Consider the following 144179-nt stretch of genomic DNA (forward strand, 5'->3'; position numbering starts at 1 on the left):
TACAGGATCTATGTGCCATGGTTGCCATGGGGAGAATCATGGGCACAACAGGTTGTGGTTGCCCTGTACATAGCACAGACATATTATTCCAATGAGTAGAATAAAGTGGCAAATTAGCAAGACAAATGTTGGGCCAATAATGGCCTTCAATCTGTTTTACCACATTGTAGGCCCATTTTAGTAAAAGGCTTACTATGCAGTACTGAGAAAAATAGATAAGACATGGGTATTGCAGGTTACTGACGGCGCCAATAGTTAGGATGTTGGATATCTCCTTCACTATCAAATGCGCCCCCATAGTCATTGCAGCATTAGAGGTGAAGTGTTATTAAGAGCGGTGAGCACAAAAATTTGGAAAAAGAAACAGCAATACTCCAAAATGTTATACCTGTAAAATGCATGCAGTGTCGGCTATATTATTATATTAGCCTCATTATGCCTTGAGATTGATCAGTATTTGTTTGCTGGCAAACTAACTCACCAACTGACCTTACCAAGAGTGTTAAATAATTCTAAAGTAAGAACACGAAGGGCATCAGATTTATGACTTAAAACACTTTAAAAAGTAGCAACATTTTTGTGAAATACACATTTTGTGTCTTTTAACTTTTTCATTGCCAGCTTCACTAACAAGGACCGTGATTGAGCGGGACAGTAGCATGGCAACGTCCACCCTGTCTAATTCATGTTCAGTTGTCTTGGACTGGAGTAAGATTTCTTATTCACCTCTTAATGAATAAGGTGCCTCTTACTCCATCACATCCTTTCATTGAAAATGGGGAGTACAACACCAGCCTTATTGAACTGGTGCCTAAGTACTAAAAGACTGCAATTAATGAACAATTAATGAACATGACTATGGATCAGGTAGGTTCATTTTCATTGAGGGTGCACATTTTCTTCTATATATCAATATCATATGCTGGAAAATTCATATTAAATATTCAACACCAATGGCCAGACTACATGTATCAATAAATAATTGTTCTATATATTCCTTACTTATATGCAGGTCACACATATTCATCCTGTACAGGTAACCTGGAATGTGTATACTTCTATTAAGATCAAACACCCCATACATAAGGCAATGCCAACTCAGCACTCATTTCATAAGAGCTCATAGTTTCACTGCAGTAGGGCAGCCCGTGTTTATGATGTTTGAGCTGAGTTTGAGCCAACTGGAGAAGTATTCATTCCAAAAAACAAGAAGTGGCTGAAGAAATGCGGAGTGGTCAGCCTGGGACAATTTTACAGCCATGTAGAAGCTTATTTCTGGCGAAGAACCGGGCAATGTTGGCGTGAAGACTATTGAGGTAATTGGGTAATTTATCCCGAGAGATTTTGAAGAACACAGAAGATTAATCACACGCCAAAATCCTGCTGCTACTGCAGCTACCAGCTGTGAAAGAATGGATGCCAAAGAGTGAGCACATTAATGAAAACCTAAGGAAGACTGGATGTTTACGACTGAGCGTGCCTACAAGGGGATGCCAAAAGTCTCCAGTGGAGGAATGGCAATATCTAGGAAATCTTTAAAAAGACCATTTATAAACATATACCTTTTTAGCACCAAGTGTCTTAAATTACATAGAAACTCAATATTCATAACCTAATCATGTCAAACTTGTTGAGCACACATAGTTGGGTAACCCTTTAACAAGTTTTGGTATCATACGTGATGATGATAGTTTTCTTTATGTATCATATTAATGAATAGGCCTTCAGAAATGTACTAAAAATCACCAGCAAACATAATTCTGGCATCATCCAGTAAAGATGTAAAACAAATATGTTATTCTCAGACATTTCTTAACTATGTATTTCTAGAAGAGCAGGGCAACAACCAATCTGGAGACTTTGTCAAGTGATTGTCCTGCAGCTTTATTTCAGATCCATTATTGGCAAATTTGTCTAGTTATAGAAACCATATATATGATAGCATAATTGGGCAGATTCATCATTCAGCAGTCTGGGTAAACTGACATAAATATTAGTAACAGCTACACAGAATATTCTCAACTCATCAGGCCAATTTCATGACAAATATTTATAGTGTTTTTTTCAACTTTAAAGGAAATGCAATTTACCATTTACCTTCACATTAGCTTACTGTTCGGAAAAAAAATCTCTGTTATGACTAAAGTCTGGAATTTGGTGCAAAATATTAGTTTTAAGACATCTAGAAGGGGTTATATTGGTCAAACAATTTACATAGTTGTCAGCTGTATTTTGTCTTTCAGCTACTCTTTACAACTCCACCAGGATCATGCACACTCAGATCGATATATTTACTTTCCTGGGTGACGGGAATGAGCCTGAAGGTGACTATAGTCCTTTGGAAACAAAGGCTGGGGCATCTTGAAACTCATCCTTCACCATAAATCGGCCATTGTGTGAAACGTGGGACAGACCCCATACATATTAGACAATCTAAACTGTCAAAATCAGTTCAAATGATTTGTATTAAATGTTTATGATGAACTTAAAGAGTTTGTTCGTCATTTTAATTTTTATTTCATAAGCCAGTAGTACACATGAAAATAAGCAACTTTGTAACATCTCTTATCAGAGAACTCTGCTTCTTTCTGTCAGAATTGATCAGTAGTGATGAGCAACCCGTGGATGTTCAGGTTTGCCAGGTTCGGGCGGACTTTTTAAAAAGTAAGGTTTGGGACTCGAACTTGACCCAAATTTGACCCCAGACTCCGAATTCAATTCAAGTCAATAGGGACTTCAGTGTTGTAAAATGGCTGTAAAATAGTTGGAGTAAGGGCTAGGGGGCTGCAAAAGGAAGCAAATTGGGGGTAAAAGCAGGACAATTGCCCTGCAAACAAATGTGTATAGGGAAATGACTTAAAATAACAGAATTAAAAAAAAAACAATTCTATTCAAGACTAGACATGATAATGGAGTTTCAGCTGCAGCATGCACGGGTGAGTCAATCTACGGAACAACATTTGTTCAATATCTCCATACGGGAGGTATGTGCTGTGTTGCGCTGATGATACCATCATCAGCTTTACTATCCCACTTCTTTGCTTCCTTGTAAAAGTTCTTCAGGTGATGATGAATCAGGTGATGGCACAGAGGGAAGAGGAGGAAGATTAGTTTAGAGATATAAGGGTAACAGATTATGGATGGCTTTGTAGGTCAGTGTCAGTAGCTTGAAGTGGATACGTTGAGGAATTGGGAGACAATGAAGGGATTTGCAGAGGGGAGAAGCGGAGGAGTAGTGAGGACAGAAGTGGATTAATAGGGCAGCAAAGTTAAGGACAGACTGGAGATGTGCAATAATCCAATGGGAGATTATGAGGTTCTAGATCCCACATGGAGTCAAGGCAATCTGAGTGACGTAGGCAGATTGGAAGAAGAGGTGGTGGTTACGCTGCCCCAGCTGCACAGCAAAAGAGGGAACAGGGTGCAAAAGCACAGCAGGCGGCACTTAGCCATTACGTCGGCTGCTACTGGCCACCGTGCCAACAAACTGAGCACTCCAATACCGGCTCAAAGGAGCGGCATGACAATATATGTGTGGTTTGCACACTGTATCATCAGAGACTGAAGCGAGGCATAAATATTCTTAACCCAAGCACCACATGCATGACGATGCATCTGAATACAAAGCATGAGCTGCAGTGGAGTACGCACCTGAAAAAAACAGGAAAGATCTGAGCCTCCTTCTGCTATATTTTCTGCTGTGATCTCAGCCACTTCCTCTCCTTCTGAGCAACAGAGTCACCTGGCTTCCCAAAAACAGAGGATGTGACAGCACCACCACCAGCAGTGTCACCCATCTGGGCAGCACGGTGGCACAGTGGAGAGCACTGCAGCCTTGCAGTGCTAGAGTTCTGGGTTCTAATCCCACCTTGGACACCATCTGCAAGGAGTGTGTATGTTCTCCCCGTATTTGTGTGAGGTCCCCCGGGCATTCTGGTTTCATCCCACATTCCAAAGACATACCAATAGGGAATTTAGATTGTGAGCCCCATCTGGGACAGTGATAATAATGTGTGCAAAACTGTAAAGCGCTGCGGAATATGTTAGCACTATATAAAATAAAGATTATTATTATTACACCATCCCATTTAAGGGTTCAGCTGTTTATCCCCCAAACACTGGATCCCATATTCTATATGTGTCCTCACAAGTGATTTCTAAAGGGCTAAAACTACGTTGGGATGACAGGAACCACAGTACATGGTTCCTCCCATCCGCCACTACTTTTCCAGTGGGCCATCTCTGCCCTGCACAAACATATACAAAATCAGGTGTGCACTGTGCAACACCATCAATGTAAAAGTCCACATAATCACCGATACATGGACCAGTAAGTATGGGCAGGAACTGGTCTGGGCCTGAGGCAGAAAGCAATTTGATGCATGGCCTATCTCTGCAGAGGATATCTGTATGTATTTGGGATGTTTCTCTGTTGTTGCCTCCTACTCCGCTTCCTCCAACGCCTCACAATCCGGTCAAAATAACAACTGCACTACCAACTTCAGCATCCCACACTGCTCAGGAGCTGTGAATGGGGATCAAAGAATAGAGAGATGTATGGTTGGTGCCACTAAACCTCAAGCCCAGGCTGGTGGTGTGCAATAGCACTGTTTTGAGTACTCCACGAACATTGGCAGGACTGATGACACCATCATCAGCATTACTGTCCCACTTATATGCCTCTTAGAAACACAACGCTTCAGGCAATGATGGATGAGGTGGTGGCACAATAGGAAAAGGAGAAGGAACAAGGACCATTCACACCATTATCAGGCCAGGTGTGTACACATCTTAGAGAATGGGTTCCTGTACCAACAGTGGACAGGTACACAAATGTCCAGCCAGGTAACAATTTTGGAGCATAAGGAGGAACAACCATGTTCCATGCAGGGTGGCGCTCAAAGCAGCTCACGGACATCACTGGAGCATGCATGGCGGGAAACATAAGATACAGACAATACAGAGGACCCAGACAATACATCTCCAATCGAGGACAACTCGTCATTGCCACTGGACAGCCTGGCACACATGAGGCAATACATGCTGCTGTGTCTGCACAATGACTGCTGAGTTGTCCGGATTGTTACAAGTGCTGATTACAGTATGGCTACCCTGCTTGATCCCCACTACAAGAACAACGTGCCATTCTTACTTCCATTACTATTACTATTAAATTTTCAAAACATCTAGATTTATTCTGTATCAAGTATAAAATCCCCACACTTACACATCTACCCTGCAATAAATTAAGTTATTAATGTTTGCATGAGGAATGTTCTACCACACTCCATTCATTTGGAAAACAAGTCATCAAGATCTGCTGCTGGCAGTTACTATTGCAATTTCTAACCAATAACGTCTCAGATGTTGTTTCAATGGGAAACAAGTCTGGAGACGCTTATGGATGTGGTAGCACATTTAGGACATGGAGGTTTCTCACAGTAGCAACATGTTGCCTGGCGTTGTCATGGTGAAAAGTTGTCCCTGGAAAAATAGATGTACCATTGGTTCCACTACTAAATCAATATAAAACAGAGCCGTTAGTCTATCGGAGATGAAGACTTGAGGGATCTACCTAGTATTTTTGACCCAAACCATAATCCCGGGAATCGGATCGGTGTGGTATTCCCTCAAGAAGGCCTCTTCATGGCTTTCCCCAAATGGTCTTCAGACCAATCTCTTGCCATCATTGCTGAAGACGATAGACCTCCATTCCAGCCTTCATTGTCATCTTGTTCTGACACAATAGCTGTGGTGCAAGGTCAATATAACACCTGTACATGGCTGTGTGACTTGAAGCCCAATGTCATACAAATATCTTCTGATGGTTTGTGCAGACCCTGTCCAGATGCTTTAGGCTCGGTATGTGACATCCAATTTCAGTTAAAGTAGAGGTTGTTCCAACTGTGGAACCAGTTATACAGCAATATCTCCAAAGTGTCTCCAGAGCAGTTTTTCAGCACGATATCGGGCCTCATGTTACTCATGCTACTGTGCACACCCTGCGTGGTCTAAATGTGCTATCATGGCCTGCACAATTTTTTGTCTCTGCATGTTATCCCAGACAGACTTGATGATATTGAGCTAAGACCTCTGTGAGGGCCAAATCATCACTTCCAGGACTTCTTGTCCTTCATTATGCTGAAGATACTGTTCTTAATGACACTGGTTGCTTGTTCTGAGGTCGTTGTTCTGCTGCAAAATAAATATGAAGTCAATCATATGCCTCTCTGAGAGTATTGCATCATGTATAAGTATCTGACCTCTGCTATGAGGTAAACATAGTGATGAGCGAGTGTACTCGTTGCTTGGGTTTTCCCGAGCACGCTCGGGTGGTCTCCGAGTGTTTGTAACTGCTTGGAGATTTCGTTTCTTGTTGACGCAGCTGCATGATTTACGGCTGCTAGCCAGCCTGAGTACATGTGGGGGTCGCCTGGTTGCTAGGGAATCCCCACATGTATTCAAGCTATCAGCTGTAAATCATGCAGCTGAGGCAAGGAAAACTAAATCTCCGAACACTTACAAATACTCGGAGATCACCCGAGCAACGAGTATACTTGCTCATCACTAATCTTGACCAAACACCCAAAATCTATTTGCTGAAATGCAGTTCCAAACTTGTAAAAACCTCCACCATGCTTCACTGTTGCTTGCAAACACTCATTATTATACCGCCTTTTGAAAAACAAACTGCCGGGTGTTACAGATACTTAAAATTTTGACTCATCAGCCCAGAGCATGTGATGCCATTTTTCTGCTCCCTAGGTTCCTATATTTTCATGCACAGTTGAGTGGCTTGACCTTGCTTCCATGTCAAAGATATTTTTTTTAGCCACAATTCATCCATAAACACCACTTTTGGCAAGACTTCTTCAAACATTTGATAGGTGTAGCTAATTTCCAGGGGTTGATACCAGCTCTGACCTGATGGCACTGCAGGATATCTTCTGATTTTGAAGGGAAATAAGCATGATGTGACTTCATCTGCTGCACTAAGTTTCTTTGGCAGACCACTGCAGCTATAGTTTTCAACATTGCCATTTCTTAGTGTCCTCGATCTTGAGAAATAGAGACAGATACTTATCCATCATGCAATACTATCAGGGAGACGTCTGATTGGCTTCAAATGTAATCCACAAGAGGACGACTCCCCAACAAAGGCTCTTTTATTAGAGCTGAAACGCATAATATGTTTTTCTTTCAATTAGGTGGTCATCTTCTTGTTCATCTATTGAATCCACAATCCTTCTTGCATGGAGGATCGCTACAACAAAATAGTCCATACTCCTCTAATTTATCACTTTCTGAGTGGCGATCACGTTGGATGATTTCGCCTCGAAGCTCCTTGATTAGATCCCACACAATTTTATAATGTGGGAAAAATACCTTACTATACATTCGATGTTTCTTTGGTCTTTCTCATGCAGAATTGTGCATTGGTTCGCATCTCCAACTTATTAATCTTGAACAAGCTATTGACATCTTTCTGCCTACACTGTATTTAGGCAGAAAACTGCTAATAGCGGGTTTATGGGGATAGTCGAAGCTCACAAATATTGAGGATTCTGTAGCAATTGAACCAGAATTAGGGTCTCTGCCTTTACTTTATGCTACCTTTGGGTCAGGCAAACACCTAGTTTCATTTTCCCTTTACATCTGTATGTACAGACAGATTTATACACATTGTTCTTTTAATGCTAATATTCCCACATATCCAGTTTACATAGCATCAAATATATCTATGCTGTCATTACTAGGAATCTAAAGAATGTGCAATGAGTAGATAAAGGCTCTAGAGAGTCAATCTGAACAGATGAGAATGCATTGCATTATTTGTTTTTTTAAAGCATTTTATGAACCAGTTACAAACCTACAAAGATTGCTATGGTTTATATATGAAGAATGACACTGTACAAATTTCATGCAGCACCTATAAAAAAAATAAATAAAATAACTGAAAACATTGTGTCATGGTTTTTTATATTTTGGGTGTAACTGAAGTGGAGATGTATCAAATTGGTGCAAAGGAAAAAAGTAAAATACTTGTTCTTGGTAACTAGTTAACTTACCGTACTTCATTTTCAAAGGGTCTGCTGATAAATGAGTGACAAATCAAATTCTATCACCATGGCCACTTCTCCACTGTCTCCCATTATTATGTGTGTTCATCAATAGTAATGTTCATGACTAGTCCATAACAGCAAGAATTCCATTGCACAGAAGTCGATGGCAATACCACTTAAACACTACAGTCAAGAGCAACTTTACAGTGTGAAAGAAAATGTTCAAAAAAGTTTTCATTATTTTGGGGAAACTATTAAATGCTTGCATACTCAACTTAAGAATAGGTGACGTCTTGCCATTCAAGCCTGAACAATCCCGAGCCCAGTGCTCAATGCTCACTACAGTTTTGTTCACTGTATATGAGATTTCATGGGAAAAACAAGAACAGTCTGTCTCTGGAAGTCCCATAAACAATTACCCCACTCGCGCCCCCAAGCCTGCTTTCATCTTCATGACCTGGCCAAATTTTACAATTCTGACCACTGTCACTTTATGTGGTAATAACTCTGGAACACTTCAACGGATCCCACTGATTCTCAGACTGTTTTTTCATGTGACATATTGTACTTCATTATAGTGGCAAAATTTGTTTGATAAGGCTTGCATTCATTTGTAAAAATATTGGAAATTTGGTCAAAATTTTGGACTTTTCAAACTTGTAATTGTTATGCACTTCTGCCACACAAAATAGATCACATTTACCACATGTCTACTTTAAATCTGTATCATTTTTTAAACATATTTTTATGTTAGATAGAAGGGTTAAAATTTGATCAGCAATTTCTCATTTTTCTAACAAAATTTACAATATCATTTTTTTAGGGACCACATCACATTTGAAGTGACTTTGTTGGGCCTAAAAGTGACACCATTCTAAAAACTGCAACCCTCAAAATGCTCAAACCACATTCAAGTCATGTATTAACCCTTCAGGTGCTACACATGAATTAAAGCAACGTGGAAGGAATAGAATGAACATTTTACTTTAGTTCACAAAAATGTTATTTTAGCTCTAATTTTTTGAGCACACAGCAGAGCTCGGAAGGGAAGGAGCACTTTGTTAATGCAAAATTGGCTGGAATTGAGAGCGGACACCATGTTGCGTTTGTAAAGCCTGATATGCCTAAACAGTAAAAAAACAAAAATAAAACACAAGTGACCGGATTTTAGAAGCTGGACCCCTCAAGGAATGTATCCAGATGTGTGGAGAGCACCTTGAATCACCAGATGCTTTACAAAAGTTTACAACATTGAGCCACGAAATTACACTGCTCAAAAAAATAAAGGGAACACAAACAGCAGAATATAGCATCAAGTAAATCAAACTTGTGTGAAATCAAACTGTCCACTTAGGAAGCCACACTGATTGACGATCAATTTCACATGCTGTTGTGCAGATGGAATAAACAACAGATGGAAATTATTGGAAATTATCAAGACACACTCAATAAAGGAGTGGTTCTGCAGGTGGGGACCACAGACCACATCTCAGTACCAGTGTTTTCTGGCTGATGTGTTGGTCACTTTTGAATGTTGGTTGTGCTTTCACACTCGTGGTAGCATGAGACGGACTCTACAACCCACACAAGTGGCTCAGGTAGTGCAGCTCATCCAGGATGGCACATCATTGCAAGTTGTGGCAAGACGGTTTACTGTGTCTGTAAGCGTAGTGTCCAGAGGCTGGAGGCGCTACCAGGAGACAGGCCAGTACACCAGGAGACGTGGAGGGGGCCGTAGGAGGGCAACAACCCAGCTGCAGGACCACTACCTCAGCCTTTGTGTAAGGAGGAACAGGAGGAGCACTGCCAGAGCCCTGCAAAATGACCTCCAGCAGGCCACAAATGTGTATGTGTCTGCAGAAATGGTTAGAAACTGACTCTGCCACTGGCGCCCTGTGCTCTTCACAGATGAAAGCAGGTTCACACTGAGCACATGTGACAGATGTGACAGAGTCTGGAGACGCCGTAGAGAGCGATCTGCTGCCTGCAACATCCTTCAGCATGACCGGTTTGGCAGTGGGTCAGTAATGGTGTGGGGTGGCATTTCTTTGGAGGGCCACACAGCCCTCCATGTGCTCGCCAGACTGCCATTAGGTACCGAGATGAGATCCTCAGACCCCTTGTGAGACCATATGCTGGTGCGGTTGGCCCCGGGTTCCTCCTAATGCAGAACAATGCCAACCCTCATGTGGCTGGAGTGTGTCAGCAGTTCCTGCAAGATGAAGGCATTGAAGCTATGGACTGGCCTGCCCGTTCCCCAGATCTGAATCCGACTGAACACATCTGGGACATCATGTCTCACACCATCCACCAACGTCACGTTGCACCACAGACTGTCCAGGAATTGGCAGATGCTTTAGTCCAGGTCTGGGAGGATATCCCTCAAGAGACCATCCGCCGCCCCATCAGGAGCATGCCCAGGTGTTGTAGGGAGGTCATTCAGGCACATGGAGGCAACACACACACTGAACATAATTTCCTTGTCTTGAGGCATTTCCACTGAAGTTGGATCAGCCTGTAATTTGATTTTCCACTTTGATTTTGAGTATCATTCCAAATCCAGACCTCCATGGGATATTCATTTTGATTTACGTTGATCATTTTTATGTTTTATTGTTCTCAACACATTCCACTATGTAATGAATAAAGATTTGCAACTGAGATATTTCATTCAGTGATATCTAGGATGTGGTATTTTCCCTTTACTTTTTTTGAGCAGTGTACAAAAAAAAAATCACATTTTAACCACAAAAATTTTGTTGTAGCCCCAGATTTTTCATTTTCACAAGGATAGCAGGAGAGAATGAACACCAAAAATTTGTTTGGAAATTTCTCCTGAGTACACCAATACCCTCAGAAGGGAAGAAGTGACATATTGAAGATCTTGCTGGAATTGTTTGAAGTTACATTGGCAGAGACCCTGAGATACCAGTTACAAACCCCCTCCCATGTGCCTCAAGTAGCGTGCTCGGGAAAACCGTACACTCGCTCATCACTAGTAACGACGCACTCAGGAGAAATTGCTCAAGAAACTGAGAGGTCGGGTGACCTCCGAGTATTTTTAAGTGTTCGGAGATTTAGTTTTCATCACGGCAGCTGAATGATTTACAGCTACTAGCCAGGCTGAGTACATGTGGGGGTTGCCTGGTTGCTAGGTAATCCCCACATGTAATCAAGCTGGCTAATAGCTGTAAATCATGCTGCTGAGGCGATGAACACTTAATCTCCGAGCAGTCATAAATACTCGGAGGTCACCCGAGCGTTGTTGGGAACATTTTACACAACATTTTGTGTCACATTTATCCTGTGTCCTAAGCTGAGCACTTACATTGGGGTTTCCAACAAAATCTCCAAGTGATGCAATTCAGATGATACCCCCGAGGGATCCATACACTATAATGCGGCAGCAGAGTTACTCTGGACCCAGTCTAGCCTCTGTTCAGTGCTGTCTTGTGGTCGACCGCATTATTAGGCACACTTCAAAAGACATAAACCGCTGGATCATAGGCCAGATTGTGTCCACAGTGCCTCCACCTGCCTCATTATAGGGATTCTTCCCCGGGGGTTCCGTCTGAATCACGTATTTTAGAGATTTACATGGAAATCCCGGTGTAGAGTGCAGGATAAATGTGATCCGAGCCTTACTGCGATCTTTGGGAGGCAGAATAAACAAATCAACAGAAGGTGAAGAATAGGTTTTATTTATTTTTTAGGCCATTTCTTGTTAGTTATAAGTGATTAGATGACTTTAAAAATATTTAGAATTGAGAGTCCTCAGTGGTTGATACCTTTTAATGGCTAACTGAAAAGATGGTAAATTGCAAGCTTTCGAGACTACTCAGGTCTCTTCATCAGGCATAGACTAAAAGAAATTCTGGAGAATCACATATTATGCACAACACATCACAGAAAAAAAAAAAAACAAACATGGATAGGGCTGCCGTCACACTAGCAGTATTTGGTCAGTATTTTACATCAGTATTTGTAAGCCAAAACCAGGAGTGGAACAATTAGAGGAAAAGTATAATAGAAACCTATGCACAACGTCTGCATTTATTACCCAATCCTGGTTTTGGCTTCCAAATACTTATGTAAAATACTGACCAAATACTGCTAGTGTGACGGCAGCCTTAGACAGGTGACATTAAGCAGAATTACCATACTAAAAGGTATCAACCACTGAGGACTCTCAATTCTAAATATTTTTCTATGTACTGGCTAACATGGTACCAAGATATATATCTTTCCTGTATCTAGATGACTTTATTCTTTCGGTCGGTGTGATTACAGCGGATTTTTATGTTTGGCTGCTGTAAAACACAAAGACGCTTTAAAAAAAATAAATACATTTTGCATCGCTATATTTGAGCTATAATTTTTCCATATTTCTGCCTAGTGTCATGTTTTTTGCAGGACGAGTTGACTTTATTGCTACCATTTCTGGTCGCAATGTTTTTTGATCACTTTCTATTCCGATTTTTGGAAGGCAGAATGAACAACAACAACACAAAAAAAAAATCAATCAATTCAGGAATTTAATTATTTTTTTCAAAAATGTCATTCCATGTGTGGTAAAATTGATAAGGCAGTTTTATTCTTCGGGTCAGCATGATTACAGAGATACCATATTTATATAATTTTTAATGTTTTGGTGCTTCTACTCAAACTATTTTATAAAAAAAAAAGTTATATTTGCATCGCTTTATTCTAAGAGCAATAACTTATTTTTCCACTTATGAAGCTGTATAGAAAATCAAATTATATGCTGATCTAACTTTAATGGAAATGCCTCAAGACCAGGAAATGATGCTCATTAGTGTAAATGCTCTCAACCACAGAGGTACTGTACAGTAGCATGAGGCGGTATCTAGAACCCACAAAAGTTGTTCAGGTAGTGCAGCTCATCCAGAATGGCACATCAATGCGAGCTGTGGCAAGAAGGGTAGCTGTGTCTGTCAGCAGACAGAGCATGGAGTAGATACCAGGAGACAGGCCAGGGCACCAGGAGCCGTGGAGGGAGCCGTATAAGGGCAACAACCCAACAGCAGGATGGCTACCTCTTCCTTTGTGCAAGAAGGAATGGGAAGAGCAATGCCAGAGCCCTGCAAAATGACCTCCAGGAGGCCACTAACACCCATGTGTCTGTTCAAACTGTCAGAAACAGACTCCGTGAGGGTGGTATGAGAGCCCAACGTCCACAAGTGGGTGTTGTGTTTGCAGCCAAACACCATGCAGGGCGATTGGCATTTGCCAGAGAACACCAAGATTGGCAGATTCAACATTGGAGCCCTGTGCTCTTCGCGGATGAGAGCAGGGTCACATTGAGCACGTGACAGTCTGAAGACACCGTGGAGAACGTTCTGCTGGCTGCTAAATCCTTCCGCATGACTGGTTTGTTAGTGGGTCAGTAATGGTGGGGGGACATTTCTTTGGAGGGCCGCACAGCTCTCCACGTGCTAGCCAGAGGTATCCTGACTGCCATTTGGTACAAAGATGAGCTCCCCAGACCTATTGTGAGACCATTTGCAGGTGCACTGGGCCCTGGGTTCCTTTTGATGCATGACAATGCTAGGTCTCACGTGGCTGCAGTGTGGCAGCAGTTCCAGCATGATGAAGGCATTGATGCTATGGACTGGCCTGCCCGTTCCCCAGATCTGAATCCAATCAAGCACATTTGTAACATCAGGTCTCGTTTCATCCACCAACCCCACGTTGGACCACAGACTGTCCAGGAGTTGACTGATGCTTTAATCCAGGTCTGGAAGGAGATCAGGATAACATCCACCGCCTCATCAGGACCATGCCCAGGCGTTATAGGGAAATCGTACAGGCACAGAGGCCACACACTACTGAGCATCATTTCCTTGTCTTGAGGCATTTCTACTGGAGTTGGATCAGCCTGTAATTTGATTTTCCACTTTGACCATCATTACAAATCCAGACCTCCATGGGATATTAATTTTGATTTACATTGATCATTTTTGTATGTTTAATTGTTCTCAAAGCATTCCACTATGTAATATATATTTGTAATTGGAATGTTTCAGTGATATCTAGGATGTACTTTACGGTTCTCTAATATTTTACGGTTCTCTAATTTTTTGATCACTGTACATTAATCATTTTGATAATGCTTTGTTCTACTTTTTGTTCAGCAGTATGCTGAAAAAGACTTTTTTATGGTGTTTACTCACTAGTGTGACAGTTTTATACGACAAGTGATGCCAAATGTGTATTTATTTATTTATTTTACATAAATGTATTTTTTATGATTTGTACAACTTTGACTTTTTTTTTTTTTTTTTTTTACTTAGTCCCTCTATGGGACTTTCATGGCTCTGTTCGCTGGTATAAAACATTGCAATGCACGAGCATTGCAATGCTTTATACCTGTCAGGCCATTTTCTGAGCATGGTCTAACAGGCTTTCCGTAGCCTGGTGACCCTGATATCGTCATGACGAACTCAGGTCACCATGGCAATGATCAGGCCCTTGCGATAATATGGCAGGGGTGCCGATAAGAGGGGGAGAGGGAGCATACAATTGTAGCATTTAAGGGGTTACACAGCGGGAGGCAGTGAGGCACCACTCCCGGCAGTGAGACGGGTGCCAGCTTTCATATTAACTGAACACCAGGCGGTGATTGCAAGGGCGAATTACATAAATTCTAGGAAACTCCTTCCCAGCTAGGATGTATGGATACATGTCAGGTCGTGAAGGGGTTAATGGGCACATCAGAAACCCATTCTTAGAGATCGGTATGGATAGGGGGTTCTATCGGTGGGACCCCAAAAGATTAGCAAATCATCACTTACCCCTTGGCATAACTATTTATTGACCCAATTTGTATTCCTTAAAGGCCATCATACACATTAGATTAGCATAGGCCCAACCCGGCTGACAGTAATGTGTATTTGGCCTCCTAACTCTCCCTGAAAAGTGATGTAGGGGAGAAGTAATGATCCGGCGTGTGACTTGAATGCAGATTTTTTTTTCCCCTTGGTAAAACTAGTAAGGAGCAGCTCTCTTGTAGAGAGTCGAGAAAGATAGCCATCAACTGAATGATGGTTCGTCTGGCAGGTTTCTAGTCTATATGGCACCCCTTAGTAATAGGTCATTCATCCTTGATTTCCATGACTGAAAAACACCAATGGAAGCAGCTACTGGGTCATCACAATTTTCCACACTCTTAAAAAGGGATACAAGTATGTAATGATGCCATAGTAATAGATAAATCACTATACAAAACGCCAGCCATGCTATAGGAAAGCTGGTAGGATTTCATCCTGTGGAAAATATAATAAATATACATATCCATCTCTCTCTCTTAAATACCGTATGATTATCAAGCAATGTCCAAAGAGTAATTTTGGTTATATATAAGCATCAAGAAAATCCATCAGTATGACCAAAAATCAATGAATATTGACAGGGGCATACAAAAACAACAAATTTAACAAGATGCCTTATGTGAGGGAGGCCTGCCAGAAAAGCCGCATATACACTCACCGGCCACTTTATTAGGTACACCTGTCCAACTTCTTGTTAACACTTAATTTCTAATCAGCCAATCACATGGCGGCAACTCAGTGCATTTAGGCATGTAGACATGGTCAAGACAATCTCCTGCAGTTCAAACCGAGCATCAGTATGGGGAAGAAAGGTGATTTGAGTGCCTTTGAACGTGGCATGGTTGTTGGTGCCAGAAGGGCTGGTCTGAGTATTTCAGAAACTGCTGATCTACTGGATTTTCACGCACAACCATCTCTAGGGTTTACAGAGAATGGTCCGAAAAAGAAAAAAAAATCCAGTGAGCGGCAGTTCTGTGGGCGGAAATGCCTTGTTGATGCCAGAGGTCAGAGGAGAATGGGCAGACTGGTTCGAGCTGATAGAAAGGCAACAGTGACTCAAATCGCCACCCGTTACAACCAAGGTAGGCCTAAGAGCATCTCTGAACGCACAGTGCGTCGAACTTTGAGGCAGATGGACTACAGCAGCAGAAGACCACACCGGGTACCACTCCTTTCAGCTAAGAACAGGAAACTGAGGCTACAATTTGTACAAGCTCATCGAAATTGGACAGTAGAAGATTGGAAAAACGTTGCTTGGTCTGATGAGTCTCGATTTCTGCTGCGACATTCGGATGGTAGGGTCAGAATTTGGCGTAAACAACATGAAAGCATGGATCCATCCTGCCTTGTATGGAGCATCTTTGGGATGTGCAGCCGACAAATCTGCGGCAACTGTGTGATGCCATCATGTCAATATGGACCAAAATCTCTGAGGAATGCTTCCAGCACCTTGTTGAATCTATGCCACGAAGAATTGAGGCAGTTCTGAAGGCAAAAGGGGGTCCAACCCGTTACTAGCATGGTGTACCTAATAAAGTGGCCGGTGAGTGTATATTAGGCCTGTTTCACACGTCATTGGCTCCGGTACGTATGTTGACAGTTTCCTCACGTACCGGAGACACTGACTCACTTAGACACATTAAAATAAATGTGTTTTCACAGACCGTGTGTCTGTTTGAAAAACACGGAGACATGTCAGTGTTCGTGGGAGAACACGGATCACACGGACCTATTAAAGTCAATGGGTGCGTGTCAACACGTACTGCACACGAATGCTGTCCGTGTGCCGACTGAGTACCACACGGACCGTGCAGGAGACAGCGCTAGAGTTAAGCGCTGTCCCCTGCTTTGGGTGCTGAAGCCGATATTCATCCCTTCTCCCCAAAAAAAACAAACAAAAAAAAAAACAACATTTTTCATTCCTTCTCTCCAGCAAACGCTGCTGGGGAGAAGGGATGAATGGCGGCTTCAGCACCACACGCTGGGGACAGCGCTTACTGTGGCGCTGTCTCCTGCATGGTCTGTGTGGTACTCAGTCGGCACACGGCTGCCACACTGATGTGCCACATGAGCTCACGGACACGGATAACTCCGGTACCGGAATTATCTGGACGTGTGAGACGGGCCTCATATAGACAATACAAATGTCCTTGTGGACCTATGCAGGACAATGCCCATTTGACCCGTCTATAGGTTCATATATCGTGCGAGTCTAGACTTGATTTGTAAGGCTACTTTCACACTTGCGTCGTGCACTGCACGTCGCAATGCGTCATTGTGGCTAAAAAACGCATCCTGCAAAATTGCTTGCAGGATGCGTTTTTTGTCCATAGACTAACATTAGCGACGCATTGCCACACGTCGCAACCGTTGTGCGACGGTTGCGTCGGACCGAAAAAAATGTTGCATGTAACGTTTTTTGGTGCGTCGTGTCCGCCATTTCCTACCGCGCATGCACGGCCAGAACTCCGCCCCCTCCTCCCCGCACCTCACAATGGGGAAGCAGATGCGTAGTAAAACAGCATCCACTGCCCCCGTTGTGCAGCGCTTTCACTGCTTGCGTCGGTACGTCGCAATTCGTCGTGCGTCGTACGATGCTAGTGTGAAAGTAGCCTTAGGGTACCGTTACACTAAAAGACTTACCAACGATCACGACCAGCGATACCACCTGGCCGTGATCGTTGGTAAGTCGTTGTGAGGTCGCTGGGGAGCTGTCACACAGACAACTCTCTCCAGCGACCAACGATCAGGGGAAGGACTTCGGCATCGTTGAAACTGTCTTCAACGATGCCGAAGTCCCCCTGCAGCACCCGGGTAACCAGGGTAAACATCGGGTTACTAAGTGCAGGGCCGCGCTTAGTAACCCGATATTTACCCTGGTTACAAGTGAACACATCGCTGGATCGGCGTCACACACGACGATCCAGCGATGACAGCGGGTGATCTGACGACGAAAGAAAGTTTCAAACGATCTGCTACGACGTACGATTCTCAGCGGGGTCCCTGATCGTAGTAGTGTGTCAGACACAGCGAGATCGTAAGTATATCGCTGGAACGTCACGGATCGTGCCGTCGTAGCGACCAAAGTGCCACTGTGAGACGGTACCCTTAGGCTCAGCACTCTCCTTTTGAGGCATTGATGTACAATGAAATGAAATCGGGGTACCAGTGCCCAAATAGATATATTAAAGATATCTATCTCAAAAGGAACTGCTGAACAATCCTTGTCAAGTGTAAGGAGACAATGAAAATAAGTTATTTCCTGCATAGGTCCACAAGGACATTTGTATTGTCTATATAATATAAATGCGGGTTTTTCTGGCAGGCCTTCCTCACACAAGAGGCATCTTGTTAAATTTTCTAATTGAATAAAGGTGTTTTTAGAATGTTTAATACAATTACGTAATTTTTATAGTATTTTGCAGGTGGTTATTTTTGTATGCCCCTGTCAATATTCATTGATTTTGGTCATACTGATGGATTTTCTGGACTTTTAAATACCGCTGTATTACCCTACATTGGCACGAATAGGATATTCAAGGCATTTTAACTTACAAAAATACAGAAGACAAATATGAAAAACTAGCACATCAGTGTAGATTGTGAAGAGATGTCTAAAAAAAAAAAAAAAAAAAGCAGTAAGCATAAGGACTTAATTTTTAGAGTATAAAAGGATTCTATGTTTAGAGCACATGAAATATTTAGCACTAGGGGCGACAAGTTTCTGGCAATATGTCTGTAATAAGATCCGTTGAATAGCCATATGGCTTCTCCGAGAAAGGAGTGGCATGACTGCATAAAGAGCCAAAGTAACCCTTACATTTTTTGTCTGGGTAAAATGAATTATCAGTAGCCAATGAAACTCTCAAACTAGGTTACTATTGGGTTAGACCTCAGATATCCTACGGAGGGTCTGCAAAACAAAACCTGTTGGTGTTTATTTAAAGGATGTAATTAGATGGTGTCATCTGCAAATCACTACTTTTTTCTGTGAGGGCTTGCTTTAGTAACAGAGTGCTATGTTCATGACCTATGGATAAATACATAGCAGGCAGACACTCAAATCACGTGACTTCGAGGGTTAAGCTTTTCAAAAATTTGTGTAAATCTTATAATCCCTAAAGTGAAAGGATCTACCAATTGCACAGATAATAAAAGTTATTCACCATAGCAAACATCTGGCACACACACAGGTCATTAAGGCCACGTGCACACGCTGCGTATTTGGTCAGTTTTTTACCTCAGTTTTTGCCAGTAAAATCAGGAGTTTAACAATCAAAGGAAAAGTATAATAGAAACACGTCACCATTTCTGCATTTTTCACCCACTCCTGGGTTTTGTCTGACAAATACTGAGTTAAAAAAACTGACCAGATACACGTGTGAATGTGACCTAACGTTATGTTCCTAGAGGTTTTTAGTATTTCTAGGGGACCACGGTAGAAATGGGTGTGATGACGACCATTGCATGCACAACAGCAACTAGTCCATGTAAATGTTGCTGGCAGTGACTGACAATGGCATCTCAATGAATAACCAGCAGCAATAAGAGCCAATATCGCCGGTAGCTGCTGTTCTAGACAGATGCTGGCAGTGTAGTAACAGCTTGCACCTGCTTGGTATGGATCGGGTTCGGCTCCTGAGCTCGCGCCATACATCCTGTGATGAAAATATACATAATAAAAGTGGTTAAGAGGTGTGGGGGGGTTTTTTGGTAGATTTTTAAAACTGTCACACCAAATTTTTTTATCGATTTTCTGAATCATTAAAAGTATGCATTATTTAGAAAAAAAAAATATAAAAAAAAAAATAAAAAATACGCCCCCGGAAGAACATATCGAAACGCGCGTAGGGGTTTCATGCTGGTCCTGTGCGAGTGCATATAGGTAATTATGATCTCTTGATTATGCCACAGTCGGGGTCATACCTGGCCGTATTGTTAGCATTTAAAGCTTAGGTGTCATATAATATGTTGTGGGTTTGCCCACATTTATGACGGTTTAACTTAGGTGTGTATTATCATACAAGCCTTACAGGCTGTTTGGGCAGTTAGTTCTATAGTTATGTACACTGGCACTTTAGCAGAGCAGATATATATACTTTTTCCTAGGCAAATCATCTGACAATTTGGCTAACAAGAATCAAGGAATAAGTTATTTTGTGACTTACCTTATCATTTGTTATAAAGGTGTTATTGTTTGGATATATGTACCGCACTTGAAACCAGTTCATTGGATTGGAGGCATTCCTTACATTACGAAACTGTATATGTTGTGTGATGAACTTTTTATCTTTTTTTGCTATAAATAAAATATATGTTTGAACTGAACATTCTGTGGCCTGTTTAATTATATCCAACAGGCCCTTTCTGGTGCATTACTATGTTGAATGTGTTTGGTGTAAATTCTACTATTGGACTAATATGTATATTCATTAAAAGTATGCATTATTTAGAAAAAAAATAAGAACAAAACGGCACTGTGATTTGTTATTTTCTATATTACAAAAAAAACATACAAAAAAAAAAAAAAATACATGTCAAAGAAACAAAACTTTACATAGCAGTAATATTCCAGATGGGAACAGTATCCAGTTACATGGCATTCTCATTCCATCCCCAGGTAACAAAAAACATTTTTTACATTACCTCAAACAAAACATTTTATTATATACTGGAAAAAAAATTAAAAACTAAAAAATGTAGACAGTATGTGAGCATTTTCTGCTGCTCTGGAATGATAAAAAAAGGTCTATCGGTTTCAGTCTAAATATTGCACAGTTTGAAAGGTACCAAAAATTATAAAAAAAAAAAAAAAAAAAGTCACAATCTTGGGAAACACCTCACATTTAAGCAAAATCTACCAAGAAACGTAAAGCATGTTGTTTCTACAGTAGCTCTATCTTAAAGAAGATTGGAATGAAATACAGTATAGTTAGGATGTAGATGTGACCATATAATATATACAATCACACAAACACTTGATATCTGCTCTCCTTCACCCCTGAGATTTGTTTAAATTACTGAAAAAAAAAAAACACATGGCAACTTTCTGAATTCAATATCCATGAATGGCAATGGAGAAACTCACTAAAGTCAAAGGCTGTAGTCACAGTCAAAAGGACCAAGAAAAAAAAAGAATTCTATAAAACAAAAACAGTCATTGAAAAGGGTAAGACCTCTTTGTGTCAGGAAAGCTTCACTTTCATAATCCCGTGTGCAAATAACACGAATATATTAAAAAGGAAAAAAATAAAAAAATCAATTAATGCAAATTGTCTTTGATATCGACTTGGGCAGTTCGAAGGAAATGTTCAGAACACTTTTGACAAGTGAAGATTTAGGACATGAGTTTCGATTGAAGCTCCATCTCTGCTGCTTGTTTGAGGGCAACATCAACCAATAACTGGAAGCCACTGAAGTCCTGATTGTGATCCGGTGGGGTAGGAGGTGGAGTGTTGAATAATCCATTCTGTGTATTTGTGTTTTGTCCTAATTTTATAGTGTCTTCGTGGCAGACAAGGGAGGTTTCAGTTAGTTTTTTTGCCTCAGATTCGTGCTGCTCTAGGATTTGTCCAGCATTCAATACATGGGTGAAGTTGAAAGGAGCGTCATTTAGTGATGTGACAGTGGTGTGACAGATGACAGAGGGTCGAGCTAGGAGAGATTGCGGAGAAGACAGTTGTGATGCCAGTAACTTCCCTGAGTTCTGGTTTGACCCGGTAGAACTGAAATGAAAAGAGTTCTCATCTATAGTGGGAATGTAGGGCTTTGTTCCCGTCGGAGAGTCCATTTGTATCACATCGGTAATTTTGGCTCCCTTTCGTGAAATGGTGAACTGATTAGGGTCTTTTCCATCTTTCCTCAGCATATCAGGCAAAAGCCTACGCCTTGCATTGATGAACCAGTTACAAACCTACAAAGAAAGAAAAGAAAAAAAAAAAATCATGATTTTCATTCCTCATTACACTGGAGTTAGACTTCACAAGGAGCAAATTGACATTCAGGAAGAATGAGAATTCTTTGGCGTTCAGCTGTTGCTCAACAACTCATGGCAGGCGAAGCATCCTAGGAGATGAGGTTGAGGAACAACTGTAGTGGGAAAGCTGCCCAGCCCCGCTGTAGTTCTGGGATGGGAAATGCCGGATAAATTGTCATCATCTTGGTATCTGGATTTTTCAACATCCCATACACTTCTCAAAACTTTTACACCCAGGATAATAATAATATGCAATTGGTTTCTAAGAGAAGGCAATGTGGTAAAAGTCCATAGTAGCTCAAGGTGCCCGTTCCAGCAGCTATTCTACCCCTTGATTGTTAAACATATTTGTATGCCATCATAAAAAGCTATTGTATAAACATAAGCTCACACATTGGGTTGGCACAAAGTAATGCATACATTAGCTGTCATATTTGCGGCACATATTTCAATTTTGGATGCTTTCTTTGATTATATTTTGTGGCGTTCTTCTCCAAGAATTTGTGCTGAAATCCATGCGGCTTTTCGAAATTGCCGTTACCACTGCGTTTTATACCTGTATCTTTGTACAAAATCAGACCAACAAGATGCCACAGAAAGGAGCCGGTAACTGCAGCCTAATATAGAAATATCTGGAAACCGTCACTCCTGTTAATGATCTAAGTATTAACCTCAGACTTCCGTGTACAGGTTAGAGATGCTACACATCAGAATCATAAAGTTTCTACTAAAACAAAGGCCTACTTGTCCCTACCTAATAAGGCCCGAGGAATGTTAGGTCTGAACGCTTTCATTTTTGATAATGTTGTTCACATGTTATTTCCCATACCTTAGGCTAATGGTGGGAAGCTTAGCTTTGAAACAAGATGCTGTTTGTCTTTTGGTAGAGACTGCAGTGACTCACTGACTGCTGAACTTACTGTGCTACCAGGCATATCTTGGCTTACCTCACACCAACCCAGACACATTTAACCCCTGCATTTCAAGATGTGGAGCAGAAGAAGGGAGTGAGCAGGTCTGTTAACAGAAACTAGATCCTAATGGAGGCTATGAGTGCTGTGGATGGCAAACCAACTTTCCAGAATATACAACCTCGGCACTTAAAAGCCTCCTGTGACAGCAAAACATGAGTGATCTGTCATAAAATACACAAACTACAATTCACATGGGTATGATCCACCACAAAAAACAAAAACGTAATTATGAGAACTGCCCCTTTTTCACAACTACGTGTTTACTGGTCAGATTCCTTTAGGAGGACGTCAGACAAGAGGATGTATTCCTTCCTGGGTAAATGACAGGAAATGAGAAATGCTAAAATCTGGAGCACAAGATTTAACATTTTCAGCCATGCGGAGATTTGGCCATTTGCCTCATGTACTGAAATGACAAGGATGTTTTGCAGCATAGAAGAAAAACAACACATACGAATAACTTGTGCAATGTTTTCGTAGGCGGTTTCCACTTCATGTTCCCCTGTGTCTACTTACATAAAAGACACTGAAAAGGGCACAACGTAATTTCCAGCATAAAAGCTACAAAATAAACAATCCAGCTAGGCCCCAAATGATGATTACAAGAAGATCCATATCGCAGTTTCACGTTGCTCAAACATACCTGTAGTGTGGAGAGATGGGTCTGCCGAGACAGGAGGGCTTTCTCTTGCTCTGAGGGGTAGGCATTATAGCGATGCTCATATAACCAGTCTCGCAGAATCTGGACTGACTCTTTAGGCAAGTTTCCACGCCTTCTTCTCTTCCCTGAGCCAGCAGTGGAGGAGAGATCCAGGGGAATATCCATACCATCATCATCCTCAGTCTCACTGCCCGATAGCGGAACTAACCCTAAGAAAAAGACATGTCAACATTTACTTGGTGTCAAGTGCCATATCATTACATCAAGGGGTGGGAAATCTGCCCCAGGTCCCTGTAGGTAAAATGCCAAGAATATAGCAGTAGTGACATCACCCGAGCACAGCGCTTTACAGTATTCCATCCTCCGCTGAGGTCATTTACTTTTCACAGCAGAATGCATCAGTCCCATATTCCACCCAGATGGTATTCCAAGTCAGACAGAGGCAAAGTATGTCCTTAAAGCTATCCATCTTGTAGCTGATCATTGTGCTCATGGGTTGGGATTCATGCTGCACAGATTTATACTCACAGATCTGTTACACAGGGAGGCGCAGAGCTCTTTACCATCACAATAAAGCCTTCAGTGACATTGCTTTGTTTACCTCGTCTATACAATGGGAGATGAGCCTTGTGTAAGGGCACCAGCATTAATCAATCACTGAGGATTGCTGGAAGTGCATTGTGTCGCAGGATGAATGTGACAGACGCGGTCTCCAACGCTGATCTGAACACAAAGTGGAATCTGAATGAGCTGGGACACCAACGGATATTTTCAGGAGACGGCTGGGTTGTAAAAGCCAGAAATACCCTCCATTACTAGCAAACACCACAAGACAAATGCATAAAACTCTTCGTTAGAAAGAGAAGTGTTCAAAGAAATTACTGCTGTGTTATATTTGCATAAAACCATTGTGTGACTTCAGTGCCAGCACTGCAATGTGTCAGACAAGGGCTCCTGGTCTAAAATCACTGCATTACTACTAATGGTTATCATCAGCACAGTACTTTCCCTTTCTGAGCAATGCTTATGTCATTTCATACTGACACCGACCTGACAGATGACTCAAGCATGTTGCAAAACAGAAACCCGAGGGTGGCTCGCCACCGCTTTATCCTAGCGCAGCAAGGAAAGTTTCGTCATTTACACAGGGAACATCGAGTCAGGACTGGCGCAGGGCTGCGAGGCATTTACACAAAGAGGACTGGCTATGCCTATACTGTCCCGGTACAAACAGTACTTTGAGAATAAATATACCCTCTATATAAATGTATCCTCTAAGAACAAGCGATTACAGAAATCCCCTAAAAACCCAAGCTGAACATAACTCTTGGTAAAACAATGCAGATTAATTACATTAGATTTAACGATTAATCGTTGGCCAAAAAAAAAACAAACAAAAAAAAAACACTTAAGTCGCCGTCATCAAGTAAGGAACTGCTTCAGGAAGCCTGCCAAATGTTAAAAACTAGTGCCTGGATATGCCAACAGCTCTAAAACCAGCGAGTGCTTTAAGGCCATCTATCCCAACAGGAAACGGCTCAGACTGAAAACACAAGCAGTTAGTCAGAGTTCTTATCGGTTGCGTAAGTAAAGAGTGGTGTTCAAACCGCTTCACTAGAGGAACCTGTCATTTCTAATTGTTACTTGTCCTGCTGAAAGCCACCCATAAATGTCTGGGTGATATGTGGCTGGATGGAAGAAGAGGTTAACAAGATGAAGCCTGCGCACAATTCACACATGGCAGCAATTCAATATTTTATGTGATTATTATTATTATACATACACGTGTGTGAACTGGCTCGATTTCCAGGTCAACTGTGCCCAAGATAGGAAAATGAAGGCGAGCAGGTGCTGCCCTTTTTAGAACAAGATTAACCTTCATAAATCAAGGCCATGCTCATTTTTGTTAGTAAAACTGGTGATAGGTCTTCAAAATGACGGCTCTCTAAACTTAGTTTTCTAGCCAAATTTCATTAGCATTATGGCAATGACAGGAGCATTTATTGTACAATTAGGACTGGTGGAGGTGCTGGCATCCAGAGTCCATGGCAAGTTGTAAGCAAAGAAAAGGAGTAGTAGGGTCATTAGTCCTGTATACCAGATGAGGAATCCACAGGAGGTAATCTACCAGTACAACTTCAAAGAGTTCTTCAAGACCTACACTGGAAACAGATGTTTTACCAAGGTCTAATTAAGTGATATCTGACTAAATAATAAACTGTATTTATTTGTGTATATTAAAAGTTGAAAAAGTTGACACTGACAGATGTCAACACAATACTGATGTGAGGGTGGAAGTGGTTAGAAAAAGCACGTGGCGATTGTGGGAACAATATATAAAACACAGCTTTACGAGTGTATGGAAGCGAATGACGTAGAAGAACAAGTTCAAACATTTGCTACACAGCCCAAAATAAATAAATAAATCCACCATTTGTTAATTATGCCTAACACATACAAAGCAATCATCCACTTAAGTGATCTGTGCCCTTAGAAATAATAATCATAAATCAATAGAAAGACGTCATTGAAGACTTTTTTTTTTTTTTTTTTAACAGCTTTGCAGTTAAAAAAAAAAATTATATATATATATATATATATATATATATATATATATATATATATATATATATATATATATATATATATATATATATATATATATATATATATATTGTTTAGAATAAATTATCCAAGGAAGACAAATGTGCCTTCTCTTGTCCCGCGACACAACAGATCTGTACTATCAGAAGTGTCAGCTTTGTACTTAGATGGCTTAGACAGGAATCTAAGGGACTTTCCAAAAAGACTCATTTCTCAAGTTCCTCTTCAAGGAGCTTTAACAACAGCTACATAGTATCTGGCTAGATCTATTCAGCAGCAATACACTGGCCATAAAATCTTAGTGGTTGGGTTACTTCTTAGCTTCGAAGTTGTCCATGTAGGATACTGGAAGAGAAGCGAGGCAGCACAACTAGCCTTTCTTCCTTGCCACCATCTGAACAAAAGCTCCAAACATGTCCAAACAGCAGGGGGATGGGGAGCAAGCCTTTTGTTTCAGCTGCCTGAAAAAGTTTCAAGCATCTGCAAGCAGTTTGTCCCATCCTGATCTGTCAGCAGCACTGCCCCCTCCCTGTCACCCTGCTGTCTCCTGTGTGAACAATGCTGAGCACACACACTCGGCCTCACATGGCACATCTACACATATACATATACATATACATATAAAGTCAGCTCTTAATGTGCACCACACTCGAAATATTCTCCACTGGGCACTTCTGAAGGACAAAGGACATTCAACTACAGTGGAGAAAAATACAAAGTAATGCTCAGACCAAGTCAATGCAAAGTTCTTATTGTCCTATAACTAGGCAATAATAGAGCAGGAGGCTCTGCCATGTGTTCTCTTCATAGGGCTGTGTGCCCCTGCCCAGCTCTGGGGATGCAGCAGTGGTGGAGCACATGGTGCTGAGGAACAAAGGAATCCAAACTTGTGAGGCTGGGAGCGATGGAGGGAGCAGAACACTCTCACACTCCTCCATCTGGCCTCCAACTCGCTCCAAACTTTTAGGAAAGTGGTTAACTAGCCTGAAAAAGCTCATAATCAGCAAAATAGTTGTCCTAAAAAGTTATGTAGCCCTTCCCTCAGGAATGCAAGCCTACTCTCCAAACAAAGACTTTCCCAGGAGGCTCAGTGTGGTGAAGCCCAAGGACAGGGCTAAAGGCTGGGCACTAGCCTCCTGGTGGCCCATGGCTAGCTGTGGAACCTCCTGGTGGCCCTGGGCTAGCTGTGGAGCCCCCTGGTGGCCCTGGGCTAGCTGTGGAGCCCCCTGGTGGCCCTGGGCTAGCTGTGGAGCCTCCTGGTGGCCCTGGGCTAGCTGTGGAGCCTCCTGGTGGCCCTGGGCTAGCTGTGGAGCCTCCTGGTGGCCCTGGGCTAGCTGTGGAGCCCCCTGGTGGCCCTGGGCTAGCTGTGGAGCCTCCTGGTGGCCCTGGGCTAGCTGTGGAGCCTCCTGGTGGCCCTGGGCTAGCTGTGGAGCCTCCTGGTGGCCCTGGGCTAGCTGTGGAGCCCCCTGGTGGCCCTGGGCTAGCTGTGGAGCCCCCTGGTGGCCCTGGGCTAGCTGTGGACCATGTGCTCGCAGGGACCTCCCTCGTGCTGGAGAAACTTTCTTTGTTCCACCAGTGAGGCTGAGCAGGCTCCACTCTTCCTTTGTGTGCAGCTCGCACCAAACTTTTACCAGTCACAACAAACTCACAGGAACAAGTCACTTCTCCCCCAAAAGACATTAAACTGGCCACCAAAACTTCCCCAACAACTCGGCAGCCCTGCCAGGGCCATGGAGGACTGTTCCCAGGAAGAGCAGACACATGCCACCAAACAAAGGGCAGCTGGGTGCACGGGCTGGGCACATGGAGCGGGTGACAGAACACGAGCGTCCCGGCAGCGGCGGCGGCCCGACTCCCCTCACCCACCTTTCTTTGCCTTCATGGTGGAGCCGGCTGCTAGTGACACTGCGGAGAGGAGAGGCGGCGGCGTGTCCCGGGGTGTCCCGACCACTAGTGGATGGAGAGTCCCGCTGCTCCGCACGAGCTGTGCGCTCAGCAATCCCTCCCAGCGCCTGTCAGACACAAGGGGAGGAGACGAGATGGCTTCCCCCTTCCTCCAGACACGGTGCGCACACACGCAGCCGGCACCAGAGGGCGCCACACTCCTCTCCTGCAGCGGCTTCCTGTCAGGTTATATTGTGCTAGCGCTACCTACCACTACTTATAGCTACAGACACCCGACAGACAGCGAGTATGGACGGAGTGCTCGGCGCCGTGCCTCCTAGTCCAAGAGGCTGCTATACACACTGCCAGTGAGCAGCCACTCGTAACTCTCGCCCTGTAGCAGGCTCTCCCCCTCTACCTCAGCTAGGTCCAATGCTCTGGTTCAGGTGAGCACAACTCCTGCAGCCCCTCCAGTCCTGGCGCCGCTTGTGGCCGTCCTCGTTATAGATTCCTCCCTGCCCCCTCCACCGGTCTGGCCAGTAAGTGCTCCCAAGTCCTCACCAGTTCGGGGGATGGGCAGCCTAGTCTCCTCTATGCACTCCTTCCCCGGGCAGTGCTCTCCTACTGGCCATCTCTGACAGACCGCTCCTGCAGCGGAGACCTCAGCTCAGCAGGCTGCTCACGTGGCCACAGCTACAACCCCTGGCAAACACTATGCAATCACCGGCCTTGGAGGATGTTCATTCAGTTGTTTAGTTTTGTGCCATGTCTGTGATCTGCTTTTTTTTTTTCAAAATTAAAGTCATTACAAATGGCAACTTTCTGGCTTTAAGAAACACTAAAAGAAATCAAGAACAAAAAATGTGGTCGTCAGTAATGGTTACTTTTTTAACCAAGCATAGGGGGAAAATTATGGAATCACTCAATTCTGAGGAAAAAAATTATGGAATCACCCTGTAAATTTTCATTCCTAAAAATAACACCTGCATCAAATTAGATCTGTTGGTTAGACTGCATCTAAGGCCAGTCTCACACGTCCAGATAATTCCAGTACCGGAAAAATCGGTACCGGAGTTATCCGTGTCCGTGTGCCCACGTGGCACATCAGTGTGGCACACGTGCAGCGGCCGTGTGCCCACTGAGGACCACACGGACCGTGCAGGAGACAGCGCTAGTGATAAGCGCTGCCCCCTGCATCTGGTGCTTAAGCCGGAATTCATTCCTTCCCAGCAGCGTTCGCTGGAGAGAAGGAATGAAAAATCATTGTTTTTTTATTTTTTGTGGTTAAAAATCAAGTTCCCGGCAACCTCCCCCCTCCCACCCCCTGTGCTCCCACCCAGTGGAAATAAAATACCCAGCTCCCTCGATGCTTCCTCTCAGCACCGCAGCTTCCTGTATGAGCGGTCACGTGGTACCGCTCATTACAGTGATGAATATGCGGCTCCACCCCTATGGGAGGTGGAGCCGCATATTCATCACTGTAATGAGTGGCACCACGTGACCGCCCATACAGGACAAGCTGCGGCGCTGAGAGGAAGCATCGCGGGAGCTGGGTATTTTTTTGCCACTGGGTGGGAGCACAGGGGGTGGGAGGGGGGAGGTGACAAGGATCTTTATTTTAAAGACAAAAATAATTTAAAAAAAAACATTGATTTTTCATTCCTTCTCCAGCGAATGCTGCTGGAGAGAAGAAATGAATGGCGGCTTCAGCACCCAAAGCAGGGGACATCGCTTACTGTAGCACTGTCTCCTGCACGGCACACGGACAGCATCCATGTGCGGTACGTGTTTTACACGGACCCATTGACTTTAATGGGTCCGTGTGATCCATGCGCTCCCACGAACACTGACATGTCTCTGTGTTTTTCAAACGGACACACGGTCCGTGAAAACACGCTGACATGTGCAGAGACACATTGATTTTAATGTGTCTACGTGAGTCAGTGTCTCCGGTACGTGAGAAAACTCACCACACGTACCGGAGCCACTGACATGTGAAACTGGCCTAAAAAGGAGTGATCACACCTTGGAGAGCTGTTGCACCAAGTGGACTGACATGAATCATGGCTCCAACACGAGAGTTTTCAATTGAAACAAAGGAGAGGATTATCAAACTCTTAAAAGAGGGTAAATCATCACGCAATGTTGCAAAAGATGTTGGTTGTTCACAGTCAGCTGTGTCTAAAATCTGGACCAAATACAAACATGGGAAGGTTGTTAAAGGCAAACATACTGGTAGACCAAGGAAAACATCAAAGCGTCAAGACCGGAAACTCAAAGCAATATGTCTTCAAAACAGGAAATGCACAACAAAACAAATGAGGAACAAATAAGTGGAAACTGCAGTCAACGTCTGTGACCGAACTGTAAGAAACCGCCTAATGGAAATGGGATTTACATACAGAAAAGCTAAACGAAAGCCATCATTAACACCTAAACAGAAAAAAAACAAGGCTACAATGGGCTAAGGAAAAGCAATCGTGGACTATGGATGACTGGATGAAAGTCATATTTAGTGATTAATTGCGAATCTGCATTGGGCAAGGTGATGATGCTGGAACTCTGGTGCCGTTCCAATGAGATTTATAAAGATGACTGCCTGCAGAGAACATGCAAATTTCCAGAGTCATTGATGATATGGGGCTGCATGTCAGGTAAAGGAACTGGGGAGATGGCTGTCATTACATCTTCAAAATATCAACATAAACGTGTGCATTTATTGGACACTTTTCTTATCAATTGAAAGGATGTTTGGGGATGATGAAATCATTTTTCAAGATAATAATAATAATCTTTATATTGTAGATTGTAAGCTCTCACGAGCAGGGTCGTCTTATTTTGTCTTATTTTGCTTTATTACTGTATTGTTAACATTGTTACCTATGACTGTTGTGTTTGAAACTGTTAAACTGTAAAGCGCTGCGGAATATGTTGGCGCTATATAAAGATTATTATGATTATACACTCCTCGGTGCTCAATTAAAATGCACTGCTCAGTCCTCCATGTAGTAGAACACACTCCCAATAGTCCTCCATATAGTATGATACACTCCTCAGTGCTCCATATAGTATAACGCACCGCCATAGTCATCCATGTAGTACAATTCACTTCCCATAGTATAATGCACCCCATAGTTCTTCATATGTATTCTTCAATGTATTCTCCTTAGTCCTCAGTACAGTATAATGCAGCCACCCCACAGAATATAATGTAACCCCCATAGAATATAATGCAGCCCCCCTCATAGTATAATGCAGCCCCCCCATCGAATATAATGTAGCCCCATCAGAGTATGATGCAATCCTCCCTCAGAATACAATGTAGCCCTCCTCATAGTATAATGCAGCCCCCCATAGAATAAAATGTAGACCCCTCATAGTATAATGAAGCCCCATCATAGAGTATAATGCAATCCTCCGTCATAGAATATAATACAGCCCCCCATAGAATATAATGTAGCCCCCCCATAGATTGCTGGACTGTGTGGCCCACTCACTCACTGATATATTTAAAAACACAGTAGGTGCGCGATGAAGTTACGTCATCACGCACCTGCTGTGTCAGAGGCAGAGGGGAATGATGGGAGAGCGAGCGTCATCTGACGCTCTCTCCTCCATCATTGCTTTGAACTGTACCGGAGTCATAGACGCTGGCATAGTTGATTGTGGGGTGGGGAGCTGGTGGCAGGGGAGTACACAAATGATGGGGCCCAATAGAGGAAGTCCATTTTCCACCTTCAGAGATACATATTTTTGTAGGGTTTCCTCTCTTGACCCTCACCCATCTGATGGCACCAGAGATGAGATTTAAAACAAAACACTAGTATGTCGAGGATTGTGTCATTGGGTTTTCAGCACCTGTCTCAAAATGATGTTCCCTATCCAATGTAGCAAAGACTTTTAATAACTGGATACAGATTTTTGCAGTTTTGGGTTGTGTAGTTAGATAAACATTTTGCCTTATTAACCTTTTATTCCAAGACCTGGTTTCAGCATTCTTATATTTCCTTTGATAGATTAGTTGAGTTGGTGTGTAATACAGGTTAAGATGTTCTTTTAGTAAAGTCAGATGTAGAGTCAGCCTTTTGTTTGTTACCAGTCCATCCCAATTATTTTCACCTGTTTGGTTGCCAGTTAGACTTAGGTTTACTATGATATGTGTTTACTAGTGAGGAGTGAATATACTCGTTACTCGAGATTTCTCGAGCATGCTCGGGGGTCCTCCAAGTATTTTTTAGTGCTCGGAGATTTAGTTTTTCTTGCCGCAGCTGAATGATTTACATCTGATAGCCAGCTTAAGTACATGTGGGGATTCCCTAGCAACCAGGCAACCCCCACATGTACTTATGCTGGCTAACAGATGTAAATCATTCAGCTGCAGCAAGAAAAACTAAATCTCCGAGCACTAAAAAAAAAAAAAAAAATACTCGGAGGACCCCCGAGCATGCACGAGAAATCTTGAGTAACGAGTATATTCGCTCATCACTAGTGTTTACCAATGGGGTGGTCCATTTCCAGTTACTATTTTTTAACTTTTTAGGTCCTTTTTAGAATGGGTATTACTCTATGAAAACAGCGAGTAATTGGTTGAAAGTAGCTGGGGATAGAGTCTTTGCGAGGGGAGAAAAAAAAAAAAAAACCTGAGAGCATCGGTAACAATTAAGTATCTAGGAAAAGTTTGCTCACAGGAAATCTCAGGAATGGTTGCACAGCCATGTTTGGCAGGCATAGCTTTGTGGATGCTCTAGTGTAATTTTTCATTTCTTAATTATTAAAAGGCTGGGGAAAAAAAAAGTCATAGTGAAGGCTCAGTGACCTGTTTCTTTTCCAATCCCATCATGCCTCAGATTTGTTCTTAACAATTTGAGGCATCATTGTTTTAAATTGCTTTTGCCTTGGCATTTTTTGAAGTTAGTCCCATTGAGTGCCTTGAAGCCTGAAGGCCTCTTATTTGAAGATGTAGTTCTATTCAATTAGTGTTTTAGAGCACCGAATATGAAAATCTGACCTTTATGGTAAAGGATGCTGGACTTCTTTATGCCCAGTAAAAACCATTGCTTGCTCAGTTGAGTTTGTAACGGGATATCTTAAGATACAGCGTGAAGGCATTACAATTAACCCATTTGGATGAAAATTCTAAGCAAATCACACCTCACTACTTGTGCACTTGAATCCATCCCATCACCTCCCTAACCTCACCACCACGCTTACCCCAGCTCTCACCCAACTCTTCAACCCATCAATAACCTCTGGTACCTTCCCTTCTGCTTTAAAACTTGCATCAAATCACAACTATACTGAAGAAGCCATCCCTTGACCCAACCTCTACATCCAGCTATCATCCCATATCACTGCTCCCATTCACTTTCACACTCCTTGAACAATACATCCAAATTGGACGTTCACCCCACCTCTCATCCAACTCCCTGACAATTTACAATCTGCCTTCCATCCCCACCACTTCACCAAAACTGCGCTAACCAGAATTTTCAAAGAGTTCTCAAAACCAACACAAATTTTCTATACTCTTCCTTTTAGATCTGAGCTATGCTTTCGACAGTCAACCACTCACTTCTACTACAGATCCTCTCTTCCCTTGGCATCAAAGACCTTGGATCTCCTCATACCTTACTAAGTGCACAATTAGAGTCTTCCATTCTACCTCATCATCCCGCCCTCTCTGATGGTGTCCCTCAAGGCTCTGTCTTGGTACCCTACTCTTCTCCATCTGGCCTGGGACAACTGTCTTCCAGTACCACTTATACATGGGTGACACTCAAATCTACCTCTGGCCCAGACATCACGACTCTGCTGTCTGGAATCCCAGAGTGGCCATCAGCCATATCCTCTTTTCATCATGCTTCCTAAAGCTCAATATGAACAAAATAGAACTCATGTTTCCTCCCTCCCACTCAACTCACCTGACTGATCTATCACAATTAGTGATGAGCGAATATACTCGTTACTCGAGATTTCCCGAGCAGGCTCGGTGTCCTCAGAGTATTTTTTTAGTGCTCGGAGATTTAGTTTTCATCGCCTCAGCTGAATGATTTACAGCTATTAGCCAGGCCAAGTACATGTGGGGGTTGCCTGGTTGCTAGGGAAACATGTAGTCAAGCAGGCTATTAGCTGTAAATCATCCAGCTGCGGCAAGAAAACTAAATCTCCAAGCACAAAAAAAAATACTCGGGAAATCTCGAGTAACGAGTATATTCGCTCATCACTAATCACAATAAATGACATCACGCTTTCCCCTTGTACTAGAAGTTTGCTGCCTCGGAGTATCCCTTGACTCTTCCATGTCCTTCATACCACAAATGCAAGCACTTACCATCTCCTGCAGTCTCAAACTCAAAGATATCTCCAGAATTCATCCTTTACTCAACCCTGAATTGACTAAAATATTAATACATGCCCTCATATCCCACCTCAACCACTGCAATGAACTCCTCTGTTGCCTCCCGGCTAACATTCTTGCACCTCTCCAATCCATCCTTAACTCTGCTGCACGATTAATAACCCTTTCTCTTTCTCAGCTTCCCCCCCCCCCCCCCTTTCTCTCCAGTGAATCCAGTTCACATTACCAATATTGACCTACAAAGCTGTCCATATATCTCCAAACTATTCTCCCAATATCTATCAATACGTACTCTCTGGTCCTCCCAAGAACTAAGTATTACGTTTTGTCAAATCGCAATCTGGAATTGTTGTCCATAGGCAGTTAGAAGGACGTTTGACGCAAACACCTGTAAACTGCAGACAGCGTGCAACATTCCAATAATGGAATGGACATCTTTTAGTCAGGGTTACAAGATAGTATAGAAAGGGCACTCTTAATGTTGGCTGGGGGTCAGAGGCTGGTGTAGACAGGTCACGAGACCTCCTACATGGCGTTAATGTTATAGTAATCTAAAAATTTGATCTCATGCAGGTATCAATACTATTGATATTGAAGTTTGCATGTTAAAAGTGCAAGTTACAATTTAATGACAATCACACTATTAGAGCGGAGGCCTACCAGTTAACCCACAATAAATGTTAAATATTGCATTTGGGTCTCTTCAGTTACATTATCCATTATGTTATAAAAGGGGTCTTTACAACATCTCCCATGGTATTTCATCTTTATGCAGTCTCCCAGACAGGCGCGCTGCAGAGGAAACTCAAGTGCTCAGTCCCCTCTGACAGCCAGCAGTGCTGGTGTCACCAGTTACTATGAGAAGACCCATGCAGCACAGGAATGGCTGCATACATCACTGTTTGTCACTGACTGCTGTGGTCGTGTGTGACCAACACAACAGGCTTAACAGTCCACGCATCCTGTGTGTCAGATCTCATATGAAAATTAATTACACTTGTAGGTTTCCCACTGTTGCCGACCCACATATACACAATCATGCTAAAAATAGTTGTCCCCAATAGTGAGGTCAACCCCCCCATCAGAGTGCCACTCTTGTCTGCCCTTGCCCAGCTAGTAGTCACTTTAGTGACATCACAGGGAAATAACTGCCACTACACTGTGACCCTAAATTGGGCAGTGTCACATGGTACCTGTGGCTCCAGTCAGGCTTCTTCCCACGCAAATTCGTGTTCCATATTCCATTGTGTCTCCAACTGTCTGTCATATTCCACATCTGTGGAGAAAATGTAATCTGGAAAAGACTTCATCCATTCTAAGTTTATGCTTGAAAACATACAACTCTGCACTTCACCTATGCAAACAAACCTACTTTAAAACACCATCACCTCACTATCCAACAATCCTAAACCACTAACTTTTCATTCTCTCCTCAATCTAAAGGTACCGTCACACTAAGCGACGCTGCAGCGATAGCGACAGCGATGCCGATCGCTGCAGCGTCGCTGTTTGGTCGCTGGAGAGCTGTCACACAGACCGCTCTCCAGCGACCAACGATGCCGAGGCCCCCGGGTAACCAGGGTAAACATCGGGTTGCTAAGCGCAGGGCCGCGCTTAGTAACCCGATGTTTACCCTGGTTACCAGCGTAAAAGTTAAAAAAACAAACAGTACATACTCACCAGCGCGTCCCCCAGCCTCTGCTTCCTGACACTGACTGAGCTCCGGCCCTAACAGCACAGCGGTGACGTCACCGCTGTGCTTTCACTTTCAGTTTAGGGCCGGCGATCAGTAAGAGTCAGGAAGCAGAGCCTGGGGGACGCGCAGGTGAGCATGTACTGTTTGTTTTTTTACATTTTACGCTGGTAACCAGGGTAAACATCGGGTTACTAAGCGCGGCCCTGCGCTTAGTAACCCGATGTTTACCCTGGTTACCAGTGTAAAATATCGCTGGTATGGTTGCTTTTGCTTGTCAAACACAGCGATACACGGCGACCTAGCGACCAAATAATGTGCAGACCTTCTAGCAGCGACCAGCAATTTCACAGCGGGATTCTGATCGCTGCTGCGTGTCAAATACAGCGATATCGCTCCCTAGGACGCTGCAACGTCACAGATCGCTGGCGACGTTGCTTAGTGTGACGGTACCTTAAGAGTGCAGGCCCCTACCACTGACAATCTTGGCAATTATTTCAAAGAAAAAAAAAAGTGACCATTTCCAATGGGACATTTTTTTCCAATCCACTATTATCATGCGTGATCCTCTCTCACGCACAGCACCTAGCTCACTTTCAGTCTTTGAACTGGCCACAGAAGAAGAAGTGACCAGGCTCCTTGTGTCCTTTCTTTACTACCTGCACCAGTGACCCTATTCCCTCATATCTCCTTCAGTCCCATTACCCGGCTGTCACCACTCACCTAACTAAAATATTTAAATAAGGAAGGAAAGATACCAGATAAGTGAGAGAGGGGTTAAACATGTCAGCATACATCCATTACGTAAAAAAAAAAAAAAAACACCCCTCGACCAGAACAGTGCTGCCAAATACAGATCCGTCTAATCTGCTCTTCATCTCTAAACTCCTGGAACACTTCGTCCTCTGCAGTTTAATTCAGTATCTCAGAACTCTTAGGGTACTGTCACACTCTGCAACTTTCCAACGATCACGACCAGCGATACGACCTGGCCGTGATCGTTGGAAAGTCGTTGTGTGGTCGCTGGGGAGCTGTCACACAGACCGCTCTCCAGCGACCAACGATGCCGAGGGCCCTGGGTAACCAGGGTAAACATCGGGTTACTAAGAGCAGGGCCGCGCTTAGTAACCCAATGTTTACCCTGGTTACCAGCGTAAAAGTAAAAAAAAAAACAAAAACGTACATACTCACATTCCAGTGTCCTTCAGGTCCCTTGCCGTCTGCTTCCCCCTCTGACTGAGTGCCGCCGTAAAGTAAAAGCAGATCACAGCGGTGACGTCACCGCTGTGCTCTGTACTGCCTTACGGCCGGGAGTCAGTCAGAGCGGGAAGCAGACGGCAAGGGACCTGAAGGACACCGGAATGTGAGTATGTACGGTTTGTTTGTTTTTTACTTTTACGCTGGTAACCAGGGTAAACATCGGGTTACTAAGCGCGGCCCTGTGCTTAGTAACCCGATGTTTACCCTGGTTACAAGCAAACGCATCGCTGGATCGCTGTCACACACAACGATCCAGCGATGACAGCGGGAGATCCAGCGACGAAATAAAGTTCCAAACGATCTGCTACGACGTACGATTCTCAGCAGGGTCCCTGATCGCTGCTGCGTGTCAGACACAGCGATATCGTATGGATATCGCTGAAACGTCACGGATCGTACCGTCATAGCGATCAAAGTGCCACTGTGTGACAGTACCCTTAGGGTATGTGCACACGTCCGGATTTCTTGCAGAAATTTCCTGAAGAAAACCGGAAATTTTCTGCAAGAAATCCGCATTTTTTTTTCCGTTTTTTTCGCGTTTTTTTAGCATTCTGCAAGCGTAATCAGCTTGCAGAATGCTAAAGTTTTCCAAGCGATCTGTAGCATCGCTTGGAAAACTGACTGACAGGTTGGTCACACTTGTCAAACATAGCGTTTGACAAGTGTGACCAACTTTTTACTATAGATGCTGCTTTTGCAGCATCTATAGTAAAAGATAGAATGTTTAAAAATAATAAAAAAAATGCTTATACTCACCCGCAGACAGCTGATCTCCTCACCGGCGTCCGTTCCGTATAGATGGTGTGTGCGCGCAGGACCTTCCATGACGTCGCGGTCACGTGAGCGGTCACATGACCGCTCACGACCAATCACAAGACAGTGACGTCATCAGAGGTCCTTCACCGCACACCAGCTACAGGAACCGAAGCGGCAGCATGCAGTTGAGAGGCGGGAAGACATCGAAGGTGAGTATAGGACTATTTATTTTAATTCTTATTTTTTGACCACTTATATGGTGCCCAGTCCGTGGAGGAGAGTCTCCTCTCCTCCACCCTGGGTACCAACCGCACATAATCTGCTTACTTCCCGCATGGTGTGCACAGCCCCGTGCGGGAAGTAAGCAGATCAATGGACTCCTAGGTGTGCGGAATCCCCTGCAATTCCGCATTTTAATGAACATGTTGCTTTTTTTTCCGCGATGCGATTTTTTCGCGGAAAAAAAAGGCTACATTTGCACAAAAAATGCGGAATACACTGAAAATAATGGGAGGCATATGTTAGCTTTTTTTCGCGTTTTTATCACGTTTTTATAGCGAAAAAACGCGAAAAAAAACGCGAAAAATACTGAACGTGTGCACATGGCCTTAAGCTTTACAATCTGGTAGCCAATCTTTACATTACTGAAACTGCCCTTACTAAAGTCTCTGATCTACTAACAGCCAAATCTAATGGCCACTACTTCCTACAGCATTCGACACTGGATCAGCAGCTCCTTCTCACTATTCTCTGCTCCATCGGCCTCAAAGATACCACTCTCTTCTAGTGTTCTACTTTTCATACAGCTCTTTCACCATCTTCTGCTGGCTACTCTTCCCTTTACAGTTGGGGTTCCTCAAGGATCAGTCCTAGGTCCCCTACTCTTCTCCTTATTATCCAGTGGTTGTTTTAGATAGATGGAGAATATGATGTTAGAGACAGCAGAAAGACAATCTGTCAAAAACTGAACACCTTTTGTTTCCTCCCTCCACTAACCTAACTGCGCCCGATTTTGCCATTTCAGTGTGTGGTTCTACCATTACTCCTGAGCAACATGCCCGCTGTCTTGGGGTCATATGACTCAGATCTTTCCTTTACTCCCAATATCTGATCACTCATTCGCTCATGTCCACCTACGCCTCAAAAACATCTCTAGAATTCAACCTTTTCTCACCTTTGACATGGCAAAAAATTACTTTTAAGAGTTTACTGTGAGGTCGGCGTCACACTGGCGTATTGCATCTGATGCGAGAGCATCGGATGCAATATGCTAATGACACTCGGCTCCTGCTCGCAGCAGAGCAGGAGCCGAGTGTCATGCGTCTGTGCTCTGATTCTCTCGCACAGGGAGGATCGGAGCACAGCTGCGGAGGAGGCGGAGAAATAAATTTCTCCATCTCCTCCATTGCTGGGGTCCGCTTATAACGCACATCACTCGGATGATATCCGAGTGGTGTGCGCTGTCTCACTCGCACCCATAGGCTTATATGGGTGCAAGTGAGCCCAGAGTTTTCCTCGGTCCGAGACAATCGCAGCATGCTGTGATTGTCTTGGACCGAGGAAAACGGCCGACAAAAAGTCGGCTGCTGGGAGCTGCCCCATATGTTAACATTGGTCCGAGTGCAATGCGATTTTTTATCGCATTGCACTCAACCGTTTAAAACGCCAGTGTGACGCCGGCCTTACTCTTATCCATTCTCGTCTGTACTATTGCAACTATCTACTAATCGATCTCCCTTTTACGAACCTCTCCCATCTGTCCTGAACGCAGCAGCAGGGATCATATTCCTTTCCAACCGCTACATCTACCTTGTGACAGTCGCTGCACTGGTTGCCCATCCACTACCCACCCTATATCTCCTCCCTTGTCTCAGGTCATTAACAGATTGGAGGGCATGGGCAGGGTGACCAAGACCAACATCCTCAATAATTCAAGCCTCCAACTCCCTCAATAATTCAAGCCTCCAACTCCTGTCTCCAAGACTTCTCATATGCTGCACCAATTCTATGGACTGCACAACCCAGGACAATTTATTAAAATCCCAATATCCACAGTTTTAAGCATGGCCTAAAATGTATTTCTTTAGACTGGCCTACTGTCTCACGTCACTTATCAAAATATCCCCATTTTGCCCATACAAAATTTTCTTAAAATTAAGGACCCTTGTAGCATCTGTTCACACACCCTCCTTGCACTTAATAGCCCACTGTCTGTCATACACATACTGGCTGGTGACCGATTCATGCAGCATTATGTGAATACCCCTTTCGTGTCTCCCCCATGTCATCAGATTGTAAGCAGGACAGTCAGTCTTTAGTATCTGTTGAGTTATTCTGTAATGTCTTTAGTGTCTGTACAAATGAACCAGATATGGAGAAGGCGCTAGTTCAGTCACAGCTCAGTGTATTGAGAGCAGCGGGCTGGTAGTCTGTCAGGGCCGGTTACAACTACCACTCTTTAGTATGAGTATGGACTGAACAAGCATCTCCCCTATAACTGGAACCCAAATGCTGCATGGGGCAATGAAGTAAAATTTTCTCTAGACCGTATTCGGCAGGTTAACGCTATTAACCTGGAGATTAATCTCATATATGCAGGTTAATAGCATTTTCTTTTTTCTGGTGACAGGTTCCGTTTAAGGATCCTGGAAAAAAAATAAAACACTTGAAATTCCTAGTATTTTACAGTTTGTTTTTTATGCACACATTTAATTTAGGTCATTTCAGGCATTTTCTGAATCACAGAGAAGCCTATAGAAAAAGCTTCAAAATAAGGACTACAGCGTTATTCCTAAACAGCTGACTTTTATGATTGTGTTTTTGCTGCATTTCCCTTTAATTCAATGCATATTTTGTAAGATTGTGGCTGAGCAAAAACGTTCTACAGCATCCCCAACCAGTAAAGGTACCGTCACATTAAGCCACGCTGCAGCGATAGCGACAACGATGCCGATCGCTGCAGCGTCGCTGTTTGATCGCTGGAGAGCTGTCACACAGACCGCTCTCCAGCGACCAACGATGCCGAGGTCCCCGGGTAACCAGGGTAAACATCGGGTTGCTAAGCGCAGGGCCGCGCTTAGTAACCCGATGTTTACCCTGGTTACCAGCGTAAAAGTAAAAAAAACAAACAGTACATGCTCACCTGCGCGTCCCCCAGCGTCTGCTTCCTGAATCTTGACACTGACTGAGCTCCGGCCCTAACAGCACAGCGGTGACGTCACCGCTGTGCTTTCACTTTCACTTTAGGGCCGGATCTCAGTCAGAGCAGGAAGCAGACGGCAGGGGACGCGCAGGTGAGCATGTACTGTTTTTTTTTTTTACTTTTACGCTGGTAACCAGGGTAAACATCGGGTTACTAAGCACGGCCCTGCGCTTAGTAACCCGATGTTTACCCTGGTTACCAGTGTAAAACATCGCTGGTATCGTTGCTTTTGGTGTCAAACACAACGATACACGGCGATCGGACGACCAAATAAAGTTCTGGACTTTATTCAGCGACCAGCGACATCACAGCAGGATCCTGATCGCTGCTGCGTGTCAAACTAAACGATATCGCTAGCGAGGACGCTGCAACGTCACGGATCGCTAGCGATATCGTTTAGTGTGACGGTACCTTAACTCGTGGATAAATGATACAACATTTCTTATCTTAACCCCCTGAGCGTTTTGCACGTCCCTCCTTCCCAGAGCCATAGCTTTTTTATTTTTCCCGTCAATATGGCCATATGTGGGACAAGTTGTACTTTTGAACGACACCATTGGTTTTACCATGTCGTGTACTCAAAAACAGGAAAAAAATTTCCAAGTGCAGTGGAATTGCAATAAAAGGGCAATCCCACAATTGTTTAGTGTTTGTTTTTTGTTTTTTTTTGTTTGTTTTTTTTTACTAGGTTCACTAAATGCTAACTGACCTGCCATTATGATTCTCCAGGTCATTACGAGTTCATAGACACCAAACATGTCTAGGCTGTTTTTATCCAAGTGTGAAAAAAAATGCAAACTTTTTTTTTTAACCAAAAAGTGTAATTTTCAGTTACCCGTTGCGTCTCTATTTTTCGTGATCTGGGGTTGGGTGAGGGCTTATTTTTGCATGCCAAGCTGACATTTTTAATGATACCATTTTGGTGCAGATACATTCTTGTGATCACCCGTTATTGCATTTTAGCCCCTTAATCCCATATGACGTACTAAATAAAGAAAAAAAAATATATATAATATAATATATATTGTTCCCATAAATACATTTCCTTATCTGAATAAAAAAACCAATAAAAGTACACATATTTAGTATCGCCGCGTCCGTAACGACCCCACCTATAAAACTGTCTTGCTAGTTAACCCCTTCAGTGAACGCGGTAAAAAACAAACAAAAAAAACTACCCTTTATTTTCATACCACTGAACAAAAAGTGGAATAACACGCGATCAAAAAGACGGATATAAATAACCATGGTACCGCTGAAAACGTCATCTTGTCCTGCAAAAAACGAGCCGCTATATAGCATCAAAGAAAAAATAAAGTTATAGTCCTCAGAATAAAGCGATGCAAAAATTATTTTTTTCTATAAAATAGTTTTTAATCGTATAAAAGCGCCAAAACATAAAAAAAAATGATATAACTGAGGTATCGCTGTAATCGTACTGACCCAAACAATAAAACTACTTTATCAATTTTACCAAACATGGAATGGTATAAAACGCCCCCCCAAAAAAGAAATTCATGAATAGCTGGTTTTTGGTCATTCTGCCTCACAAAAATTGTAATAAAAAGCGATCAGAAAAATGTCACGTGCCCAAAAATGTTACCAATAAAAATGTCAACTCATCCCGCAAAAAAAAACAAGACCTCACATGACTGTGGACCAAAATATGGAAAAATTATAGCTCTCAAAATGTGGAGACGCAAAAAAATTATTTTTTGCAATAAAAAGTGTCTTTTAGTCTGTGACGGCTGAAAATCATAAAAATCCGCTAAAAAAACGGCTATAAGGGTATGTGCACACGCTGCGGATTTTGCTGCGGATCCGCAGCAGTTTTCCCAAAGTTTACAGTACCATGTAAACCTATGGGAAAAAAAACCGCTGTGCACATGCTGCGGAAAATTCCGAGCGGAAACGCAGCGGATTTTCCGCAGCATGTCAATTCTTTGTGCGGATTCCGCAGCGGTTTTCAACCAGCACCAATAGGAAAGTGCAGTTGAAAACCCGTAGAGGAATCCGCAGTAGAAACCGCTAGAAAATCCGCAGTGAAAACCGCAATGGTTTTGCACTGCGGATTTTCCAAATCCGCTGCGGAAAAAATCCGCAGCAGAATCCGCAACGTGGGCACATATCCTAAAAGTAAATCAAACCTCCCTTCATCACCCCCTTAGTTAGGGAAAAATAAAATTTTAAAAAAATGCATTTATTTCCATTTTCCCATTAGGGTTAGGGCTAGGGTTAGGGTTAAGGCTAGGGTTTCAGTTAGAATTGGAGGTTTCCACTGTTTAGGCACATCAGGGGCTCTCCAAACGCGACATGGCGTCTGATCTCAATTCCAGACAATTCTGCGTTGAAAAAGTAAAACAGTGCTCCTTCCCTTCCCTTATACTATATGGAGGACTATGGGGTGTGCATTATATTATATGGAGGACTATGGGGAGTGCATTTACTATATGGAGGACTATGGGGAGTGCATTATAGTATATGGAGGACTATGAGGGAGGATTATATACACAGGACTATTGGCTGTACATTATATTATTATTTATTTATTTATATAGCACCATTGATTCCATGGTGCTGTACATGAGAAGGGGTTACATCCAAGTTACAGATATCACTTACAGTAGACAAACTTACAATGACAGACTGATACAGAGATGCGAGGACCCTGCCCTTGCGGGCTTACATTCTGCAGGATTATGGGGAAGGAGACAGTAGGTTGGGGGTTGCAGGAGCTCCGGTGTTGGTGAGGCGGTAGCTTCGGTAGTGATGAGGAGGCAGTGGGGTCAGTGCAGGCTGTAGGCTTTCCTGAAGAGATGTGTTTTCAGGCTCCGTCTGAAGGATCCGAATGTGGTGGATAACCGGACGTGTTGGGGCAGAGAATTCCAGAGGATGGGGGATATTCGGGAGAAGTCTTGGAGGCGATTGGATGAGGAGCGAATAAGTGTGGAGGAGAGAAAGAGGTCTTGGGAGGACCGGAGATTACGTGAGGGAAGATATATGGAGATTAGTCCAGAGATATATGGAGGAGACTGGTTATGGATGGCCTTGTAGGTCAGTATTAGTAATTTGAACTGGATACGCTGAGGGAATGGGAGCCAGTGAAGAGATTTGCAGAAGGGGGAAGCGCAGGAGTAGCGAGGAGAGAGATGGATTAGTCGGGCAGCAGAGTTAAGGATGGACTGGAGAGGTGCAAGGGTGTTAGCAGGGAGGCCGCAGAAAAGGATGTTGCAGTAGTCAAGGCGGAAGATGATGAGGGCATGCACAAGCATTTTAGTAGATTGAAGGTTGAGGAAAGGACGGATTCTGGAGATATTTTTGAGCTGGAGGCGACAGGAGGTGGAAAGAGCTTGGATGTGCGGTTTGAAGGACAGGGCAGAGTCGAAGGTTACTCCGAGGCAGGTGACTTCCGGTACGGGGGAAAGCATGATGTCATTGATTGCGATAGATAGGTCAGGTAAGGAAGATCTGTGGGATGGAGGAAAGATGATGAGTTCAGATTTGTCCACATTGAGTTTGAGGAAGCGAGAGGAGAAGGAGGATATGGCTGATAGGCACTCTGGGATTCTGGACAGCAGAGCGGTGACGTCTGGGCCAGAGAGGTACATCTGAGTGTCATCAGCATAGAGGTGGTACTGGAATCCATGGGACTTCATGAGTTGTCCCAAGCCAAGTGTATAGATTGAGAAGAGTAGGGGTCCTAGAACAGATCCTTGGGGGACTCCAACAGAGAGAGGGTGGGATGAGGAGGTAGTGTGGGAGTGGGAGACGCTGAAAGTGCGGTTGGAAAGGTACGAGGCAATCCAGGATAGGGCGAGGTCTTTGATGCCAAAGGATATTATATGGAGAATTATGGGGTGTGCTGTCATGGTTCTCAATGGCAAGAGACCGTAGTAAAGCATACAAAAGGACTAGCTCTTGGAAGATGGGAACTCGAGCTGACTGTGAGCTAAACCTACCGCACAACTAACAGTGGCCGGGTAGCGTGCCTACGTTTTATCCCTAGACGCCCAGCGCCAGCCGGAGGACTGACTGACCCTAGCAGAGGAAAATACAGACCTGGCTTACCTCTAGAGAAATTTTCCCCAAAAGGCAGACAGTAGCCCCCACATATATTGTCGGTGATTTTAGAGGAAATTGACATACGAAGTATGAAGATAGGTTTAGCAAATTGAGGTCCGCTTACTAGATAGTAGGAAGACAGAAAAGGGAACTTCACAGTCAGCTGAAAACCCTTTCAAAACACCATCCTGAAATTACTTTAAGACTCTAATATCAACTCATGACACCAGAGTGGCAATTTCAGCTCACAAGAGCTTCCAGCCTCAGAAATATTCAAACACAGAGAACTGGAACAAAAATGCAAAAACAATCTTAGGACTACAAGTCCAACTTAGCTGATAGTAGTCTAGGAGCAGGAACATGCAACAGAAAGGCTTCTGGTAACATTGTTGGCCGGCATAGAAATGACTGAGGAGCAAGGCTAAATAGAAACTCCCACATCCTGATGAAAACAGGTGAACAGAGGAGATGAAGCACACAAGTTCAGTACCACCAGTAACCACCGGGGGAGCCCAGAAACCAAATTCACAACAGTGTGCATTATACTATATGGAGGACTATGTTTTGTGCATTATACTATATAGAGGACTATGGGGTGTGCATTATGCTATATGGAGGATTGTTGTGCGCATTATACTATATGGAGGACTATGGGGAGTGCATTGTTCTATATGGGGGACTATGGAGAGTGCATTAGTCCTCCATATAGTATATATTTTGTGCATTATACTATATGGAGGACAATGTTGGGTGCATTATATTATATGGAGGACTACGGGGGTGCATTATACAATATGGAGGACTATGGGATGCACTACACTATATTGAAGCCTATAGGAAGTATTATTATTATTATTATTTATTTATATAGCACCATTGATTCCATGGTGCTGTACATGAGAAGGGGTTACATACAAGTTACAGATATCACTTACAGTAGACAAACTTACAATGACAGACTGATACAGAGGGGCGAGGACCCTGCCCTTCCGGGCTTACATTCTGCAGGATTATGGGGAAGGAGACAGTAGGTTGGGGGTTGCAGGAGCTCCGGTGTTGGTGAGGCGGTAGCTTCGGTAGTGATGAGGAGGCAGCAGTGTCAGTGCAGGCTGTAGGCTTTCCTGAAGAGATGTGTTTTCAGGCTTCAGGAAGTAGAGATATATATATATCTCATTGTGATTACTCGCTAATCCCGCCCCCTGCACAGTAGCTCCACCCCCCACCACACACAATCCCGCCCCCCCACCGCACATAATCCCGCCCCCACCACATTACTACACATAATCCTGCCCCCCCACCACATTGGGTCACTTGTGGGGGGTTTCTACTGTTTAGTTACATCAGGGGCTCTGCAAATGCAGAGTGACGCCTGCAGACCAATCCATCTAAGTCTGCATTCCAAATGGTGCTCCTTCCCTTCCGAGCTCTGTCATGCACCCAAACGGTGGTTCCCCCCCACATATGGGGTATCAGCGTACTCAGGACAAATTGGACAACAACTTTTGGGGTCCAATTTCTCCTGTTATCCTTCGGAAAATACAAAACTGGGGGCTAAAAAATAATTTTTGTGGGAAAAAAAATATTTTATTTTCACGGCTCTGCGTTATAAACTGTGAAGCACTTGGGGGGTTCAAAGCTCTCACTCTCACAACACATCTAAATATGTTCCTTAGGGTGTCTACTTTCCAAAATGGTGTCACTTTTGGGGGGTTTCAATATTTAGGCACATCAGTGGCTCTCCAAACTCAACATGGCGTCCCATCTCAATTCCAGTCAATTTTGCATTGAAAAGTCAAATAGCGCTCCTTCCCTTCCGAGCTCTGCCATGCGCCCCAACAGTGGTTTACCCCCACATATGGGGTATCAGCGTTTTCAGGACAAATTGTACAACAACTTTTGGAGTCCACTTTCTCCTGTTACCCTTGGTAAAATAAATCAAATTGGAGCTTAAGTAAATTTTGTGTGAGAAAAAGTTAAATGTTCATTTTTATTTAAACATTCCAAAAATTTCTGTGAAACACCTGAAGGGTTAATAAACTTCTTGAATGTGGTTTTGAGCACCTTGAGGGGTGCAGTTTTTAGAATGGTGTCACACTTGGGTATTTTCTATCATATAGACCCCTCAAAGTGACTTCAAATGTGATGTGGTCCCTAAAAAAAGGTGTTGTAAAAATGAGAAATTGCTGGTCAACTTTTAACCCTTATAACTCCCTAACAAAAAAAAAATGTTGGTTCCAAAATTGTGCTGATGTAAAGTAGACATGTGGGAAATGTTACTTATTAAGTATTTTGTGTGACATAACTCTGATTTAAGGGCATAAAAATTAAAAGTTGGAAAATTGCTAAATTTTCGCCAAATTTCCGTTTTTTTTTTCACAAATAAACACAGGTAATATCAAATAAATTTTACCACCATCATGAAGTACAATATGTCACGAGAAAATGTCAGAATCAGGATCTGTTGAAGCGTTCCAGAGTTATAACCTCTGATGGTGTGATATGCTATGTGGGTATCATTTTTGTGTATATTTCTATTTTACTGATTATCATGGTGTTACTGCATCTTGTAAGGGTACCGTTACACTGAACGATTTACCAACGATCACGACCAGCGATACGACCTGGCCGTGATCATTGGTAAGTCGTTGTGTGGTCGCTGGAGAGCTGTCACGCAGACAGCTCTCCAGCGACCAACGATGCCGAAGTCCCCGGGTAACCAGGGTAAACATCGGGTTACTAAGCGTAGGGCCGCGCTTAGTAACCCGATGTTTACCCTGGTTACCATTGTAAATGTAAAAAAAAAAAAACACTACATACTTACATTCCGATGTCCGTCAGGTCCCTCGCCGTCTGCTTCCCGCACTGACTGTCAGTGCCGGCCGTAAAGCACAGCACAGCGGTGACGTCACCGCTGTGCTCTGCTTTTACTTTACGGCCGGCGCTCACAGTCAGTGCGGGAAGCAGAAGGCGAGGGACCTGACGGACATCAGAAGGTGAGTATGTGAGTATGTAGTGTTTTTTTTTGGTTTTTTTTTTTTTACATTTACAATGGTAACCAGGGTAAACATCGGGTTACTAAGCGCGGCCCTGCGCTTAGTAACCCGATGTTTTCCCTGGTTACAAGCGAACACATCACTGGATCGGTGTCACACACACCGATCCAGCGACGAAAGAAAGTTTCAAACGATCTGCTACGACCTACGATCCTCAGCGGGGTCCCTGATCGCAGTAGCGTGTCAGACACAACGATATCGTATGTATATCGCTGGAACGTCACGGATCGTGCCGTCGTAGCGACCAAAGTGCCACTGTGAGACAGTACCCTAAAGGTACCTTCACACTAAACGACTTTAGAACGATAACGATCCGTGACGTTGCAGCGTCCTGGATAGCGATATCGTTGTGTTTGACACGCAGCAGCGATCTCTGGTCGTTGCTGAAAGTCCAGAACTTTATTTGGTAATCAGATCGGCGTGTATCCTCGTGTTTGACAGCAAAAGCAACGATGCCTGCAATGTTTTACAATGGTAACCAGGGTGAATATCGGGTTACTAAGCGCAGGGCCGCGCTTAGTAACCCGATATTTACCCTGGTTACCATTGTAAAAGTAAAAAAAAAAAACCACTACATACTCACCCTCTGATGTCTGTCACGTCCCCCGGCGTCCGCGCTGCTGCTCAGAGCTTCCTGCACTGAATGTGTCAGTGCCGGCCGTAAAGCAAAGCACAGCGGTGACGTCACCGCTGTGCTGTTAGGGTCGGCGCTTACACAGTGCAGGGAAGCTGAAGGAGAGGAACGCGACAGACACGGCAATGTAAGTATGTAGTGTTTGGGTTTTTTTATATTTACACTGGTAACCAGGGTAAACATCGGGTTACTAAGCGTGGCCCTGCGCTTAGTAACCCGATGTTTACCCTGGTTACCCGGGGACTTCGGCATCGTTGGTCGCTGGAGAGCTGTCTGTGTGACAGCTCTCCAGCGACCACACAGCGACGCTGCAGCGATCGGCATCGTTGTCGATATCGCTGCAGCGTCGCTTAATGTGACGGTACCTTAAGATGAGTTGTTATTTGCCATCTGATATTCTCCCCACAGTTCTGTATTATCTCTCCACAGGGTCAGTGAATAATGTTGTTTGCTAATATGCGAATGCCAAATTGAACTAGCTTGTTGAAACAATGACCCCCCCTGTAGTGCCTTAACCCACCAGGCACCTTTGTCAGGTGGGGGAGGCCTGAAAACCATCCCAACCTGTTTGACTACTCCTGGACATAAGGGGAGGACAGGAGCTGGGGGGGGGGAATTCAGATCCTGTGTGGACCCATGAGGTGAAGATAGCTCTTCAGAGAGAGAGAAAGAAGGGAATATGGACTGTTATCCTCTGTGCTGGATTGGTGAACTTGTATTCTGTAACTGAATTGTATTCGCGTTCTGGAATATTTAATCCTTTGTGTGATGGATCGTATATATGGACCTTTCGTGTTTTGCCTAAATAAAGGTCTTGGAATTGTTCACTATTCTCTTGCTCTGTTGATTGTGGGATACCGGAGAAGGAACCGGTGACAACTTCATAAAGGGACAGTGGTCAGAATTGCAAAAATTGGCCCGGTCATTAACGTGCAAACCACCATTGGGGCTTAAGGGTTTAATGCAATGTCGCGGCAACCAAAAAAAAAAAAACGTAGTTCTGACGTTTTGACCTTTTTCCCCTTGCTGCGCAGTTTAGCGATCAGGTTAATATTTTTTTTTTTTTTTTTTATTGATAGATCATGCGATTCTGAACTCAGATACCAAATATGTAGGTTTGATTTTTTTTATTGTTTTATTTTGAATGGGGCGAAAGGGGGGTGATTTAACCTTATTTTTCTATTTTTTTAAACTTTTTTAAAATGTTGGCATGCTTCAATGGGAGACTAGAAGCTGCCATAACTCGATTGCCTCTACTGCATAGAGGCGATGCTCAGATCTCCCCTATGTAGCGGAATTACATCATTGCTAAGAGCGCCACCCAGTATTCTGTGCTCATAGCAATCTGGCGTCAACAACCATAGGGGTTTTTAAGGAGACCTCTGGTTGTCATGCCGATGCACCGATGACCCCCGATCATGTGACGGGGGTCACCGATGCACGCATTTCCATCCGGAAGCCCTTGTTAAATGCCGCTGTCAGAATTTGACAGCGGCATTTAACTTAATAGTCGGATCGCGATTGCGCCTATTGCGGGCACATGTCAGCTGTTCAAAACAGCTGACTTGTCCCGGCTTAGCCCGCATCAAAGCGGAGGTTCTGCCATTGGACGTACTATTCTGTCCGATGGCAGAAAGGGATTAAGGGGGTTTTCAGGTTACAGAATTTTTTTTTTTTTTAATTCACTTTACGACCTTGGACGTACCTAGTACTTCATGGTTGGGAAGTGCTTCTCAGCCTTGGATGTACTGGCTACGTTCTGATGATTTTGCACGCAGAGGAGCTCCGCTTGCGCGATCGTCACTGGGTGGTCAGCTAATATCATAGCTGACACCCAGCTCTCACCACCAGGAATGGCATCTGCATAACGCCCAACAGTTTAACCCTCTAAATGCTGCAATCAATATCAATCCCAGCATTTAAAAAGGTAGGGAGAGGGAGGGGGCCCCCTCTCTGCCTTCCAGTCAGCATCATCGCGGGGACCCAGTTGTTGACATGGTGACCCGACATGGTCATGAAAATGTTTGGGTCACCAGGCTCTAGCAATCTTGTTAGAACACGTTCTAAGAAGCTTATGTGAGTAGACTGACAGTTACAATGCATTATAATAGCAATCAGAGTGCTGAAAGTGAAAGTCCCATAAAAGGGATGAAGGGGGAAAAAATAAAAACCACTAAAAATTAGGGTAATAAATAAGGATATGTGCACACATTGCAGATTTGCCTGTGGAATTTTCTGCACAGATTCTGCATCTTTAGGCAGAAAACGCAGTTAAAAATCTGCGTGTTTGTATGTGTTTTTGTAAGCTAAATAAAGATCTACTATTAAAAAAAAAAAAAAAAAAGAACTGTGATGTAATTACCTTGTCCAGCCTCTTTTATATTCTCCATTGAAGAATAATGTTTACACACAAAGCTAGATAGATATATCTATAGACGGAGAATACCAAGCCCGGTGTTTAGTAATAAACATAATAAAATGTTACATAAAGAGTTAAATAAAGACGGACACACACACATAAAATCTGCGTTAGGCCAGGGTCACACTTGCGAGAAACTCGCACGACTCTCGCACCTCAGTACCTGGCACTCCGACAGGAGCATTCAACTGCATAGAAATACATGCAGCCACACACTCCGGTCCTGACTGCCGACAGCAGTGCCGGGTATTGAGGTGCGAGCCTCATGCGAGTTTCTTGCAAGTGTGACCCCGGCCTTAAACGCAATAGCTGTTTAAATTTAAAAAAATGGCTTGGGCTCCCGCGCAATTTTCTGCACCAGAGTGGGAAAGCCAGCAAATGGGGAGGGTCGATGTTTATACCCCAGGAAGGGGTTAATACCCATAGATCTTCCCAGGCTATGAATATCAGCCCGCTGCTGTATATTTAGCCTTTACTGCCCATTAAAATAGGGGGGGGATGCCACAAAAAAAAAAAATTCTGTGGTGTTCACAATCCTCTTGCAATAGGACAAGCTGGATGGTAAAACAAGTGCTAGTAATATCCCAAAAGTAATAGGAATGAAAAAAAGCTTTTAACCATTGCCAAAGGAGTTGAAAAGAAAAAAAAAAAAAAAATTTTTTAGTAAGGAAAAGAAGGGCTCAATTCTGGCTTTACTAGCAGAGTGACATAGTGAGCGTCATGTTGCCTCCATCCTTAAAATTTCTAAGACGGCAGTAAATTACAACAAGATCAAGCAGCAGACACTGGGGACAACAAAGCTACGGACTAGCAGAGGGTTAAAACAACTCTCCACTGACCGGGATGACCATCATCTTATTCGAATGTCACTCAGCAACCGCAGGATGACATCAAGTGACCTACAAAAGGAATGGCAAATGGCAGCTGGGGTGAAGTGCATGGCAAGAACAGTTCATAACAGGCTCCTAGAGGCAGGAATCAAGTCATGTAAAGCTAGAAAAAAAGCCTTTCATCAATAAGAAGCAAAGGAGAGCCAGGCTGAGGTTTGCCAAAGACCATAAGGATTGGACCATAGAGGATGGGAGTAAGGTAATCTTCTCAGCTTTGCCCAACACCTGGTCGTCTAATGGTTAGACGGAGACCTGGAGAAGCGTACAAGTCAGTGTCTTGCACCCACTGTGAAATTTGGCGGAGGATCAGTGATGATCTGGGGATGCTTCAGCAAGTCTGGAATTGGGCAGGTTAATCTTTGCGAAGGAAGTATGATTCAAGCTGCATACAAGGTTATCCTGGAAAAACAGTTGATTCCTTCTGCTCAGGCAATGTTCCCCAACTCTGAGGACTTATACTCAAATACTTATTTTCCACCATAATATGCAAATAAAATGATGAAAAAACAGACAATGTGATTTTCTGGATTTTTTTTTTCTCAGTTTGTCTCCCATAGTTGAGGTCTACCTATGATGTAAATTACAGACGCCTCTCATCTTTTTAAGTGGTGGAACTTGCACTATTGCTGACTGACTAAATACTTGTTTGCCCCACTGTATATTGTGCGTTAATTATTTTGCCAAGCGAGGGCCTGGAAATGGATTGCGAGAACAATAAATTACTACAACAACCGCTGTGTTTATTTCATTAAAATCCTTTTTAATAATGTGTGTGTGTGTGTGTTTTTTACCCCTTTCCAACAATTGGATTAATAATGGATAGGTGTCATAATTAACGCCTCTCCATTATTAATCTGGCTTAATGTCACCTTACAATAGCAAGGTGGCATTAACCCTTCATTACCCCATATCCCACCGCTACAGGGAGTGGGAAGAGAGTGGCCAAGTGCCAGAATAGGCGCATCTTCCAGATGTGCCTTTTCTGGGGTGGCTGGGGGCAGATGTTTTTAGCCACGGGGGGGCAATAACCATGGACCCTCTCCTGGCTATTAATATCTGCCCTCAGTCACTGGCTTTACCACTCTGGCGGAGAAAATTGCGCGGGAGCCCACGCCAATTTTTTCCGCCATTTAACCCTTTATTTCAGCAGCTACAGCGCTGAAATTTTGCACATACACACTACTAACATTAGTAGTGTGGAATATGCAAAAAATACCGAATTACTCACCGGTAATGCTCTTTTATAGAGCCCACGACAGCACCCACTGAGAGAGGGGATCCGCCCCTAGGAACAGGAAACCTACAGAGAGATAAAAGGGGCGGCCCCCCCCTCGCTCCTCAGTTGTTTTACAGAGAATAGGAGGAACCGCCGCCAGGTTTTTTAGTTTAACAGGTTTAGACATATATACATATTTACAACTTCATGTCATTATACTGTATTATATACAACTCCCTATTAAGACACCACGTGTACTACATAAAGAAAAGGGAGGGAATCGAATGGGTGCTGTCGTGGGCTCTATAAAAGAGCATTACCGGTGAGTAATTCGGTATTTTCTATTCACCACGACAGCACCCACTGAGAGATTTACAGAGATTATAGATTGGGTGGGTTAACTGAGCCGAGAACCGAAACCCCAAAGGTTAGATCAGAAGCAGCAGAAAGGTCTAACCTATAATGTTTATAGAAGGTATTAGGCGAAGACCAAGTTGCAGCCTTACATATAAGGTGTATTGGCACGTTCGCTCTCTCTGCCCAGGAGGTCGATAAGGCTCTAGTGGAGTGTGCTCCGATATGCAGAGGAGGATCTCTTCCTTTAGATCTGTACGCCAAGATTATAGCATCCCGGATCCAGCGCGACTGTGTTCTTTGTGACTCTGGATCCCTTGTTTTTCCCCTGGAAAGACACAAAGAGAGCCCTACTCTCTCTCCAGTCCCTAGTTCTATCTATATAAGTTAGAACAGCTCTTTTAACATCTAGGGTGTGAAGCCTAGCTTCTTCTGGAGTTGAGTGGCTCTCATAAAAGGTAGGTAACAAGATTTCCTGAGACCTATGAAAATTAGTGGCCACCTTAGGGAGATAACATGGATCTGTCTTTAACACTATTCTGTCAGAAGTCACTGATAGGAATGGAGGATCTACAGATAAGGCATGGAGATCACTCACCCTTCTGGCAGATACTAATGCCACTAACAATATCGTCTTTAATGAGATATGCTTTAATGAGGCTGTCTGAAGAGGCTCAAAAGGACTTTGTGTCAATGCGTCCAGGACTAACGTCAGATCCCACTGAGGAATCTGCGGTATTTTAATAGGTTTTGATCTTTCGCATGCAGAAATAAACCTAGATACCCATCTATTGCCCGCAATGTCAGAATTAAAGAGAGCTCCTAGAGCCGAAATTTGGACTTTTAACGTGCTAACCGAGAGCCCCAAGTCCAGACCCCTCTGTAAAAATTCCAGTATTGGAAATATAGGAATCTCCGAAGAGATTTGTGCGGTATGAAATTCAAGAAACTTCTTCCAAACTCTAACATAGATTTTGGTGGTGGAAGGCTTTCTGCTTTTCATTAGGGTATTTATTAGTCCTCTAGAAAAACCTCTAAGCTCTAGTAACTGCCTCTCAAATTCCAGGCAGTCAAGTTCATTCCTTTTACTTGAGGGTGTAGGAACGGCCCCTGAGATAGAAGGTCCTTGGACTGAGGCAGAATCCAGGGGTCTGAAACTGACATCGCTCTGAGCCATGAAAACCATGGCCTCTTGGGCCAGAATGGGGCTATCAGCAGAACTCTTGCCCCTTCTTCCCTTATTTTTCTTATTACCACCGGCAGTAGATTCCATGGGGGAAACGCATAGGCTAGATCGAATGCCCACGTTATATGGAGGGCATCGAATATGTCCGGATGGTCCTCTCTGCATAGAGAGGCGAACGTCTTGACCTGACGATTTGCTCGTGTGGAGAACAAGTCTATCAGGGGTACACCCCATTTGGCTGTTATTAATTTGAAAACTTCCCTGTTGAGCATCCATTCCCCCTGGTGCAGAGTGTGGCGGCTGAGGAAGTCTGCACGAAAGTTGTCTATGCCTCTGATATGAACTGCCGACAAGGATAGTAGGTGACCTTTGGCTAGCTCCATGATGTCTGAAGCAATCCCCATAAGATTTTCCGACCGTGTACCTCCTTGATGGTTGAGATAAGCCACTGCGGTAGTGTTGTCGGAGAAGACCCTTGCGTGAGAGCCTTTCAGCTGAGGGAGAAAGTGGAGCAGGGAATAAAATACAGCTTTCAACTCTTTTACGTTAGAGGAATTCTCAAGCTCAGCACCAGACCAGAGACCCTGGACTACCTGATCCTGAAAATGTGCCCCCCAGCCATCAGGACTAGCATCCGTGGTAATATTAGTGCATGAAGTGATTACCCACAAAACTCCCCTAGACAGATTGCTCCAATCTAACCACCATGCAAGGGAGTGTAACACCTCTGGCGTTAAAACAACTGTTTTATCCAGGTCTCCTTCACTTTGCAATATAAATTTCTGAAGCTGTCTAGTGTGGTATTGCGCCCATTGGACCGCAGGAATACAAGAGGTTAGGGAACCTAATAAAGACATGGCATTTCTCAATGACATACTGCGCTTACTAATGGCTGAACTCACTTTATTAATTATAGTGGTCTTCTTCTCATCAGGAAGTCTACATATCTGGTCAACTGAGTCCAATAGGAGCCCCAGAAATTTCTGACATGTCACTGGCTGGAGTTTGGATTTTTCCCAGTTTATAATCCAGCCCAGTTTTTGCAAAGAAAATAATACTTCCTCTAACCTTTCCTCACACTGTAGAGAATTTTTACCTACAATCAACAGGTCATCTAAATACGGGATTACCAGTGTGTCCCTTACTCGTAGGAAAGACATTACCTCTGACAATAATTTGGTAAAAACCCTCGGAGCCATGGATAAACCAAATGGCATTGCCCGGTACTGTAGATGACAGACCTCCCCATCTACAACCACTGCTACCCGAAGAAATTGCTGGTGTAATTGGTGTATGGGGAGATGGTAATAAGCATCTTTGAGATCCAATACTACCATGTAACAATTTGGAAATAGATTTTTAATAGCTGAACGAATAGATTCCATCTTAAATGTCCTGTGTTTTATAAAGGAATTCAGCTTTCTCAAATTGATTATGGTTCTGAAAGAGCCGTCGGGCTTAGTAATCAGAAACAGGGGGGAGTAGAAGCCCTTTCCTATCTGGGATGATGGAACCTTTATTAATACTCGTTTGGATATTAATGTTTTAATTTCTGTTTCAAGGGCCTCCTGCTGAGGTCTAGATTTTAATGATGTGAGAAGGAAGGAATCTGGAGGTGTTTGAATGAGGTCTAACACAAGGCCTGAAGAAGACACTAAATTGATGGCCCATGGATTGACCGTTATTTCCTTCCATTGTTTCACAAAGTGTAGAAGTCTAGCTCCCACTGGCAAAACGGGGTCAATGGAATTTATCTGCTGGCTTAAAGGGGCGTTTATTGAACAAGTTCCCTTTTTGTTTAAATTCTTTATTAGTGTTCCATCGATCTTTAAAGCCTCCCTTCTTCCCGAATGGTGGCTTCCTGAACGCCCTTCTGTAAGAAGGAATAAAGGGATTAGGGAACCCCTTTTTCCTCTCACCCGCCTTCTTGAGTATCTCATCTAATACGGTTCCAAAGAGGTACTCACCCTGACAGGGTATGGCACACAACCGTTTAGGGAGTTCAGCGATTAGCCCTGGTGTGCGGCCCGCAGTCTCCTCCTCCAGCCACAGATGCTGTCGCACCTCAATCACTGGTAACCATACTGGTACCTACAGCCGAACCCAGGCTGACCTTGCGTCCCCGGAAGTCCTACAATCCACTTCCGGGACGCTACCAGACTGCGCATGCGCACACTCCCTCTTATCCATGCGGCTGAAGCCGCCGCTTACCGAGGCTGCCGCTGCCGCACTGCACACCGCCACATCCCACCGCATCATCGAGGGGTAAGCAAAGAAAACGAAACCTCTTACCAGGCATAGCTGAAGGGTTCGTACACGCGGTGGAGCGATATAACAGTTTCCCATCAGGGAGACTGTTATTAACTCGGTATCCATGCTGATGTTATCAGGATAGGGGGAAGCCAACAGGACATCCCCCTTCTCTGAGACTTACTCTGGAGCCCCTGCCGCTCAACAGAGACGAACAGGCGGCAATCCAGGCAAGCTTTTCCTCTTCCTTAAGTCCGCAGAGTTTCTCTCTGAGGTGTTCCACCCGGGAACAGGAAACCAACTGAGGAGCGAGGGGGGGCCGCCCCTTTTATCTCTCTGTAGGTTTCCTGTTCCTAGGGGCGGATCCCCTCTCTCAGTGGGTGCTGTCGTGGTGAATAGAAAAAAGGGGATATGAGATGGTTTACTGTGTGTAAACCATGTCTCATATCCTGTCGGGTTTGTGCAGGAGAAATGAAAAGCCGGCAATTGAATTACCGGCTGTTCACAGATATCGCGCTGAATGAAATCTAAATACAGAATATATATATATATATATATATATATATATATATATATATATATATATATATATATATATATATATATATATATATATATACACACTGTATATATGTTTTCCCTAACATTTGAGCACATAAATCCATTAGATGTCGGTTTTGCAAGCCTGCGCGAAAATCTCGCAGTACGGATGCCATACGGATTACATACGGAGGATGCCATGCGCAAAATACGCTGACACACCCTGACTACGGATCACTATTTTGGGAACATTTCTCCGTATTACGGCCGTAGTACGGACGTATAATACGTGGCGTATTGTCTTACGCCAAGTGTGACGCCGGCCTTAATAAACTTCTTGAATGTGGTTTTGGACACCTTGAGTTGTGCAGTTTTTACAATGTTTTTCTTACCTTTTCAGGTTACATCGGGAGCTTATGTACTGCATTACAGAATGCTTTAGATAAGCCCCCGATGCCGGTGGCCTTATCTCATATACAAGTTTTGGGGTGACAGATTTCCTTTAAAATGCACGCTCTGCTTTTATTCACTATCCCCAGGGCCAGTCTGATACTACACTGCTGCACCCAGTATCTGTTATTGTTTGCAGCATTGATGTCACGTTTGATGGTGCGGAGCTCCACTACAGTTGATAGCACAAGTGCTTGAAGCCGCTGAGCACACTTAATAGCACCAGCACTGTTGATATGATGTCAGCACTGCAAATGACGACAAAAAACAAACCAAACACACCCCATAAAACTTCCAAAGATTTGGGAACAACTAAACGTGAAGCGACCAGGAACCAAGTATTCTCCAGTGCTATCATATCCCAGAATTGAGACCTTACCAGAGTGCCCAGAGACATGTCCAAGGTATAGAAGGCTGAAATCCGACCTCCACTGAATAAGACACAGAAGTTCAAATGTCAAGACTGGACCAAGAAGTATCTAAAGACAGATTTTATGGGCTGAAGAGAGTAGAGTGAAGCATGACAGACTAGATGGATGGGCCCGTGGTGGTACAGTAACAGCCTGAGACAGGGAGGTGGGATAGCGTTATGGGCTGGCGTTATTAATCCAAATGTTTTTTCAGTTTTGCGTTTTCGTTTCCCTCCTTCCCAGAGCCATAACTTTTATTTTTCCGTTAATATGGCCATGTGAGGGCTTTTTTTTTTTTGCAGGACGCATTGTACTTTTGAACGACACCCTTGGTTTTACCATGTCGTGTACTAGAAAACGGGAAAAAAAATTCCAAGTGCGTCGAAATAACAGAAAATAAAAATAAAAAAAATAAGTGCATTCCCACACCTGTTTTTCATTTGGCTTTTTTGCTAGCTTCACTAAATGCTAAAACGGACCTGCCATTATGAGTTCATAGACACCAAACATGTCTAGGCTCTTTTTTTTATCTAAGTGGTGAAAAAAAAAATCCAAACTTTGCTAAGAAAAAAAAAAAATATTGCGCAATTTTCCGAGACCCGTAGAGTCTCCATTTTTCGGTACCTTGGGTCAATTGAGAGCTTATTTTTTGCGAGCTGGCGTTTTTATTGATACCATTTTGGTGCAGATACGTTCTTTTGATTGCCCGTTATTGCATTTTAATGCAATGTCGAGGCGACCAAGAAAAAAAGAAATGTAATTCTGGTGTTTGCTAAATGGCATAGCGAGGGAAAAAAAAAATTCCAATCAAGTTAATCCTTATTTTTTTTATTGATCGGGCAATTCAGAACTCAGCGATATCAAATATGTGTAGGTTTGATTTTTTTCATTGTTTTATTTTGAATAGGGCGAAAGGGGGGTGATTTTAACTTTTATATATTTTTTTTCATATTTAAATTTTTTTCTTACTTTTGCCATGCTGCATTAGCCTCCATGGGAGGCTAGAAGCTAGCATAGCCTGATCGGCGGCTCTGCTACATAGGAGCAATGCTCAAATCGTTCCTATGTAACAGATTTACTGCATTGCTATGAACGCCGACCACAGGGTGGCGCTCACAGCAATCTGGCATCAACAACCATAGAGGTCTTCAGGAGACATCTGGTTGTTATGCCGATGCACCGCTGACCCCCCGATCACGTGGCGGGGGTCCAGCCGGAAGCGCTTGTTAAATGCCACTGTTAGCGTTTGACAGCGGCATTTAACTAGTTAATAGCGGCAGGTGGATCGCGATTCCACTCGCTGCTATTGCGGGCACATGTCAGCTGTACAAAACAGCTGAATTGTCCCTTCTTTGATGTGGGCTCACCGCTGGAGCCCGCATCAAAGCAGGGGATCTGCCATCGGATGTACTATTCCATCCGATGGCAGGGGTTGAAGAGATAGTTGTACCTTTAGGCTATGTGCGCATGTTGCGGAATTGCTTGCAGAAATTTCTGCATCTCTTGGCAGAAAACACAGTGGAAATTCTGCCTGTTTTTTTTTATGAGGATTTGTTAGCTAGATAAAGATATAGTATTTATAAAAAAATAAAAACAAGTGATGTCATTTCCTTGACCAACCTCCATTGTTGATGTGCTTCAACCAAGATGGGCTCTATTCTACAATTCTACATTCTCCGCATATACACTCTTCCTCCTGACATCATATCCTTTGACAAATCTGCGTTTTTTTAAAAACCAAATCCACAACCTTTTTTACTCCTGTGTTTTTGCTAGAGATTTGAGTGACTCAATAGAAGTCAATGGGTGGAAAACGCTGCAGATCCGCAAAAAGAATTCACATGCTGCGGAAAATAAAACGCTGCGAATAAGGAGGGAAATTTCCGCATCATGTGCACAACACTTCAGAATTGTCACTGATTAACCTCGCTTTAGGCTATATGCACACATTGCGGATTCTCTGCGGATCTGCAGCGTTTTTTGAGGTGCAGAAACGCTGCAGATCCGCAATTGATTTACAGTACAATGTAAATCAATGAGAAAAAAAAAAAAAAGCTGTGCACACTTTGCGGAAAATCCGCTGCGGTTTAAAAGTAGCATGTCACTTTTTTGCGAATCTGCAGCGGTTTTGCAGAGAATCCGCAAAAATATTTAAAAAAAAGCAAGAAAACCGCAGCAAAAACGCTGCGGATCCGCACAAAATCCACAGCTGCGTTTTCTGCCAGGAGAGGCAGAATCCGCACCAGAAATTCCTAAGGCTAATCCGCACGGTGTGCACATAGCCTCAGTAATCCTTTGTGGGTTTTTGTGTATTTCCGCGCAGAAAAAAAACTCTGCGGAAAGGCAACAAATCCACATCGTGTGCACATAGCCTAAAAGGTTGAAGATTTACTGAAAAAAAAAAAAAAAATCTGCCAGGTTTTTTTTTTTTTTTTTTTTTTTTTAGAAATCTGTTTATTCAAGCAGTGATGAAAAAATGTAGATTTTTTTTTTTTTTTTTTTTTTTTTTTTTTAGAAATCTGTTTATTCAAGCAGTGATAAAAAAAAAAAAAAAAAAAAAAAAAAAAAATCTACATTTTTTCAAGAAAACCATGACTTGTATGCAGGACAATGCTCCATCACATTCATCAAAGTCCTCCAATACTTGGCTGCCAGTACAGGCTGTAAAGATGAAAAAATAATGACATGATCCACTTCCTCACCTGACCCAAACCCTAATGAGAACTTGTGGGCCCTTCTTAAAAAGGAGACATAGGCCGGGATCACACATACGCAAGATACGGCCAAGTCTCGCAGGTGAAAACCAAGCTCTGGCGCCGACACTCCAGAGCGGAGTGTGCAGCCGCACAGCAATACATGGAGCTGCACGCTCCGCTCCGGAGTGCCAGAGCTGGGTTTTCACCTGCGAGACTTGGCCGTATCTCGCGTATGTGTGATCCCGGCCTTACTGTGAAGGAAAACAGTACACCTCTCTGAACAGGGTCGGGAACGTGTATTACAATGGAGCTTCGTGGGAACATTTTTTGGTAATAAATTGGTGAACGAGGGACTGTCTTGTTTTTATTTCTGTCTTTTTTAGGTCCTTCAGGTATCCTTTTCTGGACTACTTTTTATTTGGTGGATAACTTTGGACCTGCATTGGGATTTTTTTTTTTTTTTTTTTAAACACCCTTTCTGACCCCGCCATACTAGTACTGCACAGGTTGCTTTCCTCCCTTTGATGTGGGCTCCGGCGATGAGCCCACATCTTTCCCGCTACATGTGCCTGAAACAGCCGTGGGTGGAATCGCGATACATCAGCGGCTATTAACTCGTTAAATTCTGCTGTCAAACTCTGACAGAGGCATTCAACGCACTCTTTTGGCCATCTGGAGAAAATCCGCCCACCAGTGATCCCCATCATGTGATCACAGGTCACCGGTGGGTTGGCATGACATCCAGAGGTCTCCAGGAGACCTCTATGGTTGTCAGTGCCGGATTGCTATGAGCACCGCCCATTGGTCGGCGCTCATAGCAAGTCAGCAATTCTGTTACATACAGGTGGTCTGATCATCGTTTCTATGTAGCAGTGTCGATCAGGTTATAGCAGCTTCTAGTCTCCCATGGAGACTATTGAAGCATGCCAAAAGTAAAAAAAAATTAGGTTTTTAAAAATATTTAAAAAAATCTAGAGTTTAAATCACCCTTTTGCCCCATTCAAAATAATAATATTATTATTATTATTATTATTATTATTAATAATAAATAACAATAAACAAAAAACATTTGGTATTGCTGCGTTCAGAATCACCAGATCCATTAAAAAGAAAAAAAAAAATTACCCTTATTACGCCATATAGCGATCAAGTTATGTGCCCATGTTGCGGATTCTGCTGCGGATGTTTCCGCAGCGGATTTGCAAAATCCGCAGTGCAAAACCACTGCGGTTTTCACTGCGGATTTTCTTGCGGCTTCTTCTGCGGGTTTTCAACTACACTTTCCTATTGGCAGGTCAGTTTTAGCATTTAGTGAACATGGCTAAAAGAAAATAAAATAAATAAAAAAAACCATTGTAGAATTGAATCTTTTTTGCAATTTCACAGCACGTATAATTTTGTTCTCGTGTTTTGAGTACACTTTATGGTAAAACCAAATGGTGTCATTCAAAAGTACAACTTGTCCCGCAAAAAAAAACCAAAAAAAAAAAAACCAAGCACTCACATGGCCATATTGACAGAAAAAAAATAAATAAAAAAAATAATAATTATGGCTCTGGGAAGAAGGGGAGCGAAAAACAAATGCAAAAACAAAAAAAAAATGGCAGGGTCTCAAAGGGGTTACATAAATTTGTTCATGAGGGATATTGTGAGGGAATCTGAATTCAAATAAAAACAAACAAAAAAAAACAAACAAAAAAAAACCTTTTTTTTCTACCGGGTCAGTAATGGGGGTGTCTGGTAGACACTTCATCACCAAGTGGACTGGACTTGATGGCAGCGTTGATTTTTGACAATTCACAGCGGTCATCAACCCCAACTACCATTACCCCGATTGCCACCGCACAAGGGCGATCGGGAAGAAGCGGGCAAAGCACCAGAACTGGCGCATCTCATGCAATGTATTAATTCTGGGGTGGCTGAGGGCTCATATTTTTGAGGCTGGGAAGGGCACAATAACCAAGGACCTTCCTAGCCCGATAGTTATAAGCCCACAGTCGTCTGCTTTACTTTGGCTGGTTATCAAAAAATAAGGGGACCCCGTCAATTTTCTCATTTATTCGTAAGGTTAATGCATGTACAGTAAACTACACAAGCAAAGCACTGATTTATATCTCTCATATCTTTCTATCCACTGCATATATATCTCTAAAACTTTGCACATCTAATCTAACATATAAGGGTATGGCTCCACGGTACGGCTTGCCGGCGGGTTCGCCGCAGCGGCGAAGCCGCTCGGCGCTAAGCCCCGCCCCCTTTCTGGGACGCGATGGTGCCGGATGTGTACAGTACACATCCGGGATCATCGCACCCCTCGCCATAGGGCCCTGTGATATGCCTTGCGGGGACGCTGCGTCCGTCCCCGCAAGGTGTACGGACATGCTGCGTTCTGAAAAGACGCGCAGCATGTCCGGAGTCGCAGGGCCGCCGCGTGCGGGTTTCCACGCATAGTGGAGACGGGATTTCATAAAATCCCCTCCACTATGCTGGAACATCTGGACGCTGCTTGTTTGACGCTGCAGCGTCAAACAAGCAGCGTTTACGTACCGTGGAAACATACCCTCAGAGAGACAACAATGCATCATTAATGCAAGTCTTCTGAGGTGCAGGATTCATGCGGAAATTCAGCTGCATGAAAGCCTGAACAAGCACTAATCATGGGAACGTTCCTCAAAAGTGAGTAACTCAGAAATAAGACATCTAATGTAACATGCAACCATTTCCTACAGAACCTGTAGCAAAAATAAACAAATTCAGGAGGATTATGTTGGTACAGTATGGCCCATAGAACTGGAGATTCTGTATTAAAGTGGCTTCATACAATTTGTTGGTTTTATGTGATACCCAGGGTCGGACTGGCCCACAAGGACACCGGTGAAATGCCCGGTGGGCCCCAACCCAGAGGGGAAAAAAAAAAAAAAAAAAAAAAAAAAGACGCGGGCCCTTTAAATCTTCAGGCGGCGACGACCGCCGCCACTACCAGCGACACCACCCGGCGAACCCAGGTAAGTGCTGGGGACCCTGGGCGAATGGGGTGGGACACGGAGTATGGGGTCCGTGAGTCGGGGGGGACTACGGTGCCAGTGCTGGTATCGGACCCTCCCAATACTCACCTCTCCTCGTTCCGGGCGGCAGCTGCAGTGTCTTCAGCGCCCTCTGACTGCAACGTCTCAGGGCAGAGGGTGTGATGACGTCATCACTGCGCGCTCAGCCTCTCTGTGCTGAGCGTTGCAGAGCCGGAGAGACACAGTGTACCGGACCTGCGGTATGAATGGGAGAGGTGAGGATTTTACTTTTTTTTTTTCATGTGTGGGGCCCATAGTAATGTATGGAGGAGCGGGGGGGGGCATAATACTGTATGGAGGAACGGGGTCCCATAATACTGTATGGAGGAACGGGGTCCCATAATACTGTATGGAGGAACGGGGTCCCATAATACTGTGTGGATGAGCATGGGGCCCACAATACTGTATGTAGGAGCAGGGGGCCCATGATGTGCTGTATGGAGGAGTATTATATGGGGCCCATAATACTTTATGGAGGACTATGTGGTTGGCCATAATACTGTATGGAGGAGCATTATATGGGGCCAATAATACTGTATTGAGGACTATGTGGTTGCCCATAATACTGTATGGCGGACTATGAGGTGCCCGTAATACTGTATGGAGCACTATGTTGACCGTAATACTGTATGGCGCCTATCTGTTTTTTTATCTGTGCATCAGGAATCGTGGCATGTGTTAAAGGGGCCCACTGATACTCTTTCGCCCAAGGCCCATGAAAACCTGGTGCCGACAACGCACATCAAGATGAATGCCGGCTGCAGCTGTGACAGGGCGCTCTGCTCTGTGACAGGCCATGTGTTGAAGTCACATAGCAGTTTTGTTAAATGATTCTTGCAGCCTTTGATAGGCCGGCGGCCTTTCAATGTTACTGCTATGTGATGTCACCGTGCGGCCTGTCACAAAGCAGAGCGCCCTGTCACAGCTGCAGTCGGCAGCCATTGTAACGACCACGCCGAATATGAAGCCACAAGAGGATGCCGGGGAGCGCAAGAAGGTGAGAAGAATCCCCCCTCTGTAGTTGGGCAAGGTAGTGGCCATAGGGACGGACATAGGGGCCCAGGGAGGGTACATTAAATAAAGGGGTCCAGGATGAGGACATTATTACTGGAAGGGGCCCAGGATAGGGACCTTATTAAGGTGGACATTGGGGTCCAAGATGGAGACATTAAATAAAGGGGCCCAGGATCTGGCACCTTATTAAATAAAGGGGAGACATAATTACTGTATGGAGGTCAGGATGAGGAATATACATTGGTTTATGGTGGCAAGTGGGGACATAATTACTGTAGGGGCCAATCAGGGGACATTATTACTGCTGTAATTTACTTTTGAGCTTACTGTCATCCATGGTAAGAACAAAAGGGGGTCCTGCTACTGTGCAGGGTGGCACTGTCTTTTTTTTTTTTTTTTTTTACTTCATCTGACATAGTATAGAAGTCGAGGAAAATAGTGGGGAATGTGCTCTGGAAGCGATCAGCTATAGCTAACATATTCTGCAGAGACGAGTCTTTGTTGGAATAAGTAATGGCGGTCTGCACTGGATGAAGAAAAGAAATAAAAAAATAAAAAAAACCACTTCCAACTACAGATGTCACTGGTGAGTCAGTGTGTTGCTTGTACACTTCTACTATATACTGTATACAGTGTACAGAGCTCCTTTGTATAATGTCATTGGTGATCACTGTATTATGTGTACACTGACACTATATACAGAGCTCCTGTGTATAATGTCACTGGATTACCTGTACACTGACACTATATACAGAGGCACTGTGTATAATTATGGTGATCACTATTACATGTACACTGACACTATATACAGAGCTCCTGTGTATAATGTCACTGGTGATCACTATTACCTGTACTCTGACACTATATAAGAGCACCTGTGTATGCCACTGGTGGTCACTGACACTATATACAGTGGCACTGTGTATAATGTCACTGGTGGTAATAACTTGTTAGTATTGTGGTTTGTATTCATAATCAATACTGTAGTAGTCGGGCACTATGTGTTGGTAATTTGTGGTCTGGTCACTGCGTGGCAGTATTTCTCCTTGTATGTGGTATAATTTGGTCCCTATATGCTGATAATATTTTTACTCATTTATATAGAGCTATTAATTTCAGAGCGCTTTACAGACATTCCCACTGTACCCAATGGGGCTCACAATCTAGATTCCCTAGCAGTACGTCTTTGTAAATGTGGGAGGAAACCAGAGTACCTGGAGGAAACCCACGCAAACACGGGGAGAACATACAAACTCATTGCAGATGTTGTCCTTGGTGGGATTTGAACTCAGGATCCCAGCGCTGCAAGGCTAACCTCTGAACCGTGCTGCCCTAATATGTCATATTATTCGATCACTATGTGGTGGTAATATGTGATCTGGTCATGGTGTGGTGGTATTTGTCCCTTGTATGTATTATTCGGTCACTATGTTGTCTGGTCATGGTGTGGTGGTATATCTTCCTGTATTCCCTAGCAACCAGGCAACCCCCACATGTACTTATGCTGGCTAAGGCCGGCGTCACACTAGGTGTAAGACAATACGCAGAAATGTTCCTAAAATAGTGATCCGTATGTCATCCGTAGGCAGGGTGTGGCAGCATATTTTGGGCATGGCATCCTCCGTATGTAATCCGTATGGCATGCGTACTGCGATATTTTCTCGCAGGCTTGCAAAACCGACATCTTAGGGTATGTGTCCACGTTCAGGAAACGCTGCGTTTTTGACGCAGCGTTGAGCCGCAGCGTCAAAAACGCAGCGTCCAGATGTTACAGCATAGTGGAGGGGATTTTATGAAATCCCGTCTCCGCTATGCATTAAAAAACGCATGCGATATTCCCGCAAAAACGCACATGCGGTGCGTTTTTTAAGAACGCAGCATGTCCTTACATAGCATAAAAAACGTAAGGACAGCGCAGGTGACCTGCCGGTGACCTCAGGTGCAGATTTGGTCAGGATTTTACTTGCATAAAATCCTGACCAAATCCTGAACGTGGACACATACCCTAAGGGTATGTGTCCACATTCAGGAAACGATGCGTTTTTGACGCAGCGTTGAGCCGCAGCGTCAAAAACGCAGCGTCCAGATGTTACAGCATAGTGGAGGGGATTTAATGAAATCTCGTCTCCACTGTGCATTAAAAAACGCATGCGTTTTTTCCGCAAAAACACACATGCATTGCGTTTTTTCAGAAAGCAGCATGTTGCTACAATGAGCAAAACACGCAGGAACACCGCAGGTGACCTGCCAGTGACCTCAGGTGCATTTTTGGTCAGGATTTTACCTGCATAAAATCCTGACCAAAGCCTGAAGCAAACCTGAACGTGGACACATACCCTAATGGATTTATGGGCTCAAATGTTCGTTAAGGGTATGTTTCCACGGTCAGGAAACGCTGCTTTTTTGACGCTGCGCAGAGCTGCAGCGTCAACAAAGCAGCGTCCAGATGTTCCAGCATAGTGGAGGGGATTTTATGAAATCCCGTCTCCACTATGCGTGGAAACCCGCACGCGGCGGCCCTGCGACTCCGGACATGCTGCGCGTCTTTTCAGATCGCAGCATGCCCGTACACCTTGCGGGGACGCAGCGTCCCCGCAAGGCATATCACAGGGCCCTATGGGAGCGAGCGATCATCCCGGATGTGAAGAGTTAACACATCCGGCATGATCGCGTCCCATTAAGGGGGCGGGGCTTAGCGCCGAGCAGCTTCGCCGCTGCGGCGTACCCGCCGGCCATCCTGAACGTGGAGACATAGCCTAATACATATTTTACACACACGACAGGATATCCCTTTTTTTTGGCATATTCCACACTACTAATGTTAGTAGTCTGTATGTGCAAAATTTGGGCGCTGTAGCTTGTAAAATAAAGGGTTAAATCGTGGGAAAAAATTGGCATGGGCCAACGCTCGATTTCATATGAGTTCATCCAGCAGAGGGCGCATCACCGCAAATCAAGGTAACTATAGGACATTCCCCTGCACTCCATTCATTCCCAAAATGTTACAGACAGGAGCACAGCTGCTTTAGCAGAGTTCCTGGGTGTAAAAGGATTTAACCCCTTCAGATGGATTTACATCGTGGGACGTGACTGAACGACGGAAGGTATGGGATATTGTTGATTTTTTATTTTTCCTTTTTTACAGAACGAGGGTCTTCAGGTGGATTAAGAGTATAATAAAATATTACAACACCCTGTGTCTATTTCATTAAAATACTTTTTAATGATGTGTGTGTGTGTTTTATTAACCATTTTGTACTATTGGATTAATAATGGATAGGTGTCATAATTGACGCCTCTCCATTATTAACCTGGCTTAATGTCACCTTACAATAGCAAGGTGACATTAACCCTTCATTACCCCATATCCCACCACTACACTGGAGTGGAAAGAGAGTGGCCAAGTGCCAGAATAGGCGCATCTTCCAGATGTGCCTTTTCTGGGGTGGCTGGGGGCAGATGTTTTTAGCCAGGGGGAGGCCAATAACCATGGACCCTCTCTAGGCTATTAATACCTGCTCTCAGTCACTGGCTTTACCACTCTGGCAGAGAAAATTGCGTGAGAGCCCACGCCAATTTTTTCCGCCATTTAACCCTTTATTTTACAAGCTACAGCGCCCAAATTTTGCACATACACACTACTAACATTAGTAGTGTGGAATATGCAAAAAAAAAAAACCAGATATGAGATGGTTTACTGTATGTAAACCATGTCTCATATCATGTCGGGTTTGTGAAGGAGAAAGAAAAAGCCGGCAATTGAATTACCGGCTTTTCTATAGAACACCGCTGCATATTTCTCACAAGTCACACTGCTGGTCCGTGTGTAATCCGTATTTTTCTCACCCCCATAGACTTTCATTGGCATATTTTTTGCGCAATACGCTGACAAAGGCAGCATGCTGCGATTTTCTACGGCCGTACAAGACTGTATATTACGGATGCGTAATATGCGGCTGATATAAGCAGCCCGATAGAGATTCATTGGGCCGTGTGTAATCCGTATTTTACGGACGTATTTTCTGCGCTCATACGTCTGTAAAACTCGCTAGTGTGACGCCGGCCTAAGAGATGTAAATCATTCAGCTGCGGCGATGAAAACTAAATCTCCGAGCACAAACAACAAAAAAAAAAAAAAAACACCACTCGGAGGACACCCATGCGTGCTCGGGAAATCTCGAGTAACAAGTATATTCGCTCATCACTAAGGATATGTGCAGACGTTTCAAATTTCCTGCAGATCTGCAGCTTTTTTTTACCGCGCAGAAACGTTGCAGATCTGCAAGTGATTTACAGTACAATGTAAATCAATGGCAAAAAAAAAAATGCTGTGCTAATGGTGCAGAAAAATCTGTACGGAAAACGCAGCAGATTCAAAAAAGGACCATTTAAATTCTTTGTGCAGATCTGCTGCGTTTCTACACCCACTCCATAATAGAAATCTGCAGGGGTACAAAAAGGAAGAAATCCACACAAAAATCTGCAGTGTGTGTACATACCAAAAAAAAGGTGCAGATTCTGACCTGCGTTTTCTGCCAAGAAATGCAGAATCTGCACAGAAAATTCCAGTCAAATCTGCAACAGGTGCACATAGCCTAATAGAAACCTGTCACCACTTCTGGTTTTTGCTAAGGCCTCTTTCACATTTCCGTCGGTAAGGGGCCGTCGCAAACAGTCGGCCCGACGGACGCTGTGCAAATAGTGCACAACGTGGGCAGCGGATGCAGTTTTCAGACACATCCGCTGCCCATTATGAATTCCGGGGAGGAGGGGGCAGAGTTCTGGCCGCGCATGCACGGTCGGAAATGGCGGTTGCGACGGACGAAAAAACGTTACATGGAACGTTTTTTCATCACGACGGACCTCAAAAACATGACGCATCCCTTGCACGACGGATGCGATGTGTGACCATACGTCGCAATGTGTCGCTAATGCAAGTCTATGGAGAAAAAAAAAACGCATCCTGCGGGCAACTTTGCAGGATGCGTTTTTTCTCCAAAACGACGCATCGCGACGTTGGCCAAACGACGGAAGTGTGAAAGAGGCCTTACAAATACTGAGGTAAATACTGCCCAAATACTAAACGTGGCCCAAAAGTGGGGTTTTGTCTCACGGTTCAGCTGTGATTTTATGCGATTACACTGGAATATTTCATGATTAAAAACATAACCATGTTTGAATTCAGTCCAGGGAACAATGCCGTGCCCTCACATAGGCGTTTTCTGCAGTATTTATTATTATTATAGACATGTCGCCATACGACCTCTGAACACACAGAGGATTCAGCATTTGCAGGGGGATTTTTTGTCTTTGAGAAAAAAAAAAAAAAAAAGTATTTGATGAGGGGAACGTGGTTCACAAACTTTAATCAAAATTGCCCTTTTTGTCTTCAATGGGAAGAATATTTAGGAAAGTCAGTAAAACCCCATGGTCAAACAATGCAGTAAACAATCTGTTGTCAGCTCCGACACGCCGAGCAGAGGCTGACTAGACACCATGTCTGTGACTGACTAGACTGCCGTCATGTATCAGTGACATGGGGGGGGAGGTAGACAGTTGTGTGTACATGTACAGCTGCCGGCTCCACCAGTCCGCACACTGCAGTGCCGGGCATGGCGGCCGCTGCACTGGCTGCGAGTGCCGGCTGGTGAAGTCATACACTGGCTGTGAGGGGAGACGTGGCTGCCGTGTGGGGTTTACATGACTCGTGCTGTCGGTGGCTCATATCCGCCGGATTATGGAGGGGGCCAGACACATCCAGCCTGAGTCACTGCACTGACTGCAGCTCCTGCCCAGGGAGGGGAGACCTGCTTTTCCCTGCTCGTTCCGCCTCCCCCCACTCATGATGACTGCTCTCTGGCAGCTGAAAAACAGAAACTACTTTTGTATATCCGCCAGGCTGCAGCTTGTGAGGGCTGGAACTGAGAGACATTCCTCCCAGGCAGTCAGCCTCCTCCAGCTGAACACTTCACATGTGTGCCCCAGAAAGAAAGACCACCCCGCCATGCTTCCTCCATGTAGATCACATACTAACGGTCCCCCATCTCTGCTGGGCTGTGGAATTCCACAGAAGGCCCCTCATTGTCAGACTCTTCCCCCACTGCAAACTCGTATCCTGAGGGGCATTGCTCAGACTATGGTGTGGGGGCAGAAAACCTTTGAGCTTTATTTTAGATAAACAATGGCTACAAGGATCTGCACAAAGTCCGTATTGTCTGATACAATTCCCACCCTCAGCATTTCAGGTCATTGTATTTTTCTGCCTCTGGAGAGGTCACATGTCTGGAGCCCCAGGTGCCGCCATAGTCATGTCTTAGTATCCCTCAGAACTGAGAAATCTGGCACAACATCGTCAGTTCAGATACAATAACATATTGCAGAGCCATATGACAGCAGTGTAGGTGTATGTATTATATATACACCTATATACAGTCATGGCCAAAAGTATTCACACCCCTGCAATTCTGTCAGATAATACTCAGTTTCTTCCTGAAAATGATTGCAAACACAAATTCTTTGTTATTATTATCTTCATTTAATTTGTCTTAAATGAAAAAAAAACACAAAAAGAATTGTCCTAAAGCCAAATTGGATATAATTCCACACCAAACATAAAAAAGGGGGTGGACAAAAGTATTGGCACTGTCCGAAATATCGTGATGCTTCTCTAATTTGTGTAATTAACAGCACCTGTAACTTATCTGTGGCACCTAACAGGTGTTGGCAATAACTAAATCACACTTGCAGCCAGTTGACATGGATTACACAGTTGACTCAACCTCTGTCCTGTGTCCTTGTGTGTACCACATTGAGCATTGAGAAAAGAAAGAAGACCAAAGAACTGTCTGAGGACTTGAGAAACCAAATTGTGAGGAAGCATGAGCAATCTCAAGGCTACAAGTCCATCTCCAAAGACCTGAATGTTCCTGTGTTTACCATGCGCAGTGACATCAATAAATTTAAAGCCCATGGCACTGTGGCTAACCTCCCTAGATGTGGACGGAAAAGAAAAATTGACAAGAGATTTCAAGGCAAGATTGTGCAGATGTTGGATAAAGAACCTGGACTAACATCCAAACAAGTTCAAGCTGCCCTGCAGTCCGAGGGTACAACAGTGTCAACCCGTACTATCCGTCGGCGTCTGAATGAAAAGGGACTGTATGGTAGGAGACCCAGGAAGATCCCACTTCTTACCCCGAGACATAAAAAAGCCAGGCTGGAGTTTGCCAAAACTTACCTGAAAAAGCCTAAAATGTTTTGGAAGAATGTTCTCTGGTCAGAAGAGACAAAAGTAGAGCTTTTTGGGCAAAGGCATCAACATAGAGTTTACAGGAGAAAAAAAAAAAAAAAAAAAGAGGCATTCAAAGAAAAGAACACGGTCCCTACAGTCAAACATGGCGGAGGTTCCCTGATGTTTTGGGGTTGCTTTGCTGCCTCTGGCACTGGACTGCTTGACTGTGTGCATGGCATTATGAAGTCTGAAGACCACCAACAAATTTTGCAGCATAATGTAGGGCCCAGTGTGAGAAAGCTGGGTCTCCCTCAGAGGTCATGGGTCTTCCAGCAGGACAATGACCCAAAACACACTTCAAAAAGCACTAGAAAATGGTTTGAGAGAAAGCACTGGAGACTTCTAAGGTGGCCAGCAATGAGTCCAGACCTGAATCCCATAGAACACCTGTGGAGAAATCTAAAAATGGCAGTTTGGAGAAGGCACCCTTCAAATATCAGGGACCTGGAGCAGTTTGCCAAAGAAGAATGGTCTAAAATTCCAGCAGAGCATTGTAAGAAACTCATTGATGGTTACCGGAAGCGGTTGGTGGCAGTTATTTTGGCTAAAGGTTGTGCAACCAAGTATTAGGGCTTGTTTCCACATGCGAGAATCACGTCCGTGTCTCGCATGTAGAAACCAAGCTCTGGTGTCTGCACTCCGGAGCAGAGCGTGCGGCCGCATAGGAACACATGGAGCCGCACAGCTCCGCTCCTGAGTGCCGGCGCCAGAGCTTGGTTTCTACATGTGAGACACGGACGTGTTTCTCGCATGTGGAAACAAGCCCTTAGGGCTGTCCCACACGTCCAGATAATTCCGGTACCGGAATAAATCGGTACCGGAGTTATCCGTGTCCGTGTGCCTGGGAACTCACGTAGGCCATACGTGCGGCACACGTGTGCCGCCCGTATGGCGAGTGGGTACCACACGGAGCGTGTGGTACCCACTCTGCATGGTGCTGAAGCTGCGATTCATATCTTCCCTGCAGCAACGTTTGCTGTAGAGAAAATATGAAGAATAGTGTTTAAAATAAAGATCCATGTGTCCGGCGCCCCCCCACCCCCTGTGCGCCCCCCCGCTGGTCAGAAAATACTTACCCGCCTCCCTCGCTGCTTCCTGGTCTGGCCGCGGCTTCTCCTGCATGCGGTCACGTGGGCCCGATCATTTACAGTCATGAATATGTGGCTCCACCTCCCATAGGGGCGGAGCCGACTATTCATGATTGTAAATGATCGGCCCCACGTGACCGCATACAGTAGGAGGCGCGGCCAGACCAGGAAGGAGCGAGGGAGCGGGTAAGTATTTTCTGACCAGCGGGGGGGGCGGACACATGGATCTTTATTTTTAACACTATTCTTCATATTTTCTCAACAGCAAACGCTGCTGGAGAGAAGATATGAATACCGGCTTCAGCACCATGTGGGGGGGACAGCGCTTACTGTAGCGCTGTCTCCTGCACGCACACGGACCCCAGACGGAGAATGTCCGTGTGAGGTCCGTGTTTTACGCGGACCCATTGACTCTATTGGGTCCGTGTAAAACGTGCGCTCCCACGAACACTGACATGTCTCCGTGTTTGGCACACGGAGACACGGTCCGCAAAAAAATCAATGACATCTGAACAGATGCATTGATTTTTATGGGTCTACGTGTGTCAGTGTCTCCGGTACGTGAGGAAACTGTCACCTCACGTACCGGAGCCACTGACGTGTGAAACCGGCCTTAGGCTGAGGGTGCCAATACTTTTGTCTGGCCCATTTTTGGAGTTGTGTGAAATGATCAATTTTTTGCTTCATTCTCTTTTGTGTTTTTTCATTTAAGACAAATTAAATAAAGATAATAATACCAAAGAATTTGTGTTTGCAATCATTTTCAGGAAGAAACTGAGTATTATCTGACAGAATTGCAGGGGTGTGAATACTTTTGGCCATGACTGTACCTGTGCAGGCGAGGCCCTGTGCCTGCGGTCACTGCAGCCTCTTACTATCGCCATCACATGCGGCCGGACGGTGCAGACACCTGCACATAACCCTGATGGGACTGGAGAGTTTATATTTTATGCACATCTCATCCGAGGATCTACAAACTCCAATGTGTTACACATTTATTACGGAATTTATGCCACTCATTCTTGTTCTCCATTGTGAAAAGTGCACAGAAAATCTGTGTTTATGAAGTTGACACGCTGCAGATAGAAAAGTGCAAAACAGGTCACTTTCCATCTTGAAATGAAAAGCAATGTGTGAGATCCAACTACGGCAGATTGTTTGCACCTTGCTTGTTGCAGTCGCAGCACCCACAATGCCGCCCAGGGCAGGACTGGCCATTTGGCAAATGCCAGAAGGGCCCGTCTGGTTATGGGCCAACTTGTCTGCTACATTCAGGGCCGGACTGGCCATCGGGCAGGTGTGGCAAATGCCAGAAGGGCCGGTGGCAGTAGTGGGCCGCTCGAGTGTGCCGCTGTCGGCGCACTACCGGCCCCGCATTCAACTATACCGGAGTCATAGACGCCGGTACAGTTGAATGCAATGATGGAGGAGAGAGCGTCTGCTGACGCTTCCTCTCCCATCATTCCCCGCTCTGCCTGCCGCTGACACTGCGGGTGCGCGATGACGTCATATCATCGCGCACCTTCTGTGTGACCGGGCGGGCAGACTGCGACTGCTGAGACCAGAGCCAGAGCAGCGCGGGGCAGGAGGAAAGGTGAGTAGAGTGTTTTTGTTTTGTTTTTTATCAATGAGTGATGACTGGATTGTGGAGCTATTGGGGGGGGGGCATTATATTCTATGGGCCTCTGCTGCGTTATATTCTATGGGGCTGGCTGCATTCCATTCTATGGGCCTCTGCTGCATTATATTCTATGGGGCTGGCTGCATTCCATTCTATGGGCCTCTGCTGCATTATATTCTATGGGGCTGGCTGCTTTCCATTCTATGGGCCTCTGCTGCATTATATTCTATGGGGCTGGCTGCATTATATTCTATGGGGCTGGCTGCATTCCATTCTATGGGCCTCTGCTGCATTCCATTCTATGGGGCTGTGCTGCATTCCATTCTATGGGGCTGTGCTGCATTCCATTCTATGGGGCTGTGCTGCATTCCATTCTATGGGGCTGTGCTGCATTCCATTCTATGGGGCTGTGCTGCATTCCATTCTATGGGGCTGTGCTGCATTCCATTCTATGGGGCTGTGCTGCATTCCATTCTATGGGGCTGTGCTGCATTCCATTCTATGGGGCTGTGCTGCATTCCATTCTATGGGGCTGTGCTGCATTCCATTCTATGGGGCTGTGCTGCATTCCATTCTATGGGGCTGTGCTGCATTCCATTCTATGGGGCTGTGCTGCATTCCATTCTATGGGGCTGTGCTGCATTCCATTCTATGGGCCTGTGCTGCATTATATTCTATGGGGCTGGCTGCATTCCATTCTATGGGCCTCTGCTGCATTATATTCTATGGGGCTGTGCTGCATTATATTCTATGGGGCTGTGCTGCATTATATTCTATGGGGCTGTGCTGCATTCCATTCTATGGGGCTGTGCTACATTCCATTCTATGGGGCTGTGCTACATTCCATTCTAGGGGGCTGTGCTGCATTCCATTCTAGGGGGCTGTGCTGTATTACAGTCTATGGGGGCTGTGCTGTATTACATTCTATGGGGGCTGAGCTGTAATGCTGGATACAGCTGTAATTATATGTTATATAGTCGTGTTACACTCCTCTCACTTCTTGTAGCCTACAAGTGTACAAAGATATTATACAGTCACCATGTGACAAGTGGGCCTGTGTGACTTCAAATGCCAGGGCTGAATTTTAGTCCCAGTCCGGCCCTGGCTACATTGTTATCAGAATCGGTGTTCTCAAGACACCCATACTGATAAGGCTAGGTTCACATTGCGTTAGGGCAATCCATTTAATGGATTCGTTAAATGGATGCGCTAACAATGAGCCTCAAATTGTATTTTTCCGATCGCGTTAATGCATGGTTGCATTGCATCGACCTGCGTTAGCAATAGAGTTCTATGCAGCGCGAATGCTTCCATTTGCTGTATCGGACCCAAAAATGTGGTAGTCCATGTTGGAAGATGAGTCACAAAATAACGGACCATCGCTAATGCATGCCGATTTTGACATGCGTTAGGATCCATTATACTAATGGAAGTCTATGGGTGCGTTAGCGGATCCGCTACATTGCGTTAGTGCCGCTTAGAAATGGATCTGTTAAACAGATTGCCCTAACGCGATGTGAACCTAGCCTAAGAGTTGTGACCGAGCACAAAGTTGCTGCCTCCGTCACTTACCCCAGCAGGCCTTGGGTATCATTAGAAATATTGGTCTTGAAGTAAATATTGCTTTCCTCCATCCAGGGTAATATATCCCATCTGGAGCTTGGGACGGGGACAGAATGGGCCTGTGTGATTTCAAGTGCCAGAGCTGAATTTCAGCCCCAGTCCGTACCTGATGCCGCCCCAATCACTTGTATTAAGCTGCAATGTAACAGCAACACATAGTGAACTTTGGGCAAAGTCTCTGTACTCGTAACCTTAGTTTTTAGATCCCACTCCTTTCCAAGTGCCAGAAAACTACACCACGTTCTACATACAATTGGTGCAAACTACACTGAGAAAGAGGTCTGTAACCATGGTTACACTATGCCAGCATTTGGCCTTATTTATAATTTTTCTGGTTAACCAATAAAGGTTTGTTTCTTTTAATAAATTTATATAGGCACTATTCAAAACAGAATCTTTGACTTCACAGTTTACAGGTGAAAAACATTTATTCTATATGTATTACCTGTAAAGAAAAAAAAAAATAATAAAATATCCAAAAAACACCTGATAAACACCAAAGTGTAGAGTATTAAAAACAAGTTGTAGATACTCCCATGTGACTCAGGGTGTTTGCCTGCACCCACTGCAACTGTTTGGACATTTTATTTAAACCAAAGTGTGTATTTAAAAAAGAAAGAAAAAAAAAAAAAAAAAAAAAAAAAGGGGGGGGGGGGGGGGGGGGGGGAGAAAGTAAATTCCTACTGAATTCCAGCCAAGATCTGGCTTCAGCGGGTTGGCATGCAGTTCTCCAAATCTAACAATATGACAGGTGTTTGTGCAGAAGAACCTGGTTTTTGGGTCTGACTAATCCTCTGAGTCAGAGTTCCAGCAGGTGAAGAGCGGAGGAATTCGATCTCCAGTAATAGTCTTCTCACAGCCCTAAATGCTAACCCCACTATAGCGGAAAACAACTGCAGTCAAGAAGTGACAGTAGAAGGGAACTAATGACTCAGCTGGTAGGAGTCAGCCTTCATTTCCTGGAGGTACTGCTGTCATTTCAGTGACTGGCTACACACATCAATAAAGATCTACATGCAAAATCATTGTTAATGTGCAAGAAACTTTCCATTCAGCAGTAACGTCCTAGGAACACCTGGAAATTCACACTGTGTGTCTGACAGGTGTAATGAGAAAGATTAGCACTCATAATTTGTGAACCCCCCTCCAGGTTACCAATACTGAAACAAAATACTTATGTGGAGCCAATGTATTTTATACACTCATAGCCTTATAAATTACCATGTATGCGTTCATACACACCTGATTTGAATTTGTGCCATATCACGATCATCTGTTTTTCACAGCTCAGGAGATCTGACCCACAGTCCTTGCTTGGGCCACAAAACATGGATATGTGAATGCAGCCTTATGTAGTTCAATTTCCTGTCTCCTAGAGTTCATTAGGCTAGGGGCAACACTCAAGATGCAGATCCTGATGCAACAATTTAACCCCTTAGGCCACGTGCACACGTGCAGTATTTTTACCTCAGTATTTGTAAGCCAAAACCAGGAGTGGAACAATCAGAGGAAAAGTATAATAGAAATCCGACCACTTCTGTATTTATCACCCACTCCTGGTTTTGGCTTATAGATACTGAGGTAAAACACTCACCAAATACTCAACGTTTGCACATGGCCTTAGCTACCGCTGTCAATTATTAATGTGGCATTTAAGAGGTTGGAAATGGGTGGGAGGTGTCCCTTTGAACATCTCTCAGCCCACCTACAATGTGATTGTGGGGTGCAGATGGCATTGTCATGGCAGTTGAGGTCTACTAAAGATCCACGTGTCTGCCACATGCTATGGCATAGCATAGAAGATCAGTAATTTTACAATTCACTGCAACACTACAGTATTGCACAAGTGATCACAGGTTCAACTCCCCTTGGGAACAATTTAAAAAAAAATTAAAAATGCAGAATGACTGTTTGCTGCGTCCTGCTGACTGCGTCCTGCTGACTCACCTGCGCTGCGTCCAAAACGCTGCGTTCTACATTAGAAGCACAGTGGATGGGATCTATAGAAATATCATGCTCACCATGCTTTTATTTAGCATTGGGTAAACTCACCCGCGGTGTGAGTTTACGAGCCGCAGCATGTTAGTTATTAGCAGTGGAGATACCAGTCTCCACAACAGAAATTTCCACTATAGATATGTATTGGATGCGGTAAATCCACACGGTTCAGTGAACACATGTGGATTTATCTGCGTGATTAGAGCATAGCGGTTTGGACGCAGAAGAAATACACAGTGTTCAAAGCACGCCTGCTTCCTGATCGTGGACACATAACCTTAGGGTGCGTGCCCATGATCAGGAATAGGAGGACTACATTAGAAGCACAGTGGTGGGATTAATAGAAATCCCATGCCAGCTGTGCTTCAATCCCTGTAGCAGAGACTCTACGTATTTTGACCAATAGAATGTCATTACATGTGGTAAATCCGTATGTACTAACACACGGTAATTAGAACGCAGTGTTTTGGACTCAGCAAAAATACCCTGCGTCCAAAACACTACTGTTCCTGATCGCGGGCATATAGCCTAAATTATCTACAGGACCATTAGTTTCCTATGCTTCAGAATTGTAATGTATCCATAAAGTCCATATTCATATTTTTTTTCATGTGGAATACACCTGAGAAAAAATACATAGATCTGCACTGCCTCATTGAAGTACGGTACATTGGTCCGAGTGCAATCTTTTTTTTTCATATTGCACTCGTCCAGCGAACCCTAACTCACATTAACATAATGGGGCAGGTGAGTTTCATTGCTCCTTTCATTTGGTGTGGGTGCTGTGTGGCGGCCATTGTTGCGGTGGTTTTGTGCTGGTGGGGTGGCACGGTCAGGAGTCATGGGGACTTTGCCTTGCAGCATGGGCGCTGTAAGGAACAAGGCCGTCCACCCTGACAATTCATTGTTGCTGCAGCGGTGGTCGGCGCACGGCTCCGCTCCATTGGAGCGATAGGGACCCACTATGAGGTGTGACGTGGCAGTGAGCTTCATACAGTCTGATCAGAATGTTAAACTAAGAACCTCATGTTCAGTTATATATTTTTGCCTAGCGGCATTAGATCAATGTATGTTTTTTGGAGGTGCGGTTCATGCTCTTTTTCAGCACATTAATATATGAGTGCTTGATTACCTAGAAGCTATAGAAAGGGCAGCACAAGAAGGAATGACAGACATGAGTGGTGTGTTACGACTACTCATTATGTTTTCTAGATGCAGAATTGTTCAGTTTTATTTCTGGCCTCTCATCAATGACTTCTTAATAATGTCCTGAGAAATCATTAATATCACTTGTCTAATGAACAGTTAGATTCATGTGTAATAAAATGTCCTTTGGATGTAATTTTTGCAGCCAGGAAATGTCTCGACTATGCAGCATCTTCATAATAATGTGTATTAGTGGGAGCTTATGTCTACTGTACCGATGTAAATGAAAAAAAAATAGCAATGAAAGATCTATTTGCCTAGTTTTCTGTTAAAGAGAAGCTGTTAGTGTAAAGCCCCCGTCACACATAGCGAGATCGCTAGCGAGATCGCTGCTGAGTCACAAGTTTTGTGACGCAACAGCGACCTCAGTAGCGATCTCGCTATGTGTGACACGTACCAGCGATCAGGCCCCTGCTGCGAGATCGCTGGTCGTGTCGGAATGGCCTGGGCCGTTTTTTGGTCGTTGAGTTCCCGCTGACATCGCTGAATCGGTGTGTGTGACACCGATCCAGCGATGTCTTCACTGGTAACCAGGGTAAACATCGGGTTACTAAGCGCAGGGCCGCGCTTAGTAACCTGATGTTTACCCTGGTTACCAGCGTAAATGTAAAAAAAAACAAACAGTACATACTCACCATCTGATGTCCGTCAGGTCCCTTGCCGTCTGCTTCCCGCTCTGACTGAGTGCCGCCGTACAGTGAGAGCACAGCACAGCAGTGACGTCACCGCTGTGCTGTACTTTCACTTTCACTTTGCGGCGCTCAGTCAGTGTGGCAAGCAGACGGCAAGGGACCTGACGGACATCAGATGGTGAGTATGTACTGTTTGTTTTTTTTTACATTTACGCTGGTAACCAGGGTAAACATCGGGTTACTAAGCGTGGCCCTGCGCTTAGTAACCCGATGTTTACCCTGGTTACTCGGGTGCTGCAGGGGGACTTCGGCATCGTTGAAGACAGTTTCAACGATGCCGAAGTTGTTCCCCTGATCGTTGGTCGCTGGAGAGAGCTGTCTGTGTGACAGCTCCCCAGCGACCACACAATGACTTACCAACGATCACGGCCAGGTCGTATCGCTGGTCGTGATCGTTGGTAAATCGCTATGTGAGACGGGGCCTTAAGAGTCTGTACACTAAGCACAGCATACTATAAAGGACCTAGCCGTAAAAAAACAGTTGTACCTTTAGGTCATGTTTCCATGTAGGGTAAATACTGCATATTTTACCTGCTGATATTTTTTGTGAGCAGAAAATCTTCTCTGTTTAATTGTTCGAGAAGTGGATGTAATTTCATGGAAACTGCCCATTTTGCGCCTAATGACTCTGCTGAACTGTGCATTATTTATTCATCTTTTCTCTATAGACTTCTATAGGAAGACTGAAAAAATTGCATGTAAAAATACATAAAAAAAATCACAATTGCGTTTTTTTAACTACAGAGTCAACACTTTTCTGTACTAAACAACACATTAAAAACGCTGCAACAAAAACGTATCAAATAAAAACTAAAAACACATTAAAATACCTTCAAAAATGCAATCAGGGAAGATTGCATATGCTGTAAATTCCTGCATCTAATGTGCACCAAAAAAAGAAAGCAAAAACAAGCAGCAAAATCACACCAAAACCTACTTTTTATAAGCAGCTTTTTTACTGCCAAGAGAGCAGGTTTTTCCTGCAGGAAAAAAAAGCCTCAAAAGCGTAACGTGTGAACATAGCCTTAGTGTTTTAGGCTTTGGGTTGTATGCCCACAATGCTATGTATTTTTGCGGGGTCAAAAACGCAGCGTCTTAGGCAGGCGTCAAACTACAGAGTTTTACAGACGTATGAGACGCATTGCACACGGACCAATGATTTTCTATGAGGCAGCTCCTATCTGCCGTATATTTCTCGGCCGTATTTTACGACCATAGAAAATCGCAGCATGCTGCGTTTGTCAGCGTATTGCGCAAAAAATCCGTCAATGAAAGTCTATGGGGGCGAGAAAAATACGGATTACACACGGACCATCAGTGTGACTTGTGAGAAATACCCACCGGTGTTCTAGAGAAAAGCCGGTAATTCAGCGCGGTGTACAGTAAAATCACACTGACAGGTTAGAATAGAATAGATCAAATAAATGTCTACACATAGTATAGGTAGATATATATATATATATATATATATATATATATATATATATATATATATATATATATATATCATTGAGACACACATATATATATATATATATATTTATATTTCATACAGAGCTAGATAGCAGAAAAGCCAGTAATTCAGTTGCCGGCTTTTGCTATCTCCTTATCAAACCTGACAGGATATGAGACATGGTTTACATACAGTAAACCATTTCATATCCCTTTTTTTACATATTCCTCACTAACAATGTTAGTAGAGTCTGTGTGCAAAATGTGGGGGCTCTAGCTGTTAAAATAAAAGGTTAAAGGAAAGGTGCCGCATTTTATTTTTTGTATTAAAAATAATTGTTTATATAAACAATTATTTTTCATACAAACTTCCTTTTTTTAACTTTAACATTTTTTTTATTATTAATTTTTTTTTAAGCCACTGGGCGCCGCCATTTTGCTTTGCAGGAGTGTAAGTGAAGCTGCACGTCACTTACACTCTGCATTTACGGCAGCCCAGGGCATAGAGATCTGCGGTCGGCTCCCGACTCTATACCTAGCATTATAAGCTGCTTTCTGCTCTGGTCTGGCCACGCCCCCTGAGCCGTCCTGCACAGCAGAGGCAGGAGATCAGCGCCATCTTCCTGGAGCTCACACTGCAGCTGTGAGCTCCAGCTACCAGGATAATCGCAGGAGCCCTGCAGCTATAGGAGGAGGAGGAGAAGACCAAGGAGGGGAGGGAGAAGAAAGGACTCAGCAGGGACCGTAAGTATCAGTGGGGAGGGGGAGAGGGAATCTATTCCTATCCCTTGTGGTGCTGACTCTGAGCAGTGTATCTCCTCCCATGTGTGTTACTGTGCTGACTGTGTATCTAATCCTCTCCTGTGTGATACTGACTGAGCTGTGTATCTAATCCTCTCCTGTGTGATACTGACTGAGCTGTGTATCTAATCCTCTCCTGTGTGATACTGACTGAGCTGTGTATCTAATCCTCTCCTGTGTGATACTGACTGAGCTGTGTATCTAATCCTCTCCTGTGTGATAGTCTGCTGAGCCATGTATCTAATCCTTTCCTGTGTGATACTGTGCTGAGCTGTGTATCTAATCCTCTCCTGTGTGATACTGTCTGCTGAGCCATGCATCTAATCCTATCCTGTGTGATACTGTGCTGAGCCTTGTATCTAATCCTACCCTGTGTGATACTGTGCTGAGCCGTGTATCTAATCCTCTACTGTGGGATACTGTGTGCTGAGCCATGTATCTAATCCTATCCTGTGTGATACTGACTGAGCTGTGTATCTAATCCTCTCCTGTGTGATACTGACTGAGCTGTGTATCTAATCCTCTCCTGTGTGATACTGACTGAGCTGTGTATCTAATCCTCTCCTGTGTGATACTGTCTGAGCTGTGTATCTAATCCTCTCCTGTGTGATACTGACTGAGCTGTGTATCTAATCCTCTCCTGTGTAATACTGTCTGAGCTGTGTATCTAATCCTCTCCTGTGTGATACTGACTGAGCTGTGTATCTAATCCTCTCCTGTGTGATACTGACTGAGCTGTGTATCTAATCCTCTCCTGTGTGATACTGACTGAGCTGTGTATCTAATCCTCTCCTGTGTGATACTGACTGAGCTGTGTATCTAATCCTCTCCTGTGTGATACTGACTGAGCTGTGTATCTAATCCTCTCCTGTGTGATACTGACTGAGCTGTGTATCTAATCCTCTCCTGTGTGATACTGTCTGAGCTGTGTATCTAATCCTCTCCTGTGTGATACTGTCTGAGCCGTGTATCTAATCCTCTCCTGTGTGATAGTCTGCTGAGCCATGTATCTAATCCTATCCTGTGTGATACTGACTGCTGAGCCATGTATCTAATCCTTTCCTGTGTGATACTGTCTGCTGAGCCATGCATCTAATCCTATCCTGTGTGATACTGTGCTGAGCCGTGTATCTAATCCTACCCTGTGTGATACTGTGCTGAGCCGTGTATCTAATCCTCTACTGTGGGATACTGTGTGCTGAGCCATGTATCTAATCCTATCCTGTGTGATACTGACTGAGCTGTGTATCTAATCCTCTCCTGTGTGATGCCATCTGCTGAGCCATGTATCTAATCCTATCCTATGTGATACTGTGCTGAGCCTTGTATCTAATCCTATCCTGTATGATACTGTCTGAGCTGTGTATCTAATCCTCTCCTGTGTGATAGTCTGCTGAGCCATGTATCTAATCCTATCCTGTGTGATACTGACTGCTGAGCCATGTATCTAATCCTTTCCTGTGTGATACTGTGCTGAGCTGTGTATCTAATCCTCTCCTGTGTGATACTGTCTGCTGAGCCATGCATCTAATCCTATCCTGTGTGATACTGTGCTGAGCCTTGTATCTAATCCTACCCTGTGTGATACTGTGCTGAGCCGTGTATCTAATCCTCTACTGTGGGATACTGTGTGCTGAGCCATGTATCTAATCCTATCCTGTGTGATACTGACTGAGCTGTGTATCTAATCCTCTCCTGTGTGATGCCGTCTGCTGAGCCATGTATCTAATCCTATCCTATGTGATACTGTGCTGAGCCTTGTATCTAATCCTATCCTGTATGATACTGTCTGAGCTGTGTATCTAATCCTCTCCTGTGTGATAGTCTGCTGAGCCATGTATCTAATCCTATCCTGTGTGATACTGACTGCTGAGCCATGTATCTAATCCTTTCCTGTGTGATACTGTGCTGAGCTGTGTATCTAATCCTCTCCTGTGTGATACTGTCTGCTGAGCCATGCATCTAATCCTATCCTGTGTGATACTGTGCTGAGCCTTGTATCTAATCCTACCCTGTGTGATACTGTGCTGAGCCGTGTATCTAATCCTCTACTGTGGGATACTGTGTGCTGAGCCATGTATCTAATCCTATCCTGTGTGATACTGACTGAGCTGTGTATCTAATCCTCTCCTGTGTGATGCCGTCTGCTGAGCCATGTATCTAATCATATCATATGTGATACTGTGCTGAGCCTTGTATCTAATCCTATCCTGTATGATACTGACTGAGCTGTGTATCTAATCCTCTCCTATGCAGTCCTCTCCCTCGTTATGTGTGATCTATATGGCGGCGTTCTGTGAGAAGTATATGGCGGTACTATGTGATGTATATGGCGGTATTATGTTTGATATATATGGCGGTATTATGTGTGATCTATATGGCGATATGTGAGAACACTGGTGGTATTATGTGAGATCTATATGACGGTATTGTGTGAAGTATATTGTGGTATTGTGTGCTCTGTATTATGTGTGCTCTATATGGCGGTATTATGTGTGCTCAATATGGCGGTATTATGTGTGCTCTATAAGGCGGTATTATGTGTGCTCTATATGGCGGTATTATGCGAGATCTATATGGCGGTATGCTCTATATGGCGGTATTATGAGTGATCTATATGGCGGTATTATGTGAGAACACTATGGAAGTATTATCTGCAGAAAGGGGACCAAATCTAGGGTGGTTCCGGTTGAGCAGCTGCACGCGGGTCTGGGGTAATAGAGGGGGCAGTATGACCTCCAGTTAGGTGCCTTCAGGGGAGGGCTGGTAAGGCAGCTGAAGAGAGGGGTCTCATGTTTATCGTTACTATATGGCTACATTTCCTTCCCAGCATCACCCCGGACTGCGCCTGTCACCTCGCTTTCACACATCGCCAGGACAGGATCTGAGGAGGGGAATGGGGTCTTTGCATGCAATGCCTGGATCAGAACAGGCCATCAATCAGCAGAAATGTTTCCTGGATTTCTGAGGAGACGGTCCATCCATGTGTATAAAAGACAGCGCTCTATGTACAATCCCTGGCTGCTCTGCGCACCAAACAGGGTGCCCCCCATAGACCAGCACACTGCTCTCCTGAAATACTCTGTGCTGCTGTCACCCTGCTCCCTCCACCATATATCTCCCAGAATCCTTGCTGCCTGCCATCTTCGGTGACTGTCTACTTGTCAGTATAACTTTGCAGTCACCAACAAAATGGCTGCACACTGTGTTCCTGAATCCTCTCATCCCCTAGCAAACACCAGAAGGGGAGGAGAGGAGTGACATCATACCCATGTCAGCAGACTCAGCCCATAATTACTGCAGTGCAGTAATGTGAGCTAGTTGTACACTAGGTTTTTGTCAAATTTCATTAGCTGCTCCCCCTAGTGTTTAAAAGTGGAAATGCCAAACCTTTTAAAATTATTTTTCATATTTTACTAAATTAAAAACAAATGATAATATTTTTTAAGAAAATGTAAACATTAATTCTTTACATTTTTTCAATCGCTGGAAAATTTTTTTTTTTGATGGCACCTTCCCTTTAAATCACGGAAAAAAACTGGCGTGGGTTCCCGCGCAATTTTCTCCGCCAGAGTGGGAAAGCCAGTGACTGAGGGCAGATATTAATAACCTACAGAGGGACCATGGATATTAGCCCCCCCTGGCTAAAAACATCTGCCCCCAGTCACCCCAGAAGATGCGCCTATTCTGGCACTTAGCCACTCTCTTCTCACTCCCGAGTAGCGGTGGGATATGGGGTAATAAAGGGTTAATGTCACCTTGCTATTGTAAGGTGACATTAAGCCTGGTTAATAATGGAGAGGTGTCAATAAGACACCTATCTATTATTAATCCAATAATATTAAAGGGTTAATAAAACACACACACATTAAGAATAAAATATTTTATTGAAATAAAAACACACATGGGGTTGTAAAATCTTTATTATACACTTAAGCCACCTGAAGACCCTCGTTCTGTAAAAGAACAAAAAGAAAAAAGCAACAATATCCCATACCTTTCCAGCGTGCAGTCATGTCCCACGCTGTAAATCCATCTGAAGGGGTTAAATAATTTTACAACCAGGAGCCTGCTAATGCAGCTGTGCTCCTGGCTGTAAAATCTGGGGAATGAATGGAATGCAGGGGAACGTAGCATCGTAGATTTGCGGTGCTGCGCCCCCTGCTGGTATAAACTCATATGAACTCTAGCATGAAAAAATAGAAAAATTCCCACGTTAGAGTTCATATGAGTTTATACCAGCAGGGGGCGCAGCACCGCAAATCTACGATGCTACGTTCCCCTGCATTCCATTCATTCCCCCGTTTTTACAGTCAGGAGCACAGCTGCATTAGCAGACTCCTGGCTGTAAAATTATTTAACCCCTTCAGATGGATTTACAGCGTGGGACGTGACTGAGCGCCGGAAAGGTATGGGATATTGTTGCTTTTTTATTTTTGTTCTTTTACAGAACGAGGGTCTTCAGGTGGCTTAAGTGTACAATAAAGATTTTACAACCCATGTGTGTTTTTATTTCAATAAAATATGTTATTCTTAATGTGTGTGTACTATTAATCCTTTAACCCCTCTCTGACCTTAGACGTACTATCCCGTCGAGGTGACCTGGGCCTATCTGACCCTCGACGGGATAGTACGTCATGCCCTTTAATGCGATACCGCAACTTAAGTCGCGGTGATCGCATTAAAATTCAGACGCCATCTTACCTTAGGGAAGATGTTGTTGGCATCCAGGGCTCTGTCACCGCCCACCCGGTCTCCCGATCGCTGTGATTTGCTGTTCAATTATGAACAGCCAATCACAGCCATTCTCATTGTTTCAGCCAATCGGAGCGGCTGAAACAATGAGGTCACAGGCTAGGACCGAGTACCGATGTTCTCGATCCTAGGTCCGGTGCCTGGCAACGCCAGGCACCGGCAAAAACACCCCGGATTGGCGCGATTGCATCGATCGCGCCAATCGCAGGGCACAGCGCGATATTACCGCACTGTGCCCTGCCGGAACCTGCGTGGACCGGTGCTCAAATAGCACCGATCCTAGGCTAGAACCTAGCACAGGCCCAGCAGGGCCTGCAGGAGCTGATTGGCGCGATCGATGTCATCATCGATCGCGCCAATCACAGGGCACAGTGGCGGTCACGCTGTGACTGCTGTGTGACCTGGCTGTGACCTGCCTAGGATCGGAGCTAACAGCTCCGATCCTAGGCAGGTCACAGCCAGGTCACCAGCAGTTGCCAGGGTGACCAGGAAAGCTCTGATTGGTGGGATCGATGTTATGGTCGATCCCACCAATCACAGGTCACAGCAGCGGTATGACCGCTCTGTGACCTGTCTGTCACCTGTCTGACCTGTGTATGACCGCTCTGCAGGGGTCCTCACTCTAGCTGAGGATTCCTACAGAGCGGTCATACTGCTGGCTCTCCATGCTGGATTTTGTGCCTGGATCTCCCTGCTGGATCTCCCTGCTGTGCTGGGTATTGTGGTGCCACAGCAGCCTGTAGCACCACAATCTCTGATAAAGAAAGAAGACAACTAAACGTAAGTTTTATCCCTGATCCCTGGCCAATCCCCCTTCATCCACCCCAATCCCCACATCCACCCCAATCCCCCCCTTCCCCCTCTTTTAACCCCCCTCCACCCCCATTTGCGCCGCCTCCGTGCGCACATTTAGTAGCCGCCGAGCGTTAATTGGTGACGCAGTTCACCGATCAACGCTCGTGCTCGCTTTTTTCCTCAGCCCCCTTTGCGCCAACTCCGTACACACATCCCGCAGCCGCCAAACTTTGATAAGTGACACAGTTCACTTATCCGAGTTTGTGCCTGCCGTTTTCCTTTTTATTTTCACCCCCCTGTTATGGACCTGGTGGTTAGGAGCACCTGGAATGACCTGATGAGTAAACTCAAAAAACGGAACTAGCTCTGGGGAAGTGGGAACTCTGCTGACCGCAAACTCTACTCCTATCGCACACACTAGAAATAGCCGTGGAGCGTACCTAACTCTCCCTAGATGCCTCTTCACAGCCTAAGAGCTAACTACCCCTAAAGATAGAAATATAAGCCTAACCTTGCCTCAGAGATATTTCCCCAAAGGTAAAGGCAGCCCCTCCACATATATTGACTGTGAGTTAAGAGGAAAGTCACAAACACAGGAATGAAACAGGTTTTAGCATAGGAGGCCAGACTTACTAAATAGTCAGAGGATAGAAAAGAATACTATGCGGTCAGCATAAAAAAACTACAAAACCATCATGATAGCAAGCTGGACAAGAATTTAGCAGAGCTAAGAAATAAATATATTCAGGCAGCAGTAACAACAAATGAACCAGCAGGGACTTGGCTTCTGCTGGAGTAGACAGGTCCTCAGAGAAGTCCAAGAGAGATCTGAACCAATTCTGATACATTGACAGCTGGCATCAGGTAACGATCTGAGTGGAGTTAAATAGGGAAGAAGCATAGCAACATAACGAGAGCAGCTGATAAAGTCAACCTAGTGACCAGCAGTTCCGCTCGAAGCCACCAGAGGTAGCCCAAGAGCAGAACTAACCAAAGTACCATTCGTGACCACAGGAGGGAGTCCGAGAACGGAATTCACAACACCCCCCTTTGCGCCACCTGACTACAACCGTACGTTTTGATCACTGATCCCTGCCCAATCCCCACATCCAGCCCCATCCCCCTTCCCCCTCTTTTTACCTCCCTACACCCCCCTTTGCACCTCCTTCCGTGCGCCCATTTAACAGCCGCCGAGCGTTCATTGGTGAAGTAGTTCACCGATCAACTCTCGCGCTCGCTTTTTTCCCTCAGCCCTTTGCGCAACCTCCGTACACACATCCCGCAGCCGCCAAACTTTGATAAGTGACGCAGTTCACTTATCAGAGTTTGTGCCTGCAGTTTTCCTTTTTTTTTTACCCCCTTTGTGCCACCTGACTACAAACGTACGTTTTGATCACTTATCCCTGCCCAATCCACACATCCACCCCCATCTCCCTTCCCCCTCTTTTTACCCCCTCCACCCCCCTTTGCACCTCCTTCCGTGCGCCCATTTAACAGCCGCCGAGCGCTCATTGGTGACGTAGTTCAACTCTCGCTCTCGCTTTTTTTTCCCTCAGCCCCTTTGCGCAACCTCCGTACACACATCCCGTAGCTGCCAAACTTTGATAAGTGACGCAGTTCACTTATCAGAGTTTGTGCTTGCCGTTTTCTTTTTTTTTTTTTTTTCACCCCCCTTGCCCGACCCCCGTGCGTACATCAAGCAGCCGCCAAACTTTGATAAGTGAAACAGTTCACTTATCAGAGCTGGGCCTGCTGTTTTAGACACTTTTACTTTTTTTTGTCATCTCCGTGCCACATCCAGCAGCCGCCGAATTTTGATAAGTGGCGCAAGTTCACTTATCAGAGCTAGGGCCTGCTGTTTTAGACTTTTCTTTTCACAGTTTTTTTTTCTCCTTTTAGCGTTTTCTTTTGGGATAATAGTTTGCACAAATCACTATCCCCCCCACACATACACATACAGTTATCAATAAAGTACACCCAAGCACCATATTCACACAAAAATGTCCCGCTCATCCTGTTCGCCCCAACAGCGCTATTCATTGGAGGAGGCATATTCTTTCCTTGCCTCCGACACTGATAGCGAGGGAGAGGATCCCACTTTTCTTTACTTTTCCGATTCTTCATCCTCATCCTCTTCTTCCTCCTCCTCCTCCTCCTCCTCATCTTCCTCCTCGGGTCCTGCGGAACCACCACGCAGACGCCCCAGGACAGAAGATGAGGCAGCGCCCACCATTCCTGAACCAGCGCTCCCCATTGCGGACCCCATATGGACCTCGCCCCCCGAAAATTACAAGCCACTGATTCCTGATTTTGTGGCAGAATCAGGAATCAAGTTTGACACCTCCGGCCTCACAGAAACAGACTTTTTCAAAGTCTTTTTCTCTGAGGATTTTATTAACCTCATGATGGAGCAAACTAATTTGTATGCTCGTCGATTTTTGGAGCAAAACCCCAGTTCATCATTTTCCAACTGATCTCCTGTAGACGCAATTGAAATGATGCAGTTTTGGGGCCTGGTCCTCCGCATGGGGATCGTGAAGAAGCCAGAAATTCGGCAATATTGGAGTGTAGATATTTTATATAACACTCCAGTGTTCCGAATGGTTATGGTTCGGAAGCGTTTTGAGGCCATCCATAAGTTCCTGCATTATTCCGATAATGCACAGTGTCCCGCACGAGATGACCCCAACTTTGATCGTCTGTTCAAAGTTCGGCCGGTCATCGAACACTTCAACAAAAAGTTTTCTGAAGTGTACGTGCCCAAAAGGGACATCTGCGTGGATGAGTCCTTGGTCCATTTTAAGGGGCGGCTCGGATTCCGTCAATACCTGCCCAACAAGAGGGCCAGGTACGGAATCAAACTCTACAAGCTGTGTGAGAGTATCTCAGGGTACATCCACAGGTTTAGAGTGTACGAAGGGAAGGACACCAGGATTGAACCCCCTGAGAGTCCTCCTGTCCTGGGAGTGAGTGGGAAGATTGTGTGGGATTTGGTGCACCCACTGCTAGATAAAGGTTATCACCTCTATACCGATAGCTTTTATACCAGCGTCCCACTCTACAAATCCCTCTCTGCGCGAGGTACCGCAGCCTGCGGTACTGTTCGCAAAAATCAGAGAGGCCTCCCGAAGACGCTACTTGGGCAGATGCTCAGAAAAGGTGAGAGCAGAGCCCAATGTAGCGACCACCTGCTGGTGGTCAAGTACAAGGACAAGAGGGATGTCCTTCTCTTGACCACCATACACGGTGATGGCAGCGCCCTCAGCACTGTACGGGGTACCTCTACACAGGTCTACAAACCGGACTGTGTACTGGGGTACAACAAAAGCATGGGGGTCGTTGATTTCTCTGATGAACTCCTCCAACTGTACAGTGCTTTGAGAAAGGCCAAGGTGTGGTACAAAAAGCTGGCCGTGCACATTGTACAAATGGCAATGCTCAACGCTTTCCTGCTGTCACGATGTGCACGCCACACCGATACGTCGTACCTTCAGTTCCAGGAGGTAGTGGTTAAGGCCCTGATATTTGGCACTCCGGAAGGAGCGGGCCCCAGTACTTCCGGAACTGAAGGTGCTCGTATCGTACCAGGCCAGCATTTTCCGGGGGTGGTCCCGCCAACTGGAAGAAAAGGTAAGCCGCAAAAAAGGTGCCGACTGTGTTACAAAAGGGGAAAACGCAAGGACACCATTTATCAATGCGACACCTGCCCCGACAAACCTGGCCTGTGTATGAAGGATTGCTTCAAATTGTACCACACCTCCATGCACTACTAATTTACTTTACAGGAAACCGTACAGTAGTTCCAAAAAGGGGGCACATCTAGATAAGTTCCTTGGGGGTCTAGGTTCCAAAATGATGTCACTTGTGGGTTTTTTTTTTACTGTTTAGGCACATCAGGAGCTCTGCAAACGGAACATGACAACCGCAGACCATTTAATCAAAGTCTGCATTCCAAAACGCCACTACTTCCCTTTCGAGCCCCAACGTGTGCCTAAACAGTTTTTTCCCTCATATGGGGTACCAGCGTAATCAGGACAATTTGGACAACAACTTCTGATGTCCATTTTCTCCTGTTACCCTTGGGAAAATTAAAAACTGGGGACTAAAAGATAATTTTTGTAGGAAAAAATAGGATTTTTTATTTTCATGCCTGGGCATTATAAACTTTAGTGAAGCACTTGGGGGTTCAAAATTCTCACCAAACACCTAGATAAGTTCCTTAGGGGGTCCAGTTTCCAAAATGGGGTCACTTGTGGGGGGTTTCTACTGTTTAGGCACATCAGGGGCTCTGCAAACGGAACATGATGCCCGCAGAACATTCAATCAAAGTCTGCATTCCAAAACGTCACTACTTCCCTTTCGAGCCCCAACATGTACCCAAACATTAGTTTTCTTCCTCATGTGGGGTACCAGCATACTCAGAACAAACTGGACAACAGCTTTTGGGGTCCAATTTCTCCTGTCACCCTTGGGAAAATTAAAAATTGGGGACTAAAAGATCATTTTTGTGGGAAAAATAGGATTTTTTATTTTCACGCCTGGGCATTCTAAACTTTAGTGAAGCACGTGGGGGTTCAAAATTCTCACCACACACCTAGATAAGTTCCTTAGGGGGTCAAGTTTTCAAAATGGGGTCACATGTGGGGGGTTTCCACTGTTTAGGCACATCAGGGGCTCTGCAAACGCGACATGGTATCCGATCTCATTTCCAGCCAAATTTAGCTTGAAAAAGTCAAACGGAGCTCCTTTCATTCTGAGCCCTGTTGTGCGCCTAAACAGTAGTTCCCCCCCACATATGGGGTATCAGCGTACTCAGGACAAATTGGACAATAACTGTTGGGGTCCAATTTCTCCTGTTACCCTTGGGAAAATAAAAAATTGGGGACTAAACCATCATGTTGGTGGAAAAAATAGGATTTTTTATTTTCACGCCCTGGCGTTATAAACTTCTGTGAAGCACTTGGGGGTTCAAAGAGCTCACCACACATCTAGATAAGTTCCTTAGGGGGTCTAGTTTCCAAAATGGGGTCACTTGTCGGGGGTTTCCACTGTTTAGGCACATAAGGGGCTCTGCAAACACGACATGGCGTCCGATCTCAATTCCAGCCAAATTAAGCTTGAAAAAGTCAAACGGTGCTCCTTTCATTCTGAGCCCTGTTGTGCACCCAAACAGTAGTTCCCCCCACATATGGGGTATCAGCGTACTCAGGACAAATTGGACAACAACTGTTGGGGTCCAATTTCTCCGGTTACCCTTGGGAAAATAAAAAATTGGGGACTAAACCATCATGTTTGTGGAAAAAATAGGATTTTTTATTTTCACGCCCGGGCGTTTTAAACTTCTGTGAAGCACTTGGGGGTTCAAAGTGCTCACCACATATCTAGATAATTTCCTTAGGGGGTCTAGTTTCCAAAACTGGGTCATTTTTGGGGGGTTTTCACTGTTTAGGCACATCAGGTGCTCACCAAATGCGACATGGCGTCCTATCTCAATTCCAGCCAAATTTAGCTTGAAAAAGTCAAATGGCGCTCCTTTCCTTCCGAGTTCTGCCGTGCGCCCAAATAGTGGTTCCCCCCCACATTCTGAGTATCAGTGGACTCAGGACAAATTGACATCAACTTTTGAGGTCCACTTTCTTGTTTTACCCTTGGGAAAATAAAAAAATTGTTGCTGAAATATCTTTTTTGTGACTAAAAAGTAAAATGTTCATTTTTTCCTTCCACGGTGCTTCTGCTCCTGTGAAACACCTGAAGGGTTAATAAACTTGAATGTGGTTTTGAGTACCTTCAGGCCGGCGTCACACTGGCGAGTTTTACGGACGTAAGAGCGCAGAAACTACGTCCGTAAAACTCGCATAACATACGGCACAATTATTCTCAATGGGGCTGCTCCTATTAGCCGTATATTACGGTTCAGTATTATACGGCTTTCTAGGGCCGTACAAAATCGCAGCATGCTGCGTTTGTCAGCGTACTGCGCAAAAAAATCGCCAATGAAAGTCTATGGGGGCGAGAAAAATACGGATTCCATACGGACCAGCAGTGTGACTTGCGAGAAATACGCAGCGCTGTTAGTGAAAAGTCGGTAATTCAATTGCCGGCTTTTCATTTCTCCTGCACAAACCCGACAGGATATGAGACATGGTTTACATACAGTAAACCATCTCATATCCCCCTTTTTTTTGCATATTCCACACTACTAATGTTAGTAGTGTGTATGTGCAAAATTTCAGCGCTGTAGCTGCTAAAATAAAGGGTTAAATGGCGGAAAAAATTGGCGTGGGCTCCCGCGCAATTTTCTCCGCCAGAGCGGTAAAGCCAGTGACTGAGGGCAGATATTAATAGCCAGGAGAGGGTCCATGGTTTTTGGCCCCCCCGTGGCTAAAAACATCTGCCCCCAGCCACCCCAGAAAAGGCACATCTGGAAGATGTGCCTATTCTGGCACTTGGCCACTCTCTTCCCACTCCCTGTAGCGGTGGGATATGGGGTAATGAAGGGTTAATGCCACCTTGCTATTGGAAGGTGACATTAAGCCAGATTAATAATGGAGAGGCGTCAATTATGACACCTATTCATTATTAATCCAATTGTTGGAAAGGGTTAAAAAACACACACACACATGATTAAAAAGGATTTTAATGAAATAAACACAGCGGTTGTTGTAATAATTTATTGTTCTCTCAAATCCATTTGCAGTCCCTCGCTTGGCAACATAATAAACGCACAAGATACATACCTTCTGATGTACTGTCAGGTCCAACGATGTAATCCATCTGAAGGGGTTAACTAATATTACAAGCAGGAGCCCTGCTATAATGCAGCTGTGCTCCGTGCTTGTAATTCCCCTGCGAATGAATGAAATGTAGGTCATTGACCTACATTTCATTCATTCGCGGTGATGCGCCCCCTGGTGGATGTCCTCATATGACCTGGAGCGTGGGAAAAAGTTCCCAGGCTGCAGTTCATGAGAACATCCACCAGAGGGCGCCTCACCGCGAATGAATGAAATGTAGGTCAATGACCTACATTTCATTCATTCGCAGGGGAATTACAAGCACGGAGCACAGCTGCATTATAGCAGGGCTCCTGCTTGTAATATTAGTTAACCCCTTCAGATGGATTACATCGTTGGACCTGACAGGACATCAGAAGGTATGTATCTTGTGCGTTTATTATGTTGCCAAGCGAGGGACTGCAAATGGATTTGAGAGAACAATAAATTATTACAACAACCGCTGTGTTTATTTAATTAAAATCCTTTTTAATCATGTGTGTGTGTGTTTTTTAACCCTTTCCAACAATTGGATTAATAATGAATAGGTGTCATAATTGACGCCTCTCCATTATTAATCTGGCTTAATGTCACCTTCCAATAGCAAGGTGGCATTAACCCTTCATTACCCCATATCCCACCGCTACAGGGAGTGGGAAGAGAGTGGCCAAGTGCCAGAATAGGCGCATCTTCCAGATGTGCCTTTTCTGGGGTGGCTGGGGGCAGATGTTTGTAGCCACGGGGGGGGCCAATAACCATGGACCCTCTCCTGGCTATTAATATCTGCCCTCAGTCACTGGCTTTACCGTTCTGGCGGAGAAAATTGCGCGGGAGCCCACGCCAATTTTTTCCGCCATTTAACCCTTTATTTTAGCAGCTACAGCGCTGAAATTTTGCACATACACACTACTAACATTAGTAGTGTGGAATATGCAAAAAAAAAGGGGATATGAGATGGTTTACTGTATGTAAACCATGTCTCATATCCTGTCGGGTTTGTGCAGGAGAAATGAAAAGCCGGCAATTGAATTACCGGCTGTTCACAGATATCGCGCTGAATGAAATCTAAATACAGAATATATATATATGTGTCTCAATGACATATATATATATATATACTGTATATATGTTTTCCCTAACATTTGAGCACATAAATCCATTAGATGTCGGTTTTGCAAGCCTGCGCGAAAATCTCGCAGTACGGATGCCATACGGATTACATACGGAGGATGCCATGCGCAAAATATGCTGAAACACCCTGACTACGGATCAATATTTTGGGGACATTTCTCCGTATTACGGCCGTAGTACGGACGTATAATACGTGGCGTATTTTCTTACGCCATGTGTGACCCCAGCCTCAGGGGTGCAGTTTTTAGAATGGTGTCACTTTTGTGTTTTTTCTACCATATAGACCCCTCAAAGTGACTTCAAATGTGAGGTGGTCCCTAAAAAAATGGTTTTGTAAATTTTGTTGGAAAAATGAGAAATCAGGTTATCTTTTAACCCTTATAACTCCCTAACAAAAAAAATTTCTGGTTCCAAAATTGTGCTGATGTAAAGTAGACATGTGGGAAATGTTACGTATTAAGTATTTTATCTGACATATCTCTGTGATTTAAGCGGATAAAAATTCAAAGTTGGAAAATTGCGAAATTTTCAAATTTTTCGCCAAATATCCATTTTTTTCACAAATAAACGCAGGTAATATCAAATACATTTTACCTCTAACATGAAGTACAATATGTCACAAGAAAACAGTGTCAGAATCATCAGGATCCGTTAAAGCGTTCCAGAGTTATAACCTCATAAAGGGACAGTGGTCAGAAATGTAAAAAGTGGCCCGGTCATTAACGTGCAAACCACCCTTGGGGGTAAAGGGGTTAATATTATTGGATTAATAATGGATAGGTGTCTTATTGACACCTCTCCATTATTAACCAGGCTTAATGTCACCTTACAATAGCAAGGTGACATTAACCCTTTATTACCCCATATCCCACCGTTACAGGGGAGTGGGAAGAGAGAGGCCAAGTGCCAGAATAGGCGCATCTTACAGATGTGCTTTTTCTGGGGTGGCTGGGGGCAGATGTTTTTAGCCAGTGGGGGCCAATAACCATGGTCCCTCACTAGTCTATTAATATCTGCCCTCACTCACCGGCTTTCCCACTCTGGCGGAGAAAATTGTCAGGGAGCCCTCGCCAGTTTTTTCCGTGATTTAACCCTTTATTTTAACAGCTAGAGCCCCCAAATTTTGCACATACACACTACCAACATTAGTAGTGTGGAATATGCAAAAAAAGGGATATGAGATGGTTTACTGTATGTAAACCATGTCTCATATCCTGTTGGGTTTGGGAAGGAGAAATGAAAAGCCGGCAATTGAATTACCGGCTTTTCTGCAATCTAGCGCTGAATTAAATATAAATACAGTATATATATATATATATATATATATATATATATATATATATATATATATATATATATACACACTCACCGGCCACTTTATTAGGTACACCATGCTAGTAACGGGTTGGACCCCCTTTTGCCTTCAGAACTGCCTCAATTCTTCGTGGCATAGATTCAACAAGGTGCTGGAAGCATTCCTCAGAGATTTTGGTCCATATTGACATGATGGCATCACACAGTTGCCGCAGATTTGTCGGCTGCACATCCCAAAGATGCTCCATACAAGGCAGGATGGATCCATGCTTTCATGTTGTTTACGCCAAATTCTGACCCTACCATCTGAATGTCGCAGCAGAAATCGAGACTCATCAGACCAAGCAACGTTTTTCCAATCTTCTACTGTCCAATTTCGATGAGCTTGTACAAATTGTAGCCTCAGTTTCCTGTTCTTAGCTGAAAGGAGTGGTACCCGGTGTGGTCTTCTGCTGCTGTAGCCCATCTGCCTCAAAGTTTGACGCACTGTGCGTTCAGAGATGCTCTTAGGCCTACCTTGGTTGTAACGGGTGGCGATTTGAGTCACTGTTGCCTTTCTATCAGCTCGAACCAGTCTGCCCATTCTCCTCTGACCTCTGGCATCAACAAGGCATTTCCGCCCACAGAACTGCCGCTCACTGGATTTTTTTTCTTTTTCGGACCATTCTCTGTAAACCCTAGAGATGGTTGTGCGTGAAAATCCCAGTAGATCAGCAGTTTCTGAAATACTCAGACCAGCCCTTCTGGCACCAACAACCATGCCACGTTCAAAGGCACTCAAATCACCTTTCTTCCCCATACTGATGCTCGGTTTGAACTGCAGGAGATTGTCTTGACCATGTCTACATGAGTAAATGCACTGAGTTGCCGCCATGTGATTGGCTGATTAGAAATTAAGTGTTAACAAGAAGTTGGACAGGTGTACCTAATAAAGTGGCCAGTGAGTGTATATTGTGTGTGTCTCACTGACATATATATATATATATATATATATATATATATATATATATATAGACTGTATATATGTTTTAACGAACATTTGAGCACATAAATCCATTAGGTGTCGGTTTTGCAAGCCTGCGAGAAAATATTGCAGTACGGATGCCATACGGATTACATACCGAGGATGCCATGCGCAAAATACGCCACACCCTGCCTACGGATGACATACGGATCACTATTTTTGGAACATTTATGCGCATTACGGCCGTAACATACGGACCGTATTTTCATACGCTGAGTGTGACGCTGGCCTAAGACTCATTTTAAAATACACAGCATCAAAATCTCATTGTGCCAACATAGCCTTAAGGAGGCCTTACCCATAAGGTCTCATTAGGGTTTGTCCCTAAATTGCTGATCTGAAACTTTGTTTATGGTGCAGTCAGAAAGGAAAAGCTGTGGACATGGCGAGACTAACAGCTATCTGAACCATATTCCCTTTTTCATCAGTCATGACAACCTTAAAGACAAACTGTGTTTTTACAGAACACAGTTTTAGTTTTTGTCATAAAAATGTTTTTCTTGTTATTGTTTGTTTGTCATAGCTTGGATCCCCTCTGCTCCCGCACCTCAACCTCACTTTCCACCTTTGAACCTGTCACAGAAAAAGTTACCAGGCTCCTCGCTTCTTCTCACCTTACAACCTGCACAAATCATCCTATTCCCTCACATCTCCTCTCCCCGGCTGTCACTGCCCACCTAACTAAAATATTTAACCTATTTCTTTCTTCAGGTATCTTTCCCTTCTAATCCGAACATAACCCCTTTACTAAAAAAATACATCCCAAGACCAGAACTGCTCTGCTAACTACAGACTGGTGTCTAATCTCCATTTCATCTCCACAGTCCTGGAATGCTGGTCCTCTCTCCCTTAATCCGCTATTTGACAGATAACTCCCTTCTTCACATATTCTGTAGCACTTTACAATTAAGCTGAGACATGTACAGGCAATAAAGATATTGCTGAGTAACACACAGTTCACCAGATACAGGAGGAGTGAGGGCCCTGCTCGCAAGCTTACAATCTATAAAGAAATTGGGGGAACACACTCAGTAAAAAGATTTTGTCATGTGTGGTCCATTCATCATTATAATAGGAGGTTTAACCTCTTTACCCCCAAGGGTGGTTTGCACGTTAATGACCGGGCCAATTTTTACAATTTTGACCACTGTCCCTTTATGAGGTTATAACTCTGGAACGATGTAACGGATCCCAGTGATTTTGACATTGTTTTCTCATGACATATTGTATTTCATGTTAGTGGTAAAATTTCTTTGATATTACCTGTGTTTATTTGTGAAAAAATGGAAATTTGGCGAAAATTTAGCAATTTTCCAACTTTGAATTTTTATGCCCTTAAATCACAGAGTTATGTCACACAAAATACTTAATAAGTAACATTTCCCACATGTCTACTTTACATCAGCACAATTTTGGAACCAAATTTTTTTTTGTTAGGGAGTTATAAGAGTTAAAGTTGACCAGCAATTTCTCATTTTTACACCATTTTTTTTAGGGACTACATCACATTTGAAGTCATTTTGAGGGGTCTATATGATAGAAAATACCCAAGTGTGACACCATTCTAAAACCTGCACCCCTCAAGGTGCTCAAAAACACATTCAAGAAGTTTATTAACCCTTCAGGTGTTTCACAGTAATTTTTAGAATGTTTTAAAAAAATGAACATTTAACTTTTTTTCACAAAAAATTTACTTTAGCTCCAATTTGTTTTATTTTACCAAGAGTAACAGGAGAAATTGGACCCAAAAAGTTGTTGTACAATTTATTCTGCGTATGCTGATACCCCATATGTGGGGGCAAACCACTGTTTAGACGCATGGCAGAGCTCAGAAGGGAAGGAGCACCATTTGACTTTTCAATGCAAAATTGGCTGGAATTGAGATGGGACGCCATGTCGCGTTTGGAGAGCCCCTGATGTACCTAAACATTGAAACCCCACACAAGTGACACCATTTTGGAAAGTAGACCCCCTAAGGAACTTATCTAGATATGTGGTGAGCACTTTGAACCCCCAAGTGTTTCACAGAAGTTTATAATGTAGAGCCGTAAAAATAAAAAATCATATTTTTTCACAAAAATGATATTTTTGCCCCCAATTTTTTATTTTCCCAAGGGTAAGATGAAGAAATTGGACCCCAACAGTTGTTGTGCAATTTGTCCTGAGTATGCTGATACTCCATATGTGAGGGTAAACCACTGTTTGGGTACATGGCAGAGCTCGGAAGGGAAGGAGCGCCGTTTGACTTTTCAATGGAAAATTGACTGGAATTGAGATGGAACGCCATGTCGCGTTTGGAGATTCCCTGATATGCCTAAACATTGAAACCCCCCACAAGTGACACCATTTTGGAAAGTAGACCCCCTAAGGAACTTATCTAGATGTGTGGTGAGCACTTTGAACCCCCAAGTGTTTCACTACAGTTAATAACGCAGAGCTGTGAAAATAAAAATTCTTTTTTTTTCCACAATAATTATTTTTTAGCCCCCAGTTTTGTATTTTCCCAAGGGTAACAGGAGAAATTGGACTACAAAAGTTGTTGTCCAATTTGTCCTGAGTACGCTGATACCCCATATGTGGGAGAAAACGACTGTTTGGGCTCATGGCAGAGCTTGGAAGGGAAGGAGCGCCGTTTGGAATGCAGACTTAGATGGAATGGTCTGCAGGCGTCACATTGCGTTTGCAGAGCCCCTGGTGTACCTAAACAGTAGAAACCCCCCCACAAGTGACCCCATATTGGAAACTAGACCCCCCAAGGAACTTATCTAGATGTGTTGTGAGAACTTTGAACCCCCAAGTGTTTCACTACAGTTTATAACGCAGAGCCGTGAAAATAAAAAATAATTTTTTTTCCCACAAAAATTATTTTTTAGCCTCCCAAATTTTTATTTTTCCAAAGGTAACCAGAGAAATTGGACACCAAACGTTGTTGTCCAATTTGTCCTGAGTACGCTGATACCCCATATGTTGGGGTAAACCCCTGTTTTGGCGCATGGGAGAGCTCGGAAGGGAAGGAGCACTGTCTTACTTTTTCAATGCAGAATTGGCTGGAATTGAGATCGGTTGCCATGTCTCGTTTGGAGAGCCCCTGATGTGCCTAAACAGTGGAAACCCTCCAATTCTAACTGAAACCCTAACCCGAACATGCCCCTAACCCTAATCCCAACCACATCCCTAACCCTAACACACCCCTAACCCTAATCCCAACCCTAACCACACCCCTAGCTCCAACACACCCCTAACCCTAATCCCAATCATAACCCTAACCACACCCCTAACCTTGACACACCCCTAACCCTAATCTCAACCGTAAATGTAATCCAAACCCTAACCCTAACTTTAGCCCCAACCCTAACCCTAATCGTAGCCCTAACCTTAACTTTAGCCCCAACCCTAACTTCAGCCCCAACCCTAACCCTTAGTTTAGCCCCAACCCTAACCCTAACTGTAGCCCTAACCCTAACTTTAGCCCCAACCCTAACCCTAACTTTAGCCCCAACCCTAACCCTAACTTTAGCCCTAACCCTAGCCCCAACCCTAAATGTAGCCCCAACCCTAACCTTAACTGTAACCCCAACCCTAACTGTAGCCCCAACCCTAACTGTAGCCCTAACTTTAGCCCCAACCCTAACCCTAACTTTAGCCCAAACCCTAATCCTTACTTTAGCCCCAACCATAACCCTAATGGGAAAATTGAAATAAATACATTTTTTTAATTTTATTATATTTCCCTAACTAAGAGGGTGATGAAGGGGGGGTTTGATTTACTTTTATAGCGGGATTTTTAGCAGATTTTTATGATTGGCAGCTGTCACACACTAAAAGACACTTTTTATTGCAAGAAATAGTTTTCGGGAACGTGATATTTTTTGATCGCTTCTTATTCCAATTTTTGTGAGGCAGAATGAACAAAAACCAGCAATTTCTTTTGGGGGGGTGTTTATACTGTTCCACGTTTGATAAAATTGATAAAGCAGTTTTATTCTTCGGGTCAGTATGATTACAGTGATACCTCATATCATTTTTTTATGTTTTGGCGCTTTTATACGATAAAATCTATTTTATATTAAAAAAATAATTATTTTTGCATCTCTTTATTATGAGGACTATAACTTTTTTATTTTTTTGATAGGCCTGTGTAAAGATATGTTTTAAAGCACACTTAAAAAAGTGGGGATTAGGTAAATTAGATTTTCTAGGATAGTTCATTCCAGTAAACTGGCGAAGCACGAGAGAAGTCTTGGAGGCCAAAGTGTGAGGTTCTCATTATGGAGATCATTTACATTACAGGCTACATTCCCACAATCAGCTTTTATTTTGACGCTGTGTATTTTCTCTGCATCAAAAACACAATGTCTTACAGTTCCAGGAAAGTGGATGGGATTTATAGAAATCTCATGCCCATTTTGCTTTTTATTTATGCTGTGTAAACAGACTTGTGGTGCGTTTTTCAAATCAGCAGCATGTAAATTTTTCTTGCAGGTATGCTGGAGTTTTCTGTACAAATTTTCTTCCCAGACTTACATTAAATGCGGAAAATCCACAGGTAAAAACGCATATGCGTTTTTATTGCGTTTCTGCAACGGAAACGCATAAAAAAATGCATGTAATCCGCACATAAATATGTCATTAGAGTTCAGTGAAATCAAAATACCAGAAAGTTTAAAAACAAAGCAGCTTAATTTAAAGAATTACACCACAGAGACAAAAACGGCATGTTAAAATAATGCACATAAAAACACAATGAAATAAGGCAAGTAACCTAATTTAAATAATAGATGCAGAAATTTTGCAACATAAAAAACGCACCAAAAGCTCATTGTGGGAAGGTAGCCTTCTTGTTCACAATGAGTCATACACTTCTTACCGTTTGTGCCATTTAATAAAGGATTGCAAGCTGTTGTAAACAGGGCCCTACTTGAATAGTTTTTGACAAACGTATAATTCTGTTTGTATATATAACATTTGTATTATAAAGTGCTGTGGAATATGTTGTGTAACATTACTATGTAGTGGTGTGGCGGCATATCCCACATAATTGCTTCATGCTAATAGCTTAGGGCAGTACCATGCTGTCAACCTCTTCACATTCTCCATCTGCATGGTAAATCAATCTTACATGCAAAAAGGAAAACAAATGGCCTTCTAAAACCACTGAAGATGACCCCCTCTGACCTTCTGCCTTAAGACCTTACAGCTGTAAAAACCCTTGCGACAGGTAAAGTATTTCTATACATAGCCATGAGGTCTAAGGGGTAAGGTTTCTCCTTGTGGAGAGTGACATACCAGCTCTGGCTTGTCAAGGTAAGGAGGCTTATTCGCAGTGCAATGCTCCTCTGGGAAATTTAATATGCAAATTGCCTCTTCAGAGAAAAAGAGGACTTGAACTCTATGGCGCCACCTGTTGGAAGTAGCGATCCTACACGTCACAATCAACCCTTTAACGAGTCTTGCAATATGACGTCTGTGAAATGAGATACTGATTTGGCTGTTATCCTAATGCTTCTTTCACATTTCCGTCGGTACGCGGCCGTCGCTAACCGTCGGCGTGACATACCGACGGATGTTGTTAAAATTTGGCACAACGTGGGCAGCGGATGCAGCTTTTCAACGCATCCGCTGCCCATTCTGCACTCCAAAGTGCAGGATGCGACATACGAAAAAACGTTCCCTTGAACGTTTTTTCATGAAGACTGTCCGCCAAAACACGCCGCATCCAGTGCACGACGGACGCAACGTATGGCCATACGTCGCGATCCGTCGGCAATACAAGTCTATGGGAAAAAACATGCTCGCAGGATGAGTTTTTTTCCCAAAACGACGCATTGTGACGGATCTAAAATGACGGAAGTGTGAAAGTAGCCTTAGTCATATTGCAAGACTCCTTAAAGGGTTGATTGTGACTTGTAGGATCGCTGCTTCCAACAGGTGGCGCTATAGAGTTCAAGTCCTCTTTTTCTCTGAAGAGACAATTTGCATATACTGTACTTAGCCATAGATGGCTCATTTTTTCAAAGCAATAGAGGCACATAAAACTGTAGTTGTGAAAGACTAAGGAGTTAATATAAGGCAACCAGCTTTGCCTCGTCTTGTTTTTGAACCTGTACTTTTTGAGAGGTAAATTGTAATTGACAGTTCCGAAGATCTCAGATATGTGAAGAAACAGGCAAATCTATTATAATAAGACTATAAGGCTATGTCTCCACGTTAAGGCTACGCGGCGGTATCGCCGCAGCGGCGAAGCCGCTCGGAGCTAAGCCCCGCCCCCTTAATGGGACGCGATGGTGCCGGATGTGTACAGTACACATCCGGGATCATCGCACCCCTCGCCATAGGGCCCTGTGATATGCCTTGCGGGGACGCTGCGTCCCCGCAAGGTGTACGGACATGCTGCGTTCTGACAAGACGCACAGCATGTCCGGAGTCGCAGGGCCGCCGCGTGCGGGTTTCCACGCATAGTGGAGACGGGATTTCATAAAATCCCCTCCACTATGCTGGAACATCTGGACGCTGCAGCGTCAAACAAGCAGCGTTTACTGACCGTGGAAACATACCCTAACATGGGGATTCTCAAGCCTTTTCAATGCGAGCAGATCTGCTGAGAGGAACTGAGGACAATTGGAAACACAAACAAGCCGTTTGCAGCAGTTATGTCACCCTACCACATGGAGGAATGCAGAGTAATTTGAGCTTTCAAAGAGTATCACTTTACAATCTGCAGCATGGAAACCCTGCCGGATTCTGAACACACTACTCTGCTTCATTTTGCTCTTTATTTTTTTTAGTCTTCAAATGGAAAACTGAAAGATGCTAAAATTAATGTTTGTTAAAGGCAAGAGAAAATCAGGGAAGCATAAAATGAGACTCATGTAGGTTACCTTGGCTAAAAAAAATGATGGATTATCAGAGATCTTCTCCCTTTGGACATTTCCATATGTTAAATGCAAGCAATGCTCAAAAGCAGAAGATAATAGACAACAATAAGGAGGTCACTGTCACGCATTCTGAACATCCGAACACCCCCCCCCCCCCCCCACAAAACGGATTCAGGCGTATGCGTCATCGGGGCCATAGACTATAACGGTGCCGACAGGGCGAACATGTGCTCTGTCGTGCATCACTTTCGTCCGTATATGCCTACTGGAGGCCAATAATAAGACAAAAATTTTGCACAGCAGAGCACAAGTTCACTCTGTCGGGACCATTATAGTCAATTGCCCCATTGGCGCATACGCCTGATTCCCGTTTTTTGTGTGGGGGGGGTTCGGATGTAAGCCCCGACGGGGCCCCCCAGCATGTCATAAAATGCAATGTGAAAGCATCCTTAGAATCAGAAGGTTTAGGCATCCGGCGTAAACAAGTATAACAGATCAGTGGTAGGCTACATCACAGTATCTGTCGGAATCTCTGAAAAATTGTATTGCAACAGGAACACCGAAAGAGCCATTCACTTGAATGGAGATGACAAGGTAGTGTATGATGAAGAGCATTGCATAAGTGTGAGCCTAGCCTTACATGTAAAATAATAGCCCTAAAAATATATATGGCTGTAAGCAGGGGGAGCCCTATTGGTACTCCTTATGTAAAAGGTGGGTTTATGTTTCTATAGACTTGTTGTACACTAATGTAATTGTGTTCTCTGTTGAATTTGTCTACAAGTAATACTGTGTAGCATGTCTGACTTTTAAGAATCAGACTTCGAGTGGCTGCATGTTGTAAATAGAGCATCATACTGGCCCCTAAACAATTTAAGAAAATATTTAGGACTATCTTACCTCACGTGATCAGAGGTCCACCCAAGCAATAATCAGGCTGCGGAATTGTTCCAGTTGAACACCCTAAGGCTATGTGCACACGTCAGGATTTCTAGCAGAAATTTTCCTGACAAAAACCGGACATTTCTGACAGAAATCCGCATGCGTTTTTTTCGCGTTTTTTCATGCGTTTTTGACGCATTTTTTGTGCATTTTTTTCCAAATGCATAGAATTGCGGGAAAAACGCGGAAAATCCGCAAAATTAATGAACATGCTGCTTTTTTTTTACCGCGATGCGTTTTTATCGCGAAAAAAACGGGAAAAAAACGCAAAAAAACCTGAACGTGTGCACATACTCTTAGGCATATATGTCGAACTCTGGCATGCAGGCCAAATCTGTCCCTCAAGTGGATATTTACTTGCAACTGTATCAACATCCTGGATGCTGACACAGTTGGAAGCAATGATAGAAGAGGGAAGCTGTCTGCTCCCTCCACCATCATTCTCCATCTGTGTCTGATGTCTTAGTGCAGTGTGTGATGATGTCACGATTTCGCACCCACTGTGTCGAGCAGTGAAAGTGCTCACTGCTGAGACCGCAGCAGCAAGGAAACAAGGAGTGGTGAGTATATATTTATTTTTAATGTAGGGCCCATTATACTGCATGGAGGACTATGTAGAGCCCACTATACTGTATGGAGGACTATGTGGGGTAATTATTCGGTATTGACGACTATGTGGAGCCCATTAGCCCGGCGTCACACCTAACGTATAAAAATATGGTCCGTTTTTTACAGCCGAGATACACAGAAACAGTGTTCTGTATGTAATCCGTTGGCAAGGTGTGGCATTTTACGCATGTCTTCCTCTGTATGTAATCCGTATGGCATCCGTACTGCGTTTTTTTCTCGCAACCTTACAAAATGGACATTTAATGATTTTGAGGCCTGAAATTAATTTAAATCATCATCAGCAACCCTATTTATTGCCTCTACAACAGGTGGCAGCCTCCAATCTGGCAATTTTGTTGCTGTGATTCTGTTGGTGTGTTTGTAGTTCTTTGGCAACATGTCAGACCTACTGCATTTCTCCCCAACTGAGGGTGTGTTATATAACTGGGTGTTGTCACGTCACTTTGGGCAGCCATACCCAGTGATAGTGGATCCGAGGAGGAGGAGACGAATGTGGGTCCATCCGGTTTGGAGGCAACGCCTCACTAAAGGCCATTTCCACTGGCTATATGCATGTCTGCAGACACATCCTGACACATTTTTCCAGTATTGTCGCATGAGTATTGCCACCTTTGATATTTTGTTGGAGACAGTGCGACTTGGAATAACATTTCAAAATAACACCAGAATGCGGAAATGTATATCTGCAGAGGAGCGTCTTCTCACATACTCTATGTTGATAATGTGTTTCTAATAAATGTGTTATTTATTATAATAATAATAATAATAATAATTTTTATTTATATAGCTCCAACATATTCCGCAGCGCTTTACAAATTATAGAGGGGACTTGTACAGACAATAGACATTACAGCATAACAGAAATCACAGTTCAAAACAGATTCCAGGAGGAATGAGGGCCCTGCTCACAAGCTTACAACCTATGAGGAAAAGGGGAGACATGAGAGGTGGATGGTAACAATTGCTTTAGTTACTTGGACCAGCCATAGTGTAAGGCTCGGGTGTTCATGTAAAGCTGCATGAACCAGTTAACTGCCTAAGTATGTAGCAGTACAGACACAGAGTGCTATTAACTGCATAAAGTGTATGAGAACATGATGAGAGGAACCTGATTTTTTTTTTTTTTTTTTTTTTTAATGGGCCACACAGGGATGGTTAGGTTAATGCATTGAGGCGGTAGGCCAGTCTGAACAAATGAGTTTTTAGGGCACGCTTAAAACTGTGGGGATTGGGGATTAATCGTATTAGCCTAGGTAATGCATTACAAAGAATCGGCGCAGCACGTGTAAAGTCTTGGAGACGGGAGTGGGAGGTTCTGATTATTGAGGATGCTAACCTGAGGTCATTAGCGGAGCGGAGGGCACGGGTAGGGTAGTAGACTGAGACCAGAGAGGAGATGTAGGGTGGTGCTGAGCCATGGAGTGCTTTGTGGATGAGGGTAGTAGTTTTGTACTGGATTCTGGAGTGGATGGGTAGCCAATGTAACGACTGGCACAAGGTAGAGGCATCGGTGTAACGGTTGGTGAGGAATATGATTCTGGCAGCAGCATTCAGGACAGATTGGAGCGGAGAGAGTTTGGTAAGAGGGAGGCCGATTAGTAGAGAGTTACAATAGTCCAGACGAGAATGAATAAGTGAGACAGTAAGAGTTTTTGCAGAGTCGAAAGTAAGAAAAGGGCGAATTCTAGAAATGTTTTTGAGATGCAGATAAGAAGAGCGAGCCAGTGATCGGATGTGGGGGGTGAATGAAAGCTCGGAATCAAGGATGACCCCAAGGCAGCGGGCATGTTGCTTTGGAGTAATGGTGGAACCGCACACGGAGATGGCAATGTCAGGCAAAGGTAGGTTAGTAGAGGGAGAGAAAACGAGGAGTTCAGTTTTTGACAGATTCAGTTTCAGATAGAGGGAGGACATGATGTTAGAGACAGCGGTAAGACAATCACTGGTGTTTTCTAAAAAGGTCACAGGATAACAGGAGAAGAGGTGTATAATTGGGTGTCGTCAGCATAGAGATGGTACTGGAAACCAAATCTACTGATTGTTTGTCCAATAGGGGCAGTATACAAAGAGAAGAGGAGGGGGCCTAGGACTGATCCTTGAGGAACCCCAACAGTAAGGGGGAGGTGAGAGGAGGAGGAACCAGCAAAACATACAGTGAAGGATCGGTCAGAGAGATAGGAGGAGAACCAAGAGAGAACTGTGTCCTTGAGGCCGATGGAGCGGAGCATAGTGAGGAGGAGCTGATGATCCACAGTGTCGAATGCTGCGGAGAGATCCAAGAGAATTAGCATGGAGTATTGACCATTAGATTTAGCTGTTAGTAGGTCATTAGAGACTTTAGTGAGGGCAGTTTCAGTAGAGTGTAAAGAGCAGAAGCCAGATTGAAGAGGGTCGAGAAGAGAGTTATCTGAGAGATAGCGGGTAAGACGGGAGTGGACCAGGCGTTCGAGGAGCTTGGAGATGAAGGGAAGATTAGAGACAGGTCTATAATTAGCGGCACAATTTTGGTCGAGGGAGGGTTTTTTAAGTAATGGATGTATGATGGCATGCTTAAATGAGGAGGGAAAAATACCAGAAGTGAGGGAAAGGTTGAATATTTTTGTTAGGTGAGAGGTGACAGCCGGGGAAAGGGACTGGAGGAGATGTGACGGAATGGGGTCACTGGTGCAAGTGGTCGGGGGAGAAGATGCAAGGAGCCTGCTTACTTCTTCTTCTGTAACTGGTTCAAAGTCAGAGAGTGAACTAGATGCAGTGGGAGAGGGAGGACAGTGCATGGTATGAAGAGATTGGGAGATGATTTCCTGTCGAATGTGGTCAATTTTTTCTTTGAAGTAATTGGCCAGATCGTCAGCGCGGAGATCTGTGGTTGGGGCCTGCTCTCTTGGGTTGAGTAGGGACTGGAAAGTGTCAGAGACGTTTAGGGTTATTTGACAGTGAGGTGATGAGGGTGTTGAAATAGGTTTGTTTGGAGAGGTGAAGGGCAGAGTTGTATGTTTTTAGCATGAACTTATAATGGATGAAATCTTCGGGTAGATTAGATTTTCTCCACAGACGTTTGGCGCACCTGGAGCACCGCTGCAGGAAACGTGTTTGCAGCATGTGCCACGGTTGTCGCCGTCTGTGCCGAGTTGTTCTATGTATAGGAGGTGCAGCTTCATCCACGGCACTTTGCAGGGTTTCATTGTAATGCTTCAGAGCAGAATCAGGACATGAGATGGAGAAGATTGGGGCCAATGAGGACTGCAAGTTCTTCATAAGTTTCTGGGTGTTAATGGCCTGTATGTTTCTATAAGTGTGGAAAGTGGGGGTGACCTGAGCGGGGTGGCAGTTCTTGATAGAGAATGAAAGAAGGTTGTGGTCAGAGAGCGGGAGAGGGGAGTTTGTGAAATCATCCACTGAGCAAAGCCGGGAGAAGACCAAGTCGAGGGAGTTTCCATCTTCATGCGTTGGAGAGTTAGTATGCTGCAAGAGGCCGAAAGAGGAGGTTAGAGATAAAAGGTGAGAAGCAGATGGGGAGAGGGGAGAAGCAATGGGGATGTTGAAATCACCCATGATAAGGGTGGGGGTGTCACAGGAGAAAAAGTGTGGAAGCCAGGTGGCAAAGTGATCCAGGAACTGATGAGAAGGGCCGGGAGGACGATACACCACCGCCACTCGCATGGAGAAGGGGACGTAGAGTCTGACAGCATGGACCTCAAAGGAAGGGAATACAAGTGAGGGTACTTGGGGGATAACTTGGAAGGTACATTTGGGTGAAAGGAGCAGACCAACGCCTCCACCTGCTCTGTTGTCTGATCTTGGGGTATGAGAAAAGGGTAGTCCACCATATGAAAGAGCAGCAGCGGTGGTGTCTGACTGCTGGATCCAGGTTTCAGTAAGAGCCAGGAGATTAAGAGAGTTAGAAAGGAAAAAGTCATAAATGAAGGAGAGTTTATTACACACAGAGCGAGAATTCCAATGGGCACAATTGAAAGAGACAGAAGGCATGCATGGAATATTAATAAGGTTAGAGGGGTTTCTGGGTGTAGCAGTTGGGAGGTTTGACTGGCTATAACATGGGTTGGGAGAGATGTCTCCAGCGACTAGGAGAAGAAGGATAGAAAGAGTGAGCAGATGGTTAAGTGATTTGTGAGAGCGTTTCTTGTGTTGGATGGTGGGACTAAATGGATCTGCGCTGTTAAGCAATGTGAACAGAGCATGAGTGCTATACATAGGAGAGGAAAGGACAGAGGGGCCGATATGGATGGAGTGTAAAGAGTTTATGCAAGGGCGGTGAATGTGAGTTAATGCAGCAGCCAGGATATAGATTATACAGATACATATGGTGAGTATTTGTTCTGTTTCAAGTGAATAGGGAATAGATTTAGATTGTCTTACCTGTCTCCTGCCCTGTCTAACTGCCATGTTATAACTGCCGAATACTTAGAAAAAAATACTTTGAATAAAAGTACACGAATAATAGTGCACGAATGCACCCCTGCACGAATGCATCCCCAAACTATGTCTACATTTATAGAAGGCTAGCTCTTAGATCTCACTTCTTTTTTTTTTTGGGTGTTTCTCCCCCTCTCGTTACAAATCAATCTAACAGTTGAGACAGCAGGACACAATAAATGTAGTGATCAGATAAATAAATGTCCAGGTCTACATGGATCATAAACCCCTTTGAAACAGTTATGTGATCTCTCGGCATGAGGACAAGCAGAAGTGAGTTAAATATCTATAAACACAAACAATTGCATAATAAGATGGCTAACATATATAGATATATGCAGGATTCAATGCCGAAGATAGAATGACTAGTTTTAATTAGCAGCTGATGTAAATTGAGTATTAATATATGTACAAACTAAACTAAAATATTAGTTAGAATATGTAGTTAATGTTACATTCACATAGCCAGTGTTAATTTTTGAAGGTACTGCAAGCCTGCCTTGTTATTTCCACACAGTACTTGTGCTGTATAGGAATTTTCAAAACCATTCAAATCTTGTTAATTGTGATTTTTGTCTGCTTTCAGCTTCCTAACAACTGGCCTTTCTTATGCTGCCATACATATTGAATTTTTAATTGGGAGGTCAACTATCTCCGGCATAGTCCGGGCTACGTGTGTGGAAATCTGGTCCAGACTACATGAACTGGTCATGCCTGTGCCCAAGATAGAAGACTGGATGCGGATTGCGCAGGAGCATTGTCAATTCCCAAATTGCATTGGAGCCCTTGATGGGAAACACATCCGTGTGCGTAAGCCTCCGAACTCAGGGTCCCAATTCTATAATTATAAACAGTATTTTTCGGTAGTGTTGTTGGCTGTGGTTGACACTCACTACAGGTTTATAATTGTAGATATTGGGTCCTATGGGAGAACTGGAGACTCTAGAGTCTTCAATTCTTCCATTATGGGTCAGCGGCTGCGCGATAACCAGCTGGACCTATCACCACCACGTCAACTTCCAGGCTCCAATGTAGAAGCTGTGCTGTATGTCCTTGTGGCAGATGAGGCCTTCCAGTTAACAAGACATGTCATGAGGCCATATCCCTGTCGAAACCTGGACCACCGGATATTTAACTTACGTCTATCACAGACACGGCGACTGGTGGAGTGCGCCTTTGGCATTCTTTGTGCCAAATGGCGGGTCCTCCAGTCAGCCATACAGCTGAGTGAAGCCAACATCAATGAAGTTATCAAAGCTTATGTAGTAATACATAATTTCACCAGACTACATGAGTGCTCCTCAGCTGATGGTGCTGAAGATGTGTTGCCCAATGTGGGTAGGCCTAACCACATGTCATCCCTCAGCGTCATCCACTTTCAGGACTTAAAGTCCGTGATATTTATACAAATTTTTTTCTTACATCTCAGGGTGCTACTCCCTGGCAAGATAATGCTGTCTCTATGTTATAATTTCAAGATTGTGATATATATATATATATATATATATATATATATATATATATATACACAGTATATATAAATAATTTTTTCTGTTAAGTTACTTGATTTTACTTATTTAACAGATGGTTTTAAATCTAATTATGTATGATGTATTAATGATTGTTAGAGCAAACATAAATTGGGGTGTAAAACTTTTTTATAACGCCAAAACAAAATTGGTTATTATCCAAAACCATATTCACCTCATATGGCTTTTGTGGCCATATAAATTTGGCCTAACATATTTAGAACATATCCTTAAGCTATCACAGCAGAAAACAAAATATTTTTGCATCAGCATAATATACTCTATAACAAAAAAAAACTTAAAGGTTTTGGAACGTTGGTGCAGGTGATGGCGGCAGTCCTGTTTCTGTATCTTGCTGCCTTTGTTGGGCCAATTGTCCTTCACCTTGTGTGGGAAGATTCTCTTGCCCAAGCTGGAGATGTTGGCCATGGTCTGATTGTAGACTTGCCAAGTGACCATAGGGATATTGAGTATGTGCCTCGTGGGGATTATAGAAGCCACGTGACTCATACCCCCCCAATATGGCCTTGTCGTCCAAACCCAGGTTGGGACCAGGCTCCAACACTGGATCTGTACAAGTGGCCATATTGGGAAGGTTGGTGGTAGGATGGCTGTCATGCTCGCGCCCAGACTGGCTGGCACGGGCGTGCGGAGGTGTGTGGCCCCACTGTGCCACAGACCAAACCTCCCTGGAAGGGGCGTAACTAAGTAGCTTCCTAGGTGTTCGCTGGAGCCTCTGATGGTGAGGTCAGACTTGTGCAATAGAAAGCTACCAGGTACCACTCCAGGGTGGAGTCTGGTTGTGGCTGCTGATCCCACCGGGGAACGGAACATAGACAAGCAAGCGGGCACGGCTGGCACATAGGCAGGCAGACGGGTACAACAGGAACACTGTCAGGCAGGCGGGCACGGCTGGCTCTCTGGAAAGGTAGGCGGGCACGGCTGGCTCTCTGGCAGGACTGGTGGGAAAGACTGGTACACTGGAAGAACCGGTAGGGACCGGTCTGCAGGCAGGTATGTAGAACGGGTAAGAACCTGTTCAGACACGAGGACCTAGGAATAAGTAGATAAAGACCGCAAGAGCGGATGCAGAGCGAAAGCACAGGAGCTAGAGCCAAGAACAGAAATGCAGGAGGCGGAGCCAAGAGCAGGAGGCGGAGCCAAGTGCAGGGGAGGTAGAACGGCAAGGAGCGGAGCCAGGTAGAACGGCAAGGAGCGGAGCCAGGTAGAACGGCAAGGAGCGGAGCCAGGGAGAACGGCAAGGAGCGGAGCCAGGGAGAACGGCAAGGAGCGGAGCCAGGTAGAACGGCAAGGAGCGGAGCCAGGTAGAACGGCAAGGAGCGGAGAGGAGCTGCGGGAGAGGTCTCTGCAGCAAAGCTGAGCAGAGCCACAAGGAATGTGGAGAGAAGCTGCAGCAAGGGATAACTGCAACAGCAGAAGATAAGCAGAGTAGAAAGGAGCAGAAACGCAGAAGTGAGGAGCAGAGGTAAAGTCACAAAGGTTCAGAGCAGGCAGAGCTGCAAGAGTGCGGAGTGTAAGCAGACTGAGAATACAAGGAAAGACAACAGGGAAGGAAGCCAAAGACTAGGAGACCGAGGTAAGACATAAGGTACCGTCACACTAAACGATATCGCTAGCGATCCGTGACGTTGCAGCGTCCTCGCTAGCGATATCGTTTAGTTTGACACGCAGCAGCGATCAGGATCCTGCTGTGATGTCGCTGGTCGCTGAATAAAGTCCAGAACTTTATTTGGTCGTCCGATCGCCGTGTATCGTTGTGTTTGACACCAAAAGCAACGATACCAGCGATGTTTTACACTGGTAACCAGGGTAAACATCGGGTTACTAAGCGCAGGGCCGCGCTTAGTAACCCGATGTTTACCCTGGTTACCAGCGTAAAAGTAAAAAAAACAAACAGTACATACTCACCTGCGCGTCCCCTGCCGTCTGCTTCCTGCTCTGACTGAGCCCGGCCCTAAAGTGAAAGTGAAAGCACAGCGGTGACGTCACCACTGTGCTGTTAGGGACGGAGCTCAGTCAGTGTCAGGAAGCAGACGCTGGGAGACGTGCAGGTGAGCATGTACTGTTTGTTTTTTTTACTTTTACGCTGGTAACCAGGGTAAACATCGGGTTACTAAGCGCGGCCCTGCGCTTAGCAACCCGATGCTTACCCTGGTTACCCAGGGACCTCGGCATCGTTGGTCGCTGGAGAGCGGTCTGTGTGACAGCTCTCCAGCGATCAAACAGCGACGCTGCAGCGATCGGCATCGTTGTCGCTATCGCTGCAGCGTCGTTTAATGTGACGGTACCTTAAGTGCAGACAAGGCAATGGAACAAGACATAAGGACAAAGACACTGGGACCAGGATATACTGCCTCCTGGTGGGCGGACAACAAGACCAAGGAAATAACACAGAAAATCCTCCAGAGAGGGAGTAACTCAGAGAAAGGCCAGGCAAACTCAGAAGCAAGACACTAACTGAGCTAACACATTGCACAGGCCCAGAACACTGGGTGGAGCTGCACTATATACTGGAGGTCTCCTGGCAATTGGTCAGGAACAGATTGGACAGATGCACCTGATTCCTATAAGAACCAGAGAGTTCAGGCGCCGCCCCTCTATACACAGAACCATGAAGCATGCAGAGAGCAGAGACACAGAACATGGAGCTGGCAAGAAACAGAAACCACATCATGACCTGGAGCAGTGGGTAAGATAGTGTGAGAAATGCGAGGCCATGCCGTGATGCCAGCAGAGTTGTTACAGTACCCCCCCCCCCCTTTACGGCCCCTCTTCTTCAAGCCCGCCAGAATAACTTGTAGAAGAAGGATGGGAGCATACATAGTCCAGGCCAACATGATATCTTCAGGGTAGAAGGCGGCAGGAGGGTCACCAGGTATCTCAAAAAATAAAGTCTCTTCGTGCTCTGCAGGTTTAGCTTCATCAGAAATCTCGGATAGCAAAGTCTCATTGTACCCAATAGGGTTAGCCTTCTCAATGGACTGGACCATTTCCTCAGGGTAGACAAGAAGCAGGGACTTGGAAGCTACCGACTTGTTATCTTCACCAGCCGGCCACATGGAAGCCGAATGAATACTCACAGGATACACCCTCTGCCCGATATCCAGAGACAAACTTTCAGGTAGCAGAGATGTTATAGAGTACTGAACACAGGAAACGTCATTAGAGATGAGTGTGGAGAGCATCAGCTCCACCGGGTCAGAGAAAAGTTGAGGAGAACAAACTTCTGTTTTGAAGTCTTCACCAGCCGGCCACAAGGACGCTGAAGGTATAAACATAGGAACCATCTTCTGTCCGTTATCCAGAAGAAATCGTCCAAGCGACGGGGATGTTCCTAGGAACGGATTACAGGTATAGTCGTTGGAGATGTGTGGAGAGATAGTCACCGTTTCCCCATCTTCGGTGACGTCAGCACACCTTGACTCGACGACTAGCAGACCAGCTGAAGAAGATGACACTGCTGAGTGTCTTTGACGCATGGGAACCAGACAGTTCTCAAGACTGGGTAAGTTCAAACGAAGCACTTTACTGGAACCCTTGACCAGAGCGGGTGGTAGAGTCCTTGGCTCAGAATGACCCATGGGCATAACAGACAGCATGTGGAAGACAAACTTCTTCGTGTATAAGGCTCCAACTTGGAGCTGTAGTTGTCCTTGTAGGACTAGACTGTTCTTTAGCAGGGTTCGGCCATTATCAGGCAACGCCCACACCGGGTTCTGGAGCTGTAGAACGGAGACCATACACCGACTCTGTATGACAGGCGGCTTAGACACACCAAAGCTCCCAGAAGGCAGAGAAACAGTCATAGACTTTAGCGGCAGGGAGTTATTCTCACCAAGGGCAGTCTCTCCTACTGACCCGAGGTTTTTGAGCTTTAGATCCCCTGGACAGAGGCCATCCAGGTGTTCCTCACAACAGCAGCGACATTGTATGCCCTTCTTATGGCTGATTTCAGGCTGCTGCTTTGCCAGCCCACTCTCATCAACCTTCTTAGGCTTCACACGGGTAGCTGCATTAACGGGTAGAGGAACTGGAGGGTCACAGACGGTCATGGCTTGACGTGGGGGTTTCTTCACGGGTTTCGCTCGTCTGGAGCGCCTCTCGGATCTAGATGGGGAAGACTTCACAGGAGTGGCAGGACGAGGCTTGTCAAAGACTCTACTGAAGGCCACCAGGAAGGCCCCTAGGTTCATGACAATAGGATCCCCTGCTTCCCAGAGGGGAGTTATCCATATTAGAGCATCTTCGGCCAGGTAGGACATGATGTAACCCACCTTGACCCAGTCAGAGGGAAAACAAGCTGCATTCTGCAGGATGTAGCGCAAGCACTGTTTCAGGAACCCCTGACATTCTTCAGGATTCCCATAGAACCTAGGTGGGTCAGCTGGGTAGTGCTCCTCCTCATAGGCCTGAAGTTGCTTGAAGAGAGCATTAGAGACTATAATTGGGTCGGAGGTCTCTTCAATCTGAACCACCCTTGGTGGAACAAATTTTTCAGGTTGCTCATACGGGCAGGAAAAAAGTTCATCATGCTCTGCGAGCGGTAAGACATGGGATACAGCGGAGGCCATGGCCTGTGCAAACTGTCATGCTCGCGCCCAGACTGGCTGGCGCGGGCGTGCGGAGGTGTGTGGCCCCACTGTGCCACAGACCAAACCTCCCTGGAAGGGGCGTAACTAAGTAGCTTCCTAGGTGTTCGCTGGAGCCTCTGATGGTGAGGTCAGACTTGTGCAATAGGAAGCTACCAGGTACCACTCCAGGGTGGAGTCTGGTTGTGGCTGCTGATCCCACCGGGGAACGGAACATAGACAAGCAAGCGGGCACGGCTGGCACATAGGCAGGCAGACGGGTACAACAGGAACACTGTCAGGCAGGCGGGCACGGCTGGCTCTCTGGCAGGACTGGTGGGAAAGACTGGAAGAAACGGTAGGGACCGGTCTGCAGGCAGGTATGTAGAACGGGTAAGAACCTGTTCAGACACGAGGACCTAGGAATAAGTAGATAAAGACCGCAAGAGCGGATGCAGAGCGAAAGCACAGGAGCTAGAGCCAAGAACAGAAATGCAGGAGGCGGAGCCAAGGGCTGGCAGGGGAGGGAGAACCGCAAGGAGCGGAGCCAGGGAGAACCGCAAGGAGCGGAGCCAGGGAGAACCGCAAGGAGCGGAGCCAGGGAGAACCGCAAGGAGCGGAGCCAGGGAGAACCGCAAGGAGCGGAGCCAGGGAGAACCGCAAGGAGCGGAGCCAGGGAGAACCGCAAGGAGCGGAGCCAGGGAGAACCGCAAGGAGCGGAGCCAGGGAGAACCGCAAGGAGCGGAGCCAGGGAGAACCGCAAGGAGCGGAGCCAGGGAGAACCGCAAGGAGCGGAGCCAGGGAGAACCGCAAGGAGCGGAGCCAGGGAGAACCGCAAGGAGCGGAGCGGAGCTGCGGGAGAGGTCTCTGCAGCAAAGCTGAGCAGAGCCACAAGGAATGTGGAGAGAAGCTGCAGCAAGGGATAACTGCAACAGCAGAAGATAAGCAGAGTAGAAAGGAGCAGAAACGCAGAAGTGAGGAGCAGAGGTAAAGTCACAAAGGTTCAGAGCAGGCAGAGCTGCAAGAGAGCGGAGTGTAAGCAGACTGAGAATACAAGGAAAGACAACAGGGAAGGAAGCCAAAGACTAGGAGACCGAGGTAAGACTAAGTGCAGACAAGGCAATGGAACAAGACACAAGGACAAAGACACTGGGACCAGGATATACTGCCTCCTGGTGGGCGGACAACAAGACCAAGGAAATAACACAGAAAATCCTCCAGAGAGAGAGTAACTCAGAGAAAGGCCAGGCAAACTCAGAAGCAAGACACTAACTGAGCTAACACATTGCACAGGCCCAGAACACTGGGTGGAGCTGCACTATATACTGGAGGTCTCCTGGCAATTGGTCAGGAACAGATTGGACAGATGCACCTGATTCCTATAAGAACCAGAGAGTTCAGGCGCCGCCCCTCTATACACAGAACCATGAAGCATGCAGAGAGCAGAGACACAGAACATGGAGCTGGCAAGAAACAGAAACCACATCATGACCTGGAGCAGTGGGTAAGATAGTGTGGGAGGTGCGAGGCCATGCCGTGATGCCAGCAGAGTTGTTACAATGGCATTTGTGGCTGTTGTGGCAATGGTTGGTTTTGAGGGGGAAAGGGTTGAGGCGTAGGCACTCGTGGAGAAGGTGCATCAGATCCCTGTTGAGCATGCACTTGTGGGTTGTTTGAACTTTCATGAGGTTACGGGGTGACAGCTGCCACCTCTCCAAGAATTCAAACACCTCATATGGGGTATTGGGGGGGTGCATGCATCAATAAGGATGTGAATGCACCCTCTCACACGTAACCTCACCTCACGGGGTAGGGGACGGAGGTACCGGGTCAGGCTGCGGGAATATGCCTCCTCACCCTCATCCTGGGCAGCCCTAGATAGATAGTTCAGAACCCCCGTATCCACATGCCTCCTTGTATCGTGGAGCTCTCTTCTTCGTCGGCGAAATATCACAGCAGGCTGTGGGGAGGCCTCCAGTGGTACAGTAGGGCTGCTGCTGTTTGCAGGATCCTCATGGCAGACGGGTGCTGGTGCAGCTGTGGGTAGTGGTGCAGCATCTGGGCCTGTTGTTGGTGGAGCTTCGGGTGCTGGTGCTGATGCAGCTGGAAGGATCAGAAGATGAGCCAGCCACCTCTTCACCTTCCCCGACCAGATCAATTATGGCCTCTGAGTCTGACCCTGTCTCCCTTTTCAGTGAGGTTGGACTGAGTTCTGTTATGAAAGTGTGAAAATTAAAAAAATATATATATATATGAGCATAAAATACATATGTGTAATGTGGTGTGATGTATGATCTTATGGTCTGAGATCCCTACTGGGATAGAGAAATGACAGGCAGTCATATTGTATGTATTTTCTTTTTTTAGGTGCCGAAGCACCACTCCTGCCCCGCTGCTGTCTTTCCCTCCTATATTGATCACGTATGCTGCGCCATCGTCTCATAACATCTTCCACTACAATGACAGACAATAGAATAATGTATAAGGGCATTGCGCACAGTGGCACAACAAGTTTACAGAGATTTGACATAGTCATGTGGCCTAGTAAGCTGGATTTTTTAAACATTATCTTCAATCATAATAATTTGATTACAAACACGAGAATAGGAATTAAGGGGACAGTATGAAAACATGTTATTTACTGCAGTTTAGAATATTATTTGAAAAACATGAGTGAACTTACTTAGTTGCTGCTGTCCCTCACGTGGCCGCTGTTCAAAATCCTAAAAAAGAAGGGCACATATACTCCTCCATGCCGCCTCTTTTCTGGCCCGGTTGGAATAGTGGGCATCCCTCTGGTCCCAGATTTCTGTCTTGGACCAGGACCAGAAGCATTTCCACGTTAATCACAGAAGCCATGTTGCAGGACTCCGTGGAGGCGTTCTTCCGGATTGTGTGGCTCACTTTTTGAGCTAATTAGCATGTCTAAGCTTCCTGATTAAGGCTTGGCACATTTCCTGTCACCTGGAAAAGTCTTGCGTATTTCTCGCAATTCACACGCATGGTTCATGTGTAATCTGCATTTTTCTCGCACCCATAGACTTTCATTGGTGGATTTTTTGCGCAATACGCTGACAGACGCAGCATGCTGCGATTTTCTCAGCCCATAAAATACGGCCGAGAAATATACGACTGATGGAAGCTGCCCCATAGAGAAACATTGGTGCAATGCGTTGTTTTTGCGCCTCTCCCTCGTCCGTATTTCTCTCTAGTGTGACCCCGGCCTTATACTGAATGGAAGGCAATGTGGGGCCCATAATACTATTTGGAAAACTATGTGGGGCCCATGATATTGTATGGAAAGCAATGTGGGTCCCATAATACCACGTAGAAGACTATATGGGGCCCATTATACTGTATAGAAGGCAATGTGGGGCCTATAATACTATATGGAGGACTATGTGGTATCCATTATATTGTTTGGGAAGCAATGTGTGATTCATAATACTATATGGAGGGCTAGGTGGGGCACATTATTTTGTATGAAGGACTTTATGGGGCCATTATTCTGTATGAAGGACTATGTGTAGCCCATTATACTGTATGAAGGACTATGCTTGGCCATTATTGTGAATGGAGGACTATATGGGGCCCATTATACTGTATGGAGGACCATGCGGGGCTATTCTGTATGGAGGACTATGTGGGCCCCATTATACTGTATGGAAGACTATGGGGGGCCATTATACTGCATGGAAGATTATGTGGAGCCCATTATTCTGTATGGAGGGCTATGTGGGGCCCATTATACTGTGTGGAGGACTATATGGGCCATTATACTGCATAGAGTACTATGTGGTGTCATGATTCTGCATTCATACCCCGTATTCTGTGTTCTGTGGTCGATGTCTCTTTCCACTTAGCCATAACACATACACCTTTTCTTTGGGTGTTTTAGTTCTGTTATCTTTGTGTCTATCGGTTTTGGGTAACTGGTGTTTTTTCTTACATTTTCTCTGTTTGTCTGTCCTATCACCTTTTGAGTGGAGCTTTAAATACCTTCACCTACTGGTGTTTCCTGATAGTGATAGACTTTGTTGGATTCATTCACTTTGCTGTACTTTGTATGTGGTTTTGTGTGTGATTCCTTTATTCCTTAGGGAATTGCTACTCTAGTGATCCTAGGAGCTGCTAAAGACATTCAGAATAAGCTGATGTCGAGTGGGGTAACATTACGTTATCTTAGGGTGCCAACCTCCATGGTCAGGCAAGGATAGACCAGGGCCAGAGATGGGCTTATTCCTAGTCTGAACAAGGACCTGTCAGTCAAGTTCAGGTATTTGTATTCGTGGTTTGTACATTACTCATGTGAATGTGATTTGCAGTCATGACATGCGAGTCCATTATTCTCTATAGAGGACTATGTGGGGCCCATTATTCTGTGTGGAGGACTATGTGGGGCCATTAATCTGTATGATGGACTATGTAGGGTCCATTATACTGTATGGAGGACTATGTGGGGCCCATTGTGTAGAGGGCTGTGTGTGGACCACAGTTGGGACATCATAATGTGTTGGGGTCACAATACTTTGCCTTTAGGATTGGGGTTGGAGCTACAGTAGGGCCATCATACCGTGCGTGTGGAGGGTACTTCAGAGGAAATCAATGTGGGGGTATCATATTGTGTTTGAGGGGGAGGCTTTTGTTGGCATCATGCTTTATGTGGGCAAATAAAGGTCAATCTAGGCAGTTTAGTAGGAGAAAAACTACTTTGTAAGGTCTGCAAAGTTATGAGATATGCTATTCTATGACCTCACCAAATATTAAACTTTTGCTTTCGGGGGGAGAGGGGCATTGGAACTTCTGCTATGGGGTCACATAATTTCTATGTTCACCCCACCTGCTAGAAAATACCCAATGCTCCAGTCATGTGATCTAACTCTTAAGATCTATTAATTAAAATGTACAGGGTGGGCCATGTATATGGATACACTAAAATAAAATGGGAATGGTTATATCAACTTCCTGTTTGTGGCACATTAGTATATGGGAGGGAGGAAAACTTTTCAAGATGGGTGGTTACCATGGCGGCCATTTTGAAGTCGGCCATTTTGGATCCAACTTTACTTTTTCCAATGGGAAGAAGGTCATGTGATACATCAAACTTATTGAGAATTTCACAAGAAAAACAATGGTGTGCTTGGTTTTAACATAACTTTATTCTTTCATGAGTTATTTTCACATTCCTCTTTGTTTACAGCCATTGACATGTCGCAGAGGTTAACATGTGAGGAGCGGATAGATATTGTGTTGATGCCTGGTGAACGCAGTACCTGGGTCATTGCAGCAGATTTCAATGCAAGACACCCTACGCAAGAAAACTGTCACCATTCCCATTTGATTTAGGTGTATCCATATAAATGGCCCATCTAAAAAGTTTGCCTCATCACTGAACATAATATTCTGTGTAAACTGAGGGTCCTGTTCCAATCTTTGTTTTGCCCATTCTGCAAATTCAGCGTGCCGATTTGGGTCATCCTCATTGAGGTGCTGCAGCAGCTGGATTTTGTAAGCGAGCCATTTGTAAGTAGCTAATATCCGCCAAAGGGATGTTCTACTGATGCCAGATCGGCGCCCTGAATTTGCAGAATGGGCAAAACACAAAAATTGGAACAGGACCCTCAGTTTACACAGAACATTATGTTCAGTGATGAGGCAAACTTTTTTTGGGTGGGCCATTTATATGGATACACTTAAATCAAATAAGAATGATGACGGTTTTCTTGCATAGGGTGTCTTGCATTGAAATCTGCTGCAATAACCCGGGTACTGCGTTCACTGTGTGAACTTTGAGACCCCCTCAGGTTTATTGGGGGTTCCAGTGGTCAGACATCACGAATAAATGTATTTAGTGAAACAACCACATTTTGTATATGTTATTTGTTTTAACTTTTTTAATATTTTAAAACATTTAACTTTATTTTTCTTGTAACGTTTATAATACATTGGGATTCTTCATTTCAATACATTGTAGGAGATTTGTATCTGCTTTTGTGTTTTGTAGAAACTATAGTAGTTCACAGGGAACTTGTTGCAAAATTATACTATTTCTGGGGGCTTCCTTAGGTTCTGTTGGCTGCTAGTAAACCAGAAAAGCACCACTCAGACCACAGCCTGGGCTTACTACGGAATAGTACAGAATCAGGGGCTTTTTGTAAAAAAGATTATAGATATACATCCTTCACTAACATAACATATTAAGATTTTTAATTGCAAATGTATAAAGCTACATCCTATTACCGTACTGCGTTTTTGACGCTTTGTTTCTACAACCTGACTTAAAGCTTATTTAATCAGTAGTATTTCTACTGTTCTGTTAGTTCACCAAATGAATGAATAAATACACAAATGATTTAAAAGGAACATTTCCCACTGGACCAAGTGAGAATTGAGAAGTGACTGTTTCTAGGTTCCTCATAATGTAAATCAGACTGCGAGGGTGGTCTGCTTCATACTCTGGACCTTCACATGAGCATATTTCTGTCTGCAGGATTTCAGCACTACATATTTCCATAGAGTATTTTTATACTATTGACAGTTTAGAATTTGTTACTTCTTCACAACTTTTTTCCCTTAAAAGTCTGTTCCCAGTAATGTCAAAACATCAGAATTCATGGCTCTGCAAGTTCTCTGTACCGAAAAAAAATATTCTATTTCTGGAACAGGGAACATTCTGCTCTAGATTTTCAAAGAGGTAACGCTGGTAGGTGGTTTTTGGTACAAAAGAAAAAAAACATTTCAGATTTGAGGTTTTTAAAGAGGTTGTTTTGTTATTTTTGTTAATGATCAGGTTGAGCACAAAGGTTCTTAAGACCTAGGTTCGATGCCTACATTGGTAGGTCATGGTTGCCAGACCAATGCAATGCAAATCTCCTACCTTTGGCATCCTCCGCACCTTTGATTATTAGTAGTGATGAGCGAATATACTCGTTGCTCGGGTTTTCCCGAGCACGCTCGGGTGACCTCCGAGTATTTGTTATTGCTCGGAGATATAGTTTTCATCGCCTCAGTTGCATAATTTACGGCTTCCAGATACGCTGAATACATGTGGGAATTCCCTAACAAACAGGCATTCCTCACATGTATTCAGCATATCTGGAATCTGTAAACCATGCAACTGAGGCAAACTATATCTCCGAGCAATAACAAATACTCGGAGGTCACCCGAGCAACGAGTACACTCGCTCATCACTAATTATTAGGCCTCGCAACGTCATTGCGTAATGACACATGCGTGACATAGTGGCAGCCTACTAATCAGAAGAGGCTCCCAAGATGCTGCAGGTAGTAGGAGGTTCTCAGTGCTTTGGTCCAGCGGTCACAGTCTACCAATATTGCTGTTGGACCAAGGTCATGCCAATATTTTTGTCTATAATTACTGTGCTTACTGATACACTGTACGTTTTCATCCTTGTATTCAAAGCAGCAAAATGTACTGTTAAACAAAATAAAAATATGGCTGAATATGAAGCCTGGCTGTCCTATTGATGTCAGTCTTTAGCAGTTTCATGTGTATAAGTATGTGACCACATCACCTATGAATTCAGGTTTTGCATGCATGTCTCCACATTCTCTCCACAATAGACACATTAAAGACCAAAGGTCAGGAACTGTTTGGCCAAGAGCAAATGATCACCTATATAATGCTTCTCCAATACACATGAATTATTGTCTTTGCAAAATGTTCATGTACTTTCAGTTGGAAAAGTATACTAAGAAACTGCCATATACCACTGGTGGCCACTGGTGTCCAAGGAGAACAAAAATAAAAGGCATTTAAATTCTGTCTGCCTAATCTTTATTTAAATAGTAAGCACCGTTTTACTTTTTTTTTCATAAATGAATAGTACTCACAAAAATTCACAACTTTGTAATATATCTTACAAAAAAAGCCCAAACATGTACACACATCAAATGGGAAGCTAAATAAATGTAATGTGCAGTTCAAAGAAAGGTACACATTGTCGCAGGTGGGGCGGCTTTTATGCATTTTTTATAATCAAACAGTGTTTACTAGGTACCCTATTTATATGCACTATTGCTTTTACTTATTTACTTACAGCAGGGTATATGTTCATTTTGTTTCTGACTTAAAATGTGTTTTTTTTTATGTATCAGACACTGGTTGCATGATTTCAACCATGTATGTTTGACCCTAAAATGCTGCAGCGTTTCAAAGAAAATGCACCTATTTTGTTATGCTCCCAGATTATGTAATCCTTAATCTTTATTCTATAAATTTGGCAGTAAAAAAACACTTGAGTGTGCGGTGAATTCTATATTCCATTTGCGTTTCAAAGAAAGACATACGCTAAAAACTGCTGCACGGGTGACTAGTCAGACAGAGTGGGTCCTCAGTGGCTTCTCCCCATCCGCTCACCAGCAATGATAGATCTCTCCATGCACTCAGAGATACATATGTCACTCCAGGGGAGTGGGTGGAGAGAAGTCGCTGGGGACCCACCTGTTCTACTAGTCACCCGTGCAGGCCGGTCCCCTGGGGCTTTTAAAGTAAGTTGTTCTCTGAAATGCAGCAACGTTTCACAATCACACATACCTGACTGGCATCATACGGCCAGTGCCTGATACATTCTTCCCATAGGTCATGCAACATGTGTCAACTGTCCTGTTCCTTTTAAGCATCAAAGGTAATAGAAGTTTATTATTTTTGAATTGTAAGGTTAAAATCCACAACAACTCTTGAATAAATTCACAATACATAGAGAATGGTTTGAATTGAAGAAGTTGTAGGGCCCAATTAATAAAGACCCACATTGTTCACCCCAGTCTTGATGAGGAGGCATGTTGAAGTCAAATGCTTCAGATCTATGACTCTAGAGCATCTGATGAGTGGGTTGTGCCTCCATGCGCCACGCCAGAAATCTCCCTCCCGTCAGGAACTGGAGATTACTGCTGTAGGGAACCCTTAGGTCGTCATGAGGTAGCCGAACTGTGGCGTTCCACCCATTTTGTGGAAGCTGGGATAATCTGGTGTGAAAATGCCAAAAGTCGGAAAATGTGGGCATAACTCTGAGTTTCGCCTATACTTTGAGAATTTTCAAAGCTTTTACCCCAGAATTCCCACGTGAAAGCTTTGATGAATTGGGGTCAGAGTGTGAAATCCACACAAGGACAGTACATGTGCATTTATGAACTTTGAATGTGGTACTGCCCCAGTCTAACGTCAGACTATTTCATGGGTCTTGATTTTATTTTAGAAGTATAATAATGTCTCAGTATGACACTGTTATTACTGTAGGATTTAGAAACCTGATCGCTTTGTTCAGAGGTTCCATAGAGCAGTTTATATGCAGCTGGTGGTTAATCCCACGGCTCAAATGAGCTAACAGTGCTCCATACACCTCTGTCATTCTAATTGTCCATTTTATTGAGCTGAGTAATTTACTTCTCTTTGAGTGCTAGTGACATTCCCAACATACAAAAACATATTAATGAACAGAGAGGAAGTAATTACATTCAAGAAATCATTTTACTAAATAAATATTAATCTACCTGATAGATTAAATATTATAGGTCTTTAATTACATCATATAGTTGATGTCCTTAGAAATCAAGAAGATCAAAATTACACATTAGTTTATATTCATTATTAATTAATGGCATAAGGAATATACATTTATACACTAAGGAAGCAACTATTCATATTTTAAAAGCTATATATATATATATATATATATATATATATATATATATATATTTATATTTATTTATTTTATTTTTTTACATAAAAAGTAATATAAAAACATGGCTTTATAGGGCAAGTTGTATTTTTAATGTATATTGCATAATGTGGTGTTGATTACATATAATATGCAATTTTGCCATTGTTAATTGGGTTTATCTTTGCAGCATTTTTTGTGTGGGGTAAATGCAAAATCTTAGGTATAATCCAAAGACATTTTAAAATAGTTTTTCTTGTCTCAAATATTATTTAACATATGTTTTTGAAACAAGGCTTGAGAACAAAGTCTGCCGTTACTCTATGTGATTTCAGACTTCTGAATAGTGACAACGTGCTGATAATTTCCTGCTATTGCTGATGACGATTCCCCGGTATTGAATAGTCACGATTTAGAAGTCTGCCATCATGGCATATAGTGAGTGCAGCCAATTATGTTCGGGCCTGGACAAACCCTTTTATGCAGTTTTTGTTGACAAGCCAAAGTGGTAACCTTAGTGGGGTCACTAGAAGGATTGCCAGGAGACCAGAAAAACGTGGGTACAAGAGTGGCAGGGAACTGGCCATTGAAGTATTATTATTTATTTATTTTTTTAGATCATTTTAATAAATTGTTAGAAATTAAATAGAGTAGGACACCCCCTAAAATAAAAAGGTGTCCCATAAAAATTCACTCTTTTTTGCCTCTGGACAGAAGCGCCTGGTTGCTGTCCAACTACTGTATACTCTACAAGCTCTGCCAGATTCACAAATTAACAACTTCTTCCTTTCTAATTCTCTTACTCTTCTGGCTTTCATTGAAATCTGGATTCAGCACTCAGACACCTCCTCCTCCGTATTGTATGGTGGGATTTATTTTTCTCATACCCCCAGACCTGAGAACAAATAAGGTGAAGGTGTTGATCTGCTTCTTTCATCAAAATCTTCCTCCAGGTCATTCCCTGAGTAACTAAGTTTATCTTCCTTTCTTTTGACGTCCTCTAGTTTGACAATAGGGATAGCAAGAGTTAATGGTTGTGATTAGCCCAGAGTGGGAGTGGTTAAGTTGAAGGGAAAGTGGCAATTTCCTGTTAGTATGTCAGATAGGGCCTGGAGTGCATAGCAAATGGACCTAAAAGTCCATGGTGAACAGTTGTATTGCCTCACAGTTTTGTATTACTATAACTATGTGTACTAGTATTTATAATATTGAAGTTTGGTATTATTTTATGTAAGGGTTTATATTAATGTTACTGTGGATCAGTATCTATTACACCAGTTAGGGAAGGAAATATCCTCACTATGCTAGGGTGCTAGGAGAATGACTTGGTGAGTGGAGTTAGGTACACTAAACTCTACAGCAAATGTAGTTTGAGCTAGAGTTAGAGTTGGAGTTAGAGTTGGAGGTAATTTGAGTACAGTACAGTGTCTGAGTGAACACCAGCAAAAGGACAGCTCAAGAAACGTGAAGGAATTTATTTCCCTGGAGCATCTAGTCAGAAGAAAGTGTGGAAAGCATCTACTCTTCTTCTACTGGTAATGGAGGAATGTCTTGGTTCTCAAGCGTACACAGTCTAATTGTCATGTGTGCCAAAAAACGCAGGAGGAGTACTCAGCCAGAAGAAAGACACTCATAGTCACCTATGGGAAACGCCTGCCCACCTCACACATAATGAAAATTAGAGAAAGTGGAACATGGAAGCCACATAGAGGTCACGGCCCTAGAGGGGTAGAAGATAATTCCATAGTGCCAGCATTGGACACAAGCCTTAGACACTGGACTTAGACTTGCTGTCACGCGCTTTTCCTTTGCATCCGGTTCTCAATATCTTCGGTCTGTTGCTTTGGAACTTTTGTCACCTCCACATGCTTTATTGTATCATCTCTGGCTGTTATCCTTTTGGCTGTGCTGCAAGTAAAGTTAACCTGTTTCATCGATAACCTGACTCTTCTGTCCCCCTCCGACCGACACCACAGAGTACGCAGTAGTAATCACTGTTGTTTAACCCTCGCACACCCACAGCTGTATGTCCTATTACAATGCGCTGGAGCGCTAGGCAACATGCAGGACCACCAACAACTACGTGACAGTGAAGAGGTTCCGACCCATGCCCTATATACTAAGTACCCTGTACTCTGGTTGTCACACAGTGCTGCATTCTGGAGTGACCCTAAATTAGAGGAGACTGAAGAAAAAAGATAGCGAGATCCGGAGCAGAAAAGACAGAGTGACCTTATGGAGATGGGTCCTGGAAGGGGACGCCTATCCACAAGGCCCTAGGTTTATAATGCTTGAAGGTAACGGGCCTAAACAGGACTGAGTACATGAGATAAGTAAAGTGTCCCAGGCGGAGTTCAAGAGCATCTGCATTACCGGCCGTACTGGAACCCTAGAGGGAAAAGAGGAACCGTGGGACAAGTAAACGACACTTGCTAAGCAGGACTGTAATGTTAAAGCTTGGGTTGTGGTGAAGTAGTGATAAACAGTGGGCATAGAGAACATTAGAGAAAGAAAGGAAGGAAACTGTGTGGAAAATGCTTTGAGTTGTAAAGGAAACATTTATAAGACAGTGTACCCGCTATCTCTTGTATATATTCCCTACCAAGTTCCAGTTAAGTAAAAATTTTATTTTTTAATGGTGGTCTCCCTCATTGAACTGTGAAACATCTGGTCCTGGCAAACCATCAACATTGGTACATGCCGCCTGCACGGGCAAGCACCTTCACGGCACAAGTCCGCACACCCAGCCAGGTCCCCCACTTTCATGTAGCATGCAGGGGTGTAAGAGATGAGTACCTCAACCACGTTACACACACCTGCAGACTTCCCCCCCCAACTGCCAGTGGTGGCTGTGTAACCATCCTGTGGGCCAATCCCACCACTTCTTGGATCACTTTGCAATCTGGCTTCTGCACTTTTTATCCTATGACATTCCCACTCTCATCACTTTAACATCCCCATTGATTATCCCCTCACCCTATCTGACACTCTTCTTCTAACTTTCTATTTATACCTAACACAGCTTAATAACTCCCCTATACATGAAGACAGGAAGACCTGGTTTTCGCCTGGTTCTGCTCAGTGTATGATTTTACTAACTCCCACTCTCTGACCACAAACTTCTTTCCTTCTCTGGCAAGATTTGTCACTCTACTCAGGACATTCCTACATACCATAGAGGCAGAAATCTGCATGCCATCAATACCCAGCAACTCATGAGCAATTTACAGTCATCTTTGGCTCCAATCTCCTCCTCCTGCCCTGGCTTAGCTTTATTTAACACATTATAATAAGACATTATAAGTTTATGTTCAAAACATATAACTCTGCCCTCCACTTTGCCAAGCAAGCCTATTTTACCACCCTCATCACATCACTATCCAACAAACCAAAACAACATTTTTCACTCCCCCCCTTCAGTCCTAATGTGCAGGCCCCTATCACAAAACTCAGCACTGACAATATAGTCACTTAGCTCAAATAAAAAAAAAATTGCCATATCCAAAAAGAAAGTATCTCCCAATGTCCTAATACTACAGATACCCTGCCAATGTTCTCCTTTCAACTAACATCCTCTATAACCTGAACCTCCCACTCTCATCTCCAAGACTTCTCTTATGATGTGACAGTGCTCTGGAGTGCTCTACCCAGACAATTTGATTAATTATAGTAATTGATTAATTATAGTATCCACAGTTTCAAGTGTGCTCTAAAAACTGGTTTTTTTTTGACTGGCCTATCACCTCACCTTAACCCCTTAACGACCGCCAATACGCCTTTTAACGGCGGCCGCTAAGGGTACTTAAACCACAGCGCCGTTAATTAATGGCGCTGTGGAAAAAGTGTATAGCGCCCCCCACAGTCCGATTTTCTCCGGGGTCTCGGCTGCCGGGGGTAGCCGAGACCCCAGAGAACATGATTCGGGTCGGTTTTTACCGACCCCGCTTTTGCGATCGCCGGTAATTAACCGTTTACCGGCGATCGCAAAAAAAAAAAAAAAAAAATCCGGACTTGCGTTTTCTTTCTCTCCCCTCTAATGTGATCGCACATTAGAGGGGAGAGAAATAGGGTCCCCCGAGCCCCCCACGGTACCTTATGTACCGAAAAAGTTCCCCCTCCGGTCCCCGACCCTCCTCCTGCTTCCTTGTGCTCCAAAATGGGGGGCGCATGAGCAGATGCGCCCGCCAGAACATAACTCCGGCCGCCAGAACTCAACCTCCCCGCAGTGTATTGGGGTCGGTTTTTACCGACCCCTGGAGCGATCGCAATCCCGGGGGTCTTTACAGACCCCCGGGGTTGCGATCGCTGCATATTGTTTGTAAAAAAAAAAAGTTTGCTTTTCATTTCTCTCCCCTCTGATGTGATCGTACATCAGAAGGGAGAGAAATAGAGTCCCCAGAGCCCCCCACCATACCTCCGGTGTGTCCCCCTGTCCCCGGTCCCCGGTCCAAGGTCCCCAGCCCACAGCTCCCGGCCCCCCTTCTTCTTCTCTGCTGGAAGAAAATGGCGGGCGCATGCGCAGTGCGCCTGCCATGATCTGCCAGCAGAGACCCAGCAACCTGTGAGAATTTTCTCATAGGCTGCTGGGTTTTGATTACTGTGATATGTCCTATCACAGTGATCAAAACCCCAAATGTTTTATAAACATGGCAGCACTTGGGATGTACCTCTCTCTTCTCTCCTTGTAGTTGTTCTGGGAGAGAAGAGAGAGAGACTACATATCAAGCGCTGCCCTGTCAGTAATAAAAAAAGCCATTTCTATATCCGCCAGCATCAAATTTACCCACCCCCGTTCCCCGTAATCCCTGCATCATAAACAGGGGATTATAAAAAATAAAAAAAAATAAAAAATAATAATTTTTTTAAAAAAAAAATTTTTAGGGTTGGGGTTGGAAATAAAATGGCCCGCAGAAGTTTCAGCGCGGAGCAAGCTTACAGCCAGCTTTGCTCCGGCAGCTCCGGCAGTGAAACAGAATCTGCCTCTGAAGCTGAGCAGCTTTCAGACAGTGATGACGACTCTTCGTCCACGGGATCCCCCGGCCCGATGGTAGCCGAGTCGGTCGTCACTGCTGAAGCTTCAGAGGCAGGACCAAGTACCGCAGTCCCCCCACCGCTGTGGTATAATGACACCTCATTTTCCCCTCAAATTCCCCCTTTTTCTGCAGTCCCTGGAATAAAAGTAAATGTCGCCAATTTTACCCCCATTGATTTTTTTGAAATTTTCATTAGCCCCAAAGTCCTGCAATTAATCGTCCACCAAACCAACCTATATGCCCGCCAGTATATTTCCCAAAAACCCAATGCCTTTCATTCCCGTTCCTGGATCCCCACAAATGTCCCCGAAATAAAAAAATTCTTAGGCCTCACCCTGAATATGGGTATAGTAAAAAAAACCACTCTCCGCTCTTACTGGGCAACAAAAGCTGTCCACTGCACCCTTGTATTTGCAGCAGTCATGACCCGAGTCCGTTACGAAGCCCTGATGAGATTCCTCCACTTTAGTGACAATTCCCAAGCCCTCCCAAGAACTGACCCCAACTACGATCGGCTAAATAAATTAAGACCCCTAATTTCCCTCCTAAAAACTTCCTTTCTAAATTCCTATACCCCAGAGCAAAATGTGGCAGTCGACGAGTCCTTGATGAGCTACAAGGGCCGTCTGTCATTCCGCCAATTTATTCCCTCCAAGAGAGCCAAATATGGCGTAAAATTATATAAAGCATGCGAGAGCTCATCAGGGTACACGTCCACCTTTTTAATTTATGAAGGTAGGGACCGCCAAATAAACCCCCCAAACTGCCCCCAGACAATTGGTATCCCAGGCAAAATTGTCTGGGAGCTAATGACGCCCTTTCTCAATCAAGGGTGCCACGTGTATACGGACAACTATTACACGAGCATCCCCCTATACAAATCCCTCCATGCTGCAAATACAGGGGCCTGTGGGACAGTGAGGAAAAATAGAGTGGGGCTTCCGTCACAGTTGGTGTCCAGACGCTTGGAGAGGGGGGCGTCATTCTCACTTGCAAGCGACCAACTTCTTGCAGTGAAGTGGAAAGACAGGAAGGACGTCTACATGCTTTCCACACTGCATACGGACACCACTGTGACGGTCAGAGAGAGGGGTGCCACCAGGGACAAAGAAAAACCTGTCTGCGTCACAGACTACAACAAACACATGGGTGGCGTAGACTTGTCAGACCAGGTTCTGCAACCATACCTGGTCAAGAGGAAGACCAGGGCATGGTATAAAAAGGTGGCAATCTATCTAATCCAAACTGCCACATATAACAGTTTTGTCCTATATAAAAAATCACAAGGACCACTTACGTTCCTGCACTTTCAGGAAAAAGTTGTAGAGAGCCTCATATTTGAGTCCATGGCACCGGGGGAAGCCTTCGACTCTGAGGATTCCCGGAGACTTTCAGAACGCCATTTTCCTCACCCTGTCCCTGTCACTCCCACCCAAAGGTATCCTCAAAAAAGGTGCAGAGTTTGCAGAAAGCATGGCAGACGGAGTGATTCCTGATTCTATTGCCCCACATGCCCATCCCAACCAGGCCTTTGTATCTCCCCCTGTTTTGAGACCTACCACACCACCTACAATTATTAGTTTGTTTGTTTTTTCAATAATTTTTATTTTCTGCTTAGTGGCCCAAGTAGTACAATTTGGAACAATTGATAAATATTATTTTAATTAGTAGATCCCATTTTACCCCATTTCATAATTAATTCCAGAACTTGATCAATCCCATACCAAACTACTATCCCAACAAATTCTCATCCACGTACCCACGTCTGTACGCTCTAGTGTGGACCCCACAAATGTTCTTGCAAAGTCAGGTCATCTGAAAATTCTAGAACTTGATCAATCCCATACCAAACTACTATCCCAACAAATTCTCATCCACGTACCCACGTCTGTACGCTCTAGAGTGTGGACCCCACAAATGTTCTTGCAAAGTCAGGTCATCTGACAATTCTAGAACTTGATCAATCCCATGCCAAACTACTATTCCAACAAATTCTCGTCCACGTACCCATGTCAATAAGCGTTAGAATGTGGACCCCAGAAATGATCTTGAAAAGTGAGATCATCTGAAAATGAATTCTAGGACTTGATTACTCACAAACATTTTTGACCATTTATCTATTTTTGACCATTTTTTATGACTGTCTTGCTACACAAAACTTTGGCTTCCATTTATATTACTTATATTTATGTTGATGATACGGGCATGATCATTTTATTGTAGGATTTCTAAAAAAATTAGGAAGTTCCGTACTTATACACTATGGGCTATACTTTATGGTTCTTGCCGAACCTCTGGTACCAGACAATACTTTCTATAGAGAACTGGTTGTTTTGTGCATATAGCGGTTCTGACCTTGACGGGTGGGAGCTTGCTATGGTGTACCACGTCTATTGGCACATTTGTCCCCATATAGGGATTGATGGAGCTAAAAGGACGTTGTACGACCAGTCTCTGAAAGTGTCTGCCATTCTAGCCCAGATGGTGTTCTTTCATCTTTGGAACAAACTCCGATTTGCCACATAGTTGGCTGCATTTTCCTGCACATTTTGCCCTTCATTCCAGTAGAGTTTATTCTTCCTGCTACAATATACGCAAATGCGGGACAACTGTTTTGTTAGCAAGACCAATTTTATAGTCAGCCAATGTGTTTTAGGAGCATGCCTCCCTCTGTGAGTAATAATTCCTGGAAGGATTTTTTTTTTTTTGCTCAATGTCTCTAGAAGCTTTGAATGGGTCCTGGATCTTCAATTTCAAATAAAGCCAAATTTGTCACATTGTGCCCCTTTCTGTCCAAGCCCTGCCATTTGTCCAAACAGAACTTTTTGACTACATATGGGATATCGCTGCACTCATAATAAAGTGGGTAACGAATTGTGGGGTCCACTTTTTGATGTTATTTCTGAAAAAGTGAGACATTCAGGTCTAAAACAAGATTCTCGTGGAAAAAAATGAATTTTTTCAGTATGCCGACCTAATGTTATCAAACTCTGTGTCGTACATGTGGGTTCAAATTGCTCAATATACCCCTGATTAAATTCTTTGAGGGGTGTAGTTTCCAAAACAGGGTCAGTTGTGGGGGGTTTCTGCTGTTAGGCACATCTACAAACCCAAAATGGCGTCCTCTCTCACAATTAAGAGATTAAAAAGTCAAACGGCGCTCCTTCCCTTCCAAGCTCCGCAGTGCGCCCAAACAGAGGTTTACCCCCACATACGGGGTATCGACATACTCAGAACAAATTGCACAACAACTTTTGGGAACCAATTTCTCTTGCTACCCTTGGGAAAATAAAAAATTGGGGGTGAAAAGATCATTCTTGTGAAAAAAAAATGATTTTTATTTTTTTCGGCTCTACGTTATAAACTTGTGTGAAGCACTTGGGGGTTCAAAGTGTTGACCACATGCCTAGATAAGTTCCTTAGGGGGTCTAGTTTCCAAAATGGTGTCACTTGTGGGGGGTTTCCACTGTTTAGGCACATCAGCGCCTCTCCAAACGCGACATGGTGTCCGATCTCAATTCCAGGGAATTCTATGTTGAAAAAGCCAAATGGCGCTCCTTCCCTTCTGAGCTCTACTGTGCACCCAAACAGAGGTTTACCCCCACATACGGGGTATCGACATACTCAGGACAAATTGCACAACAACTTTTGGGAACCAATTTCTCTTGCTACCCTTGGGAAAATAAAAAATTGGGGGTGAAAAGATCATTCTTGTGAAAAAAAAATGATTTTTAATTTTTTCGGCTCTACGTTATAAACTTGTGTGAAGCACTTGGGGGTTCAAAGTGTTGACCACACACCTAGATAAGTTCCTTAGGGGGTCTAGTTTCCAAAATGGGGTCACTTTTGGGGGGTTTCCACTGGTTAGGCGCATCAGCGGCTCTCCAAACGCGACATGGTGTTCGATCTCAATTCCAGGGAATTCTGTGTTGAAAAAGTCAAATGGCGCTCTTTCCCTTCGGAGCTCTGCTGTGCACCCAAAAAGTGGTCCCCCCCCCACATATAACGTATCGACATTCTCCAGACAAATTGCTCAACAAATTATGTGGTTAATTTTCTTTTTTTACACTTATGAAAATAAAAAAAATTGGTTCTGAAGTAAAATGTTTGTGAAAAAAAGTAAAATGTTCATTTTTTCCTTCCACATTGCTTTAGCTCTCGTGAAGCACCTGAAGGGTTAATAAACTTCTTGAATGTGGTTTTGCGCACCTTGAGGGGTGCAGTTTTTAGAATGGTGTCACTTTTGGGTATTTTCAGCCATATAGACCCCTCAAACTGACTTCAAATGTGAGGTGGTCCCTAAAAAAAATGGTTTAGTAAATTTTGCTGTAAAAATAAGAAATTGCTGGTCAAATTTTAACCCTTATAACTCCCTAATATATATTTTTTTTTTTTCCAAAATTGTGCTGATGTAAAGTAGACATATGGGAAATGTTATTTATTGACCATTTTGTGTGACATATCTCTCTGATGTAAGGGAATAAAAATTCAAATTTTGAAAATTGCAAAATTTTCAAAATTTTCGCCATATTTCCATTTTTTTAATAAATAAACGCAAGTAATATCGAAGAAATGTTACCACTAACATGAAGTACAATATGTCACGAGAAAACAATCTCAGAATCAGCAGGATCTGTTGAAGCGTTCCCGAGTTATGACCTCATAAAGTGACAGTGGTCAGAATTGTAAAAATTGGCTCGGTCATTAAGTACCAAATTGGCTCTGTCACTAAGGGGTTAAGGTACCTTCACACTGAACAACTTAACAACGATAATGATAGCGATCAGTGACGTTGCAGCGTCCTGGATAGCGATATTGTTGTGTTTGACATGCAGCAGCGATCAGGATCCTGCTGTGACATGGTTGGTCGGAGCTAGAAGGCCAGCACCTTATTTCATCGCTGGGTCACCCGCTGACATCGCTGAATCGGCGTGTGTGACGCGGATTCAGCGATGTCTTCACTGGTAACCAGGGTAAACATCGGGTTACTAAGCGCAGGGCCGCGCTTAGTAACCCGATATTTACCCTGGTTACCATTGTAAATGTAAAAAAAACCAAACACTACATACTTACATTCCGGTGTCTGTCGCGTCCTCCGGCGTCCGCTTCCCTGCACTGTGTCAGCGCCGGCCGGCCGTAAAGCAGAGCACAGCGGTGACGTCACCGCTCTGCTTTAGGGCCGGCGCTTACACAGTGCAGGGAAGCGGACGCCGGGGGACGTGACAGACATCAGAAGGTGAGTATGTAGTTTGTTTTTTTTTTACATTTACACTGGTAACCAGGGTAAACATCGGGTTACTAAGCGCGGCCCTGCGCTTAGTAACCCGATGTTTACCCTGGTTACCCGGGGACTTCGGCATCGTTGGTCGCTGGAGAGCTGTCTGTGTGACAGCTCTCCAGCGACCACACAGCGACGCTGCAGCGATCGGCATCGTTGTCTATATCGCTGCAGCGTCGCTTAATGTGACGGTACCTTTAGTAATGTGACTGTTCCCTGTTCTTCCTACATTTTCTTCAGAAATCGGGTCCCTTGTATCACCTATTTCCATACCCTCCATGCAATCAATAACATTGTATCTTAAAGGGAATCTGTCACCTACTTTTTCGTATATAAGCTTCGGCCACCGCCATCAGGGGCTTATCTACAGCATTCTGTAATGCTGTAGATAAGCCCCCGATGTAACCTGAAAGATAAGAAAAACAAGTTATATTATACTCACCTGGGGGCGGTCCGGTCCCATGGGCGTCGCGGTCCGGGTTCGGCGCCTCCCATCTTCATGCGATGACGTCCTCTTCCTTGCTTCTGTCGCAGCTCCTGAGCAGGCGTGATTCTCTGCCCCGTTGAGGGCAGAGCAAAGTACTGCAGTGCGCAGGAGCCGGGAAAGGTCCGAGAAGCCCAGCGCCTGCGCACTGCAGTACTTTACGCTGCCCTCAACAGGGTAGATAAAGTACCCCTGCGCCGAAGCCGCAACAAAAGCAAAGAAGAGGACGTCATCGCATGAAGATGGGAGGAGCCTGACCCGGACCGCAACGCCCATCGGACCGGACCGCCCCCCCAGGTGAGTATAATATAACTTATCTTTCAGGTTACATTGGGGGCTTATCTACAGCATTATAGAATGCTGTAGATAAGCCCCTGATGGCGGTGGCCACAGCTTATATACGAAAAAGTGGGTGACAGATTCCCTTTAACATATACAGATACTGATTGGTGACCGGTTCATGCTTGAGACCAGGGCCCTCATTCTTATGAGTTACTTAGTAATTTCTGATATTGTCTGTACATGTCCCTTCTGAATTGTGAGGTGCTTCCAAATAGGTTGGTGCTATAGAAATAAAGATGATTATGATGCAGGGTGGCTCAGTGGATAGCACTGCAGCCTTGCAGCGCTGGAGTCCTGGGTTCAAATCCCACCAAGTACAACATCTGCAAGGAGTTTGTCTGTTCTCCCCGTTTTTGCGTGGGTCTCCTCCTGGTTCTCCGGTTTCCTCCTACATTCCAAATACATACTGATAGGGAATTTAGATTGTGAGCCCCAATGGGGACAGCGATGATAATGTGTGCAAACTGTAAAGCGCTGCGGAATATGTCAGCGCTATATAAAAATAAAGATTATTTATTATTATTTTAATACCATTTATATTGTCTTTAGACCAGTTCCTTACCTTCTTGTTTTCTAACAGTATACCTCAGGAGAGGGTTTCTAGCCATCTACTATTCCTTTGTTGATCTATAAGTTATTTATTTTATCTTCTTTAATTTCAGCTTTAACCCCCTTAATGACAGCTTCCGTTGATGTACAGCGCCTGGGCACTATCACTGTATGGAGTGGGATAGGAGCTTAGCCCCCTCCATGCAGTACAGTGGTAGACTGTGTTACATAGCCAGCACCTAAGAGTGCCTATTGCGATCGCAACTAGTTTAACCTACTAAATGCCACTCTCAAGAGTGACAGCTCATTTTACAGGTTTTAACATGATGGCAGTCACTTCTGATTGGTTGTCATCTCAGCTGGGGGCCCTCTAAGGCCCCCCATGTCTGCTTGGTGAACTCTTCAAGGAAACCCAGCTTGTGGCTCAGGTTTTGTGGGGGACTGTCAATTTCACAAAGCACTGCAATCCCTATTAAAAAATGAACTATTTAGAAAAAAATGAATATTTAAAAAAAAGTTTTAAAAGATTTAAAAAATAAAAAGGTTAAATCACCCTAGTTTTCCTCAATCGTAAATAGTAAAATGTAAAATATCACAAAAAATTACATATTAGGTATTACTGCTTAGGTAATAGACTGAAATAAAAAAATATATAAAAATATTTAGCCCATTAAGTTAACGCAAAAATGGAAAAAAATGAAAAATGAAATTCTAGAACTGGTGTTTTCCGGTCGGAGCAGTTCCCTCAAAATGCAATAAAAAGTGGACAATTCATTGTATGTACCCTAAAATGGTATAAAAAACATCAGCTCTATATGAAAAAAAAAGACTTCACACAGGTTACCCACTGAGGAATATAACAATTATGGGTCTCAGAATACGGTGACACAAACCCATATATTTTTTTTTTAAACCACTAAAATCTAAACAAAATCTTAAGTTTTGGTATCATAGTGATCGTATTGGCCTGGAGAATCACGTTGTGAGATCATTTTTACCACATAAAGAACACCGGAACAACTAACCCTAAAAAACAATGTTCATTGCATTTGTAATTATTTTGTGTTTTTCGGTACACTATATGATAAAATTAATGATGTCATTCACAACTAGAACTGGGCCCACACAAAAAAACAAGCTTTAATATTATATAATATTCTATGTTAACCCATTAAGGACCGCCGATACGCATTAAAACGGTGGCAACAAAAGGGTCTTATTATATCAACGCCATTTAAAACGGCGATAGGTAATAAGGGTATAGCACCCAGAGTCCGATAATCTCCGGGGTTTCATCTATTGGAGGAGACGATCAGGGCCGAATATTCCAGTCCCCGATAACATGAACACCTCCACCATCCCCGACCCTCATGCTTCATCCCCCGGCCCTCTGCCTCCTCTTCATGAAATAAAATGGAAAGCGCATACGCAGTGTGCCTTCCGAGGTCTGCTGACCAACACCTGGCAACAGCGGGATTTTTTTTCCTATTGGTTCCTTTTGATCAGTGTGATAAAGTCTACCACAGTAATCAAAAGCCAATAATTAGTATGTCATACCCCCGTGTCATCCCCTTAAATAAAATAATAATCTGACTATTTTATAATTGTTATTTCTTTCATTCTTTGACGTTAGGGGTAAGGTTGGGCTTAGGGTTAGGTTTGGACTTATAGGGTTAGGGTTGGGCTTAGGGTTAGGGTTGGGCTTAGAGTTGGGCTTAGGGTTAAGGTTGGGGTTAGGCTTTTTTCAAAAGTTTAAAAAAAGATGACAATATGATGAGTAGTGTTGAGCGCAAGTACTCATTACTCGAGTTTGCACCAAGTATCGCTGGTAAGTTGGTGTGCGCCATGTCTTTCAGCCAAATTTGTGTTTCAAAATTCAAATATTGCTCTTTCCATTCTTGAGCCCTAACGTTTGTCCAAAAAGAACTTTTTGGCTACATGTGGGCTATCACCGCACTCGTAAGAAAGTGGGTAGCAAACTGTGGGGTCCACTTTTTGTTGTTACCTCTTGATAAAGTGAGAAATTTGGGGTTTAGAGGTAATTATTTTTTTCATGCCACTTTACATTAATTGCTGTGTGGCAACTAAAAGGTTAAAAAATTTCCGACAACGTGTTTAAAGTATCTGAGGAGTGCTTTTTTTAAATGGTATCACTTTTGGAGAGTATCCAATGCATAGGTCCCTCAAAGTCCACTTTCTATCACGCACCAAGTAGAACAGACTAAGTGCAACATAAAGGGATAAGGGAAGGGGAACCGCACCTATTGCCGAACAGGATACCTAGTCCCTGTGTGACCCTAGCAATAAGCTCTGCATCAGGAAGGACAGGATGAAAGCTAGTCAATCCCACTAACACTAAAGACAGTAAGGATAAATGAAACCAGGGGGACACTTAGCTTGAGTGGGCTCAGGGAGAAACACCAATGCCCTCCAAACTCCAAGAGGACGCTAGCAGACTGCTCCAGCTCCAAGCTTCAACAGAGAAGTGCAAATAGGAAATAACTCCCGCACCTCCCAACAGGAAGTAGGGAGTTAAAACCCAGGTCCAGGTGTGGTCATTAGCACAGAGGGAGGTGGCCACTAGTCTACAAAGCAAACCAACAAGTCCTTCTGCAAATAGATGCAGTGCAATGGTCTGCAGCTTCTGACACATCCGTGACAGTACCCCCCTTCTACGAGTGGCCTCCGGCCACTCAAGACCTGATATCTCAGGATAAGAGGTGTGAAACGAGCAAATCTGCCCTGGGGGTGTTCACCTCTAATGCAGAAACCCACATCCTTTCCTCTGGACTATAACCCCACCTATGCACCAAGTATTGTAGGGAACGACGATGGAGGCTAGAATCTACAATCCTCGAAATGTAAAACTCTAGGTTTCCATCAACCATAATTGGGGAAGGCGGTAGGGGTGAGGGCTCAGAGGATTCCACATATCTCTTGAGCAAAGACCTATGAAAAACGTTGTAGACCTTAAGAGTCTGAGGTAGCTCAAGACAAAACGCTGCTGGACCAATGATGGCGGTAATCTTATAGGAGCCAATAAATCTAGGTCCCAACTTCCAGGAAGAAGCCCTCAACATGAAATTCTTGGAAGACAACCACACAAAGCTATACACATTCAGGTCCAGACCTGGCACGCGTTTACCGACAGTCATACGTTTATACCCATCTCCCCTGACCTAGTTAGGAACAGGGAGTGGTGAAACAGAACTAGATGGCCGGGTATGCGGTGCTTTAGAATGTGTGCAAACATTGCAGGCAGATACTTGTTCAACCATATCCTGATGCAACCCCGGCCACCAAAAATGACGAGAAAGGAGGTCTGTGGTTGCCTTACCACCTGAGTGGCCAGCAAGTACAGAGTTACGAAATGCTCAAATCACTTTGCAGCGCAATTTAGACTGCATAAATAACCTCCCTGAAGGGCAGGAGGCAGGGGCGTCCCCCTAAGCCTCCAACACCTTAACCTCCAGGTCAGTGTACAAGGCCGAGATGCCTACCCCCTTCTGCAAAATTGGGGCAGGGTCCTCCAAGTCAGACAAAAATGCCGTTAAGGACCCTGTAGATACAGCAGAAGGGGAAAGTTTAGGCAGTTACCATGACAGTAATCTCCCCACTTTACAATCTCTCTGGATTGCCAATCCACAGTTAGATTATGCTTCACCAACAAGGGCAAACCCAGAACCATTGGAGTGTGGAGACGCTTCAGGACATAGCAAGTGATTATTTCATAATGCGAAGACCTCTCCTTCAGTCTTATGTTATGAACAATTTGTGTCAGTGTTCTCTGTGCAAGTGGTGCTGAGTCGATGGCGCAAATAGAAATAGGTTTTGCCAAGTTAGAACAGACAAAACAATGAGTTCTAGCAAACTCAGCATCCACCATACTGACTCCAGCTCCACTGTCTACAAACACAGAAATGTTTTCAGACCTGCTCTCTAGCACCACCTCTGCTGTCAGAACAAAACGAGAATTGCAGGTTGAAGACGAACACACCCCTTGATTATCAAGCTCAAGGATCTCAAAGGTTAATTGAGTCTCTTTTTGCTTTGGGATTGCAGGACATGCCCCAATAAAATGTCCCTTCTTCCCACAATAAATACACCCTTTTTCTTGCATATGTCGGAGGAAACATGCCACGTGAATGCACCTCCCAAGTGAATGGGTTCCTCTAACACCGCAAGTATAGGTTCACCCCCGGACCTTTCCTCCAACACCGGGATCTTGTCCAGGAAAAAGGGTTCAGAAGCCAGTGGTTTTACCCATCTGTCCCTCAGGCGTCTATCCACCCGAATAGCCAAGGACATGGCAGCCTCCAGTGACACAGGAGTTTCACACACTGCTAATGCGTCCTTTAACCTTTCAGTGAGGCCCTGAAGGAATTGGCTCCTGAGAGCCGGGTCATTCCATTTGGTGTCAGTTGACCACCTGCAGAATTCAGAGCTATAAGGCTAGGTTCACATTGCATTAGGGCAATCGGTTTAGCGCATACGCTAGCGGATTGCGCTAACGCAATGTCCCAAAAGGGATCGCGTTTGGCGATCCCGCTAGCGCAGATGCCTGATCTGCGCTAGCGAGGAACGGGCCTCGGACGCTGCAAGCAGCGTTCGAGGTCCGTTCGAAAATAACGGGACATCGCTTGCGCATGCCAAAAATGGCATGCGTCAGCGATGCGTTAGCGACCCGTTAGTACATTGCGGTCAATGGGTGCGCTAACGGTCCCGTTAC

General features: G+C 44.2%; 1 protein-coding gene across 5 annotated transcripts; it reads right to left on the bottom strand.

Moving 5' to 3' along the window:
- Positions 1–20400: 20400 nt before the first annotated feature.
- On the bottom strand, positions 20401–78594 carry TGIF1 (TGFB induced factor homeobox 1). 5 transcript variants are annotated; one of them, XM_077270294.1, is made up of 4 exons: positions 78387–78594; positions 35565–35647; positions 23508–23734; positions 20401–21827 (listed from the first exon to the last, which is right to left on the bottom strand). In XM_077270294.1, the coding sequence occupies exons 2-4, from the start codon at positions 35614–35616 to the stop codon at positions 21252–21254; spliced, it is 855 nt and encodes a 284-aa protein (XP_077126409.1). In that variant the 5' UTR covers positions 35617–35647; positions 78387–78594; the 3' UTR covers positions 20401–21251. The 5 variants fall into 5 exon arrangements, with proteins under 5 accessions (XP_077126409.1, XP_077126408.1, XP_077126412.1 ...); XM_077270293.1 differs by lacking the exon at positions 35565–35647 and having other exon boundaries at positions 78387–78546; XM_077270297.1 differs by lacking the exons at positions 35565–35647; positions 78387–78594 and adding an exon at positions 28575–28742.
- Positions 78595–144179: the final 65585 nt, after the last annotated feature.

Source organism: Ranitomeya variabilis, chromosome 6 (assembly GCF_051348905.1).
Source record: "Ranitomeya variabilis isolate aRanVar5 chromosome 6, aRanVar5.hap1, whole genome shotgun sequence".
NCBI lineage: Eukaryota > Metazoa > Chordata > Amphibia > Anura > Dendrobatidae > Ranitomeya > Ranitomeya variabilis.

Bases quoted from the DNA above. Each gene is read 5' to 3' on its own strand.
- TGIF1 (XM_077270293.1), bottom strand. From the start codon at position 78,474: ATGTTTTGTGGCCCAAGCAAGGACTGTGGGTCAGATCTCCTGAGCTGT. The intron at 23,735-78,386 runs GTGTGTATGAAC...TCTTTTTCTTAG, and splicing joins ATGGCACAAATTCAAATCAG to GGTTAGTTCCGCTATCGGGC. The intron at 21,828-23,507 runs GTATGTTTGAGC...CTTTCTTTGTAG, and splicing joins CCCATCTCTCCACACTACAG to GTTTGTAACTGGTTCATCAA.